This window comes from Symsagittifera roscoffensis, chromosome 6, assembly GCF_963678635.1.
Source record: "Symsagittifera roscoffensis chromosome 6, txSymRosc1.1, whole genome shotgun sequence".
NCBI lineage: Eukaryota > Metazoa > Xenacoelomorpha > Acoela > Convolutidae > Symsagittifera > Symsagittifera roscoffensis.
In genome coordinates, this window is record NC_087067.1 from 24,523,533 (window position 1) to 24,667,711 (window position 144,179).

Sequence of the window (144,179 nt, forward strand, 5' to 3'; positions counted from 1 at the left end):
ATATGTTGAATGGGACTTTGTGATATGGTTGGTCTGAAATTTGGAGTATGTGTTATTGCTAAATTTCGAAAATTTCGTGGGACTAGTGATAATGGATGGTTATGTGGTAGGGGTGGTAACTGTGGTGCTGTAGGCGTAATGTCTACATTGTTATGTTCTTCGTCATATGTGTTCTGTCTTGTTGCTATTTTTGTGTTGTATTCTTTTATTTGTGCGTCTAAAAGAATTTTGTTTATTGATAGTGAAAAAATTCCAAAAAATCCTGCAAATAATATGCGTGCTACACTTGCTTGTCTATTTACTTGTGCGTGTATAGCGCATGTATTATAGATTCCTTTTAAGAGTGAGAAAAGAAATCCTATAAAGTTAAACATTGCGTATAAAATAGTTAATTTTTCTAAGATGTAATAGGGCCATCCTAGAAAATCAAGAATTTCATTTTTGAGTGTAACAAAGCTAAAAATATTTATAGGTGAGATATCTTGTGGTCGGTATTTTTCACCGTTGAGATATATATAGTCTTTAATGTCTTTAAAATATCCGCTATAATCTTGTGTATAAATGTCTGCAAATCCTGCTGTTTCGGCAAGTTTGCGTAAGTTTTGGTCAATTGATTGTCTTTGTATCGTGTCCATTTGTGTTAATAATTCCTGGAATTGTTGTGTTCTAATGTGATGTTGTATATCGGATTTTGAATATATTCCAATTGATTGTAAGTCAATATTTGGGTTTCGAACAATAGCTCTAATGCTTTCAGGTGAAAATTTTTTGAGTGATTGCATTAATGTAGGATATGGGGTAAGAAGGTAATATTTATCTTCATCAGGGTTCAGTTGTACTACATTGTGGCTATTTTCTGATCCACATGGGACTGCGGTATCCCAGAAATAGGTTCGTCTTGAAAGTGTGTCAACGAAGTGTACTTTATTCTTATAAAAGATAGGGATTCTTTTATAGCATCGTTTATCTTCAAAAACGTATAGTGGTGATACTTTTTTGGTACAGGTATAAAACCATAAAATGTTTCCTTCATAGTCTAAAAAATTTGATCTATTGCCTGATAATAAATATCCTGCGTAGGGTATTTTTAATACTGCTAATGCAAGTGATTGTAGGATTTGTGTTCTTTCTAATTCGCATAGTTGGTGAAGTGTTTCTAATTCAGAGAGTGACATTTCTTGAAAAATTCGGCTAATTGTGTAGTCTAATTTCATATCTAAGTGAATATCAAAGTGGATATTACCGAAATATGTACTATTCATTAGTGATAGTTCTTGTAAACGTGTGCTTCTAGTGTCATGGGGTTTTAGATGTCCACCGGGTTGACCTTTACTTTTTTGAAAATTAACTGGTATATATGATGTTCCTTCGTTTGGAGGATGACCTGTGGCATATGGGTCGATTTTTATTTTTCCAGTGGTCATGTCGAATCTTTTTTCGTATTCAACTAATATCTCGGAGTATTGTGTTTTGTGAAGTGGATTTCTGTATTTACATGCAAGTTCTGTTTCTTGATATATTTGAAAACGTGTCAATTTATTTTCTATATTGTCTATGTTTCTAAAATTAGAACTTTGTTTTCGTGATGGGTTTACTTGTTCATATGGAATGGACTGCATAAAATATTTTTCGTGAAATTTTATCATACGAGCGTGTATTTTTGCTACTTGAAATGTTGTACATGTGTCTTCGGGGAACCAAGCAATTGTTGCTTGTGTTCGTGTTGTAGGGTCACAATAGCCTTGATCGTTTTTACAAGGTAATCTAATTCCTTGATAGATCATTGTGTTGTCTGATAAATCGCGTGTGAGTTGTATTTTTTCGAGTTGTGTTTTCCAATCGAAAAACATTATTTCTTGATATCCTTTATTTTTTGTGTCTGCTTTGCAGTTTGATGGGTTATTTATACCAATATGTGGTATCCAGTGTTTATCGTGTATGTCATAAGTTAATCTTCCGTGTGCGCCGTTGTATGGATAGTTTTCGTCTAGTTTTATATGTCCTTGATATCTTTCAAGTTCTGCTTGATGTACAGAATCTGAAAAAACTTGGAAATATACTAAATTTCTATCTGTGTTTTTATTTTTTGTGATATTTAGTCTGAGTAACTCGTTTTTACAATCTTCGGGATTGAGATGTAAAAGTCGTTCTATATTACTCTGGTAGAATGATTCGTGGTCAAGTCGGTTTTTATTTCCATTTGAGACTTGTGAACAATGTACTTTCTTTTCAGAAAATTTTGCTGTGAATTTATATCCTATAACTGTTGTTGCTCGGGCTTTTGAATAAAGTGTCGCTATTACATTTGTTGTTTCTATGGCTTGTGGTTCTGTTTCGCATTGTGATACTTGATTTATTGCATATTTGTGTAGTGTTTTTTGTTCGTTTTCGTCACAATCGTAATGTGTTACTAATAAATCTTGGGGTCCTGTGCGGGGGGAAGGGTTTATGTTTTGATTGGAGATTACTAGAAAAAAGAGTTGGAGAAAAATCAATATTTTTAGAATATACATGTGTATGATAATCCTGAGTGTGGGTTATAAAATGTGATGTAACCAATTGTCTTTTTGGTATATCTGTCGTATTTGTATATTACTTCAGTTGTTATAAATGGTGGTGGTAGGGATTGAGCTGTTATATTTGGTGGATTTAATGGATAGGGATGTTGAGTAATGTTGTTTAATTTAACCGTGATTTCAAATTTTAATTGTAGACTATTCTGTTGGAGTATTTGGATGTTATGAGCACGAATGTCTTCGTGAATGTCTTGTCTATATTGTAGTCTATTTAGTGCCCAGTTATGGAGTCGGTTACTTTCTAGGTGTTGTCCAAATAATGGTGGAGGTGCTGTGAATGTATTCCAGTCTAGTCTTAAAGGAATATTTGTTGATGATTGTTCTCGATATCTAGCGTCGAGGTTATTTGGGAAATTTAAGTTAAAAGGTGGTGGTGAAATCTGGCTTATTGATGGTGTTGATGGTAGTGATAATGTTTCTGGTAGTGATGAGGATGTTGTTGTATCCGTAGAAATATCTATTGGATCATTGATTAAATTTGGTTCACCTTGTGTGAATGAATGTGTTGTCCAATATGGTAGTCGTGATGTTTGGTTTGTAGGTTTGAAGGGATTTTCACGTATTTGTTCAGATGTTGGTGTTGAACCTAAGTAATCTGAGGGTAGGCTTGAGGTGCTACGTTGTGAAAGAAGCGTAGGAGTTTCTGGTAATATACCAATGGGGTTTTCTAGAGTACCTTGTGATGGGGATTGGGGTATGTCAAAATGAACTCGGGGAGTTTGAAAATTTCTGTTTCGTCGAGGATGTATAATTTGTCTATTTATTTCTACTGTATATTGGTTTTGACTAGGATTTCGTATTCTACTTAATTCTTGTGGTAATGTTGGGTATAAGTTATATGTTGGTTCACTTAGAGGTGCTTGTCGTTGAACTGGTTCTAGTGGTTCTGATAAGCGAGCGTGTCGTTCTTCAAAGGTATATGGGTTATCTTGAAAGGAAATTCGTGTAGATGTTTGGGGGTTTTGGGTAGTTGAAGGTGGTGTTGGGTTTTCCTGGGATGATGTCGGTTAAGACTGACTGTGTGATTGTTGGTTAGCAATTTTTGATGGTTTTTGATCTATTCTTTTAGTGAAAAAATTTATGTTTATTGTAGTATTCTTCTAGAAAAAGAATTAGGAGGATTGTTGCTAGGGCGAATGTGATAATTGCTTTCTTTATACATTTGCATATTGTCAAGATGAGAGATGATAGAAATGTTATAAAAATTACAAATAGTAAGAAAATATCTGTTCTACTAAAAATGGTTCGTATCATTTAGATAAGTTTTGTGAATCGTACCTGTGGATATAGTCAATAGCTTTTGAAAGCTGGAGGTATAGTTCAAATATGGAATAGAAAATTTAAAAAATATTGCAAAAAATGATTAAGATTATTACAAAAGATTCAAAGGTATCAAAAAGAAATATGATGAAAGGTTTAAATATTGTGAAAAAGTTTGCGAGAATGTTTAGAATTATGGTAACTGGTCGAGAGAAGAGCATTTAAAAAATGGCTTCTCGATCGAATATTTTTTGTTGTTTGAGGCAATTTTCAAGTATGGTCGAATTATTTATTGGTTTTTTGACAAGTGGGTCGAGTTTTGTGAAAAATTGTTGGGGCAAATTTTATGGTGATCGTGAGGTCTTCTTTGTCTTTATTTTCATTTGTCAAATGATCTGGGGTATTTTTGAGATTTTTATACTTTAGGATAAATAAAATGGTCGTTCTTTTACTTTAGGCTAATTTAATATATTTGTTTGGGGGGTATTTGAGGTCTGAGTTGGGGAAATATTGTTGATCTTTGGTTTATTAGATAAGGGAGGGTTATGATATTATGGTGATATTTATTTTAGTTGTCAAGTTGGAATGGTTTGCTTATTTTTGACCTGGAGGTCGCAAAGTTATAGTTATAGATATGCCTGGAGTTTAATATCGTTCGTCTAGTTGATCTGTGTTAGAGTTAGAGAAGGTGACGGATTGGATGAATCCTATTGGCTAATTATGAACTAGAATCGTTGCGTGTTTGTCAGCATGTTATTTTGAAAATGAAAGTTCAAAATATTTCAGAGGTGCAAAAATTATTAAATATAAATTTAAAGCTGTTTTTGAAATTCGACTTTCTTTAATATTTTAGATTGTGGAATGAATGTTTTATAGTTTTTACGTGGTTGATTTCTAAGTCGTGATGACTCTCTATGTTCTGATTTGTCGATTTGTTCTTGAGGTATTATTTTTTCCGTCATTTTTCTATTTGTTCTTTCTTTTTGTGGTGTATTTTGATCTAGCTTTTTTGTATTGTTTTTTGTTGTAGTTGATTTTTTATTTTGGTTTTCGAGGTGAATGTCATGTTGTTCCTTTGTTTTATTTTCCGTATGTGGGTAATTTTGAATAACTTTTAAACCTGTGAAAGAATACAATTGAGTTAGTTCGCGTAGTGCGTATTCTTTTGGGTAATAAGGTAATAGGTTGTTTCGATGTTGAACAATTTCTTTTTGTTCTGAGTCGGTGATTTTATATGTGACATCAGTGGGTTTGGCAATTATTTGGTATGGTCCTTTACGAAGGGGTTGTAATTTTTAAGAAATTCCTTTTTGAGTGTTAAAATTGGGTATTAAAACAAATGTTCCAATTTTTAAATCGGAAGCTGGTGTAAAGCGTGAATTTATTTGTTAATTAATGTTTTGCCTTTGTAACAACTTTTTTGTTACTCTTTGGTAAATTTCATTGTGTTTTTTATCTCTGTTTAAAATCCATTCGGTGTGTGTACCGGAGGCTAATTTAAGAATTTGTGGGTGATGAAAATGATCTTCATCGTGTGTGTGTAGAGGTAGATTATAACAAATTGAGTCTTTATTCGGTTGACAATAACTTTGTGCATTTTTATGAGAGTTTGCTGTAAACATAATCGGTTTGCGTGGCTTTTGATTAAAAACCATTTCATATGGTGACATTCCTAGAGTTGTCGTGATTTGTGAATTATATGCTAAGGGAAATAGTTTTACATCTGCTGACCATTCGGTATATCTTGTATCATTTCCATTGATGATACATCTAAGATATTCTTGTAGTGAACGGTTCATACCTTCGACTAAGCCGTTTGTCCAAGGTGCGTGAGATGTACGTGGTTTGTGTTTGATATTATATAGATGACATAGTGTGATGATTTCATTATTTATGAATTCTGTACCGTTGTCTGTAACTAAAATTTCTGGTAGTCCGAATTTAGCTATCCAGTGTTCATAGAGTGTTGTGTAAGCGTAATAAGCGTTACAATGTGGTACTGGGTTAAGTGCTACATAATGTGTAAACGCGTCAACAATTACCATAATGTAGGAGTTTCCTTCGGATGAGGGTGAAATTGGTCCTTTTGTGTCAAATGAAATACGGTGGTTAAAGTACAAACTTTGTCCTTTGAAATCTTGTTTTTGAGCTATTTGTTTTTGATTTGGATAAGGTTTATTTAGCTGACATACTATACAATCATTGCATAGTACTTTAATCAAAATTGGTGCATTTGGGAAATAAAAATTTTGTATGAAATTTGAATAGGTTTTCTCTGATCCAGAGTGTCCTTTAATGTTTTGTGTATGTGAAATATTAAAAGCTATAAGAATCATACTTAGAGGGAGACAGGGAACTGTAGATTCATTTAATTTGTATTCTAGAAGGTCTGTGTTTTCGTTAATTGTTTTATTATTAAATTTTCGAAAAAATCGGAGGAGTGTTTTATTTCCTAAAATAGTTGTATCTGCCTTGACGGGTTTAGTTTTATATTTGTGCCATGATTTTAGTTGTCTAATTACTGGGTCAAGATTTTGATATTGTTTCAAAGTATTAATTGTAATTTTATCTGTTGGGGGGAGAAAAATGTTTTCTATTTCTAATTTAGATAAAGGAATTGTATCAAGTGGGTCATGGAGGTCAAAACTTGATTTATTGTGTATTTTAAATCGTTTTTTGTGGTCCTGATAAATTTATTTTATCAGTTAGGTTTTCTTTTTCAATTAATGGAAAAAGGTCTTTTTTATGCGGGTGTTGTTTTACTCTTTTTTGTTGGGTGTTATTTTTTATCCATTGTGAGTATGGAATTGGTTTGAAAGTTGATGTTCCAAGTAGATCAACTTCGTAGTGGTTATTTTGGCAATCTAAATATAGTGGGAAGTGTTGTAAATTGTTTATCTGTGATTGTTCAACGTCAGTTTTACTGCATATTTGCATTCTAGTCGGGGTGATGTTTCGTTTTCTGCAAGATAGAATTTTATATTTTTGGGTATTTCTACTGTAGTTTTACGTGTAAGTAATTCAGGTGGTGTATTTCGACTTAATGTGTCTGGTAATGCAAGATTTTTTCCTGCTGTCCAAACTATATGTAAGTTTGGGAATTTCATTAGAATTAATTGAAATCTATAAACTCGATGATTTGGATTGGATTTTTGTGTAAAGAGAAAAATGATTGGTTTGTGATCTGTAAATAGAACTGTTGGATGTTTTGATCCAAGTATCAGAAATTCATATTCTGTTAGTGTATATATTATGGCTGTACATTCTCTCATTAGAGTTGAGAGTCGTAGCTCTGCTTGAGTGAATAATCGAGAATTTGCTGCTATAAGATTCATTTTGTTTGTTCCATTGTGTGATTGTAATAATGCTGCGCCGATGCCAAAATTCGAAGCATCGCACATTGCATAGAATGGTTGATTTGGATCTGGAATTGTATTCGAAATTTGTTCAGTTAAGAGTTTTTTAGTTTCTTCAAATCGTGTTTGATGTTCTGTGATCCATTCAAAATTATTTTGTTGTCTAAGTATATTATAGAATGGTCTTAGGTATAATTGCATTTTATAGTTATATTTGCTTAAAAAGTTTAACATTCCAAGGAATTCTTGGATTTTCTTTTTGTTTGTTGGTGGTTGGAGTTTTTGAATAGCATCAATGCGTGATTTTAATGGAGTGATTGTTTTTCTTTCTATATTATGTCCTAAGAGTTTAACTCGTGTTAAAAAAAGTGTGATTTATCGGGGGCGGCCTTCAGATTTTCGTTCTGAAGTATTTTGTGATAGTTTTCTAAGACATTGAACATTTCTTCTTTTGTTTGTGATTGCATAAAAACATCGTCTAAATAAGTGATTGCGTTTTTCTTGAGTATTAGTGGTCTAAAAATTTTGCTCATAAAAGCTGAAAATGCTGCTGGTCCTATGGATATTCCATAGAAAAGGCGGTTGAATTCATATTGCTGATTTCCAATAACAAATTGTGTTAAGCGTCGCGATTCTTCATCTAGTGGCATTTGATTATATGCACTATTCATATCTGCGGTTGTAAAGTATTTTCCGTTTATTTTTGTTAAAATAACTTGTATTGGTTCAATAGGCCAATTGCATTTTGATTCGTCTATTAGTGAATTAAGATATCTAGCGTCTAGAACTATTTTTAAGGATTCTCCTTTTGCTAGGATGATAACAGGGTTGATAAATGTGTTACCTTTTGGTTGTTCTTCTTTGTTTACCGGTGAGATAATATTGTATTGTTCTAAAATATCGAGTAATCTGTTTACTTTATCATGTAAGTGAATTGGTACTTTACTTGCTCTTTGTTTTTTGAAAACTGCGTCAGGTTTTAGTGGAAGGTGTAGTGATGAGCTGATTTTGCCAACATCAAATTTAGATGTTGCATAGACTGATGAATATTTTATTAGCTGTTTGGCTAATTTATCAAATTCGTCTTGTGTTATTTGTGAATGTTGAAAGTTAAACATTGTTAAAAACTTCTGTTGAGTCTCTGTGTAGTTACTTATGTTGAATGTAGGTTTGAAATATGGAGTTTTTGTGAAATAATCTGTATTTCTTTTTTCATTACTTATTATATTATTTATGGATAATTCTTCATTAAGAATTGTGGATTGACTAATATCTAATAATTGGAGTATATTATTTACGCGGTATTCTTTTTCGTGTATTGGTGATATCGTAGCGTTGGTTTCGCAATAGCCTAAAAGTCCTAAAGGTAATGTTACTTGATAGGGTGTATTGTTGTATACATGTAGAGATATAATATCTGAATTCGAGTTTTTCAAATATTTTATGGATGAGATTGTGATTTTGAAAAACTTATGGATAGGTTTGAATTCAAAGTCTGACATATAGAGTTGTTGTTTATTTTGTTTTTTATCATATTGGTGAACTTGTTTTATTGAAAAATTATATATGTTTCCTGATAGTGGTTTCAGGTGTTTTCTTTGTTGGTTATATATTTGATAAAATTTTGAAAAGAATGGTGGTTGTTTGTTTAATCTTTGGAAAAATGTTAGGGATGTGTCTTTTGTTTTTGTGTATTTATCTTTGATTAGTATTTTACTGTTTAAGATTGTGATTGTTGGTATATATTTAGAGATAAATGGTATTCCTATGATATTGTGTTTAATATCACTGATATGAAATATTTGTTTAAATGGTTTATTTAAAATTTTATTCTGCTCCATTGTTCTTGTGGGGAGAAGAAATAATTGAATTTTTCCATAGTTTACCAATGTTGATCCCTGTGCTGTTGCTAGTTTACTGGAGGTTTCAAGAGGTGTTAATTTTGGGTCTAATGTTTTTATCTCATTCCATGTGGGAATGTTTATTATGTTTGATTCTGCTCCTGAATCAATTAAAAAATCAATTTCAAGATCTGGTGGTTGGAATTCTTTGTTTCTTGGACTTTCTAAAAGAAATGGTATTGTCCAAATTTTTTCTTTAGGTTGTTCTTTTTGTATATTTTGATAGATGTGATTTGTATTCAAGCATTTTGTTTTGTTGTTTTCATTGGATTGGTTTGTAGTGTTGATTTTGTTAGTTTCTTGTGCCGTTTGTGTGGAATGGATGGGTTCAATATAATAACTGTGAAGGAGTTCTAATTGATTTTCATATATATGTGATGAAAAGGGTTGTTCATATATAATAGGTTCGTAGTCATTTTCGACTGCTATCATATTTATGGAGGTAGTGTTTTCTGTATCACTTTCTGAATCTGATGATTCACAGTTTATTTGATTCAGTTGTAGCTCGATTATGTGAATAGTTTCTATTTCTGTTATATGATGAATTTCGTGATTGATTATTGGAATAGTGTTTATTTCTTGGGTTTGATTGTGAATTGAATCTAGAAACAAATTGTGTTGCATTTGAATTTGATCTTGAATAGTTATTTCGACTATTTGATCTATTATAATGATTTTGTGAAGAATTCTGTGTATTTCTTCGTTCTGGTGATCTTCCTCTATAACTTGAGTTATATGGTGATTGATTCCTTGTGTAACTGGTATTGTTCGGAAGTGGTTTTCCTGAACTGTTGTTGCTGTATACATTTTTGTTCGGTAGATTTTGATCTTTCTTCATGTATTGGTAGAATGATTTATTCGGTTCTTTATATTTTTGAGGTTTGTTTTGATTGTCCTGTTGTTTTTGTCTACATTAAGAAATACTATGTCCGTATCGTCGGCAATAATTACACCATTTTTTGAAAGATGGTTTGCCTTTAAAGTTTGGGTGTTTTTCGTAAATATTGAGTATTTCAGTGATTTTTTCAACGAGGTCTGTATCTGATTCCTGTATATTATTGATATTTGTGGTATTTGTTTCAATTCGGTTAACATATTGTAATTTCTGATTTTCTGTTTCTTCAAGTTTCATTGTGGTTTTCGCTTGCTCTAGCTTGTCTACTAGTTTTCGAAAATCTAAATCGGGCTCTCGAATTGAGGAGGGATGAGATGCTCTCTTTTTTATTGCTATTTTCCTTAATTGAGGTGTTAAGGTCATCATTAAAATTTCTGTCATTTTTGTGTTTTTATAATCGTGTGTATTTAATGAATATGCTTTTCGAACTAGTGTTTCGATACGTACTGCTAATTGTTTGATGGTTTCATTTGGTAATCTGCGAATTTCATTACATAAAACTCTTTGTTGTTGTTTGTTTCTTTCGGAGTCAAACATTTTTGAAAATTCTTGTGTAAATCTCTTCCAATTTGATTTTATTTCTATAGGCAATACTGAAAACCATTTTTGGGCTGCGCCGTCTAGGGTTTTCTGTATCAACGCTGTGCGTCGATGTACCCAGTTTTGATGTAGTGGCGTATTAATTGGTTCAGGTCCTATTTTTAAAATTAAATTTGCTGTTACTGCATTTAAATAATCTTCTACAGAATATTCAGGGTCTGTTCCTGTGAATACCATTAATGGTTTGTTTGATGTTATTGATGATCCACCCATAAGGTATGGATTCATTGTCATTTGTAATGATTCTGCTGCATTTGGCATTTGTGAAAAATTAGAAAGTTGATTTTTTGTTATTTCGTGTTGTTGAAGATAATATGGAAGTGGTATTTCATTTTGTATTTGTGTTGGTTGATATGAGTGTGTAATCATTGGGTTTTGTGGCTGAATTGGTTGAAAAGATTGTGTATTGATTGGGTTTTGCATTTGTATTGGTTGTTGATTTTGTGTATCTATCTGGTGTGGAGAAAAATTTCTATGATGTGTATATGGTTTCTGCATTCCTTGTCCGCGATATTCTTGGGTATATGGTGCAAATATATCTGGTTGTAAATGATCATCATCAGAGGATAGGTAATCCGTTTGATGAGGTGCTTGTTTTTTAGTTTTACTCTGTTGAAAGAATGGGTAATTTTCACTATGATCCTGTGGAGGATGTGGATTAGCTTGAAAATTTACTGAATTGGTTGTTACCATTGGATTATTCCAATATCGAGATCTGATTTGATTATTATTATTATTTCGTGGAGGATAGTTTGTTTTTGATGAATGTGTATAATTATAATTATGTTCCGCAAAATTGTTTCTTGTGAATGTTCTGCGTGTTTTTGACGGTATTGTCATGGGTCTATATGTTTGGTAATCCATTTGTGAATATTTTTGAGCAACCGAAGGTTTAACGGTTGATTGTAAGGTTACCTGTGCTAGCGAAGTGTTTGTATTTCTTGGTGTTGTTAAATTTGGACGTATTGGTGAAATACTTTGTTGTGTAATTGTTGTTGTTTGGACAATTTCTTCATTTATGAAGTGTGATGGTGTCTGAATATCTTGTTGAGTGAGATTTCTAGTTCCATTAAGGTTTTCATTGTGTATGACGGTCGAATTTAAACTGTTATTTCGAGTATCAGGTAAAAATGTATTGTAGTTTAATGGTGTTGCGTCAATGGTTAATGGTACTACTCTTACATAATCTCTTATATAAGATATTGTACTTATTGCTTGACTTGCAATTGATTGTGGGATATTTATAAATGCATAATGAGACCATTCGGGGTCCCAAACGTAGTCTGACTGTTCTGTGATGGCGGTATCATCGTTTGAATTTTGTGGTCTAAAATTTTTTCTTGCTTGTGAAATTAAATCTATATTATGTGTGAAATAATCTATTATAAACCATGCCAGAATTTTTTGTAAGTCATGTTTTGTATGTTGTGAAACTCCATCTTTAGTGAAATTTTCTTTAATTATATTTAGAAAAGATGAAAATAGTGTGATTTCATGTCGTACCCTTATATGTTTAGATGTCTCTGTCGGTGAGACATTTGAGATTGGGATTTCGTTTTCTAATATTGAGATATAACTATATATTATTGCAAAAACTTCATTAGTAAATATGGAGTTTGCTCTTTGTGAGTTATGATATTGTATGCTTTTTATATATTCTGAGAATACTTTTGAAAATTCTAAATCAAGGTCGTCTGTTTGAATTACATATTTGCGGTGATTCGGGTTTGGTGAGGTGAATTCTGTGGTGTAGATTCCGTAGTGTTGTGTCAAATTACATATATCTTTCAGATAGTGATCAATAATTTGTCTTTTGATTTTTACATCTGGGAACTCTGTTTTACATGGGCTGATTCCGGGTTCAAATAAATTTAGTAGTAAATTCTTGCAAAGTATATGCTGTCCTCTATCATTAGGTGCATCTACGAGGAAAGGGAAGATATCGTCATAATCTGGACTATCTTCACTTGGAGTGTGTGTTTGGCTCATTTTTTCGTTTAATGACTGTTAATAGGTAATTATCGATGTGTCTAATTGATTGATTCCAGTTATATAACTGTACTGGTTTGTGTTTATATTGCTTTTTTATTCGTCTTTTTCCTCTTTTTGATGAATTTGAAGTTGTTTCTGAGTCTGAAAAATATAACTGATGGTGAATGGGGCAATTTTTATCTATAGATTCTTTTAATTTATAAAGTTCGTCTAAATTGTTGGCTTCTGATTCTGAAAATGCGTTTCTATTTTTGGAAAATCTTTTTCGTGTTATTTGTCTTTGTTTGGTTATTATTTTCTTTTTTAGTGTTTGTCGGTTTGTTCTAATATATCCAACTGTTTGTGTATGAGGTGTGATTACAAGGTCATATTTTTTGTTCATCTATTTCACAGTTGTGTAAAACGATTGTTTGTTTGTTTCCTAGATTTTTAAATGACATAAGGTTTAGGATGACGGATGCAAAAAGTTGTTAGATAATTTCTATTTTCTTAAATTGTTAGTCCTTACGATTTTTTGGTTAGCTTAACCTGGGTCTATTTGTTCAGGGTTGGAGAGAAAAGTATATCGATTCCGAAGAATGATTTTTTACTTTCTCGTGGCTAGTATAAGCTAAGGTGTTAACTTACTTAATCTTACTTAGGGGTAGTGATTGTGTTCAAGGGTTGGAGAATAGTAAATCGATCCACAAGGTTCAGGTATAATTAGAACGCGAGTAGTTCGTTAGATACTATTTTAAACTTACTAAGTCTAAGATTTATCCTGGGTCTGGTAAGAGGAGGGTTCAAGTGAAGGACGAATAACCGAAGTTCTTCACTGTTTATCCTAATTTGAATGGTTAGTTTTGTTGAAAAATTTCTATTAGTCTTGGGTTTTTAGAAAGGGTTGGATAGTGAATTTCCTGAAAAATTAAGTTTATCGCCGCCTAATGAACCAATTTTTATCAATCAAAAGTTATGAGTTATGCCTGATGTGGTTAACTCATAGAGTAATTTCGGATAGGGTACACCGTCTGCTCGTCACGCTATCTTATTTTCGGCCGGATAGATTCGTGCAACTTCTTAGTCTAATACCGATCCTAATCTTACTCTTATACTATCTAGTCTCAGGGTGTTTAACTAGTCTCTGCTAGGCTCAATAGATCTAGGGTATACTGGTTTATTGCGGCTGCTGAAGTCTTCTTGGAGAGTCAACTAATTTCTAAGTTAAATTCAAATCTCTCTGGTGCTGAAATTACAAGTAATTCCAGCACTTACAAATAAGTGGGTTGTTAGTTTGATGGATCATGATTGGTTAATATTAAATACTTTACAGTGGTAAAATATCTAATTTATCCAATCATAAAATGTAGTTTAGATCAGGTTCCAGAATATCTTAAACAGATAATGTTTATCAATGTTTTTAGGTTCACAAGAAAATTAGGAGTAATAAACTCAAAAAGGAGTATTAAACTCTCTTCGAGAGCCTACGCTATTCTAGTAACATTAAGCAAAACGCTAATTAAATTACTCTTAAGTTCAAATTAAATGCTGTCTATTTCATCAGAAAAAATGATATATTTCAAAAAAAGTGAAGATTTGAGCCATCATATCTTTCTATTACATGCTAAATAATATTGAACTCCTGTTGATGCAGGCTAAAAATTTAAGAATATTAAAATATTCTTTTATTGATTTTATTTTGTCATGAAAACCAATTTGTCTCAAGAGCTACAGATTTTGAGCCACCATTTTTTCACTACATGCTTAAATACTTTGACCAAATCCCGTGATGATTACGGAAAAATTTGAGTTTTTAAACAGAGATTTTTTGTTTTCAATCTACGAAATTGTCAGCCAAATTTTATTAGGAAATCATTAAAAAAACCGTCTCTCAAAAACTAACACGAATTGAGGGGTCATATTTTGGAGCAGAATTATTTCATATTTTGGAGTAGAAGTGAGTAGAAACGGAGTTTTCTTTAACTTTTTTGGTAGCACTTAAAAAAGAGTATGGCAGGAAGGACTCTTTTTATAGGAGTACGCTTTCAGAAACAAAAAGAACTATTTACGCTAAGATTTTCATCGATCATAAAAAAATTCCTAAAAAATGCACTTTCTCAAAACGTAGGGGACTAGGGTTGTCAAATTTTTAAACTCAAATTTGACATCATCAGAGGCACCGAAAAAATTGGTTTTAAATTAACAGTTTTTAACTATGAATTAAACCAGCTCGGAATTTCCCAAATTTAAGTGTTTTCTAAAATGTGTACGAACACCGATAGTTTACAATGACCAAGATTTTCAAGCAAGGAACTTTTTATGCTCATAAAGCTCAAAAATGGCGTTGTAGATTCATTATTGTAGATTCATTGATTGGTCGCCAATCTCTCATGAGTTTTCTAAAAAGATCAAATTATCTCTTTCAGAGAATTTCAATATGCAAAGTTAATTTTTCAGACTGTAAATATGTCTCATGCTCACCTAAAACATCAAATTTGCATGCAAAAGTAGCTCAGATTTGGCACATTGCTCTTTTTTTATTTTTGTATGTTTCAACTTTTTGCACTTTTTGCAGTCATTGATTACTTAGCTGGGTAGAGAATCGTAATTCGGCCTACCCCGTAGGGCTGACGGGGGAAAAAGTTTGCGACACGGAAAACAGGATAGCAGGATATGGGCTACTGATATCAGTGCTGTTGGTAGTCCAACGGTTGATTACATCAGTTCAAACCTTTTCTGAGTTTTTGCAGTTGAAGTCATTGATTTTTTTAATGTTCTTGGACCTAATCTTACTTTTTAAATTAACTCAAGCTCAATGGTTACTTAATGCGTTGAATTTTGACTGAACTCATCTAGAAATCAAGGGTTTGTGCTTTAGATTCAAGGTCCTTGCCATGTTCAGACTAAGTAGCTATCAGATGAAAGCTTGATTTTTGGAGTTGAAATCTGCCAATATGGAACCAGTTCAAAACAAGTATTTAAAGTATTTTTATATACCTTGATTTTTATCACTGTAAAATACTTAGAACTAACCAACCATGATCCATTACTAAACTTATGATAAATTGTAGAGCTGAAAGTATTCATAGGTTCAATCAGAGAAAACGTAATACAGATTGAAAACAGTTACCTTTTTCTCTTCTCTAACCTCTTAAGAATACCAATATAATCTAGATTTATTGAGACTCGGAACTAAAAGAGTAAGATTAGGATTGGTATTAGACTTAGAAGTTGCAAGAATCTATCCGGCCGAAAATAAGATAGCGTGACGAACAGACGGTGTACCTTGTCCGAAGTTACTCTATGAGAAAGCCACCCCCGAACTAAACTCAGTAAGTACAGTGGTAAAGGCGAATAGAGACGTTAGATACGTTTGAAGTCAGACCATTTCGTTTAATAGCGATCTTTCCGGCTTAACAACGTTTTTTTTTGTGTCCCAACCCGCACTGACAAAAATGAATAAGGATCGACTTTAGTATGAAAAAAGTATGTAGATTAAATTTAGATCAATTATAGTTTGAAAAAAGTACAAAATTGAAATGAAAAGGATGAAGATTGACTTGAATCAACTTAAAATCGATTTAAATTGATCTTAAACCCCAGCTAAAAAAATTGATTCAAATGGATTTTAAATCTGCTTAATTCTATTTTTCCTGTCTTAATTTATTTTTATTTTTTGGAGGGCTTATGTTTTTAAATCGGCTTTTTTCGTTTGAATTTCATCAGCTTCGATTTGTATTGCATTTAAGGTGCTTTAAAGATTTATTGCCCATCATTTTTAATTGAACATCAATAGCGTATAGTAGCATAATAAAAAGACAGAATAGTTTTCATAATATCAATAATATTCTATGATTTCTTTAAATATCTTGAGTTCAAAATCTAATCTATGTTGATCCTTTTTTGGATTCGTTTCATAAGTTTTTATTTTCATGATGTCTTAGCTTTAATTGCCTATTCTCTAGACCAAAACTTGATTTTTTAAACCCATTTCCTGAGTTTTTACATAGATTTTTGCCCATAAACTGATAAATTTCAATGCATATTTTCAAGTTCAATTTTTTTTTGCCGTGTTAGCAAAAAAAAATCAATTTAAATTGATTTTTTAGACACTTGAACCGATCCAAAATTTTCCAAAAAAGATTGATTTAAACCGATTTAAAATCCATTTAAGTTCGTAAAATGTACATTGCTTATCAATTTTGATCAATTTAAAATCGATTTAAAATCATTTTAAATCGATCCGAAACCATTTTTATGAGTGCTGGAACACTTTTTACTTCTTTGAATGTGAGCCTGAAAAAAATTAATTTTGATTATTAGAAGCGACTGCGAAGGCAGAGGAAAATAAAATGAACGAAGGCTTGCAGAACAAGTCGAAGAGCAGATTGAAATTTGGTCAATCCGACTCACACGTGTTTTTTATTCTTAACAGTCCAAGGATACGAACTTTGTTTGAGGTTGCCTCTTTTTTATCCCGCAATCAACGTCAGCATCAGTGGGAGAGATTTTTCATTCTTGAAATTTTTTTTATGATTTTGGTTTAATGTTCTGTCCATGATTCCAGTAAACAATATATCACATTATATCAAAAGTTGAACGCTTCGTCTTTTCACTTAAACATCTTTTTTAGGGCTTCACAAATCCTCAAAATTAGCAACCACGGCATTCGTTTGTGCCAATGCATGCTTCAATTTATCATAACTTATTGGAGAAAAGATCAAGTTCGAATTAGGAATTTTGTTCTGGCGGTATAACGCATGAAATTTTCATCTCCATTTACGGGATGCTTATGTTTATTTCCGGAACTCTTAAGAGAATCTTCCAAACTACCGCTACATGCAAAAGTTCCAAATAATTGATGGAGCTAAAACCGCTGAGAAGTATCCTTTGATTACTGCTACATCCTACAAATGTCCGTTTTTCTTGAACAAGCCGGGAATTAAGTTCAATGTAGTCGGAGAAACTTGTAATGTTGGAGACGCAGACGACTGTGTTGTTTTTGTCTGGTATCTTTTTTCGGATACATGACAAAAGATCCCTTACCTTAAGATCCTAAACGAGAAGATCCCAGTCAATAAGATACCATTCCAAAAGATACCTCGTTCTAAAATCGCTTACGACATAAGATACCATAATAAAGTAACAAAGAACCTGAGAATTGAAAATAAAGCGGTTAATCGATCAAAGCAAAAACAAAGCGTCGGTTAAAATCAAAGAAACGGCAAATTTTTTGCTGCACAAATTTCGAACATAAATGACCTTGCTAATCACTTGGCCTTTAAAATGAAACTCAAACTTCAAAACAGCTTAGACTATAATTGAACTTGAAAAGGATTTCCAATTAATCAAAACCAACTTTGCCAAAAATGGCCTGATTTTCCAGGCAACTCAAGTCGGTACAAAATTGAATTTGAGTTTTTGCAAAATTCTAAAGCTTTGAAATCATTTTCATTACGAATCACTTGCCATTCTATTTGATAAAAAATATCAATTCTCAATTTTGATCAACTTTTTTTTCGCTAGGCGCAATACTCAAAAGACCGTCAGGCCCCTACCCGCAACCTAGCGTCCCGTAAATAAGAGCAATTGCTCTGGGATCAAATTGCTAGAGACAGCATTTTCAAATGCGAGTCGTAGTATAGTGTTTCGGCGTTCTCCGGGAGGGTGCAAGGAGACGTCTATAAAAAAGTTGATCAAACAAATTTAAATTTAGGAAAAATTAGGCAAAAACTAAAACAAAATTTAATAGGTTAAATGGGCAAGTGAACGGATATAAGACATAAGTTAGAGTCTGTGTATGAACTTGTTATCTGTTGAACTTTTTCATTCAGATCACGGTACTTCTTCCGGGATAAGTTGATAGTGCCGCTGGATGCCTTCAAAATGTTGAACTTTTGATTGTAGGAATCCAGTTGAATTTTTTCGAGAAACGTATGTATTGAAGGATGGCTGCCTTGAAACAAAGCGGTTACACCTAGATGCCACCCTTCAACTGCATTTGTGGTTCGGGCTAGACCACATACAGCATTTTGATAATGGTTCCAAAGAGAAATAGGAAAAAGTGTTTTTCGGCCAATCAAATCCCCTTTAAAAATCGGCTCCTGTAAGTTAGGTATTGAGTAAGAACAAACTTGCGCAACTCGAGACACAAGGGATTCCATAGGTCAACGGAATCCACGATCAAAAATCAAAATAATTAGCAATTCACATGCAAGGATACCAAGATTTTTCTTTATATCATCTGATGGAAGTGTGACTGTTAATGATGTCTTTTACAAACTATATATATGATCAAGGTCTTATTTGCTGGGAATTAAAAAAAATGTAAGTTCCTTTTTGAATTTTATAAAAAATTTTTGAGCAATTTTTAAATCAGTTAAGCCAGAGAAAACAAACTTCCTGGTTTATTTTTACAGGACGTTTTTTCCAAGGGAGGAACGTTGTCTGCGTAAACACCCCTGAGGCCTGATTTGAACGAAATAAAATGACCCCAAATTTTATCCAAATCCGATAAAAACTGTTTCAAAATTTTGCTTTTTAGTCTAAATTTGAGCATTTAAGCGAGCAAGTAACTTTTGTTTGATAAAAATTGGTTCATTAGGCGGCGATAAACTTAATTTTTCAGGAAAATAAGTTTTCCAATCTTCATATAGAGCTTTCTTGTCAATGACCATTTTCCTTATTACGACGCGCAAGCAACGGCCCAATCTTTCAATACATTTTTAAATGATATTTAAGTGTGGTCAAAATTTTCTAGCGCTACTTGCTCAGCAACTAACAAATCTTGTTTTTTTTCTTGGGAGTGATTTCTGAAAATACATTTGCTCAACTCTTTTGTTTGTTTGTTCATCTAAGTGTCTAAATTTTAAAACAAACTGCTAAACAAACAAACAAACAAACAAAAAAGCTAGAAAAATTATTTTCACAAATCACTCCAGAGAAATAAGAAAACAAGCACAACATAAGCTTGTTAAAAATTATCTCAAAAAATAGGGCTAGTCGGTCAAAAAATGGGTGTCGTTAATAAAAGCGAGCTTGGTTCCCTAGAAGAAACTAGCCAGTAAAATTGAGGGAAGGCGGTCTAAAGCACTCAATTTCCGGGAAACAGAGGCGCAGATATCAACCACAGTTTTATGTGATTCCAATTTTGGATTTTTTATATTGAAAAATTTATGAAATGAGAGCTAGCTGAAAGTAACTCAGGAAACTACCGGAAGTTGTTCCAGATAGGTTTTTTTGCTGAAAAAAAATTTAAATAAAAAGCTCGCCGGAAGTTAAATGCATACATCATTGATAGCCCAACATCTGATTTTTTTCTTTCTTTTGATACTTTGCATTACATATTCTATCTTTGATGATGTTTCAATTATGAAAATCACCGGATGAAATTGACATCATTTGTTTTTCATTCATCAAAAAAGCGAACTTTGAAGTGTGTATTGCTATAGCTAAGTATCTGCAGTATCGCTTCATGCTTTAGATGACAGTGAAGACGAAGATTATTGTGAGTTTGGGAAATAGTCCTTGCTTATTTCGGGGCAGGTGGTTATGGTCTGAATGCCACCAATTGTGAATAATTAATAGGGGCTGTTTTCCAATCACCATTTACTATAGAACGAAATCAGGAAATTCAATTTCTCTTCTTCGGTATAATTTACATTTGCAGGAAGGTAGCCGGTCCTTCTTATGATAGAAACATCGGAAATAAACAAAAAACAAACACTTTGAAAAATTAAGCATAAGATACAAAACTATCTAAATACAGAATATTGAGCCACAATGAAAAAATATTTGACTGCTGAGCTGAAATACAGTTTGACAGTTGCCGTTGGAATGAACCAAAATTGCAACCAAAAAGGCGCGGAACCAAAAAAATGATTCAGAATACCTTTAAAAGAGTGCGAGACCAAAGAATTAAACGCACTTCTTTCGTCGAGCCAGTACAGGATCCGACTTTAAGGCAGCAACAGGCTTGGAATAAGATGAGCTCCATTACACCGACTATCGGATTTGACCGGGCGCCGACAATGAGACCCTCGTCACAGGCGTCAACATTAACAGAAAGATCGGATGTCGTGGACAAAAAGTTAGTCGGGGTTTCGTTTTCCATCAAAATATTATGGAAAAGATTTTTAGAAAATGATAATGAGTTATATTACATGCCGTCTTTTTGTTTTATCAAGTTACAAAGCATTTTTTATACAGTTTATGATTCAACAGTTAGTTATTTTTGCATCCCTAGAACTTCCTTTTCAACTATTTTAAAGATACCTAATTCTTTTAGCTTGTTTTGGTTGAGCATGATTTTCTTATACTTATTTTGATTTAGAAATACCTAACCAGAGGTGGATCTAGGTTTTTCTGGCGAGTGGGTGGACTTTCAAAAGATTTTCAGAAATTTTGTTGACCATTATTAGGCAAATCAGAATGCTCTCTCGGAACACCATAAAGACCCTATTTTGAAAAAACAATTCTGCGCCGTAGGCAAACTATTGAAAAAAAAAGTCAAAAACGCCGTTTTTGGGCACTTTTTGAAAAATTTTGACCAAATAATTGCACTTTTTTGACGCGCGCTTGCCTTCAAATTTAGTACATTTTGGCGTCAAAGGCGCCTTCAGAAGAATCTAGGGTTGGTTGGCTAAAAAACTGATGTTATAAAATAGTAACAAAGAGGGGCCCTCTGGGTGTAGATATCCCCCTGATTCCCGACTCCCCTAAATACACCCCTGAACCTTATTTTTAATTTGGTTTAAAAACATTTTTTTAAACATTGAATCTGGCTGGTCTGCCTAAGATTAAAAAACTTCAATTCTTTCTCAATTTAAAGATAGCGCTTAAGTTATTTCATGATATTCATTTAGTGTTTTCTATTTCAGAGTGAGCGTGGAATTCTATGGCGACAGATCCTTCAAAGACCACCTGAAAACAGTTCTTCTGAAGAACAGAAAAACAGGCGAGTTCCGATTATTGTGAACACCTTAAATTATGATCAACCAAAGCAGCGAACCATTTTTTATTCCGACACATAAAAATGAGTGAAAGTGTTAATGATATGTGTAGCAGTGATCTTTGAACATACAAACATGATTGCAACTGTCTAAAAACAACTTTCGACCACCAAAGGTGTAGAAAAATTTTTGAACTCGGTAGTGCTTTTCCTCAAAAACTCACCCTTCATTAAATGTTCCGCTTCTCTGCTACTCAGTTCCAGTTATAAAAATTGGTAACATGTAATATATTTTCAGCAATTCTATTCCGAATGTGCAACCTGATGCTGAAGTCACTCAGCGCAATGATCTACGTCATATGTCTCAGATCCAGTGACATCACCCAACACTCCCACTGGTAAGAGTCATTACGTCTTACTTCTCAGGTCTAGTGACGTCACCGACCTCTCCCATTGGTAAGAGTCATTCGTCATACTTCTCAGGTCTAGTGAAGTCACCGACCTCTCCCATTGGTAAGAGTCATTGCGTCATACTTCTCAGGTCTAGTGAAGTCACCGACCTCTCCCATTGGTAAGAGTCATTGCGTCATACTTCTCAGGTCTAGTGAAGTCACCGACCTCTCCCATTGGTAAGAGTCATTGCGTCATACTTCTCAGGTCTAGCGAAGTCATCGACCTCTCCCATTGGTAAGAGGCATTACGTCATACTTCTCAGGTCTAGTGACGTCACCGACCTCTCCCATTGGTAAGAGTCATTGCGTCATACTTCTCAGGTCTAGTGAAGTCACCGACCTCTCAAATTGGTAAGAGTCATTGCGTCATACTTCTCAGGTCTAGTGACGTCACCGACCTCTCCCATTGGTAAGAGTCATTGCGTCATACTTCTCAGGTCTAGTGAAGTCACCGACCTCTCCCATTGGTAAGAGTCATTGCGTCATACTTCTCAGGTCTAGTGAAGTCATCGACCTCTCCCATTGGTAAGATGCATTACGTCATACTTCTCAGGTCTAGTGAAGTCACCGACATCTCCCATTGGTAAGAGTCATTGCGTCATACTTCTCAGGTCTAGTGAAGTCACCGACCTCTCCCATTGGTAAGAGTCATTGCGTCATACTTCTCAGGTCTAGTGACGTCACCGACCTCTCCCATTGGTAAGAGTCATTGCGTCATACTTCTCAGGTCTAGTGAAGTCACCGACCTCTCCCATTGGTAAGAGTCATTCGTCATACTTCTCAGGTCTAGTGAAGTCACCGACCTCTCCCATTGGTAAGAGTCATTGCGTCATACTTCTCAGGTCTAGTGAAGTCACCGACCTCTCCCATTGGTAAGAGTCATTGCGTCATACTTCTCAGGTCTAGTGAAGTCACCGACCTCTCCCATTGGTAAGAGGCATTACGTCATACTTCTCAGGTCTAGTGACGTCACCAACCTCTCCCATTGGTAAGAGTCATTGCGTCATACTTCTCAGGTCTAGTGAAGTCACCGACCTCTCCCATTGGTAAGAGTCATTCGTCATACTTCTCAGGTCTAGTGAAGTCACCGACCTCTCCCATTGGTAAGAGTCATTGCGTCATACTTCTCAGGTCTAGTGAAGTCACCGACCTCTCCCATTGGTAAGAGTCCTTGCGTCATACTTCTCAGGTCTAGTGACGTCACCGCCCTCTCTCATTGGTAAGAGGCATTACGTCATACTTCTCAGGTCTAGTGACGTCAACGACCTCTCCCATTGGTAAGAGACAATACGTCATACTTATCAAGTCTAGTGAAGTCACCGACCTCTCAAATTGGTAAGAGTCATTGCGTCATACTTCTCAGGTCTAGTGAAGTCACCGACCTCTCAAATTGGTAAGAGTCATTGCGTCATACTTCTCAGGTCTAGTGACGTCACCGACCTCTCCCATTGGTAAGAGTCAATACGTCATACTTATCAAGTCTAGTGAAGTCACCGACCTCTCAAATTGGTAAGAGTCATTGCGTCATACTTCTCAGATCCAGTGACATCACCCACCACTCACATTGCTAAGAGTCATTACGTCATAGTTCTCAGGTCTAGTGACACCACCGCCCTCTCCCATTGGTAACAGTCATTGCGTCATACTTCTCAGGTCTAGTGAAGTCACCGACCTCTCCCATTGGTAAGAGTCATTGCGTCATACTTCTCAGGTCTAGTGAAGTCACCGACCTCTCCCATTGGTAAGAGTCATTGCGTCATACTTCTCAGGTCTAGTGAAGTCACCGACCTCTCCCATTGGTAAGAGTCATTGCGTCATACTTCTCAGGTCTAGCGAAGTCATCGACCTCTCCCATTGGTAAGAGGCATTACTTCATACTTCTCAGGTCTAGTGACGTCACCGACCTCTCCCATTGGTAAGAGTCATTGCGTCATACTTCTCAGGTCTAGTGAAGTCACCGACCTCTCAAATTGGTAAGAGTCATTGCGTCATACTTCTCAGGTCTAGTGACGTCACCGACCTCTCCCATTTAAGAGTCATTGCGTCATACTTCTCAGGTCTAGTGAAGTCACCGACCTCTCCCATTGGTAAGAGTCATTGCGTCATACTTCTCAGGTCTAGTGAAGTCATCGACCTCTCCCATTGGTAAGATGCATTACGTCATACTTCTCAGGTCTAGTGAAGTCACCGACATCTCCCATTGGTAAGAGTCATTGCGTCATACTTCTCAGGTCTAGTGAAGACACCGACCTCTCCCATTGGTAAGAGTCATTGCGTCATACTTCTCAGGTCTAGTGACGTCACCGACCTCTCCCATTGGTAAGAGTCATTGCGTCATACTTCTCAGGTCTAGTGAAGTCACCGACCTCTCCCATTGGTAAGAGTCATTCGTCATACTTCTCAGGTCTAGTGAAGTCACCGACCTCTCCCATTGGTAAGAGTCATTGCGTCATACTTCTCAGGTCTAGTGAAGTCACCGACCTCTCCCATTGGTAAGAGTTATTGCGTCATACTTCTCAGGTATAGTGAAGTCACCGACCTCTCCCATTGGTAAGAGGCATTACGTCATACTTCTCAGGTCTAGTGACGTCACCAACCTCTCCCATTGGTAAGAGTCATTGCGTCATACTTCTCAGGTCTAGTGAAGTCACCGACCTCTCCCATTGGTAAGAGTCATTCGTCATACTTCTCAGGTCTAGTGAAGTCACCGACCTCTCCCATTGGTAAGAGTCATTGCGTCATACTTCTCAGGTCTAGTGAAGTCACCGACCTCTCCCATTGGTAAGAGTCCTTGCGTCATACTTCTCAGGTCTAGTGACGTCACCGCCCTCTCTCATTGGTAAGAGGCATTACGTCATACTTCTCAGGTCTAGTGACGTCAACGACCTCTCCCATTGGTAAGAGACAATACGTCATACTTATCAAGTCTAGTGACGTCACCGACTTCTCCCATTGGTACGAATCATTACGTCATACTTCTCAGGTCTAGTGACGTCAGCGCCCTCTCTCATTGGTAAGAGTCATTATGTCGTAATTCTCAGGTCTAGTGACGTCATCGACCTCTCCCATTGGTAAGAGTCATTCCGTCATAGTTTTCAGATCCAGTGACATCACCCACCACTCACATTGCTAAGAGTCATTACGTCATAGTTCTCAGGTCTAGTGACACCACCGCCCTCTCCCATTGGTAATAGTCATTCGTCATACTTCTCAGGTCTAGTGAAGTCACCGACCTCTCCCATTGGTAAGAGTCATTGCGTCATACTTCTCAGGTCTAGTGAAGTCACCGACCTCTCCCATTGGTAAGAGTCATTGCGTCATACTTCTCAGGTCTAGTGAAGTCACCGACCTCTCCCATTGGTAAGAGGCATTACGTCATACTTCTCAGGTCTAGTGACGTCACCGACCTCTCCCATTGGTAAGAGTCATTGCGTCATACTTCTCAGGTCTAGTGAAGTCACCGACCTCTCCCATTGGTAAGAGTCATTCGTCATACTTCTCAGGTCTAGTGAAGTCACCGACCTCTCCCATTGGTAAGAGTCATTGCGTCATACTTCTCAGGTCTAGTGAAGTCACCGACCTCTCCCATTGGTAAGAGTCCTTGCGTCATACTTCTCAGGTCTAGTGACGTCACCGCCCTCTCTCATTGGTAAGAGGCATTACGTCATACTTCTCAGGTCTAGTGACGTCAACGACCTCTCCCATTGGTAAGAGACAATACGTCATACTTATCAAGTCTAGTGACGTCACCGACTTCTCCCATTGGTAAGAATCACTACGTCATACTTCTCAGGTCTAGTGACGTCAGCGCCCTCTCTCATTGGTAAGAGTCATTATGTCGTAATTCTCAGGTCTAGTGACGTCATCGACCTCTCCCATTGGTAAGAGTCATTCCGTCATAGTTTTCAGATCCAGTGACATCACCCACCACTCACATTGCTAAGAGTCATTACGTCATAGTTCTCAGGTCTAGTGACACCACCGCCCTCTCCCATTGGTAAGAGTCATTGCGTCATACTTCTCAGGTCTAGTGAAGTCACCGACCTCTCCCATTGGTAAGAGTCATTGCGTCATACTTCTCAGGTCTAGTGAAGTCATCGACCTCTCCCATTGGTAAGAGGCATTACGTCATACTTCTCAGGTCTAGTGAAGTCACCGACATCTCCCATTGGTAAGAGTCATTGCGTCATACTTCTCAGGTCTAGTGAAGTCACCGACCTCTCCCATTGGTAAGAGTCATTGCGTCATACTTCTCAGGTCTAGTGACGTCACCGACCTCTCCCATTGGTAAGAGTCATTGCGTCATACTTCTCAGGTCTAGTGAAGTCACCGACCTCTCCCATTGGTAAGAGTCATTCGTCATACTTCTCAGGTCTAGTGAAGTCACCGACCTCTCCCATTGGTAAGAGTCATTGCGTCATACTTCTCAGGTCTAGTGAAGTCACCGACCTCTCCCATTGGTAAGAGTCATTGCGTCATACTTCTCAGGTCTAGTGAAGTCACCGACCTCTCCCATTGGTAAGAGGCATTACGTCATACTTCTCAGGTCTAGTGACGTCACCGACCTCTCCCATTGGTAAGAGTCATTGCGTCATACTTCTCAGGTCTAGTGAAGTCACCGACCTCTCCCATTGGTAAGAGTCATTCGTCATACTTCTCAGGTCTAGTGAAGTCACCGACCTCTCCCATTGGTAAGAGTAATTGCGTCATACTTCTCAGGTCTAGTGAAGTCACCGACCTCTCCCATTGGTAAGAGTCCTTGCGTCATACTTCTCAGGTCTAGTGACGTCACCGCCCTCTCTCATTGGTAAGAGGCATTACGTCATACTTCTCAGGTCTAGTGACGTCAACGACCTCTCCCATTGGTAAGAGACAATACGTCATACTTATCAAGTCTAGTGACGTCACCGACCTCTCCCATTGGTAAGAGTCATTCGTCATACTTCTCAGGTCTAGTGAAGTCACCGACCTCTCTCATTGGTAAGAGGCATTACGTCATACTTCTCAGGTCTAGTGACGTCAGCGCCCTCTCTCATTGGTAAGAGTCATTATGTCGTAATTCTCAGGTCTAGTGACGCCATCGACCTCTCCCATTGGTAAGAGTCATTCCGTCATAGTTTTCAGATCCAGTGACATCACCCACCACTCACATTGCTAAGAGTCATTACGTCATAGTTCTCAGGTCTAGTGACACCACCGCCCTCTCCCATTGGTAATAGTCATTACGTCATAGTTCTCAGGTCGTCATAGTTACGACCTCTTCCATTGGTAAGAGTCATTCCGTCATAGTTCTCAGATCCAGTGACATCACCCACCACTCACATTGCTAAGAGTCATTACGTCATAGTTCTCAGGTCTAGTGACACCACCGCCCTCTCCCATTGGTAATAGTCATTACGTCATAGCTCTCAGGTCTAGTGACATCACTGACCTCTCCGATTGTTAAGAGTCATTACGTCATAGTTCTCAGGTCTAATGACGTCACTGCCCTCTTCCATTGGTAAAAATGGCAGCAACTCTGACTCCCTCTACTTTATTCTGGGACAGTATTACAATTTTGAGGGGAGGGGCGGAATTCGAGCTGAAAAAAACGGGGTTTTGGCCAGTATATTCCGACCAAAAACTTTTTCTTAAATTCGCCTGCAACGCACAAATTTTTAGAAAAAAAATCTTTATTCTGTTTTGCGATAAATTCAAGTGAACTTTTTTCTGAAAACTCACCCACGCCTGATTTCAGGGGCGGATTTAGGGGGGCGGACGTCCCCACCTCTTCAGGGATTCGACTCCCTAACGACCCAAAGGGTCCCTCCTTTGTACTATTTTGGGATATCCATATTTGGTGACAGGGGTCTTTTTAGTGATATGAGAGAGCTCGGAATATTAATTTGGTCGACCTAAAAAAAGTCGACAAAAACAAAATTTTCGAAAATAATTTGAAAATTCCCCCCTCAAGGAAATCCTAGATCCGCCCATGCCTGATTTCACATATTGCATAGTTACGCTTTTTTAGTTTCCTAAATTTGCTGAAACGGAATATGAATAAACAATTGTTATTCAAAGAACAATCAATTTCAATTAGTATTTTGTGAAAAAAAATTGATTCTCCTGGATTTTTGTGGAGGAAGAAAACCAATTATAAGAGAAAAAAGTCGAACTTTTAATAAGGGAATCTAGATTAACTTTAAGCGGCTAGATGTACGTTCTGATTTACCACTCTTTTGCTGAATTTTTAGTAAAAATGCGTAACATGTAATATTAGTGCTAAATTCTAAATAAAAACGGATAGCTGGTTACAGTGCAAATAGCACATGTTTCGACTATAATCTTGAAAAATACGAAAAAAAATTTTCAAATTAGTGTCGTTTTTTACTGCGTGGTGTGATAAAAGAATCTGAACAAAAAACCCCAACTTAGACATATTCGACATTCATAGTGAAAATATGCAAATTGGACAAAAGTTTTTCTAAAAAAAAAGACTAGAAAAACAAAAAAGGTAGTTAAAAATCAAAACTGTTGAAAAACTTATTCAAATATTGTGTTAAAAAAGTTTAAAAAAAGAATAAAAACTAAAACACACTCAAACGCAAAGCTCTACTCCATTTTCAATTTTTGGAGAAAAATCGAATAAATCACAAAAAATTAATTGGCGTGCTTCATTCTTACAAAAATAGATGATTATTTAATGCTTTGGATAGTATAGTTTTTTTGAGACAATTTTCGACTGATTCGCTAACGATTTCGACTAAATTTTTTAATCCTCTGAAAGATATTGGTGTTTTAAGCTGCTATTGAAAAAAATAATCACCGGCTATTAATTTTTTTTAAGTATTGGAGATTAAAAATGTCGATTTGCCTATTTGGAGATATTTATTATTTTTTATCAGACTTTGTATTAACGCGTAGCGTGGGCGGCAAAACATTAGCAATTTCTAATGGTTCGGAAATCAGTAGAATTTGCTATTTGAACTTAAGCGCGCTAAGTCATAGGTATAGCGTCACAATGCTGATGTAAATTATCTGGACAAAACGAATAAAACTTTAAGTTTATTTTAGAGACAAAAAGGTCGGAGACAAATATGCTTAGATTTTAACAAAACTGATATGGTTCAATTTTGCGAAGTTCGTGTCAACATTTTTTTTGTTCATGCTTAGTTTTTTCAGTTAATCATTACTTACGAGATAACAAATTGGTTGAATTGCTGACAAAACTAGATCAAAAAGAGTATCTTGTGAAGCCAAGCAAAAATTTAGAACGGTAGTTTGTTCTCAATTTTGAATAAGTAAGTGTGTTTTTGTTTGATAGTCAAAAATGCTATTATACAACCAATCTTTTAATTTTGTTGAACTTAATAAGTGACTTCCTTCTGCGTAATTTTTGATTTCCATAAAAAGGCCGAAGCTTATCCAATTCTGTTTTTTTTTCACCCAATTTTTCTTGAATACATTCAAATATATAACTCATGTTAAAACTCCAAGTAGGCTTTCTTTTTATCTTTTTTTTTGTCTAAAGTCAACCCATTTTGAGAAAGTTCAACTTCATTCTGTCCGGATTTTTTACGTTTTGTCCGGATAATTGAAATCAGCATTGTATCACTTTCTTTAAAATACCTTCTTTCGACTCCGGGCGGATCTAAGGTTTTTTTGAGGGGGGTATCTAAAAATTCAAAAACTTTGCTTCTTAGGTCGACTAAAAAAGTTTCTGAGCTCCCCAAATCACTGAATAGACCCTATTTTGAACAAAATTTCTGCTCCGCATGCAAATTATTGAACAAACAGGCCAAAAAGGCGCCTTGACTCAAAATTTATTATATGCTGGCGCCTTTGAAAATTTTTTTAAGTCAGTTAGACAAAAATCTAGCTCTTAATATACTAAAATAGTATCCGAAGGGAAAAATTACGAGGCCAAACTGTGTATTTGTTAATTGTAAGCGAGTTCCTCAACAAGGACTCTCTCTTTGACTTTTTGTTCTTTCTTTTTGTTTGATCATTCGGACAATATTTTATTAGTTTAAAGACTTGTCTCTGAATTTCAGAGATCTACACACTAAATTGTTCCATTATCCTCGTCTAGCTAACTGCACACAAACACACTGCCAAGCTAAATGCTTGTTAAACACATTTATACAGGAATATACTGCTATTTGCATCCGTCTTCTAGTTGAGCCAGCAGAAAATCCGACAAAAATTGCATTCTTAAGTTCCGTTTTTTGACTGTTCGCCCTTTGTTTTGACTGTGCTCGACCTATCTTTTAACTGTGCTCAACTTTTGTCAGCTATTTGGATTATCTCGACTAAAATCGGGTATGTTTCGTCTTTTTGCTCGACTTAAATAGCTTCTCGACCGCAGAATTTCAGTCGCAAAACTGCCCTTGCTCTACTTTCAAAAACGAAGCTTAAGTCGAGCACCTCCACCCGGGCAGGGCAGTTCACAGTTTGGCCTCGCAATGGACCCTTATTGTTGGCATGGAGTCGAATCATGAGGAGAAAAAAAGCCTTGACGTTGCGGAACTATTTGGGCTTTTATAACGCCCTCACATCTCGATTCTGGCAAATGAGAAAAGGTAGTATGAACTGATTTTTCGTTTTAGTTACGGCTGCGATGCGCCTGCCAACATCACATATCCATACTAGTAAGTAAAGTTTGATGTGCACCAGAAAGCCGACAACCTCATTTGGTACTCGTCAGGTTGGCTGAAAAAATATGCTAAAAACTGTTCATTTATAATCGGTTATAGTCAAACTCCTTTCAAACCAAAATTATTCAAATTCAGTTGATTTTCGAGATACACTCTTGAAAAAGCTGCTCAAAATTGTCCGTGCAAAAAGGTACAATTTGTTTTGCTAAAACTGCCTGGCAATTGAAAGTAGGAAACTTCATTGCTTACTGGCGTGTCTGTTCACTAGGTGGTCTGCTCATTGCCACCTAATCGAAACTTTCATTCAACGCTTTTCAACAACTCAAAAAATAGGTAGCCATTCGACAACTCAGAACTTTCTCATCCTACTATATGAAGTTTCGCTTTTAATCAAAGTTTAGATAATATATATAGACAAACAGCTTTTCAAGATTTCATAACATGGATAAATAAAAATAACCAATAATTAGAAATTTTGTTTTACTTTTGATATTTTCATCATAATATGGCAATTTCAGCATGAATTGGTGTTTTTCATTTTTTTTTTGCTTTTTCATAATTGGTCGGGAATTTTAATACAAAACGACAAGTTATGATTTAAAACACCAAATTATAATAAAAACATTTTTGGGTTGTTTAGCGAAAATCTGGTATGGATAAACCGTGGCCTGATGTTCTATGTGATGCAGACTGTGGTAGCCTATCTCTCCTTTGTGGAGACTATGCTCCTTCTCTACCTAGAGTACAGGGTAAGTTACTCTAGTACTAAGGTACCATTTGCATGGACAAATGGAAGGGATGAAAAAAGTTTTAATATAGATTCGCTTGTCGACCGTGACAATCGGTCACGACAAAAAATTCATATACCTGATTGAGGTGCTCAACTTATAATTGACTTCCAAATTGGAGATAATGCCGTTTTGTGAGTGAAAACTGACATGCAATTTTTTCTACTTTGAGCAAAAAAAGTTGGCTCCGACATTGTTTCAGTGAAGGTTACCGATTTAACTAACCTTGGTGGTTTTTGTTTGAACTATCTAACTTTCTCAAACTTATGTTTATTGATTGAATTGCGTAAAATTATATGTTTGAAAAACGTTGGTTTTAGAGAAACTTGTATTGTATAAAACAAACAGACAAAAGTTTTAAGCGCCGAACCAAAGAAAATTCTCGTAGCGAGGTCCCGCAGTGAGGTTCTATGGAAAATAATCTATTATAATCGATTTTCGTGATAAAAAATATTGGCCATACAATCGATTATTTTTACTTTTTGAGACCACGCAATCGCTTCTAATTGAATATTTTTACAGAAAAAAAATTATGATCCATTTAAAATCCATTATAATGGATTATAAGGGATTTTAATCTCAAATAGTTTTGTCAAAGTTTCAGCAAAATTTCTAGCTTTTTTGAATTACTTACAGCCCACTCGATTTTCAAACCTGCTCATATTTAATTGAATTTTGTAAAGCCATATTTTTGCATCTACACTCTTGGAGGAGGTCACTCGTACGTTTTTGTACGTATTTTTACGGTAAATGTAAGTAAGGGGTCAATGGTGTGCAGGGGAGGTGGTGATAATTGAAGGACGTAAGAATTGTAGGAGCTATTGTGAAGTTTTAAGGAGGAGGACACAAAAAGAAAAAAGTAGAAACATAACAACTTATAGTCAAATATAAAACACAAACTAGCGATTGCAACGTTGAATTTTTGAGCATCTGATTTCAAAGTTTTAGAAAATTTAGGCCCTAACACACAAAAACTTAACTATAATCCATTATAATCCATTATAATTGATTATAATGGATTAAATTATTTGCTAATTTATTTGTTTTATAATCGCTTAATAATCCATTTTAATCGATTATTATCTATGGAACTTCATAGCGTGTAGTATTCAATTTTTCTCATTTAGTATTTGAGCTGAGATACTGCGTTTTTGACAAAGCTTATAAAAATACCGAAATTTTGCTTTAGACTATGCAAGGTTAATAATTGATTAGAAAACAATTTAAATCGAGACGCTAAATTTATGATACCTTCTGATCGGTTACCTTAAGCCGGTTTCAAGACTGGCTGAAATAAAATTGATCTCAACCTAACTACGTTTTCACTAGAATTTTTGAGACTACGGAAAATTGCAGTAGTACTGAGATTAGGTTTTAGACTAAAGAATTGCCCGAATGTATCTAGCCAATTTTTTGTTGTTTTGTGCTAAAATCTTTCATGAAAAGAAAGTATTGGCCTGTTTTGTTTTTTAAATTTTCAATATTCAATCAGTTCCATTTTTTGGCTGGTAAAGGATCAACTTTCAAAAAACAAGAATAACACCAAAAAATTATTTTGTACTTTCTATTTTTCCATTATTGATGATAGACTTAAAACATACCACTGATGAAAAATATATATAAATACAAAAATTTCCGTTTTCTACGTTTTGTCAAACTTTCAGTACCTCATTTCAAGAATAAGAAAATTGACTTTACATAGAAAAAGTTTAGTTGAAACGCCCTGTATACTTTTTAACGATTTATCACCTGTTTTTTTTAACGTCCTGCACATAGTTTTTTTTGAAAAATATTTAAAATTATTTTTTCGTTCCAATTTATATCGATTACAGTAATTTAAGTTTTTAGGGGAATATCTGGGAGCAGATCCTGTCGACCAAGATACTGTTCGAGAGTGTTTGTTCAGTCCCTTTCATGATATCCGTAAGTTATGGTCTAATTTCCATTGAAACTATTTCGAAATTGCCGTTTTATTTTACCGACCTTAAGAATATTGTAGAAGCGCTTTTGGCGGCCAATATAGACTATTTTTGACGGAAAGCGCGCGCTGAAAAAACGCATTTTAGTCAAAACTGTTTCATATTGGTGTTTTTCTTGTGAAAATTTCACATTTAACAATTTTCGAATGTGAACAAAGTGCGTGATGATGCAGGTGGTGGACAAGAGACTCATCAACCTGTACGTTCCCAGTTTTCTCAACTGCTGGCTCGCGAAAGACTTCCTCGAAAAAATAGTCGTAAGTTATTGTGCTCACACTTCGCGATGGCTTCGCCTACAAAATTTAGCTTCTTATGCTTAAAAGTCAAGTATAATTGATGCAGGATATGGTTGTGTTAAAAGATCGTCCAAGGTTATTTTTGCAAATTTGTATTTTGCTAGATAGTGCATATATTGCAATGATCGGGCCATGTGAAGAATCTCCCCCTAAAAAGACCAAGTGAACAAACTGCCCCCTAAAATTAAATAATAAATTCAAATAGTAAGGCCTGCTTTATAGTAAGTACTTTGCTCAAGTCTGATTGGCTAAAAAAGAATGCTAAAAACTAAGTGAGCATTATCCACCCAAATAAATTTGGGGGGGGGGGGGAATGTTCACTTGGTTTTAAGGTTCCTGGAAGACTACAAATGTCTTCCAAGATTTTCGCACGATAACCATCGTCATTCCGACTACGGAAATAACTTTTTTTGTTATTTTTTGAAATTCAAAAAATCCCGAATCCTTATTGGCAGAAATTGTGTTTAAAACTGTGTATCGTTTGCAGCTGCTGTGTTTGAAGACTAGTTCAACTCTGACCAAACACTTGGTCAACCTACTCAGTTTCATTTTCTGTCTCGGCTTCACATGGTAAGAGAGAGAAGAGCGACAGCGGTGTCTATAACCTATTGAGTGACCTATTATCTTCTAGTTCTAAGCTGCTGTCTTTTCCATTGTGCTTGGTGCGACTTGTTTTTCAATTTCATCAATTTTTTAAACTTTTCATGATTGTTTTAGCCATTTAAAGAATGATTGTTTGCATGCAAATAGTTCAATAACTAGTCTGATTGAAATATGAATTTATATCTCTGAACGGAGTGAAGCTCGCAAAAACATTTCTCATTAGAGATACAAGATTCAGATTTGAGATGTAATAATGTTATAAAATTTTCTATCCAATTTTTAGTTCCCAACACGCATGGAGTGACTGAAAGTAGTTCATTTTTATTTACTTCCAGTGTAGTTGCTTTGGCAAGGTATCGAGCGTGGTATGATAATAAAAACTTATTGGTCTGCTTTCAATTTCAAGAAAAATTGTAAAAGTTGGCGTAATTGGATCATCAATTAATCTGTTAAGCAGAGGCGAAGCGGAGCTTCGCAACACTTGCGATACAACGCAAACATAAAAAGCATAAGTCGAAAAAATATGTTACACGTTGAAAAAAAAACTGAATGAACCAAAATCTTCGATCAAAAACAATTAGGGGCCCAGCTAAAACTGGAGATACTTGTTGTGTATTGAATGAAATTTTGATACTGATGCGGAAGGAAAAATGAGATTTCAAGAGTTGGATTTTGCCCCAAAACGTTAGTTATTTTTCTACTAAAATAAGTGAAAAGAGCAGAAAAAACAGAGATAATAAATTCTCCCAAGGAGATAACATTTCAATTACAAACCATTAAGGAACCGCTGCTTCTGCGGAAAACATTGTCACAAACGGTTTTTTCAAATGAAATCTTCAGCTCAGATTTGAACGTATAAATTTTTTTAAAAATTCAAAAAGTTTCTAAAAATTGAAGAAACGGTCAAAAGATTTTCAAAATCCATAGTTTTTTTTTCTGCAAACGCAGTTTGTGGCCGCTTAAATAGAGAACATTTGCAACCAGAAAATTGGCACGGTATTTTTCGCATCAAGTCAAGAAGTTTCCAAAAAACTGTCGAAGTTTCAAAACATTGATTTGATTGATGGCTATAACTTTTTTAAAATCAGCTAGGCTTATCCAATCATAGAGGTAGAATTAGAACAATTTGTTGTTTCGATTAAACGTATGATATCAGATTTAGCAGGATTTTGAGCTAGAAAATTGCTAAAAACGGTCAATTAATCAAAAATTTGACATTTTCGAAAACCATTGCTTTTTGTGTGAACAAAATAGAGCATAACTGCTTATGCAGAATGGGTTCACGCAACATGTGATTCCGATTGAAGCCAAAATTTCAAATTTGAGACTGTTGTTTTTAAGAAAAGTCAAAATTTTTCAAAAAAAACAGTCAAAAAATTAAACATTTGATTTTCCGTGGGCTATAACCTTTGGCGTCAGAAAGATTTGGGCCTAGTAAAAAAAAATGAGGTTCCCGCAACCCGTTCTTTGAATTAACCCAAAACATCAGATATGGCAGGATAGTTTTTGAGAAGAAGCAAAAAGCGAATAAAAACGGTCAAAAATTGAAACCTTGACTTTTCCGAGGGCAATTACTTTTGGTTTAAAAAACTTTGTGAATGGCCGCTGAATCAGGGGAGCTTCCCACTACCCTTCGATTCCATTGAAGACGCAATATCAAATTTGAGAGGCCCGTTTTTTGGAAAGTTAAAAAAGTTTCACAAAATAGTCAAAAGACCAATTTTTGACTATTCCGAGGATAAAAATTCAATGTGTAAAAAGATGTGCCGCTTATGCAGGGGATCTTTTCAAAACCGTTTTATTCATTGAAACCAAAAGATCAGATTTCAGAGGGTAATTTTTGAGGAAACAGAAAATAGACAATAAAAAAATCAAAAATATGGTCAAATATTTCCCCACAGATTTTTCGAAGGCTGTAGACAGAGGGTTTAAGTAACAAGAGATTTGAGAAGAGTATGCAGGCACACAGGAGAGTAGGTGGTTTTTCATTTGATACCTCTTTTTTGAAAATCAGTGGAATTTTCTGTGAAGAACTAAAACTTTTGCAATAAAATTGGAAATAATTTTCCATAACGGAAAAAAAAGATATTTCAACAAACCGATTGGTAAACATACAACCAACTTGAAAAATGCGAAGAGTGTTTAAATTGTGTTTCCCTTGGAACCACCTAAAACTAAGACATCAAGCCGAAAAAAAATTAGCCGAGTATTCTAGTAGGTTTTCTATTTGCGCCATGAAATGGCTCTTCTCGTTTGCCACATGAAAGTTTTCTCTCAAAAAGCGATATTTCGAATTACGGCTGACGCAAACTACTCATTTTTTGATGATCTGAACGGCGTTTGGCTGATGCAAGCTACTCTAATTTTTTGACGATCAGTCAGATTTTATGAGATGCGTATTAGCCATACACAATGCTTGATGATGAATTCGTATGGCAGACTTAACACTGTGAAAGACAGTTCTTTTATTATTCCGACTTTCATAAGGAAAGTAACAAAATATTTGTGCATGGCTGTTTTTTTTTTCTTCAGACAAATTTCGACTTTTTAAGTGGCCATTTTTGATAGAAATTTATACATCATCCAAAAATTACTGTTGTCCTAAGTTTTGAAAAAATGATATTTTACCCGTGATCATTTTTCGGAAAGTTCTGGGGGTTTAAAGATTGCCATTTTGGCCAATTTGGGACAATTAACGCGCAATATTTTTCGCACTATTAACGCGTAAGCGGAGATTTAATCCATCTGAGAAATCGTTTCAGATTGGTTGAAGGAAGCTTATTTGCCATACTTGATTTGGTGCTAGGAGCGAAATCTATCACTCTCTATTTTATATGGCGTGTGGGGGATGATTTTCACAAAATATTCATGTTTAAAAAAACTTTTTTTATTTTGTTTCATCTTTTTTTTTTCATTTTATTACTGCTCTACAGACTTTAAAAGGCAGTCGGAACCTTCAGGGCTTCGGCCTGATACGAGCAGTTTTGTTGTTCCGACTTTCGAAACGAAAGTAACGAAATATTTGTGCTCGGGGTGGGTTTTTTTTCTTCAGACAAATTTCGACTTTTTAACTAGCCACTTTTGACGGAATTTTTTTATATCATTCAAAAGATATTGTTGTCCAGAGCTCAAATTTGAAAAAATATTTTACCTGTGATCATTTTTCGTAAAGTTATGGGGGTTTAAAAATTGATATATTTCGCGCTATTAACGCAAGAGCGGAGAGTTAATCCGTCATAAAAATCGTTCCAAATTGGTTGCAAGAAGCTTATTTGCCATAATTGATTTGTTACAAGGAGCGAAATCTATCTTTTATAACTTTATATGGCGTGTGGGGGGATGATTTTCGTAAAAAATTTCAAACTTTAAAAAAAAAAATTTCATTTTATTTTTTCTTACATTTTATTTTTTAATGTTATTACTGCTCCATAAAACCTTAAAAGGCAGTCGGAACCTTCAGGGCTTCAGCGAGAAGTCTTGTTTCATTTGTTTTTGATTCACGCAGTTTTGTTACGCACATTGTTTCAAAGCTGAAGATCATCTTTGCCAAGCTCTTTTCCCTCCCCGTTTTCCCTCCTCTTTTCTGTTAGCAATGATTGTCTGAGTTTGGCAACAATTGGCATGCAGACTAATTAGGCTATGGCAAACGTGGGATATAATGGGGGGAGCGGTGAGGTGGAGGGGGGTTAGAAAAAGAGCCTTTTACCATAAAATGATTTTCTTTAATAACCGTTGCCCCCCCCCCCCCCTCTATCTTCTGTGTTTTTTAAGTTCTAACTGAGCAGTTTAGTATCAGAAAATTAGAGAAACAATTGCTTCAACTTATTTTAGAATTTTGAACAACGATTATAAACAACAGTATGGGATGTTTAAAGTGCTGATTTAAAGTAGCCGGACAAAACGCAACATTTATGGCAAAATTTGCTCAAAAATTGAAATTGAAAAAAGTTATTTACTCAAAAAATGAAGTTGAAAAAATGTGCTTAAAACTCAATCAAAGTTAGTATTGTGCAATTTGTTTTGATCTAAAATTTCACTCTAAAATGGGTCAATTTAGACTCGACGTAATTGATCAAAAATTACGCAAACAGCACCGGATCAATTTTGTCACAGAATTTTATTAAGAGAAGTTTCGTTTTTGCGTTGTGCTTGTAGTGTATGTGGTATCAACTATCTGGAGCGGACTCAAAAAGATGACCAGTTCGACATGTTCAACAGTTTCTGGTTCGTCATGGTCACTTTCTCCACTGTGGGCTATGGAGACCTCACTCCCCTGTGGTGGCTGTCCAAACTGTTCGTAGTGGTCACCATATGCCTCGCACTCAGTCTCATACCTATACAGGTTATTTCACTCACAAATCTTTTTGAATCAATTGTTTTTCGAGAGTATCTGATTACCCATACTGGTTCTCTGATAACTGACTCGTTCTTTTAGGTTACCCGATTTTGAAAGCAACTAACAAACCATAGGCCATAGTTTTGGCCTTTTTTCCTTTTCCTCTCAGAATCAAGTTATTTTTAGAGATGATTTTTTGGATCCTGTTAGGCGCATTGAAAAAGCACAAAAAAGTTTTTCCTTCATCACGAAAAGCGGTTTCAACAAGCAGCAAAGATTTTTTTATAGATTTAAAAAAAAACGTGCAAGAACGGCATTTTAGATTTGATCACAAAATGCATTGTTTGGCACTGTTTTGGATGTTTTGTTAGCGCCTCATTTCAGGGCCATTCAATTGAAACAAAGCTAAATGAAAAATTAGGCCCAAAACAGAAGAATGAAACGACAAAAACTGTGGTACCGTGTAGTACTGTTGCCACAGTAACCTTGGATAAAGTGTTATTAATATTCTGTTATGTATTGTTATTATTATTCAAGGCCATCCATGCAGGCCAAACGTAACAGTCATTTGGACGGTTGCAATCGTAGAAGACACATGAACGTGATCTCTAACAAAACTAAGCAAATCAAAAGACAGAATTAAATGTTTTCAATTATTCTCTTTTGCTCTTACCTACTCGTAGCATAGCAATATCACATGGCGCAACCAGCAGCATTTCTGTCCCAGGACAATAGAACAGATATGGGGATCCCTGTATTTTGGACGACCGCGGATTCCGACCCTCCTTGGAATTTCAAGATATGGCTAGACCAATTTCTTTTGGCAGTTACAGTAAAGGAGAGCGTGAATCCGGAACTATTGTTAGAAGAACCGAAAGAAGTTCTATTGGAACCGTTACCAAGACCAGAGACTCCACGAGAACATGAAAACGCTCAAGCGATTACAGAAAGGGAAGCTCGAGACCAACTAGCCCGGGGTAAGATTCTTCTGGAAAATGAAGAAAGAAAAACTAGAGGACCAAAGGTTGGACACAACGTATATTACAACGAAGTACAGAAAAGAGTAGCCTCTAGATTATTCCTGGCGTTGGGGACAGAAGGAAAGAAGAAATTTGTACAAAAAAACTCGCATGTAGAAGTTTCAAAGTTAGAATTCAGGCAGATGGTAGCGTTGGCTAATACTTCATTTGATAAATCACAGAGTGTTACGTATGAACGCTACAAGCTGTTTAATCGTTCACAGGAAACAGGGGAATCACTCGAGGCATTTCATGCCGCATTAACTGCTCAAGCAGCCAGAGCAGAATTAAGGACACTGGAGGACGAATTAGTGCGTGACCTATTCATATCGAAAATGAAAAATGTGGTATTACAAGATACACTAACGTTTGAAACATTTTCACCAGAGGAAGTAATGAAAAGGGCGTTGAAATTTGAACAAAGTAAACAGACAACTCAGGCATTTCAGAAAACTAATGCAAGGACTGCAAGTACAGCTCAGGTAATTGGAACAATGAAGATAAAACAAGAACCAATTATGAGTATTGGAAATAAAAATGCTTACGGAAGGAGACAACCGAACAACATGTACAAGAAGAAATCATCAGACAGAAAAGAGGGGAAAAATTTTACAGACACGAAAACGTGTACTCGATGTGGTCGACCATTTGGGGAAGGACATTTGAAGAAATGTCCGGCCATGGGCAAAACATGTAAAAATTGTTCTAACCAAATCACTTTGCAAAAATTTGTAAGTCACAGCAAGTAAATGAGATTGCGGAAAAATCATCCAGCTCAGATGAAGAGTGCAATTTAATTCAGTCATTTGACTCGTGCGAGGAGTTCGAAATTATGGCTATTGAATCAGAATTGTCCTCGATGGAAGAAATAGATGAGTATATAAAACAGCAATCAAATAGAAATCGAGATATCAAGAAGAGTAGCAAGGACATACAGAAGGTTGATATTCGCAGAAATACCCGATCGAAACAAATAAGGTCATTAAAAGCTTTGGTGAGAATAGATCATCAAATCATAAATATGACTATTGATACGGGCAGTCCTGTATCATTTTTGAACTGGGCTACTGCAAAGCAAATTCTGGAGTCTTCAAAAAATACGAGGTTCATTCCACGGGAAAATCTCAACTTGATTACAAAATTTGTAGACTGTAACAAACAGCCGATTAATATATTGGATGCAATCACCACGACGATCCGTTCAGCAGGGTGGGAGGTGGTGAGAGCATCTTTCTTAATCACAGAACGACGCACGCGAAGTATTTTGGGGCTGGATTTACAGAGCAAAGTCGGGATACACACAACACAGAAGTTGGCACCGAAAGAAAAGACGAGGTTTGACGTGTTACTGTGCGAACAGTCAGAAAGTTGGAAAAACAAATTCTATAGTAAATTTAAAAACCTTTTTGATCGTCAAGAGTGTTCAAAAAATCACGTTGTCAGCGCAAAGTTCAAATACCCACTTTGTCCATTACAAGAAAAAGGGAGACGCATCCCAATACACGTACAAGGGAAAGTGTATGAGGAAATGGAAAAACTGTTAAAAGAGGGGCATATAAAACGTCTAGACAAATGTACTAGTGATTGTTTTATAGCATCAATTGTAATAACAGTAACAAAAGATGACTCCATAAAATTGGCTTTAGATGCCAAACCCATAAATAGACAGTTGTTCAAAAACAAATATCAAATGCCAAATGTGGATGAATTATTGGATGAGGTCAGCCAAATAATCACAGCAAATGAAAGCGGTACACTGTATTTCTCAGTATTAGATTTGAAGTATGCCTACAGTCAACTTAAACTGACTGCAGAGACAGCTAAACAATGCAATTTTAATATCATAGGTGGGCAAGCTACTGGAACATACAGATTTTTGACCGGATTTTACGGTCTGGCAGACATGCCAGCTGAGTTTCAAAAAGCTATGGACAGAAAATTGAACCATGCGGAAAATACATTCTGTTTTCTTGACGACATACTCATTGTGTCTAAAGGAAGTGAACAAGAACATGAAAAATTGATCATGAATGTGCTGGAAAAAGAAAACTTAGCACTAAAACTGTCGAAATGTGAATTCTTTCAACAGGAGGTGAATTGGTTGGGACATAAGTTATCGATGGAGGGTATTTCTCCAAAGATAACTAAAACGGAAGCGATTTTGAAGCTTAGTCCGCCAACTTCACTGAAACAACTCAAATAATTTCTGGGTAGTATAAATTATCTGGCAAAATTCATTCCAAACGCAGCTACTTTAACTGAAAAGTTGAGACCTCTGCTGCGAGAAGAAAATGAAGAAAAAACTCAAAAGTGTGAAAATTCAAGTAAAAAAATTCGAATGGAAAGAAGAACATTCGGAGATATTCGAATCGATAAAAGCAGCGGTTGCGAATATAACAAAAATTCATTATTACGACCCTAAGTTACTTACTAGGGTAAAATGTGACGCCAGCCATAGTGGGCTGGGGGCATCGTTGGAACAACAAAACTGGGAGGGGGAGTGGATACCGATTGCATTCGCTTCCAGATATTTAAACACACAAGAAAAAAAATACTCCACAAATGAACTAGAACTGCTAGCAGTAGTATGGTCTGTTGACCGATTTAAACATTATTTGTTAGGAAAAGAATTCGTGATAGCCACAGATCATAAAGCACTGGTTTCTGCCTTGGATGAACATAAGTCAAACAAAACCTACCAATCTAGGCTGACTAGATGGGTAGACAGATAACTACCCTATCAATTTAAGGTTATTCATTTACCAGGGAAAGATATGGGTATAGTAGATTACCTATCTAGAAACCCGAAAGGTGAACCATGGCCGGAGTCAGTATTGGATGAAAAATTTGTAGTCACATCGATTGAAAGTTTTCATAAAGCTCTCGACTGTTTAAACAGTCGACTGAGTGATCACGATAGGCTCGACCGGAACAAAAACGTTCTAGAATATTGAATTTATCAAAATCTATCAAATCAGAACACGTCATCTACCCGTTGCTATGGCAACCAAAACGTTCCAAAACGGACAAACGGACAAAGCACGACCGGAACGAAAGAAATGAAGATTCACGTTCGTTTCAACGAGAAAAGTTTGAAAACTCAAAAATCAGTTTATCTCAAAATCGTCAGCAAATACAGTCGGTCGAATCAGTTTAAAAAATCGGAAAGTTATCAAATCGCGAATCAGAAAATATGCATTCAGGCGAAACAGCAAAGAGAGGAAAAGAAAAAAAGATGGTCAGAATTCAGGATTGGAATAACACAGACACATTAAGGGAGGAAATAACAGAAACGACGTTCCAAAGAACCAGAATGATACAAAGGACCCCAAACAAATCAGAATCAGAGAATTCGGACTTTGAACAAATACCACAAGCGAATTGGAACATGATGAACAGACAAATCAGAACAGGCACGGGAAATAGTGGTCAGTCAACATCAACTGCTACAACAGCCCAACCAATGTTAGTTTCATTTTGGGAACTAATAGGATCGGAAAAGAATGAGAAACCTCGATCAACGATGGAATTAGAAGCCAATTCGGTGATGCAAAGCCCGAAACCACCGAAACAAACCCAATCAGGAGATGAAACTGAAATTGGACAAATCGTTGAGGTGGATTTAACGATGGACAGCATTGATGAACCGGACTACAGTTCAGGAACTGAGACTTGTATGGTCACACCGCAACAGAAAACGAGAGGTGGACATAAGTCGCGGAAAAGCAATTTCCAACTGTCGGAGCAGTTAAAGGAAACAAATGGCCCACTGTCACTCGAAAAATTATTCGGCAAAAGTCTACTGGCAGAACTAGTATCAGAGGATACTTGGATGGATCGGCTCAGGCGAGTGGTGGAACGGAACGATAGACACGGATTCGAGCTAATGGGTCCATACACCAATCCTCTGTGGCACCAGATGTCGGTAGTAGATGACTGCCTACTGGTGGACAATCGTTTAGCCGTACCTGAGAAGCTGAGACAAGCGGTGCTTCGGCGACTTCATCAAGGACATCCTGGCCAAGAAGCAATGCTGGAGGTTTCCAATTACTTATGGTGGCCACACATGTACAAAGACGTAGTCAATATGGCTGAAGAGTGTAGAAGTTGCACTCGTTATGGTAAGAATGCTAAATATATAATCCCAAAAAATTCGGCCAAACCACTTCCACTGTTAACACAGCCTGGTCAAGAATTACAATTAGACTATGCGGGTCCACTTGAAGACCATAAGGGAAAGAAGATATATTTGTTAGTTGCTATTGATAGATACTCAAAATTTCCGTCAGTCAAAGTTACGAAATCTACAGGGGGAAAATCAACAATAAAATTTCTACGTACCTACATTGACACACATGGAATACCAGAATCGATTAAAACGGATCAGTTTTCCGGGTTTAAGGGAAAATCAATGAAAAAATTTTGCACTGAAAATAATATTATTCAAAAATTCTGTCCAGTCGGTGATCATCGAGGATGTGGACTAGTCGAACGAACGATACAAACTATTAAACGAAGATTGGGAGTAATACTACTCGAAGAAAAAGTACAATCTATTAAATTGTGCTTGAGCACAATAATTAGGGACCTAAGATGGAATAAACAGAAAACAATGAAGTTGTCCCCGTTTGAAGCGCACTTTGGTCGATTACCTAAAACTGAGTTTAAAATTGTAAGGGATAAATTTCTGAAGGAATCTGATCGTTTAGATAAAGAACATTTGGAGAGATCGGCGTTAACAGCATCGCAGTTGAAGAGACGCATCGATCAATCCAGGGACAATGTAAAAATTATACGAAAAGGACAGAATAGCCGGGACGTCAGCCCACTGTTTATACGCAACATTGCGGCGGCCAAAGAAAGAGCTAGGGCAAAGGAACTAAAGCAGCTACTAGAGGCCAATGCGAGATGGAATGTCACCAGTCGGGATATCTCAGATGGCGAACTACGACGAATTGTAGATGAAACGAGCACGATAAATCCCGAACTGAGAAAGGAACTCCTATACTCACGGCAAAAAGGATTTATCGAAGACAAGCAGACTACATCGGATGATAGCTGGTCAGGAAGCTTCCTCCCAAAACATGAGCAGAGAAAGAGTGGAAAGGCCCTAACAATACCGCTGAAAAGCAAAATTGTGGCAGAGACACCGTCAACAATCAAAACGGCTGCTAGTGCAGTATATCGAAAGAGCGACATAGCGAGATCAAAACTGCATACACAGCCCAAAGCACAGAGCTCGGAGAAAAAGAGGAGCCCAACGGGGGAAGAATCTAGGAGCAAACAACAGAAGACAGTATCACATCATGAAAAGGTAGATAGTGAGTCGGCTGAAGAACATGATGCGAAAGACCAGGGGCCAACCGATCAGGAAATAGAAGACGATCGACTAATGGACAAGTTTCAAAACTCGCCAAACGTAGTTACGTCAAAAGAAACAAAGACGGGCTGGGGCCTAAATCTAGGAGGAAAAATGGTTAAGCCAAATAGGGCAGGACCACTAGTCCAAAGTGCAAGATCTGGAAAAACCAAGACGCAAGAGCCACGTACAACGAAAACTGTTGAAACAGCAAAAGAATCTAAGAAGCGGGATACGAGTAATGAAGCCGTCTACATAGAGTCGTCTGCACCGAAAGAAGCTCCAGTGAGTAAAAGGATCACACGGCAAACTAGTGAAAAGGAAATTCTGGACACATTCCAGAATAACAATATGACAACAAAAGAATGGGAAGAAATCACAAACCAGGTTTTGACCCGAGGGGTACAAAACGAAGCAGAAAAACTACTGACTCAACAAGCGGAATCAGTTGTCAATAGCCCGGCAGTATTTGCGGACGAATCGGACAAAGAAGAGGATACAACGACAGTCAGACGAAGCAGTCGACAAACAAAGAACCAGGGACCAAAGAGATACGGCAGCCCGGTATCACACTCAGTAAAGTTGATTAGTTGTGAGGACGATGTAACAGAGCTAAATTTGGCAGCACTTGAGGCCTACAGATTGAGACTGGCAAAGTTCAACATCAATAACAAAGAAACAACATTGGAGAACAACACGTTCGACTTACTAGAGAGACATTTGTTCAAAAGAAAATTCGGAGCTACATCGTTGGATGAGTCTGGATCGTGGAACGCTGCCAGAAACAAAGCGGAAGTGATGAAGAAAACAAGCAAGGAAAACTAAGCTAAAATGAAAACAATTTAGTAAACTGAGACTTATATACTATTTATAAAATTTTATAAGGTATTATATAAAATTTTGTTGTCCTCAGGGGAATGTGGTACTGTGTAGTACTGTTGCCACAGTAACCTTGGATAAAGTGTTATTAATATTCTGTTATGTATTGTTAGTATTATTCAACGCCATCCATGCAGGCCAAACGTAACAGTCATTTGGACGGTTGCGATCGTAGAAGACACATGAACGTGATCTCTAACAAAACTAAGCAAATCAAAAGACAGAATTAAATGTTTTCAATTATTCTCTTTTGCTCTTACCTACTCGTAGCATAGCAATATCACAGTTTTTCCTTCATCACGAAAAGCGGTTTCAACAAACAGCAAAGGTTTTTTTATAGATTTAAAAAAAAACGTGCAAGAACGGCATTTTAGATTTGATCACAAAGTGCATTGTTTGGCACTGTTTTGGATGTTTTGTTAGCGCCTCATTTCAGGGCCACTCAATTGAAACAAAGCTAAATGAAAAATAAGGCCCAAAACAGAAGAATGAAACGACAAAAACAAAGCCAAAATTTTCATGACAAAAAAAAAGCCAAAACTTGTTTTTTTTTACAAGTCGACTCTTTTGGTCAAGCAAGTCGAGTAAGTTTTTGCGGGGCTTCATTGGCAAATGTTTGCGCAATTAAATGTATGTCACCTAAATAAAACATTTAAACTTAAAATTAAGGAAAGGCAGATCCCTCCCTAAATATAATCTGCTGTTTTTTTCAACGGTCTTTCTATATTCGGTCTGAATTTTTGATTTGTTTTGCTGCCAGATGGCTTTGTAAAAAATCAATGAGCTGGTAAATGACTATCAATCTACAAAATGTAAAAACCTTCTGCATTCATCCTAAGTTTTATCAACGATTGATTTGATGACTCTGACATGAATTATTTATCGAAGTCGCGATGTCTGTTTTAGCAGCTGACGCATTTTTTTTTCAAGATCCAGGCAACATTAAAAACTATTTGAAGAATTTGATTGCAGTTTTACACAAAGACTAACAACGCAGCTCTGTGTAACTTGAATACATGTCTTTGCCGTGTTTTTTTTCGGCCAAGGGACCATCGCGACCCCAAAATTAGCAATCTATTTCTTAATGTTCTGACCATTGAACAATACAACCTGCGGGGTCCCAATCATTACACTTTTTCCATTTTACCCAGTTTTTTCATATTTTTTGCAAGGATAACTGTGGTCCGAACATCATGTGCTACTTGCATACAAACCTGCTAGTTAGGGCTAGGGTAGCGATTGATTTCAAGCAATCAAGTTCAAGGAGCCCCACACCTCCTCCCCTGAACAGCTCCCTCGGCACGTTTCTGAACTTCTGAATGTCCGGTCACATAGTTATAACCTGTGGGTATGAGTTTCACATAATTATAACCTAGGTTTAGCTATATGCAGCCTTGTTGAATGATAACCCTTTGGTTGTTTTTAGCTGGAGCAGATTTCGTTTGTGTTTGCGGAACACCAGAAGACAGGGGGCACCTACAGCAGAAACAGGGCTGAGAAGGAGAGACACGTGGTGTTGGTCACATCCACAGTCACTGAAGACCTCGTGAGAGACTTCGTCAGCGAGTTCTACGCATACTCCGAACTACAGGTACTTAATGTTGCAATAAAAAGCTCTTGGCAGAATTTTTCCCTATAATGAACAAATTAGTTAATTAGATAAATAATTTTAATACCAGTAGAAATTAATTGTGTTTATAAAGTACTGGCACATTTTATGTGCGGCAAAAAAGGTTCGAGTGAAGTGTGTCGACAAAATTAAAGGGGGCGAAATATGACATGAAGACATGCCACATTCACTACAAAGGGGTCCGGTCCGAATCACAAAAGTTTCAAAACGATGTCATCTGGTTTTTAAGTTTTTTTAGCCAGTTAAGGTTTTCGGAAATATCGTCAAGTTTTGCGAATAGTTTTGCAGATTTTTTTCTTCTTCTTACAGCGTTGAATCATGCTACTCTATGATTCAACTACTCTATGATTCTATTTATTCTAGTTGCAATAGCGCGAAAAATTCAAGATCAGCTATTCCAAAAAATTTAAAAAAAAAAACATTCATTCGAAATATCTGAAAAGGCTAACAGTCCCTGTATGTTATTCATTTTCTTAATCAACTCCATATAGATTTATTTCCTGCTTTTAGGACTACTACGTGGTGTTGTTGAGTGCTGGCGAGTATGACTCATACGTGAAGAGTATCTGTGAGAACCCGATCTGTCAGCAGAGAGTGATCTACATCCAGGGCAGTGCACTCCGGTTCAATGACCTGGTCAAGGTCAAAGTGCACTATGCGGAGTGCTGCTTCATACTCGCATCCAGACACGAAAAAGACCAGCAGAGAGAGGTAAGCACAGAGGAACGAGGAAATGGGGAGGGGTACCTGTAGTGTATGATCTAACTCATGATGTAATCATTCCCACCATTGAAAATGGAGAGGATCTTTGTAATCGGTGTAGTTTTTTTTCTTCAGGTTTCGCAGTTAATAATCGGAATGGGTCAAGTAATATATCATTTTAAAGATGTTTAAGTCGTGATTCGAACAACATTAAGAATTTTAGAAAAAAAATTTCTCAGTGCTGAGAAAATTTGAGTTTTTTTATTTTTGGTCTAATTTCAAGCTAATAAGGTGAACATACAATTTTATAATAGCTTATAATAATTTAAGCCTTGAAAATTTGTTTCACTCGAGTGAAGTAAGTTTTTGAAGTTTTTAGCGTCATTTTAGGAATAAAAAACTTCAAAAATTCAAAAAAATTCTGCAAAAATGTCTAAATTTTTCTTATAATTTTTTATTCTTTAAGTTTATTTACTTCAATGGGCCTAGATTAGGACGACTGTCGAATATGCCTAATTCCTTTTTCTGTCCAGATCTTTGTATATCACACCACGCAGAAAAAATGACACCAATTTGGATAAACTTACTCGTATTTTTTAAGGCTATGGTCGGAAAATTCTGTGCTAGTTGCACAATAACCGGCTATTCTTGTTGGTGCTTAATTTTGTCTAAGTTATAACTTAGATTCTTATTTTGCTGCAATTTCTAGCAGTCAGTTGAAGGTTTGTGCGCAAGGATATAAAAATTAAACCATTTTTGCTTCACTGAATTCAACGAGTTTGAAAAAAACAGGGCTGGGAAAATTCCATTATAAATCAATTTTGTAAACCATCCAATTATGACTAAAAATGCTAATTATACATTTCTCATATATGTGAAATATTCCATAAACTTAAAAAAATTTATGAAAATTAGCATTCTACCATTTTGACTATTGCATGACTAGCGTTTTTCAGTAAGCTTTCAAAACTTCAGAAACTTTTTTTGTTTTAATTTTTTTAAGAGTGTACATTTGTGTTTGTTTCTAAATTATAGATACCAATGCGTCAGAAAGAAGAATCAAATCTCCAAAAAATACTGCTCTATGAGGTTATATCATGGAAAAATTCAGTTAGCTACAGAAAAAAATACAAATTTCAGTTATGCTGTAATTTTAAACAATGAAACTTTGATTATATAATTCTAATATTAGAGTATAGCGCATTTGTTTTTCGAAAGTTTTATTTTTTTACGATATAATTATTACCAAGACATTCTGTTTTTTTATCCAAAACTCTTTTTTCTTTTCTGTATGGAGATTGTATAAAAAATATACACAGACTATCATCTACATTTTATATACACATTAGATACAATTGAGTTAAGACCGATGTGGTTAACTCATAGAGTAATTTCGGATAGGATACACCGTCTGCTCGTCACGCTATCTTATTTTCGGCCGGATAGATTCGTGCAACTTCTTAGTCTAATACCGATCCTAATCTTACTCTTATACTTTCTAGTCTCAGGGTGTTTAACTAGTCTCTGCTAGGCTCAATAGATCTAGGGTATACTGGTTTGTTGCGGCTGCTGAAGTTCTCTTGGAGAGACAACTAATTTCTAAGTTAAATTCAAATCTCTCTGGTGCTGAAATTACAAGTAATTTCAGCACTTACAAATAAGTGGGTTGTTAGTTAGATGGATCATGATTGGTTAATATTAAATACTTTACAGTGGTAAAATATCTAATTTATCCAATCATAAAATGTAGTTTAGATCAGGTTCCACCCATCCGGGTTTTACAGAGTTTTTTAGAATTATCTTTCTGCAATTCAAAGGATGGATGATGAACGTTGGTATTGGGCGAAAATCGTATTCTTGTCCGGTTCCTCTTGTTAGAGAAGTTCCAGGACGCTGGAGTTAGGGGCATCAATCGTTGTGTCTTCTTGTGACAACGACTGTGTTTCTCAACGAAATCAATCTGATTTCAAAATGGTTTGCTATGACGGGTTTCTCTGTATTATGTAGAGAACTTGTTTTGTGTTCAACCTCGTCTGGGAATGGCGTGGAGATTGTGCGTGGAGGGGATGCCTTGTAACTCGGATCTGTACGTATACTTGAACATCGAGGTGGTCATTGGTCTAGTTCAATGAAGTCCTTTTCTGCGAAGTCAAGTCGTACTCTAAATCGTTTGAGTTGTGATTGTGGACGGCATATCGGTTGTGGTTAGCCATTCTTGTTCGAGTGTAGTGGGGTCATTTTGTCTTTGGATGTTCGTCTTTGTTGTTGTGTGCTGATCTATATACTGCAAGGTATAATTTATATTGTATAAAAATTTTATTAGTTCAGTTTTTTAAATTATGAATTTAATTAGTTGTTTTCACAAAAGCATTTTGTTTTAGTTCGGTTATTTTGAAGAGTTACTCACCCTTGAGTACCTCTTATTAAAAATAGAAGTGTGGTCACAAAGCGTGGATGTAGCACGGTGGGTTAGGCCGGCTATAGAGCATGCTCAGGACGTCCTCTCTGGTGGGTTAGGCCAGGAGTGGGAGTATGATTTCGTGCGGTTTCTTTGAGAGGTCCTGTTATGTGATAACGTTTTATGTTGGGTTTATGTTGGTCTTTCTTATGTTCCTTTGGTTGTGTCCTTTTTTCAAAATCAAATTGTTTTTGTTATGGGTTTGTCTTTCGACTTTTTTGTGTTTTATTATTTCTTTCTTAGACTTTATAATAGTCTTCAAAAGAATAAATTATCCAGTTTTAAACTGGGTTAATCCGGTTTGGGTACCGTTGGTTTTCTTTTCTTAGTCATGCTGTTATTTTATGATTTGTGGTGTTTAGTAAGCTGCGTTGGTTAGTTTGTTTTAGTAAATAATTCCTTTCCAACCGGGTTAGAGGAAAGTTTGGAACTTTTTATCGTGTGTTAGAGTTGTTGAGTGTGAAAACTTGAAACTGAAATTCATTATTTAAACAATTCTTCGTTGGCGAGCTGTGCGAGTTTGGATAGAATTCTTGTGCGAGCGAATGAAAATATCAAAATGTTAGTACTGCATTTTTATTTTATTATTTTATTACATAGAATTTCAATTTTACTGCTAGTTTTGGGGGAAATTTAAAGTTATAAATTTTCATCATAATTAATTTTACTGCTTTATGGGGAAATAACTTAATTTACTTCATTTGGTATAAATTTTATCAGATTAATTTGTGAAAATATTAATGAAGTTTAGAATAATTTTAACAAGTTTTTTTTTTCTGTTTTTTGCAGATGATCGTGGTATGAAGACTAAAAATCTTAAAAAAACATGAGTAAGGAATGGTTAGTAATAATTTAAATTTATTAGTAAGGAATATTTGAAATTATACTTACCTGTTAATCGTCTGGGAAAAAAACCGTGAGGGAAGATGTCGTGTATCATGTCGGAATTCGTTAGTAACTTTGCTAGTATGCGAATGATGTTTTTAGTTTGAAGCAGTTGCCAAAGCAATTGAAGTGCTTTAATAGTTTTTAGTTCTTCGGTGCCGACTGCAAACTCATGAGGTGTGTTTTGAATGAGATTATATATTTTGTGATTGTATTTAGTATTATGAATAAATTCTAATATAGGGATTTATATAGGTTGGACAAATTCATGTGGGATAAGGAAGGGTCTGGATTCTTCAGCATTAAAGGTCTTCGTGATGGGACAAAATATATACATTTGTGTTATTGGGTCATAATTGCGGAGGATGCCGTGGAGGTTAGTATCTTTGATGCAATAGGTGAAGTTTAGAAAAAATGGTGAAGTGTACTTCGAGTTAAGAAACTGAAAACGATGGTGCGGTTGTCTTGATGGAGTATGTAGATCAAAATGATTTTGTATGAAGCGATAGTATGTATATGTGTGAGTTTGTTTAGTGCGTAACATGATGTCATGTGAACATTGCAAATCGCGTTAATGTGGTGCAAGGAAGTGAAAGGTTAGTGAAAATAATTGAAATTTTTCTTTAAAACTTTCGTAAGCTTGCATATCAGTTAGTGCTTCAGAAATGATGTGATCATATTTTCTGACGAAAATATTGAGTGTGAATACATATGATGTTTTGATGAAGAATTTTTCTGTTAGTTGTGGGTTAGCGAAGCGGTCGTCATCTAAAAATTGGTCTTGATTAGTTCGGATGATATTATGGTCGTAATATTCTAGTGTAAATTCGTTAGCTCGGGGTGCAGTGAATGTTTTTAGTGATTTTTTATATCCTTTATAAGTAAATTGTCTAGGTGTTAGTGTTGCGGTGAGTCTATATAGCATATCTTTATGCTTCTCTATATTGCTATGAGTATTAGATAGTGGGAGGCAAAGGGGATTAGTAAAATGATAATATGTTGTCCAATGAAGTGTAGGCATTAAAACATGTTCATCTACAAAACTACGTGTGTCGTTAGTGTCATTAGGTGTGTTTAAAGTATATTGTGGAAATGAAGGTAAGGTGATTGCTAGAAAATCTTTTGTGTTGGTGTGGTGTGGATGTATAAAATATTCACGAGCTGTTCCTGGTTTGGTCGGGAATGGATGGTTTGGGAATTTTCTTTTAAAAGTGCGATAAGCTCGGTTAGTGCTAGTTAATGATTCGGTGGATGTTGATGATTGTGCTAATGATGCAGTATAGGCTGAGGAGGGTGTAGGAGTAGGTGGGTTTGAGGATTCTATCGTAGATGAAATTTGATTGATTGTGAGGGTGTTAGGGTGTATTAGCTGTTGTTGTAGGGTGATAAAACTATCTAGTTCTTGGGAGATTTGGGGAGTATCTGGAGAATTAGATGATCGGTCGGAATGAAATGGAGAATAGGTTGGGGTTACTTGTGAAGCATAAGAGGGAGTAGAAATGGGCGGGAGTGGATTATTTGGTGGGATTGGTTGAAAAGGGGGCTTTGAAAAAACTGAGGAGTTGGTTTGAAAATTATTGGATGGAGATAGTTCGGAGTCTGCAAATTCGTCAGGGGTTTCTACATTAGGGTTGTTGAGTTGTGAAATGGAGTATAAAACTGAAATATCTGAATTAGTACCCGAATTCATGCTTGATGTTATATTACTAATTGGAAAATCGGGTGGCGGGAAAGCAAAAAGTTGGATTATTGTGATTGGAGTGTTGAGGTTGGTTGGATGGGAATTTGAGCGGTGTAGGGATCCAAGTTGTCGGCTCATCGTGGGCTAAAAAAATATTATTTTGAGACTGAAAAGCGGTGGTATGGGGTTGTTCTATAATTTGTTCATATGTATTATCATCTTGTGAATGATGTGTCATTATATGTTGTATGGGACTTTACGATATGTTTGGTCTAAAATTTGGGTTATGTGTTATTGCTAGGTTTCGGAAATTACGTGGGACTAAGGATAATGGATGGTTATGTGGTAAGGGTGGCAGCTGTGGTACTGTAGGCGTTACTTCTGTGTTATTATGTTCTTCGTTGTACGTGTTCTGTGTTGTTGCTATTTTTGTATTATATTCTTTGATTTGTGCGTCTAGAAGAATTTTGTTAATTGATGATGAAAAAATTCCAAAAAATCCTGCAAATAGTATGCGTGCTACACTTGCTTGTCTATTTACTTGTGTGTGTATAGCACATGTGTTGTAGATTCCTTTTAAAAGTGAAAAAAGAAATCCTATAAAGTTAAACATTGCGTATAAGATAGTTAATTTTTCTAAGATATAATAGGGCCATCCTAGAAATTCGAGAATTTCATTTTTTAGTGTAACAAAGCTAAAAATATTTATGGGTGAAATATCTTGTGGTCTGTTTTTTTCACCGTTTAGATATATATATAGTCTTTAATGTCTTTAAAATATCCGCTATAATCTTGTGTATAGATGTGTGCAAATCCTGCTGTTTCGGCAAGTTTGCGTAAGTTTTGGTCAATTGATTGTCTTTGTATAGTGTCCATTTGTGTTAATAATTCCTGGAATTGTTGTGTTCTAAAGTGGTGTTGGATATCAGATTTTGAATATATTCCAATTGATTGTAAATCAATATTTGGGTTACGAGCAATAGCTCGGATGCTTTCGGGTGAAATTTTTTTGAGTGATTGCATTAATGTGGGGTATGGGGTAAGAAGATAATATTTATCTTCATCAGGGTTCAATTGTACTACATTGTGGCTATTCTCTGATCCACATGGGACTGCGGTATCTCAAAAATATGTTCTTCTTGAAAGTGTTTCAACAAAATGTACTTTATTTTTATAAAAGATAGGGATTCTTTTATAGCATCTTTTATCTTCAAAAACATATAGTGGTGATACTTTTTTGGTACAAGTATAAAACCATAAGATGTTTCCTTCGTAGTCTAGAAAATTTGATCTTTTTCCTGATAGTAAATATCCTGCGTAGGTATTTTTAAAACTGCTAGTGCAAGTGATTGTAGGATTTGTGTCCTTTCTAATTCGCATAGTTGGTGAAGTGTTTCTAATTTGGAGAGTGACATTTCTTGAAAAATTCGACTAATCGTGTAGTCTAATTTCAAATCTAAGTGGATATCATAGTGGATATTACCAAAATAAGAATTATTCATTAGTGATAGTTCTTGTAAACGTGTGCTTCTAGTGTCATGTGGCTTTAGATGTCCACCAGGTTGACCATTACTTTTTTGAAAATTAACTGGTATATATGATGTTCCTTCGTGTAGAGGATGACTTGTAGCATAGGGGTCAATTTTTATTTTTCCAGTGGTCATTTCGAAACCTTTTTCGTATTCAACTAATATTTCAGAATATTGTGTTTTGTGAAGTGGGTTTCTGTATTTGCATGCAAATTCTGTTTCTTGATATATTTGAAAACGTGTAAATTTATTTTTTATATTATGGATATTTCGAAAATTGGTACTTTGTTTTCGTGATGGATTGACTTGTTCATATGGAATTGATTGTATAAAATATTTTTCGTGAAATTTTATCATTCGAGCATGTATTTTTGCTACTTGAAATGTTGTACATGTATCTTCAGGAAACCAAACAATTGTTGCTTGTGTCCGTGTTGTAGGATCAAAATAACCTTGATCGTTTTTACAAGGTAGTCTAATTCCTTGATAGATCATTGTGTTATCAGATAAATCTCGTGTGAGTTGTATTTTTTCGAGTTGTATTTTCCAATCGAAAAACATTATTTCTTGATATCCTTTATTTTTTGTGTCTGCTTTGCAGTTTGATGGATTATTTATACCCATGTGTGGTATCCAGTGCTTATCGTGTATGTCATAAGTTAATCTTCCGTGTGCGCCGTTGTATGGGTATTTTTCATCTAGTTTAATGTGTCCTTGATATCTTTCAAGTTCTGCTTGATGTACAGAATCGGCAAAGACTTGAAAATATACTATTTTTCTGTCGGTGTTTTTATTTCTTGTGATGTTTAGTCTGAGTAGTTCGTTTTTACAATCGTCAGGATTTAAATGTAGAAGTCGTTCTATATTACTTTGGTAGAATGATTCATGGTCCAGTCGGTTTTTATTTCCGTTAGAAACTTGTGAACAATGTAGTTTCTTTTCGGAAAATGTTGCTGTAAATTTATATCCTATGACGGTTGATGCTCGGGCTTTTAAATATAGTGTCGCTATTACATTTGTAGTTTCTATAGCTTGTGGTTCCGTTTCGCATTGTGATACTTGATTTATTGCATATTTGTGTAGTGTTTTTTGTTCATTTTCTTCACAATCGTAATGTGTTACTAATAAGTCTTGGGGTCATGTGCGGGGGGAAGGATTTATGTTCTGATCTTAGATTATGAGAAAAAGGAGTTGGAGAAATATTAATAATTTTAGAATATACATGTGTATGATAATCCTGATTACGGGTTATAAAATGTGATGTAACCAATTGTCTTTTTGGTATATCTGTCGTATTTATATTTTACTTCAGTTGTTATAAATGGTGGTGGTAGCGATTGAGCTATTATATTTGGTGGTTTTAATGGGTAAGGATGTTGAGCAATGTTGTTTAGTTTAACCGTGATTTCAAATTTTAATTGTAGACTATTTTGTTGGAGTATTTGGATGTTATGGTCACGAATGTCTTCGTGGATGTCTTGTCTATACTGTAATCTATGAAGTGCCCAGTTGTGGAGTCGGTTACTTTCTGGGTGCTGTCCAAATAATGGTGGGGGTGCTGTGAATGTGTTCCAGTCTAATCTTAAAGGGATATTTGTTGATGATTGTTCTCGATATCTAGCGTCGAGGTTATTTGGGAAAATTAAAGGGAAAGGCGTCGGTGAAATCTGGCTTATTGATGGTGTTGACGGTAGTGATAATGTTTCTGGTAGTGATGATGATGTTGTTGTATCCGTAGAAATATCTATTGGATTATTTATTAAATTTGGTTCACCTTGTGTGAATGATTGCGTTGTCCAATATGGTAGTCGTGATGTTTGGTTTGGGGGGTTAAAGGGATTTTCACGTATTTGTTCAGATGTTGGTGTTGAACCTAGGTAATCTGAGGGTAGACTTGAGGTGCTACGTTGTGAAAGAAGTGTAGGGGTTTCCGGTAATATGCTAATTGGGTTTTCCGGAGTAGTTGGTGATGGGGATTGGGGTATATCAAAACGAACTCGAGGGGTTTGAAAATTTCTATTTCGTCGTGGATGTATAATTTGTCTATTTATTTCAACTGTATTTTGGTTTTGACTAATATTTCTTATTCTACTTAATTCTTGTGGTAGTGTTGGGTACAAGTTATATGTTGGTTCACTTAGAGGTGCCTGTCGCTGAACTGGTTCTAATGGCTCAGATAAGCGAGCGTGTCGTTCTTCAAAAGTGTATGGGTTATCTTGGAAAGAATTTCGTGTGGATGTTTGGGGGTTTTGGGTAGTTGTAGGTATTGTCTGGTTTTTTTGGGATGATGGCGGTGAAGACTGGCTGTGTGATTGTTGGTTAGCAATTTTTGAGGGTTTTTTGATTGATTTCTTTTAGTGAAAAAATTTATGTTTATTGTAGTATTCTTCAAGAAAAAGAATTAAAAGGATTGATGCTAAGGCGAATGTTATGATTGCCTTCTTTATACATTTGCATATTGTCAATATTAAGGGTGATAAAAATGTTATGAAAATTACAAATAGTAAAAAAATATCTGTTCTACTAAAAATGGTTCGTATCATTTAAATAAATTTTGGGTTTTCGTACCTTTGAATATGATCAATGACTTGGGAAAGTTGGAGATATAATTCAAATAGGGAGTAGAAAATTTAAAAAATATTGCAAAAAAATGATTAAAATTATTATAAAAGCTTCAAAAGTATCAAAGAGGAAAATGAATAAAAGTTTAAGTATTGCTAAAAAGTTTATGAAAATGTTGAAAATTATGTTGACTGATTGAGAGAAGAGCATTTAAGAAATGGCTTCTTGGTCGAATATTTTTTGTTATTTGGGGCGATTTTCATGTGTGGTCGAATTATTTATTGATTTTTTGACAAGTGGGTTGAGTTTTGTGAAAAATTGTTGGGGGCGAATTTTATGGTGTTTGGGAGGTCTTCTTTGCTTTATTTTTATTTGTCAGTTGATCTGGGGTATTTTTGAGATTTTTGTACTTTAGGCTAAATTAGTATGGTCGTACTTTTACTTTAGGCTAATTTAACATTTTTGTTTGGGGGGTTTTTGTGGTCTGAATTGGGAAAATATTGTTGATTTTTGCGTTATTAGATAAGGGAGGGTTATGATATTATGGTGGTATTTATTTTAGTTGTCAAGTTTTAGCAGGTTGCTTATTTTTGACCTGGAGGTTGTAAAATTATAGTTATAGATATGCCTGGAGTTTAATATCTTTCGACTAATTGGTTTGTGTTAGAGTTATATAAGGTGACGGATTGAATGAATCCTTTTGGCTAATTTTGAATTAGAATCGCTGCGTGTTTGCAGCATGTTATTTTGAAAAATGAAAGTTCAAAATGTTTCAATGGTGCAAATAGTATTAAATTTAAAATTAAAGCTGTTTTTGAAATTCAACTTACTTTAATATTTTAGATTGTGGGATGAATATTTTGTAGTTTTTACGTGGTTGATTTCTAAGTCGTGATGACTCTCTATGTTCTGATTTCTCAACTTGTTCTTCAGGTATAATTTTTTCTATCATTTTTCTATTTTTCCTTTCTTTTTTATGTGTTTTTTGATCTAGCTTTTTTGTATTGTTTTTGGTTGTAGTTGGTTTTTTATTTTGTTTTTCAAGGTGAATGTCGTTTTGTTCATTTATTTCATTTTCCATATGTGGGTGATTTTGAATAACTTTTAAACCTGTGAAAGAATATGATTGAGTTAGTTCGCGTAGTGCGTATTCTTTTGGGTACTAAGGCAATAGCTTGTTTCTATGTTGAACAATTTCTTTTTTGTCTGAATCGGTGATTTTATATGTTAAGTCTGTGATTATTTGGTATGTTCCCTTACGAAGGGGTTGCAATTTTTTAGAAATTCCTTTTTGGGTATTAAAATTAGGTATTAAGACAAATGTTCCAATTTTTAAATCTGAGGCTGGTGTAAAGCGTGAATTTATTTGTTCGTTAATGTTCTGCCTTTGTAACAATTTTTTTGTTAATTTTTGGTAAATTTCATTGTATTTTTTATCTCTATTTAAAATCCAATCGGTGTGTGTACCGGAGGCTAATTTAAGGATTTGTGGGTGATGAAAATGATCTTCATCATGTGTGTGTAAAGGTAGGTTATAACAAATTGAGTCTTTATTTGGTTGGCAATGACCTTGTGTATTTTTATGAGAGTTTGCTGTAAACATAATTGGTTTACGTGGCTTTAGATTAAAAACCATTTCGTATGGTGACATTCCTAGAGTTGTCGTAATTTGTGAATTATATGCTAAGGGGAATAATTTTACATCTGCTGACCATTCTGTGTATCTTGTATCATTTCCATTTATGATACATCTAAGATATTCTTGTAGTGAACGGTTCATACCTTCGACTAAACCGTTTGTCCAAGGTGCATGAGATGTATGCGGTTTGTGTTTAATGTTGTATAAATGACATAATGTGATGATTTCATTATTTATGAACTCTGTACCATTGTCTGTAACTAAGATTTCGGGTAATCCGAATTTGGCTATCCAGTGTTCGTAAAGTGTTGTGTAAGCATAATAAGCGTTACAATGTGGTACTGGGTTGAGTGCTACATAATGTGTAAATGCGTCAACTATTACCATAATGTAGGAGTTTCCTTCAGAGGATGGTGAAATTGGTCCTTTTGTATCGAATGATATACGGTGGTTAAAATATAAACTTTGTCCTTTAAAATCTTGTTGTTGTGCTATTTGTTTTTGATTTGGATAAGGTTTATTTAGCTGACATACTATACAATCATTGCATAGTACTTTTATCCAAATCGGTGCATTCGGGAAGTAAAAATTTTGTGTAAAATTTGAATATGTTTTCTCTGTTCCAGAGTGTCCTTTAATGTTTTGTGTATGTGAAATGTTAAAAGCTATTAGAATCATACTTAAAGGGAGACAGGGAACTGTAGAGTCGTTTAAATGATATTCTAGAAGGTATGTGTTTTCGTTAATTGTTGTATTATTAAATTTTCGAAAATATCGGAGGAGTGTTTTATTTCCTAAAATTGTGGTATCTGCCTTTACGGGCTTAGTTTTGTATTTGTGCCATGATTTTAGTTGTCTAATTACTGGGTCAAGATTTTGATATTGTTTCAAACTATTAATTGTAATTTTATCTGTTGGAGGGAGAAAAATGTTTTCAATTTCTAATTTAGATAAGGGAATTGTGTCAAGTGGGTCATGGAAAAACTTGTTTATTGTGTATTTTGAATCATTTGTTTTTGGTCCTGATAAATTTATTTTATCAGTTAAATTTTCTTTTTCAATTAACGGAAAAAGGTCTTTTTTTTGCGAATGGTGTTTTATTCGTTTTTGTTGAGTGTTATTTTGTATCCATTGTGAGTATGGAATTGGTTTGAAAGTTGATGTTCCAAGTAGATCAACTTCGTAGTGATTATTTTGGCAATCTAAATAAAGTGGGAAGTGTTGGAGATTATTTATTTGTGATTGTTCAATGTCAGTTTTTACTGCATATTTGCATTCTAGTCGGGGTGATGTTTCGTCTTTTGCAAGGTAAAATTTTATATTTTTAGGTATTTCAACTGTAGTTTTTCGTGTAAGTAATTCAGGTGGTGTATTTCGACTTAATGTATCTGGTAATGCAAGATTCTTTCCTGCTGTCCAAACTATATGTAAGTTTGGAAATTTTATTGGTATTAATTGAAATCTATAAACTCGATGATTTGGATTTGACTTTTGTGTAAAGAGAAAAATGATTGGTTTATGATCTGTGAATAGAACTGTTGGATGTTTTGATCCAAGTATTAGAAATTCATATTCTGTAAGTGTATAAATTATAGCTATACATTCTCTCATTAGAGCTGAGAGTCGTAGCTCTGCTTTACTGAATAATTGGGAATTTGCTGATATAAGGTTCATTTTATTTGTACAACTGTGTGATTGTAGTAATGCTGCGCCGATGCCAAAATTTGAAGCATCGCACATTGCGTAGAATGGTTGATTTGGATCTGGGATTGTGTTTGAAATTTGTTCAGTTAAAAGTTTTTTAATTTCTTCAAATCGTGTTTGATGTTCAATGGTTCATTCAAAATAATTTTGCTGTCTGAGGGTATTATAGAATGGTCTTAAATATAATTGCATTTTGTAAACGTACTTGCTTAAGAAATTTAACATTCCAAGGAATTCTTGGATTTTCTTTTTGTTTGTTGGTGGTTGAAGTTTTTGAATAGCATCAATGCGTGATTTTAATGGAGTGATTGTGTTTTTTTCTATGTTATGTCCTAAAAATTTAACTCGTGTTAAAAAGAAGTGTGATTTATCGGGGGCGGCCTTCAGATTTTTGTTCTGAAGTATTTTATGATAGTGTTCTAAAACTGTAAACATTTCTTCTTTTGTCTGTGATTGCATAAAAACATCGTCTAAATAGGTGATTGCTTTTTTCTTAAGTATTAGTGGTCTAAAAATTTTGCTCATAAAAGCTGAAAATGCTGCTGGTCCTATGGATATTCCATAGAAGAGGCGATTGAATTCATATTGTTGATTTCCAATAACAAATTGTGTTAAACGTCGTGATTGTTCATCTAGTGGCATTTGATTGTATGCGCTATTCATATCTGCGGTTGTAAAGTATTTTCCGTATATTTTTGTTAAAATAACTTGTATTGGTTCAATAGGCCAATTGCATTTTGATTCGTCTATTAGTGAATTGAGATATCTAGCGTCTAAAACTATTTTTAATGATTCTCCTTTTGCTAGGATGATAACAGGGTTAATAAATGTGCTACCTTTTGGTGAGATAAATTTGTTTTGTTCTAAAATATCCAGTAATTTTTTTACCTTATCGTGTAAATGAATTGGTACTTTGCTTGCTCTTTGTTTTTTGAAAACTGCGTCAGTTTTTAACGGGAGATGGAGTGATAACTGATTTGCCCAACATCAAGTTTTGATGTTGCATAGACTGTTGAATATTTTAACAGTTGTTTTGCTAGTTCTTCAAATTCGATTTGTGTAATTTGTGAGTGTTCAAAGTTAAACAATTGTTGTTGTTCTTTTGTGTAATTTGTTATATTGAATGTTGGTTTAAAATATGGTGTTTTTGTGAAATAATCTGTGTTCCTTTTTCATTGCTTATTATACTATTTATGGATAGTTCTTCGTTAAGAATTGTGGATTGACAAATATCTAATAATTGGAGTATATTATTTACGCGGTATGCTTTTTCATGTACGGGTGATATTGTAGCGTTTGTTTCGCAATATCCTAAAAGTCCTAAGGGTAAAGTTACTTGGTACGGTGTGTTGTTATACACATGTAGCGAAATGATGTCTGAGTTCGTATTTTTCAAATATCTTATAGATGAAATCGTGATTTTGAAAAACTTATGAATAGGTTTAAACTCAAAGTCTGACATAAAGAGTTGTTGTTTTTTTTTACTTTTGTCATATTGGTGAACTTGTTTTATTGAAAAGTTATATATGTTTCCTGATAGTGGTTTCAGGTGTTTCCGTTGTTGGTTATAAATTGGATAAAATTTTGAAAAGAATGGTGGTTGTTTATTTAATCTTTGAAAAAATGTTAGAGCTGTATCTTTTGTTTTTGTGTACTTATCTTTGATTAGTAGTTTACTATTCAAGATGTTGATTGTTGGTATATATTTAGATATAAATGGTATACCAATGATATTGTGTTTAATATCAGTAATATGAAATATTTGTTTAAATGGTTTGTTTAGAATTTTATTTTGCTCCATTGTTCTTGTGGGGAGGAGGAATAATTGAACTTTTCCATAATTTATTAATGTTGATCCTTGTGCTGTTGCTAGTTTACTAAAGGTTGCAAGAGGTGTTAATTTTGGGTGTAATGTTTTGATTTCATTCCATGAGGGAATGCTAATTATGTTTGATTCTGCTCCTGAATCAATTAAAAAATCAATTTCAAGATCTGGTGGTTGAAATTCTTTGTTTCTTGGACTTTCTAAGAGAAATGTTATTGTCCAAATTTTTTCTCTGCGTTGTTCTTTTTGTATATTTTGATAGATATGATTTGTATTTAAACATTTTGTTTTGTCGTTTTCGTTGGGTTTACTTGCCGTGTTAATTTCTCTTATTTCTTGTGCAGTTTGTGTAGTATTGATGGGTTCAATGTAATAATTGTGAAGGAGTTCCAATTGATTTTCATATTTATGTGATGTAAAAGGTTGTTCATATATGATAGGTTCGTAGTCGTTTTCGACTTCTATCATATTTATGGAGATGGTATTTTCTGTATCACTTTCTGTGTCTGATGATTCACAGTTTTTTTTGATTTAGTTGTAGTTCGTTATTTCCTGTGTCATCAATACCTGGGGGGTCTGATGTTGTTTCTTCATTTGACTGTACTTGATTAATATGACTTTGATCTTTTGGTGTACTACTTCTGTATCGATGTTTAGAATTATTATAATGGTTATTATTCCTATGTGGTGATTGGGAATAATTTCTATATTGATTAGTATAACTTGAATTTCGATTTTGTGAATTATTCCGTGATCTGTTTTGATAATTATTAATTGATCTATGATAGTTTGATCTGTTATATGAATTATTTTTTGATCGATTGTTTGAGTAATTCTGATTTCGATTGTTTGAATAACTTCTATTTCGATTATGTGAATAGTTTCTATTTCTGTTATATGATGAATTTCGTGATTGATTATTGGAATAGTGTTTATTTCTTGGGTTTGATTGTGAATTGAATCTAGAAACAAATTGTGTTGCATTTGAATTTGATCTTGAATAGTTATTTCGACTATTTGATCTATTATAATGATTTTGTGAAGAATTCTGTGTATTTCTTCGTTCTGGTGATCTTCCTCTATAACTTGAGTTATATGGTGATTGATTCCTTGTGTAACTGGTGTTGTTCGGAAGTGGTTTTCCTGAACTGTTGTTACTGTATACATTTTTGTTTGGTAGATTTTGATCTTTCTTCATGTACTGATAGAATGATTTATTTGGCTCTTTATATTTTTGAGGTTTGTTTTGGTTCTCTTGTTGCTTTTGTCTATATTCGGATATACTATGTCCGTATCGTCGGCAATAATTTCACCATTTTTGAAAGATGGTTTGCCTTTAAAATTTGGGTGTTTTTCGTAAATATTTAGTATTTCAGTAATTTTTTCAACTAAGTCTGTATCTGATTCCTGTATGTTATTGATATTTGTAGTGTTTGTTTCAATTCGATTAACATATTGTAGTTTTAGATTTTCTGTTTCTTCAAGTTTCATTGTAATTTCCGCTTGCTCTAGTTTGTCTACTAGTGTTCGAAAATCTAAATCTGGCTCTCGAATTGAAGAAGGATGAGATGCTCTCTTTTTTAATGCTATTTTCCTTAATTGAGGTGTTAAGGTCATCATTAAAATTTCTGTCATTTTTGTGTTTTTATAGTCATGTGTATTTAATGAATATGCTTTTCGAACTAGTGTTTGGATACGTACTGCTAATTGTTTGATGGTTTCATTTGGTAATCTGCGAATTTCATTACATAAAACTCTTTGGTGTTGTTTATTTCTTTCGGAGTCGAACATTTTTGAAAATTCTTGTGTAAATCTTTTCCAGTCTGATTTTCTTTCTATAGGTAATACTGAAAACAATTTTTGAGCTGCGCCATCTAAGGTTGTTTGTATCAACGCTGTGCGTCGATGTATCCAATTTTGATGTAGTGGCGTATTAATTGGTTCAGGTCCTATATTTAAAATAAAATTTGCTGTTACTGCGTTTAAATAATCTTCTACAGAATATTCAGGGTCTGTTCCTGTGAATACCATTAGTGGTTTGTTTGATGTTATTGATGATCCACCCATAAGGTATGGATTCATTGTCATCTGTAGTGACTCTGCGGCGTTTGGCATTTGCGAAAAATTTGAAAGTTGATTTTTTGTTATTTCGTGTTGCTGAAGGTAATATGGGAGTGGTATTTCATTTTGCATTTGAGTTGGTTGATACGAGTGAATAGTCATTGGGTTTTGTGGTTGAATTGGTTGAAAAGATTGTGTATTTATTGGATTTGACATATGGATTGGTTGTTGACTTCGTGTATCTGTTGGATTTGGAGAAAAAATTCTATTATATGTGTGAGGTCGTCGCGATCCTTGTTTGCGATATTATTGGGTATATGGTGCAAAAATGTCTGGTTGTAAATAATCATCATCAGATGATAAGTAAACCGTTTGATGAGGTGCTTGCTTTTTATTTTTATTTTGTTGAAAGAATGGATAATTTTCACTATGGTCCTGTGGAGGATGTGAATTAGTCCGAAAATTTACTGAGTTGGTTGTTGTTATTGGGTTATCCCAATAGTGAGAACACACATGATTATTATTAGTCTTTCGTGGGGGATAGTTTGTTTTTGATGAATGTGCATAATTAGAATTATGTTCTGCAAAAGTGTTTCTTGTGAACGTTCTTCGTGGTTTTGATGGTACTGTCATAGGTCTACATGTTTGATAATCCATTTGTGAATATTTTGGAGCAACCGAAGGTTTAACGGTTGATTGTAAGGTTACTTGTGCCAATGAACTATTTGTATTTTTTGGTGTTGTTAAATTTGGATGTATTGGTGAAATACTTTGTTGTGTAGTTGTTGTTGTTTGGACAATTTCTTCATTTATGAAGTGTGATGGTGTTTGGTTATCTTGTTGCGTAAGATTTCTAGTTCCATTAAGGTTTTCATTATGTATGACGGTCGAATTTAAACTGTTATTTCGTGTATCGGGTAAAATGTGTTGTAGTTTAATGTTGTTGCATCAATGGTTAGTGGTACTACTTTTACATAATCTCTTTGGTAAGATATTGTAGTTATTGCTTGACTTGAGATTGATAGTGGAATGTTTATAAATGCATGATGAGACCATTCAGGGTCCCAAACGTAGTCTGACTGTTCTGTAATGGCAGTATCATCATTTGGATTTTGAGGTCTGAAATTTTTTCTTGCTTGTGAAATTAAGTCTATATTATGTGTGAAATAATCTATTATAAACCATGCCAAAATTTTTTGTAAGTCACGTTTTGTGTGTTGTGAAACATCGTCTTTAGTGAAATTTTCTTTGATTATATGTAGGAAAGTTGAAAACAATGTGATTTCCTGTCGTACTTTTGTATGTTTGGATGTTTCAGCTGGTGAGATAATATGAAATTCTGTTTTTTCCAATATAGAAATATAGGTATATATTATTGCAAAAACTTCGTTAGTGAATATGGAGTTTGCTCTTTGTGAATTATGATTTTGTATGCTTTCAATATATTCTAAGAATACTTTTGAAAATTCTAATTCAAGATCGTCTGTTTGAATTACATATTTCCGATGATTCGGATTTGGTGTGCCGAATTCTATGGTGTAGATTCCGTATTGTTGTGTTAAATTACATATATCTTTCAGATAATGTTCAATAATTTGTCTTTTGAATTTTACATCTGGGAATTCTGCTTTGCATGGGCTGATTCCGGGTTCAAACAAATTTTAGAGTAAATTCTTGCAAAAGTCATGTTGCCCTCTATTATCGGGTGCATCTATGAGGAAGGGGTAAACCTCTTCGTCATCTGGACTATCGTCACTTCGAGTGTGGCTGTGGCTCATTTTTTCGTTTAATGACTGTTAATATATAACTATCGATGTGTCTAATTGGTTGATTCCAATTATACAAGTGTACTGGTTTGTGTTTATATTGCTTTTTTATTCTTCTTTTTCCTCTTTTTGATGAATTTGAAGTTGTTTCTGAATCAGAAAAATATAATTGATCGTGAATGGGACAATTTTTATCAATTGATTCCTTTAATTTGTAGAGTTCATCTAAATTGCTGGCTTCTGATTCTGAAAATGCGTTTCTATTTTTTGAAAATCTTTTTCGTGTGATTTGTCTTTGTTTGTTTATTATTTTTCTTTTCATTGTTAGTCGTTTTGTTCTAATGTATCCAACTGCTTGTGTATGAGGTGTGATTACAAGGTCGTATTTTTGGTTATCTATCTCGCAGTTGTGTAAAACGATTGTTTGTTTATTTCCTAGATTTTTGAATGACATAAGGTTTAGGATGAGGGATGCAAAAAGTTGTAAGGTGATTTCTTTTTTCTTAGAATGTTAGTCCTTACGATTTTTTGGTTAGCTTAACCTGGGTCTTTTTGTTCAGGGTTGGAGAGAAAAGTATATCAATTCCGAAGAATGATTTTTTACTTTCTCGTGGCTAGTCTAAGCTAAGGTGTTAACTTATTTAATCTTACTTAGGGGTAGTGATTGTGTTCAAGGGTTGAAGAATAGTAAATCGATCCACAAGGTTCAGGTATAATTAGAACGCAAGTAGTTCGTTAGATACTATTTTAAACTTACTAAGTCTAAGATTTATCCTGGGTCTGGTAAGAGGAGGGTTCAAGTGAAGGATGAACAACCGAAATTCTTCACTGTTTATCTTAATTTGAATGGTTAGTTTTATTTAAAAATTTCTATTAATCTTGGGTCGTGTGGAAGGGTTGGATAGTGAATCGACGTTTGAGGTCGTTAGATACTTGCTAAGTGAGTGGGGGAGAACAAAATTGTTCTTTTTGATCCAAGGATAGGCCTTGATGATCAGGTTTTAAATTTAGTGAAAAAGAAAATTAATTAAGATCCAAGGATAAGCCTTGATGATCTGTTTTTTTTAAATTTAGTGAAAATTTAAGTTTAAAATTGTTTAAATTTATTTAAGAAAAAGATTTAGTTTTTCAATGATATTAGTGAATTTATGATTGCTGTTATGTTTAGGTGATAAAGCTGGAACAACAGATGATTTTATGATTACTAACAATTTATTGTCATGCTACTAATTTTTATTTTCATTTTCAATAAATATTGTTCAAACATGTTTTATATAAGACTGCAGAAATTAAGAAAACGATCTGAGATCTTTTTATCAATCGTTATTGTATATTAATAATTTTGTTTAGCGCCTGAAATTATCATGAAGATTGACTTCAAAATTTTATGTTTGCGAATGAAAATTTAAATTCATTGCTAATAAGATTCTAAATATAAAAGTTTGTGTTGGCTTTTGCCGTACGATCATAACACTATTTGGTAAGTTTCTACTTTGTTGTATGTCGTCTATTGTTCGAGGTCTTCTTCCAATTCCGGGTAGTTCTGTTATCGTTCGGAATATCGGCTCTGATCTATTGAGTCGTAGAGACATTTCGATTAAATTATTGTCGTATAACATTTTAAAAATGTTTTGTCTAAATTCTAATCTATATTTTGGTTAATTCTAAGCTATTAAGGTCTTATTTGAGACTTATGGTCGCACCAGATGAGTTAAGACCGATGTGGTTAACTCATAGAGTAATTTCGGATAGGGTACACCGTCTGCTCGTCACGCTATCTTATTTTCGGCCGGATAGATTCGTGCAACTTCTTAGTCTAATACCGATCCTAATCTTACTCTTATACTTTCTAGTCTCAGGGTGTTTAACTAGTCTCTGCTAGGCTCAATAGATCTAGGGTATACTGGTTTGTTCCGGCTGTTGAAGTTTTCTTGGAGAGACAACTAATTTCTAAGTTAAATTCAAATCTCTCTGGTGCTGAAATTACAAGTAATTTCAGCACTTACAAATAAGTGGGTTGTTAGTTAGATGGATCATGATTGGTTAATATTAAATGCTTTACAGTGGTAAAATATCTAATTTATTCAATCATAAAATGTAGTTTGGATCAGGTTCCACAATTTTTTATACAGATTATATACAGATGAGTTAGAGATTACTCACAGATTATCTACAGATTTTGTTCGGAGTAAATACATATTATATACAGATTATGTTTTGATTTTCTCAACATCATTATATGATGTAGTTTTTTTTATTTATTAAAGTTATTATGCTGATTTTTGATATGAAAACACTTTTAAAATCAGTAATGTGGAAATGTCTTGCAGCAAAAGCAAATTGTTTTAAGTAGAATTATCTGACTTAATGCCGTTTTCTTTGAAATTGCCCTAAGAGGTTGATTTTGTAACTGAAAATTGAAGAAATTTGGAGAATTTGCACGAAATTACGTTTCTTACCGCGGTAAACCTAAATAGCCGAAATCCGAAATGTTTCGTACCAATAATTAAAAATATATAATTCCGTTGAATACATAAAAGCAAACCTGGACAGTTTTTTTAAAGTTTTTTGAGCAACTGGCCTTTGTTAAAGGTAATAAAGTATAAGTTTGCATGCAATTTTTTTGGATAAAATTTACAAAACTTATTTTGAGACCAAAAATGAGAAGATTTTTTTGAGAAATTTTTTTGATAGATTATTTATTAGAATTGTATGACTAGCCTTTTTTTTAACACAATCGATATATGAACCTATATGAGTAACATTTCTGGTGTATGGCGGTCAATCCGAAGTCCTCTAGTGTTTTCTGTTATTGGAAAAAAAATTGTCAAAGTACTTTATTGACCTAAGTTTTCATTGCAGAGATAAAAATTTTCAGACTTAGTATAGTTGATTTCATGCTATGAATGTTGGCTTCCCCATTATAGCCCCACATCCTCGTATTAAAAAGTAATAAATCCGACATAGTACAATTTTTGTGATTTGTGAGGCTTTAATTTGCCGGTGTGAGGGGGGGGGTGAGGGCTAGAGTGAGAAAGATAGGTGAAGGCTGAAGTATTTTGTTGTGTTCAGGACGAGGCCACAATTCTGCGTGCATGGTCCATCAACGATTTCGCCCCCCACTGTCCCCTGTTCGTGCAGATTCTGAACCCGGAGAGTAAGGTGCACGTGCAGTTCGCAGACTACGTCATCTGTGAGGAAGAACTGAAGTATGCCCTGATGGCCAGCAACTGCATCTGTCCCGCCATGTCCACCTACATCAGTCTACTCGTTCACACCCTCGAGGGCAGGTACGAGAGACGAGAGAGAGAGAGAGAGAGAGAGAGAGAGAGAGAGAGAGAGAGGGAGAGAGAGCGCGCTCGGCTATTTTCTCCCAAATTTGAATTCAACTTTGAAAACTTTTTTTAAACAGCTTGAATTAATTCTTAAAAGCTATAGAATTAAGTTAAGTTAAATTAAGACGATTTATTGACAAGGGAAATTACATGGCTTCAAAACTTATCGTCAGATGTACTTATCGTCAGATGATCATGTTTTTTTCTTCTAATTTTGTTCTCCTCAATCCTCAAACTTGTCTCATTCAGAAACTTCAAAGAAAACCCTTCATTTCAATCAGAGTTTTGGAAAGTTTAAAAATTTTCGATTGGATGAAAAATTTCTGCCATTTATTCTCCCGCGATAAGAATAAGGGGCTGTACTCCTAACATCACACATTTAGTCATAACAACTCGTTAAACAACTGTAAAAATGGGAAATATGAAATCTTGGGGTAAAAAAGTGAGAACATTTGAGATATATAAGAAAAATTAATGGTACATCTCTTGAATGTAGAGACGTGAGCAAGGCTAGTCAGGAGTGGGAGCGGCTGTTCGGGCGGAGCACAGCTCAGGAGATCTACGACAAGAGAGTGGACTGCAGCAAGTTCTTTCACGAGTTCGTCGGATCCTCATTCACACATGCCGCCATGGTATCCCACCGCAAGTGAGTGGTCTGAATAAATGTTATTTTGGGACTCTTCTACTGTCTTCTGACTACAGACAGAAGTTAGTTTTCTATGACAACTGAATGTATTCAGACCAAATGTATTCGGAACTGGGTATAATTTTCATGCCAACTTTTTTTTCAAAAATAAAAATAGTATTGTTAACACGAAGACCAAGTGTCGGGGTGGGGTGGGGGGGGGGGGGGGGGGGGGTGTGTTGGGACACGTAAAGCCTTGTTTTAGATAGAAAATAAAACCACCAATTTCTAGTTTGCAGGTGTTTCTCTGATGACCCTGAGGTGTTAAGCCAGTTTAAATGTTGTATGCTGGTGATAAATTTGAGCTAATAATTTGTTTTAGATATGGTAAAATAACATGAAATAAGTATGCGAGTAAAATTAACAAACCTGTAGCATGTTTTTCTCCGGATGTTTAGTCTATAAGATGAACTTAGTTTAGATTTTTATGCTCATATGCAAAACACAATGGTTTTAGATATGGCTGTATGTTGATTGGAGTGAGACCAGCAGGGAAGAAGATAGTGCTGAATCCAGGGCCCAAATACATCCTCACTGCTGAGGACACCTGCTACTTCTTCAACATCACGGGGGAGGAGGAGACGAAGATCATAGAGGAGCCAGCAGCTGCTGCAGGAGGCATATTGGGGCAGGTCACGCCAGGGGGAGGGGGAGCAGCGGGAGCTGTGGGGAGGAGAGAGACCGTGCAGACGGAGAGAACAATCTTGCATGACAAGCAGCGAGGAAGTTAGTCGAAGCCACATTCAGGCTTGTTTTTCTCCATCTGTGAAATTTTATTTGTCACGTGTTGGTTGATCGTGTCCAAATGGGACAAAACTTGTCAAGTAGGTCTGATTAGCATGATCCAAGCATAATTGGTTTCAATGTACAGCCTTTTAAAACCACAAATTAGTTCGAAAACAGTTTTATGGGAAGAACCAAATTCCAAAAAGATCACTTCAAGTAGTTTGTATGAGTGACATTTACGAGTTCTAAAAAGGCGGTCGTATTTTAAAACTGGGTACATAGATAAGTATATTTTATATTTAAATTGCATGTGATGTCTATTTGAGGAGCGTTGATAAAGTGGCTAAGGTTGCCGCCCCTCAATTAAAAACGGGGGCTCGAGGCACCATTATGATTCGTGCTCGTTGCTCGAGGTTGAGCCAGCTGTTACCAATCCATGCACGTAATAAAAAAAATTGCATGCTTTAACCCTAATACAAAGACGGTTTTGCGTAAAGTGCTATACAGTTCGTATCACGGAAATGAAGCGATAACATTTCCATCTTCAAAGATAGCAACAAGCAATTAATATCAAAATACCAACCAATCAGTTTTCTCTAGAATATTTCTAGTACTTGAAAAACTTATTTTCGAAAAAATCTCAACAGGAGTCAATCATGAAAATCAAAAAAGTAATTTTGGGTTTATGCCCAAGAAATCTACAACCCTACCAATGTTAATCTATCGAGACAAAGCGTACTCAATTCGAGACAACCCTGAAACCCAAAGTCTTCATGTAGTTTACACCGATTTCAAAAAAAAAATTTCGTTACCGTACCCCAAAAATCCTGATGGAAAATTGAAACCTTTCGCATTTGCTGGAAACCTCTTGAAACTCTTCCATAGCTATCTAAAGGGCCGAAAAGGAAAAATTCGAATTGGATTTGAGAAGTCCAACTGAGTAGAAGTCACAAGCGGGGTACCACAAGGCTCTATCCCTAGGCCTCTATCCTTTATAGTATTCATAAATGATCTGCCACAAGGCCTATTTAACAGCTCCTTCATTACGTTGACGACTATCAAATTCTATCCTCGAACCCAGAATTATCACAAAATGACCTTGCTAAACTGAGAAAATGATGCTACAAAAACCAAATGAAACCTAATTTGTCGAGATGCCATAACCTCGCTTTCAAAAACGCATTGACTGAACAAACTTAAATGTGCATCAAAAATTATGAAATAGAACCGCCTGAAACTGAAAAAGATCTAGGCGTAATTATCTCTTACCTCTTTCGGACAGTACACGCTACAAGACGTGATCAAAAGGTAATCGAATCCTTTTTTCTCCACAAGCGCAACATAGTCGGCTTATCAAATCTGAAACTAAAGCTTAACGACTATTCCAGCTACATTGTCTTAGAGTATGGTAAGGATCGTGCGTCTGGAAACCCAATGATCTAAAATTAATCGAAGATGTTCGAAAGACAAGTACAAAATAGATATTACCGAATTATTATTGGCAATTTAGGCAAACACTAATTTTTTGAAATACCTTCCTCTATCTATGTACCATGAGCTGCACAATATTTTTTCATAAGCAGAAATCCATCAGAATTATTACAACGCCGACTCTCAAGAATTGCAAAAATTCGACGAATCAAGAAATCTCAATACACGAAGTCAATACAATTGTGACTCAGTACACGAGTCACAAAAGATAGTCTGCAAGTACGGAAAACCCAACACAACCAAACACGATCAAAGTTATGGGTCATTACAACTATTTTAGTAAATTAGCTGATAAAGTCAACCGGTGAGGAATAATTGCAGCTGCCTGAAATTGAAGTCAAGAAGATTCCTTCGAATCTGTAAGAAGATTTTTCATCACGACGTTTCACGAAACGATCTCTGCACTTGGAGAATTATTTGTTTCTGTGAGAAATGCAGAAAGTTGAATAAACTAAATCTCATCTTAAAAACTGAAAAATTTTCATTTTACCATTCGATCTACTACTATTAAACAGAACAAAATCAGTTCAGTTAAAGTTCAATCATACGGGGACTTATTTTTTGCATGGAGCTATCCTTACTTCTGTATTATAATGATTATCATTATTATGTATGTTGGTCCCTTTCCCTCGTGCATAATTGGCCTAAACTAAACAATTGACATGAATAGCACAAGGCTTTCTGTCGAATACTCAACAGCCAGGAGATCCAAAAGTATTGACTGACTTGGTGAATTATTTTAAGCATCAGTGAAACATATTAATTTGAAAGTTTCACAAGCCGTTTTTTTTTCAGAGAGCAACAAGTCCAGATTGCGATCCCAGGCGGACAGCGGAATCTCTGAGCAGGCATCGGGTGAGTATTATTGATCATCGATAGAGCATTGCAATCAAACCCCCTCCCCCATCCCATCTATTTCGCCCATCATAAATTAGTGTCACATTTCACCTCTAATTTATTTCGCCCAACATTCAATACAGAATTTCTGTGTGAGATATCAAGTAACCCATTGTGCCGGCGAGAGATGAAATGTACCACTGAATTTAAGATGAGCAAAATTATAAAAATTACTTGAACGAAAGTATCGAACTTTTCACTACTGCGATCAAGGCTGTGCTGTGCGTGCAATTAGTAATTGCAATTAATTTTTATTAGTTTCGATTTTCTATCAAAGTATGGGATAATTTTGCTTCTTGTCAATAATATCAAACTCTGCCATCTAAATAATTCATCTTCTTTGAACTTTTTTCAATCACATGTTCAAGGATGAAATTGTGGTTTTAATAAGCATGACTATCGGAAAAATCTTTCCAGACATCACGAAATAAAAAAGAGTTCGAAGACTTTCTTTTTTTTTGTTTTTCAGGGTATTTTATTTGCTATCCGTTTGTCATTAACAGTGTTTGACCTTCATATTCTTCGCGACAGCAATTATGTGATGTTAACTTTTAGACTGTTTCAGCCATTGCCGACTACATAGGTAAGTTTTCTGCATCACCATCCAAACAACAAGGAATCCAAAGCCGTTAACCAAGGGGAGATGGTTAACTTGGCTCTGAGTTCATTTTTTCAGCCAATCAGAGTAGAGAATTTCACATGCAGCGCTTAAGTTGAACGCTGGGGTGGAAGAATGATCTTAAGTTGGTCTACTTAGAGGGAGGATGTTATTTTTATCCAAACAAAAAAGGAATACGCATACACTTGAATGATTTCCATTCTAATTTACTTTCCCATTATTCTATTCAACTTGATCTAAAAAGTCAGTTTTGTGCTTATTTATCTGCACAACCCATTGCTCACTTTTCATTTTTTTTTCCATTTGAGCTGATAACATCTGATTTTAACAACTTCTCAAATCTGTTACTCACGATAATAATTGCTCACAATAATAATTGCTCACAATAATAATTGCTCACGGTAGTATTTAGCATAACCTGATCTTATCAGTGCAAAGGTCTGGCTGCTTTTTAAAAATTTTGAGTGTTTTGGGTAAAAAAGTTGAAATATTAGTTCAAATACAAAAAGTTATGTTATCCAAATATCATGAGCTTAAGCATTCGTGAAACAACTTCTAAATGTATATTGTGTATTCCTCAGACGCTTCAAAAGTAAAGCAAGAAATATGGCAAGGCGCTACTCACAATCAACGTCAAACAATTTTTTTTCCCGGTTAATTTCTGAAAAAGATCTTAACTCACAAGGCAAAATACACATCCGACAGATTTTAACCTTGAAACAAAACATTCTGCATTCGCATGATAATAATGTTCGATACTGTACCTCTCCTAGTAGTGGATCCCTCGCCATACAAATTTCCCCCATTAGTATTAACTTCCCCCTCGTTATTAATTTTCAGCCAACCAAAACAATTTTTTCTAGAACCGCCAATACAAAATATTTTTCAAAAAACGCAATTTTTGGGGCCAAAAAACCTACCAAACTTGCCTAAAAACGTTCTTTTTTGCAAAAATTTGCCTGGGGCGCAGGAATTTAATCAAAATAGGACCTTTATTAAGTTTTATGAAAGATATTAAGAATTTCTGCTTACGACTTCATTTCACTGGCATTTTGAGGTTTCAAAATACTTATTCGATGAGATTCAATTTTTTTTCGAAATGAAAATGCAATGTGGTAATTCTCAATGTTCATTACGCTTTCGATTAAGACTTTTTATAGACTTTATTCGGGTTAAAAACTTGTTTAACCAAACAACTTGAATAATCTGTACTGCTTCAATGCTGACATGTTCCATTTGGTGAAAACTAAAACCTTACATTTGGCTACTCATGGTGGTAGCTATTGTTCAATGTTATATCTAATGTTTGCACTTGAGAAGCTGGTGTGTTAGTACGAACCTTCTTTATTTCCAACCGAAGTCGCAAATATTGGTGCCACTTTTGGGGCACTGTTACAGCTTTTTAATAGCATGTGCTTTGGCATTAGAATAGTAATAGTTTAACACAGTTGATGCATTTTTATTTCATCAAATGAACCGAAAAAAAACCTTTTGTTTTTTAAAAAAAAACATCACAATACTAAAAACTCGAGTTCAGAAATTTTCTAACTCAATATAACTTTCAACTTTTTGAAATGCACAATTTAAACATGATGTTGCTTTATGCTTTGCAATTTGTTACATGCAAAGTTTGTGTGGATGCCTTCCGTTTGTTATATTCCAAATTATCACTTGAAATATTGAGTTTATGTATATTTGGTGCCTCTTTTGCTGAATGGCATTGACAATTTATTAGCCTATGTAGCAGATTTGTTCGTGACTAGTGTTTGTCGGTTGTTATGATTGCGTTGCTGATGGGATAGAGCGTGAGACTAAAATCTGTTGATTGCAGTTGGTCGCAGGTTCGAAGCCTACACGCAGCCGAGCTTTTGCTAATTCCAGGCTTGTTTCTACATTTTCTGATTTTACATGATAAAGCTGCTTTTTGTCGTGTTCTCGCAAGTGCAGCTTCGCCTCTGTACCTTACATTAATTTTCGACATTTTTTTAAATCAAAGTTTTTCGTTTTTTCTATTGCTTTGTCAATGTTGACAGCATTCCAAATCTTTTTTGTTATTTTCTTGCAGTTTTTATTCTATACTTTTTGTATCGAAATTGATGCTAATCTCTGTGTCAAAATTACTAAGGGCTAAATAAAAAATGGCTAAAGTACTCCTATCCAAATATTCTCATCTATCATAGCAAAAAATTACAATAGTTAGCGGAAAATTACAAATTTTTGCGACCAGCAAACTCATACAATTGCGTTAACTTCGTCATAGTTGTAGTTTTACCTTTTTTGTTTTTGCAGTATCCATGAGCAGTTTTTGAAGCATCTAGTGGTGTATTATTTATACATTCTATCGGTCAAAGTAGAAATCTGCCACTATTTGAACAGCGACAAATAGTACGGGAAAAATACATAACAACTCTTTTTAAGATCGAAAAATTCCGCAAAAGTTTTTAAGATATTTTAGTTAAAATACTTCGGCCACTTCTATTTCTACCCACAAATACGGAAATGCTTCTGTTTGCTCTAATATGTATAATGGGTTCTATCTTTCTCGGTTCTAATTTTGAAAAAATGGTCTTTCTTCGCCAAACAAATTTCAATTGTGTGATGTTTTTAACTAGCCATTTGTTACAAAGTTTTGCATTTGTAATAATCAAACCTGTTATAATTTTCTGCAGAAAGCAAATTTTGTAGCAAATGATTAGCTGATTAAATCATAAAATTGAAATTTGTTTGGAGAAGAATTCGCCGACTGTAAGCGTTGAGTTCACAAAGTCAATTTTTTTGCCCGAAAATTATCTTAAATTAGTTAAACAGGCAATTTTCAAACTTGTTTGCTTCCTAAATTTTCTGAAACTTTGGCTAAAACATGAGTTTAAGGTTTAAACACATGTTTTAGCTAAAAACAGATTTGAAAGTTGCCAGTTTAACTAATTAAGGATAATTGTCGAGCGCAAAAATGGTGTATTCTAATTCTTAGCTTAGAAGTGGCAAATTTTTTGGTCCATAAATCATGCACAACTTGAGGCAAGCTAATTGGTCAAAATTTTGCGTAAAGAGACGCAACTTTTGGCGCTTTGGCATTTTCGGTTATCGGTCGGCGAAAGGTTGTTTATTTTTTCAAACAAGGAATGCATTTTTATTACTTTTTGAAATTTTTTTTCAAAATTAGATTGCTACAAAAAGATCTAACCGAATATCTCCCTTTTTTCAGACTCACTGTATTATTTCTTTTGTAGATATATTATTTTCATTTTGTTATTTTTCAGAAAAAATCTCTCCGGTATTACTATTATAGAGTGTTACCGCGAAAAAGAAATTATGATAGACAGGTCCCGCATTCATTTTGCATGTTATAGTTTTAAAAACTATTTGTGTATAAATTATTAATTTCAAAAACCTCGCGAAATATGTTGCTTCAGAAATTTTTCAGATTAACAGTTGTTACTTAATATACTGTTTATATCAAAAAATATGCTCACTTCAGCTTGTTTTACGGTTTAACAACCATAAGTGGACTCACTCATTTGTCACATAAACTCAATTTTGGCATTGTTTTAAATTTTTTACCTTAAAATAGTGATGGGTGAGGTTTCACGAAGTTCAAAAACATAAAATTTGTTTGAAAATATTCTAATACGATCTTCCTGAATGGCAAAATCAGAATTATTAATCGATCTGAGAGCTCTAGGTATCTTAGTGTGTGGTATTCTCAAGGGACCTGGTTTTTTCAATGGACCATTTTTTCATAGTAGTATCATGTCTGCAACTGAAATGCCCGACAATGTTTTTTTTTTAATTTTGAATTGTAAAACTTCAATCATTCAAACTATAGTTTTTTCGTTTTTCAACCTAAGCAATAATCAAAGAATTGTGATAAAATTGCGTTATAAACAAACAATTGTAATACATTTTTCCATCTCTGATTTCACTTTCAGATGACGTCGAGGCCGTTCTGGAAAATGTCGACATGCAGAAACAGAAGACAGGTGCATTTCGAGACAAGTGAGTTTGCGTTAACTTGTAATTTAAGAAAACGGTTCACTTATCATTCAGAACAAACTGCAACAACACCAGCATACTTTTATATTTACTTTTAGAAAAAAATTATTGATTTTTTTTTGAGTAACGCTAATTGAGTAGTCTGTTAATTTTTTGTCAAAACTATATAAAAACTGTGGCTCCTGCAAAGCGCAGAGGAGCTATCATTATGCCTTAGCAAGACCTGTCTAAGGATATTCTATTTGGCTTACTTACCCACGTTCTAGACTGAGTTGTTTTGTTCAGCTAAGTTATTTTTTTACACCCCCTTTTTAGTTTTTTTTCTCGATTTTTGACTCACCCTTAAGCCATGAGCACCGATGCTGGTGAGTCTCAAACCAACGACCTTTTGTCTGAGAGGTGTAGACGTTAGCCACTTAATCAACACCCCTGTAACACTAAAAATAATTTCCCTGTTTGCATTCTGTAGCATAGTTCAAGGGTTCCCCACTCCAGCCTACCAGTGGTTCACGTCTCCCCACTGCCACGTGCTGAAGGAGTCGAAAGCCTCCTGCTGTCTGGATGTGTTCAAACCATGCCAGCACTGTCCCCACACAAACGCACTCGAATACGACTTCAAAGACAAACCAACTATCATTTCCGGTACTCATATTCAACAACTAACAGAGAAATCCAGGTGTTTTTAAAAGAGAAATCAAGAGAAAAATCAGGCGTTTTTAAGGTCGTCTAATTTCTGAGTTACTTTTTGAGATGTTCAGGGCATTTAATGGTACTAATGAAAACTTGATAAGGTGCAAATTTACAGTAGAAGGTTTTTGAATGTAGTTTAAGGTAGTTTTATTATAAAGTGTTTTGCGAGTGAGCATGATTTGATTTCAGTGGACTACATGACAGCTGCCATCGCCAACTTCATAGTGCCCCTGCGACACCACTTGAGATCCATTGACAAGCTGAGTCCCATCATCATCATGTGTGAGTTCAAGCCAGACGTCAATGTCCTGACTGCCATCTCGTGCTACCCCGAAGTCTACTACTGCATCGGAAAACTAGACAAGTCAGTACCCGCACCGAAGTTTCTCGGATAAAAATAGATTATATTGAAAAAATTTTGCGTAAATGTTGCCATAATCGAATATGTATAACCAATTTAGGCAGTTTATTATAATTGAAAAAAAAATGGATTATTTTCATGCCCATTATACTGCATTATAATTTCACTAAAATCTATTTTTATCTCCATATAATCTCAATAAAATCTTTTTTTTTCGCCCTGAAATTGCAATAAAATCTATTGTTTTTGCCATAAAATTGCCTTAAAATTGACTACACTCTAAGACGACACACTAATATATACTACATTGTCATTCTTAATGTCAACAGTTTGTCAGCGTATTTTCTTCAGCGGCGATATCATTTCGAGAAGCATCTGCGGTTTTTAACACCAAAAAGTTTCCCCAGTAGACTAGACGCGAAGATGGGCGTGAGCAGGGATCTCTTCTGTCAATTATGGGATCGAAGTTTCAATTATGTGGGGTGAAATTTAAGTAATTCTAGAGCTTCGGAAGAGCTCCAAAAACCGAAATGGTTTACCTACCGCTCTTGGTAAAAAAAACCGTCCTTCTCTGATTTAGACCCAAATAGACTTAAAAGTATTTATTGACGTAGAATTGGACTTGAAAGTAAAGATGTTCAATAATTGTGATATTTTGCAGTGTTGGCTTTGTTCTTTCCCCCTTCCTCCAAAACAAAACAGACTTTTTGCTTGAACCATTGATATTACAACGTTGTTCTGTATGAAGATCAAAATTGTTTGGAGTTTGGTAATTACTGTGCATGCCAATGTTCCACAAACAGACACGCAATATTATTCCAACTTTCATTTAGTAAAAGTCACAGGTGGGGGTGTAATTAAAGAACTACATTTTTCGTTTGCAGCCTGAATGACTTGTTCCGTGCAGGAATAAGTGAGGCACAGGCGTTCATTGTGTCAGACAGAGAGAGCAGCAAGGCCGCCTCGGAGTCCTACTTGGCCGACAGCACATCCATCGTGGCTGTGCAGACCATACAAAAGTACACACTTTACTCTACTCTTTTGCCATTGTTTTAAATAATCTTGAAATAAATATGCATGCTACAACATTAAATATGAAAATAGCGACCAATTTTGTTTCAGTAATAAAATTAATTATTCATTTTCTATTTAAAATTTCATTTTAAAAGAGGACCAAACTGGCGCTATTTTTATCGTACTGAACTTACAAAGCATGCACCTCATACTCTATTGCTGCTGGTATAAAACGATAACGAAAAACAATCGATTACAAACAAATTTCATTTTAAATAATTAATGCCACTAAAAACGTTGTCAAAAACTAGTACCGGTAAAAATTTTCTGAACCCCCAAATGAAAACAAAATAACGAGAATCTAGAGAGCTGGTTTTAGTTTTGACTCAATTTCCGTGAGAAACTGAAGTCGAATTAAATAATCCTTGCGTCTACTATTTCGTGACTCTTTGCTTACATTTTAGATTGTTTCCGAATCTGATGATCATAACAGAGTTGACATATCCAACCAACATGAAGTTCCTTGACTTCAACCCTAAGGAAAACGGACCAAATACGCTCACTTACGCCGACAAGGTAAATCAGCCATAAAAAGTATTAAAAAAATTGTTTCGATATAGTGTGGGTTGAGTTAATTGCACTAGCAAACTTTAGTGAGCTTTAGTGTGTTATAATACTACAATTCTTTTCTTTTTCTAGCCTAAGTCGCGGATATTGGTGCCACTTTTTGGACACTTTCACGGCTTTTTGTTAGCATAAGCTTTGACATTCGAATATTAAAAAGTTAACACAGTTGATGTATTTTGTATTCATTGAATGAACCAAAAAAAGCTATTTGTTTCAAACATCATAACAATCATAAAAACTCGTTTTCAGAAATTTTCTTTTTCAATATATTTCGTAGTTTTTTGAAAATCATAAGTTATGCATAATTTGGTTTTATGCTTTCCAATTTATAACATGCAAAACTAGTTTGGATGCCTTCAGTCTGTTATACTCCAAACTAATTGAGTCCACTTGTATTTGGTGCCTTTTTTGCTGCCAGTACCCAGCGGATTTTATAAACAAGATCTGAAATTCTTTATTTCTAACATAATTTGATTCTCAGATCTGAAAATCGTTGTTTCAGTTCTTGAGAAGAAATTGATACTTTCTGACCTAAAATTTGGATCTGAAATAGATATTGTCAGATCTGAATTAGCTTTGAAAAACGACGCAAACATATTCAGTAGTCTTCAAATGCAGATTTTCCTGAGTACATGCTAGCAGCTGTCAGAAGCTACAAAAACAGAACAATAGCTAAAATTGACCAAATCTAAAATAACCAAGAAAAACAAAATTTCAGATCTAAAATAGATTTGTCATATCTGAAATAACCCAGAAAAACAACATAACACATTTTAGATCTGAAATAACCCATACTAAAAATATCCAAGCATTTTCTTAGCATTTTACATCCTATTCCAGATTTCAAGTTTAGATCTGAAACAGATTATTTCAGATCTGAACTAGAACATTTACTGGGTACGGGTGCATAGCATTGGCAATTCATTAGCATATGTTGCTGCTTTATTTGTGACAAGTGTTTGCCGGATGTTAAGTGTTCGTGGCCGAGAGGGCAGGGCGTGAGACTACAATTCTAGCGGGCGCAGATTCAAAGTGCATGCGTAGCAAATTTTTATTAATTCGAGGCCTATTTCTATCTGTTCTTATTTCAATTTATAAAGCTGCGTTTTTTCGTGTTTTTGCTAGGGTTTGCGAAGCGCAGCTTCACGTCAAGGTAAACAGCTGACAATCCCGAAAGCCAAACTTAGGTTTGGTTCAATTCAATTTTTGCAATTTTTAGGAAACCTTTGCATCTTAATTGATTTTTATAGTGTTATAATTTAGCTTGCAGCTTAGTTTAACGATTCAGTGTAACGTTTGTAGCAAGATAATTTGCAATTAATATTCTGCAAAAAGCCAATTTTTGGTACACAATCGTTTTTTTTTACTAAAAAAAAGAGTATTATCTGACGTCCTTAAAATTGGTTTTTTACAAGCTATAATGGACATTCCTGCTGATTCATAAATACATTGGACCTAATGTGGGTTTTTGGCGCTTAATTTGATATTTTTAACTGTTTGGTCACTATTTAACCAAACAAAGAAATAATGACAAATTGCTATTGATGCACAAAACCTCACCAACTGTTCCGCCTTTCGTAACGAAAGTTACGGAAAATTTGTGCGCGAGGTGGTTTTTTTCTTCAGACAAATTTTGGTTTTGTAACTAGCCATTTTTTAACAGAATTTTTTTTATCATTCGAAAGGTATTGTTGTCCTGAGCTTAAATTTTAAAAATTATTTCACTTGTGATCATTTCTCGTAAAGTTATGGGGTTTAAAGATTGGCCTTTTGGCCAGTTTGGGACAAATAACGCGCGATAGCGCGATATATTTCGCGCTATTAACAACGCGTAAGAGGAGATTTTATGTGTCTCAGAATTTGTTTCAAATTGGTTAAAAGAAGCTTATTTGCCTTAATTGATTTGTTACAAGGAGCGAAACTTATCACTTTATACTTTATATAGCGTGTGATGGGATGATTTCACAAAGTATCAAACATCTCGTGTATAAAATTTTTCATTTTTTTACTTTCAATTTTTTTATGTTATTACTGCTCCATAGACCTTAAAAGGCAGCCGAAACATTCAAAGCTTTGCCCTAATACGAGCAGTCTTGCTCGTTTAATACTTAAATAAGTCAAAACACCATCACAATCATTCTAAATGAAAAACAAATTGAAGGTTAAACTCAATGCGAATGTATTTGATTGTTTTGCAGTGAAGATGCTGCGGAGTTAAATGGCAAGGTGTTAAAAGGCATGAAATTCAACTGTTTGACGAAAAATTGTTGTACATATACTACAGGGCCTGCTGAGTCTATTTGTCGAAGTTGCCGAACTCGCTGCTAAACTAAAACAAAAATTAGATTTCGCGAAAAAATCTGGATACAAATGGTTTTAGTGGTGCCGCTCATAAAATTAGTTTAGGTAGTGACTTGCAACCAATTCATTCCATCTGAAAAAACGGAAGCACCGTGTTCCGTGTTCGAAGACTAACCAACTTCGGACATTTAAAGTACTTTCTATAATCTGTGTCCCATTTACACCTAAACAACGAGATAAATCGAGCTCCAAAATTAATTCAGAGAGGCTTGAGAAAAATTTTTGATGTCAAAAATGCGTTAAACACGTAAAACGTTCAAGATTACAAATTGATTTCTAGGTTACACAGCGTGTGAAAAGCTACCGACTTCAAAATAATCTGAGAATCAAAATAATCTGAGAAAAGATCTTTTTTTGATAAAAAAATTTTTGATATGACTTTTTTAAGTGTTAACTGATTATTTTCAATAAACATACAGACTTAGAAAGAAAAACCAATGCTCGACCTTGATACGAACAAGACTGCTCGTATATTAGGGCAAAGCCCTTAATCTTCTGACTGCACCCTAATGGTTATCGAGTAGTTTTCTGGGAAAGGAAAATTTTGAAAAACTATAAATTCTGGACAATATCAAAGATCAAGTGTAAAAGTATAAGTCGTGCAAAATTAATACGATCGACTAGCTAGCCTCAATTCAATTAGGAACGATTCGGTTTTGCGGGATAATTCGCCACGCATGAATATTTCGCGTTACGCTTTCTTTCATGATTTTGGATAAAATTGTCAAAGTGCGCATAAATTAGTCCTGAGCATGGCCAAATTGGCCAAAAGTTTGCAAAAAAAATTTTGAGGTAAAACATATTTTGTTATAAAATTTGATGTCGATGATTCAATATCAGAACTTTGCAAAAATGATTGGAGGTAAAATATGTAATTTTAAAATTTGATTTCAGGGAGCCAAAATCTTCATTAAAGCATGAATTTTTTTTGTTAAAAATTAGTATTTCAATCGCCAGAAATAAAATCACAAACCTAGATATCCCTTTTCTTCGACAGTCGGCAAAATAATTTCAATTATGAATTGGGCTAAACGACAAGTAGTTGGTACATCATACTTTTTTGTTTAGAGGCAGGATCATTTAAAAAGAAATGGAATCCAATGATTTGTTCCATTTCAAACTTTCTTCTGTTTTTCAAGTCCTCGTTTCTTGGGCTGAATTCAATGCTGTGCACCCACGATGCCGCGTTACCGGATAGCCGAAAAAACTAAAAATCGCAAGTTTTAACTAAAATCGCTAAATCGCAATTCGTCACAAAGTTTGATTGGCCGATAAAATTCCTCAATTTTCGCAGACGAGCAGCCACCAAAAACCTAGCTCACAACCCAACTGTCAAATTCTAGTAATTGAAGGCTTACTTTTTGGAAAAACAAATCAACTAATATTTACTTTACCTGTTCCGACAAAACTTGCAAAAACCGTGTAACGTTTAGTTCAAATTTAACTCGGATTGAATCACCATCATATCCAAATCATTCTTACGAACCAATCAGCAACTAAAAGAAAAGCATTTCAAAAAGTTTTTAAAGAAATGAGAAAATATCTTGCGCAACAAGGAAAATGGCTCAAAAAAAAACGATCGCAAAATTCAATCACGACATAATAGTTCCATGCAACAGTTTGCGATCATTTCTTTCTCGCGCTCGAAAATAATTTTTACCGCATTTCCGCTCGCCATTTCACTCAGCATTTCCGCAATTCCACCAAAAAAATACATGTTGCAGAACGGCTACTTTCGCGGGAAACTATTTTGTGTTACGCTATTTTCAAGACTGCGCCAAAACCCCTGCTTTCAAATTTATAATGTTTTTGGTGGTTTTGAAAACCGCAAGATTCCGCTAGTGTTTGCTCTTCTTACTGGCAATGCAAGCGACCAGAACGAAATTATGCTTAATATTAGAGAAGAATGAAACAAATTAACAAGGTTTCAAAACCAATTGTTTCAGCCGACTACGAAAATAACTGCACGCAAACTGCTTTTTCAAAAAAAAAAATCGGAGTATAAAAGACTATTGTTTTTGGTGTTTCGGATGTTTCCGCTTTGCTATAATTTACTAATACTGTTTTTATAATATTCAACGCAAGAATCTAATTGACTAAAATGATCAATTGTTTTAGAGTTTTGCCCGAAGTGAATTTCTCGGCTATCCGGCAACGAACTTTTTTATCGGCTATCCGGGAACGAATTTAATTTTCGGATATCCGTGAACAATTTTTTTTCTGACTATACGGGTATTCGGCTCCGTGACACGCCAGCAATTCAAACACTGAATTCAAACTGCATGCCCACAGATAAAAATCAAAATCAGTCAGGTGTTAAGCAAGTTTAACACTTGAATAATCGTTATTTTTCCGATGGGTAAACTGCATATTTAGCAAAATTTACGTTATACTGCAACCTGTGCTCAAAATGAGCTCGCACAACTAGAAAAATGGTGTTTGTTACAAGGCATTGAAAAACAGAACACAAAGGACTTCACGTTACAGTTTTTTATTCATTATTTCGACTTCAATCGCAATTTTCATCTTTTGTGGTATATGGCAAAAAAATTTGATTTGTCGAACAATTACAAATTAGTTTTATTTTGATCGACCAGAGTCAAATATACTCGATTTGGGTCGAGACGTTCGAATCATATCAAGCCTAAATCAAGACTTGCAATATAGTTAATTTTGGTCCAATGCTTCCGTGTCGGATGAAGCATAGTACACTCGAATCGAACACGGTTGAACACAATTTTTCTTGGAAAAGAGTCACTCGAAACATCGAGCGCTTGAGTGGAACACATCTTGTATTCAGTTTACTTGGTCAAAACATAGCGCAGTTTGGAGTCTTTTTATACTCATTCCGCCCAAAAAAACTGACAGATTATCCGTATCTAAACAAAAGTATGTTCAAACGCTTGTTTCTAAGTCATATTTTTAATCAATCAGAATCGAGCATTGTGGTTCTGGTTTTATTGTTTAAATGTAAAAAATTTGAGAGAAATCAGTTAAAAGTACCGGAACAAGGAAAAAAATTAAAAATTTGGTTGAATCAGTCAAAACAGCTATTTTGGTCGAGCTGGTCAAAACTTACAACGAACAACTCAACCAGGTCTACAGCTATCATCAGTTCAAAAAATTTTCTTGATTTAGATTGTCTTGATTTAGTTCTTCGGCTGATTTCGGGAGGAAATCTTCTTCCCAATAGGAACGCCGCCCTTTAGTCCTTTGGATCTCTGTTACGAACTTTTTGGACAGCCAACGAAATATACTAGCTGTAACTAATATAAATAAATAATTTAGAGACGATTGGAAAAAGTGCCGGTGGACAGTGACTTGTTCAGAAGTGCTTTTGTGAGTGGCCAGGCTATGAGTCCCTCTATGTTGGACACATTGCTGTACCAGTCATTCGTGAAGCCATACATCATGTCCATAGTGTACCTACTCATAGGACTCAAACAACACACCGGTTCAGGACACCTCATTTTTGTGAGTCATTCAAATCAGTGGTAGATCAACATGCCAAAAGGCCAACAAGCACGAATATTTTCAATCTATCAGCGTTCTACTTAAATTCCAGCACTGACGAATTATCAGATTAACTTTTCAGATGTTCAGATAATGCATTATGATTGGCTCACATTATTTTCGAGCATTTGGTTCTTCTGGCATGCGAGAGTCCTCCATAGCTAGTAGAGTAGTACAAAGGATCAATTTGATAACCTATTTTGACATATTCCGATAAAAAAATTAGCTAAGCTCGGAAAAGTTATAAGATAAATTCAAAAAAGTTCGAAATAATTTTTTACCATTCATACATTCAACAGCGGATTGAAGGGGGGAGCGGAAACCCATCCTCAGGGATTCGAATCCCTCCCGGTCCCCTCTTTGAACTATTTTGAGATATCCGTTTTGGCTGACGGACCCTAAAACTTTTCTAAAGGCGCCTTTGGCGCCAATGTTTACTAATTTTGAGAAAAAAAAGCAATTTTTTTAGTCAAAATTTTCCAAAAAGTGCCTAAAAACGCCTTTTTTAACTTTTTTCAAGACGATGCCTGCGGCGCATAAACTTTGGCCAAAACAGCTCAGAAAATTAATTTAGTCAACCTTACAAAATTTTCGTATTTTTTTTGAAAATCCGCCCCCTCCCCTCGAGAAAATCCTAGATCCGTCACTGTATACATGGAAACAAAATCATTTTTTTTTCGGTTTCAAAAAAACTTAGAGGTTAAAGTGGATTGGGTCATAGATTTAAGCTATCTGTAAAGCTACAAATTAAAGCTATCTGAAATTTGAAAATGTTAACTTTCAGTACGTGGTAGATGGAGAAGATGTGAAGTGTCTGCAGAACTTCGGTCGCCTGATGGGGGAGAGGCTGACAGAGTATGGACAGCTGCCAATTGGCATGTACAGGAAACAACCTCTAGACAAACAGGTAGACAAAAAACCTGTTTCTCATTATAGCCCCCCTATCAGCCTATTAACAACTAGATCATTCCCACACCACAGCGGTTCGGTCTTTTGTATTATGGGAGGGGCTATAAATTGCTTGGGGTATTACGGGAATAAGCTAAGAAATGTATGTATTCGACTCATACTTAAGGTAGATTATATAAAAATTCTCCGACCAAAGCATGTTCCGACCGAAATAATTTGAACAAGAAATTTAAAAAACAATTCTTAATCGAAAATTTTTTTCGTTTAAATGGTTTTCTTATTTTCTGGTGTTTTTTTCTGGAAAAAACTACTGAGTTATGTAACAAAACTGCAAGAAGGAGGAGAACTAATAGCTTAAATAACGTTAAAATTAAAATTGAATTTATTGTGTAGTCCAGCTTTAAATTGGTGTTCCAATCTACTCCGAAAACAGTAATTTTCAATTTCAACCAATTTCCACGACACCCAGACAACCTTTTGGTTCTATTTGAAAATCCTATTCACAGCTGAAAATTTTTAATATGATACCATAATTGTTCCGATCATTGAAAATGGGGAGGAACTTTGTATTCGGGTGTGTTTTAGTTTTTTTTCTCTTTTTGCTTTCCACGCAAAATCAGGTACCACAAGTAAAATTCTGACTGGATTGAGTGATGATCCATCATATTAAAGCCCTTTCAGTTGTGATTTGAACCATCTTTTAAAATTTCCAAAAAGTTTTCCCACTGTCGAAGTTTGAAGTTTTTGATTTGTTGTCTTAATTCGAGCAAATAAAGCAAGCGAGCAGGATCACAAGCTGAATTTATGCCTATTTTAGGGCCTTAAAAATTATTATTACGCAAATAAAACTCGTTTTTGGAGTTTTTTTAGCTTCATTTTGGGAACCAACAACTTCAAAAAAAAAATTCAGCAAAATTTTGAGAAAATTTTTTTTTGAGTTTTTCTTAGCTTTTCCAGTCATTTTTCTACAAATATTTTTGTCCAATTTGCCTGCATTACTATGATTGTCTAATTTGACTGTCTAATATTTTACTTTTAACATTAGCGTGCTGAGGGGGGTGGGGTAGGGTGGACGACCAATTTTTTTTTCGAAAAGTGCCTAAAAACGCTTTTTTCCTATTTTCTCAAAACTACCTAGCTAGTTCTTATGTTAAAGTTCAGTCGAGAAAATTGATTTTGGAAATTTTTTCTGCTTAAGCGACCAGGTCCTTTTTTGCAGAAAAATGTTATGGATTTCGAAAAATCAAATTTATGATAGGTTGCCATTTTCTTACATTTTTTCGACCTAAGACATGCATTTTGGTTCGTTTCGACTTTTCTTAGAAACTACTTCATGAAATCTGAGACGAAGGGTTTTATCGAAAGAACCGCTGGCAATATTTTTCTAAAAAAGCGGCAACTCTCAATTTTTTGTGTGAAAATGTGATATCTCAGGGAGTATTCCTATTTCTCAAAAAATTTCTGTCTTCTCATTTACTTTAGAAAAACAGCTCAGGTTTTGAAAAAATTCCAATTTTTGGCATTTCTCATCTTGTTCCGCAACAGTAACGCAAATTCCAAGAAAAATATCAAACGGTAAATTCTTTAGCTGGATACTTAGTTATCTTTTACTGAGATTTATGAACATTTTGGTTCACCTAGTTTTTTTTCACAATTTTCATTTTTTTCGACTTCTTATTTTGTATGTTCGTGTTGCATCGCAAGGGGTATGAAGGTACACTTCGCCTCTGTGTTAAAAAATAGATAGTTGTAATAACCTCAGAATAAACTCAAAAAAGGAAACATTTGGAAACATCCGTGTTGTGACAAATAAAAAAATTATTGCATATATTGATATTTATGACCAGGGCTCCTCTAGTTCGGACATTGAGCTGGAGTGTTCGAATGAGCAGCATGTGAGGAGGGAAGAAGAGGAGGACGCCGTGTTTGCTATGAGACAGAACCAGGCCAAGATCATCCTCAGGGACAGACTGCTCCGACTAGGCGTGGCCGACGCGGACATTAACTTGGAAGGCAAGTAGTTATTTAATTCCAAGTTGCATTCAGAGTATAATTTTTCCGACTATAAGCAAATAAAGGCTCCAAAAAAATGTCCATTTATTTTTCATGTTTTCTTCAAAAATTACTTTCCATAGTGTTTTCTTTTTTATCTGCGGTGTAGTTAATGTCATGGTTTGTTTTCAATCAAAGAAATTCTTCAGCTTTTAAATATACATTTTTTTCCTCATCCATCAGCCTCGAACCAGCGACCTTTCACCTGGGACTCTGTGAACTTAGCCACTTGCCCATCACTCCCAAATGTCTTTGTTTCAGAGATGGACAGAAGGAAGAGTGGGGCCATCAACTACGTGGTGGTCAACCCCGAGCCAGACATCCCACTGCGGGAGGGAGATATCATGTAAATAACAGTGTCATAACAAAACATACCAAGTCATTATGCGCCATTTTAGGAAATATAATATAAAAAGTATCTCATTTCATTATATCACGCGAAGGAAGAAAGCCAAAATAATCAATTTCTCACTTTTTGGTAGTCTTGTGGGAAACTTAAGATCAACTTTTATACCATATCATTCCTAACATGAACTATCTATCAATGTATTTTTACAGAATAATTCAATGTATTTTTACAAATGGCTAGAAAGCTTGACAATTTTCAAAAATAAAGCTCAACAGTTTTCAAATAAGGGCTAAAAACACCTGTTGTTTTTAAAATTTTTCTTTTTGTAGACTAACAAATTGGTTCACGCTTTTTCATCTATAAACGTTTTTTTTCTGGGTAACTATATTGTCTACAGGTGAAAAACATCCTAAATAGTCACGTACGTGGTTGCATACGCAATTATAATGATATTTTGACCGAAATAATTAATTGAATGCTTAGTTTTAGCTTTACCTATTCTGTTTAGATACCTGATCCAGCCGCCAGAATCCGAATGGTGACCATGGAAATTCTGACTTGAACAAATACCATTGATACAAAAACTTTTTGATGATTGACGATAATGCTTGACTCCAAAGCTTAACTTCCATTTTTCATGAATTAATGACCAAAGTTGTTCGCTCCAGCGGGCTGTCAAAAATACAATAACGCATTCAAAACTAATTTTTTATGTTCTGAGCAGTCGACCGTGCAAGAGGTCCCAGAGGTACACAACGGAAATTCGTGTAGACTTTATATATTTAGATAATGAAAGTGGGATTTTTCAAAGACAAATCAAAAGAGAGCAATAATTCATGGTTGCTATATAAGTAGCATCGGGGCCTATATTTAGGGTAGGTTGGGGCGAACGTCTCTTTGTACCTTCGGTATGCAACTCTCTCACCACCCAAAGTGATCTCCCTTTAGTTTTATTTTACGAAATCAATTTTCTGCCGAACGACCTTTCGGTGCTAATTTTAATGAATTTCAACAGGAGCGCGAGTTCTAGCTCAAAATCTTCAGAAAAGTGCTCAAAAACGGCATTTCTAATCTGCGGCACAAAAAGTGTGGTCAAAATGGAGTCATTATGGTGTTTATGGAGAGCTCAGAAAATCAATTAAGTCGACATATAAAAAATTTCTCCTCACTGATGCGTACTTTTACTAATTTACTACAAAAAAAATTCCAGATTTTTGGAGACTTGTGAAAAATATAGATTTCATGAAACTTTTTAAATTAAAAAAATATAAAATACATAAGTACAAGAAAGCAAAACAAGCTTCAAATTTGCAGAAAAAGTGCTAAAATAAAAACACAGAGGCAAAACTTTGCTTGGCAAACACTAGCGAGAACACAAAAAGCAGCTCTATAAAGTGCAATAGAAAAACTTTGAAATAAGCCTCGAATTAGTAAAATAAGGATACGTCTCCGATTCAAACCCTCGACATAGAGGTTCTGAGTCTCACGCACTAAGCCACGAAGAGCCAACACTAGCCACAAACAAAGCAGAGAACAGATACTACGCAATTTCCAATACTACAGCGAAATTTCCAAATAAGTGGACACTTTTAATGAACACTTTTATTTGCGAGTTAAGGTAATGAAGAAAGAAGGTTCGTAATAATCCACTACACGGGTCAGTAGTGTAAGCTGTTGAAAAAAGAAAAAAATTCGCCGCATACGGGTTTCGATCGACCAACATATTTATATCATCACAAAAAAGCCAGATATTCTTGCTGTCTGTCTTCCAAACACCAGCCACTAACACACGGGTATTACATATCAGCAGTCCTTAAAGACAGAAATTGAGTACTTTTACTGCTAATGTTTATGCGCGATAGGTTGGAAAAAGTTAACTCGTAATATGTATTCGCCGCGTAACAAAGAGTAAAAATACAGTGTTGAGCTACAAATTTAGTAAGTGGATGAGGGAGTATTTTGTCGGATCTTGGGAGAAAGGAAGTCGTTTTGACGGAAGAGAGGATATGGTCAGCTATTTCGATCTTTCGAGCACTGATGAAAACCTTAGACATCCCATATTCTGTAGAAAAAATCTCTACTCAAAGCATTTTTGGGATTATTGAGACCTTTGGGAAAAATTGGACTACAATGAGTTTCATGGTTTTTATTTTTTACCTTCTTAGAACTACTTTTTGTTACAAAAAAATTCCTTCAAAATGATCAAAAATTCTTTGTTTGGCAAAAAGTTCACTGGTATTAAGTTCATAATAGTTTCAGTTTCTCCATCCAATTGTTATGGAACATTCCAATCATCACACTACTTACCAGTTCGTTTTCTATACTTGCCTTCACACTTAAGTGTCAAGACGGCAAAAATTAGCTCTAAAAAGGCAAACAAGAAACATCATGAAAAAGCAAAAAAAATGAAAAGTAAAGAAAGAAAAAAAAACTGACTTTTTTTTTTAAAGCCAACTTTCGAAATTTGAAGAAAAATAATATCGGCCTTGGAGCTCTTTGAAATTCAAGAAAAATTTACATTTTGCACGCACTATTTCAGTTCAATTTATGAAAGACACTTTTTTGGTTAACTCTGTTAACTTGTTACCAATTAAATAATGTTAAAGCACATGTTATCAAACCGCTACTGTAGTCTACTGATTCAAAAAGCCACCAGAAGTAGCACTTTTAATTGCGACTCAAGTTGGAAAAAAAGTTGGATCGCATTATCACACAACGTTACGAATGTGTAATAAAGCGAATAGAAAATATGGGATCGGAAACATGAGCAGTACTGATACTGAAACTGATGAGCTTTTCTGAACAAGTTGGTTGACGAAAAGTGCATTAACCTTAAAACTCGCTCCTGTAAACAAATAGTAACAGACTTTCTTCAGGCCAACAACTTGTCTAATAGAATCACTGCAACATTTGATTTATAATCATTAGAAACTCAGCTACTTGTTCCGCGCATGGGGCGCTGAGATAGCGTCCAAGTCTAGGACAACAAACGCCTAGTCTTCGAATCCGGCAAAGACCTGCTCTTTTTGAAACTAAAATTTCGGCTTGAAAAAACAACAACAATTTACCGAGAGTTTTTCCAAGCAGTTTAGTGTGCTCAGTTGGTACAGCACGGACTGTATTGTAATTTTCACTATATTTGAGAATCCTTTCACGGTATTCCGGCAATTGAGCATTTACGTGGGTTCCGAAAAACTTTGCTCAGTTTTTTTGGAAGTTTTCAAGCTTATTGTTTTGTCTTATCATTTTCCTCTTAAGTCAGAAAAAAGCAATGAATGTAACAGCTCTAAGAAAGCTAGAAAAAGAAATGCAAAATAAATTACCGCAAAGGTAATTAAGCTTAGAAAAATTAGAAATTGCCGCCCGCCTGATTCAAACTTCCGACTTACATATTTAGAGTTTATCGTCCTGGTCTGAAATTTTTTCAATTACCAAGTTTTCCCATTTTTACGAAGGATTATTTGGCTTGAAGATTTTATGATTCATACGTGTATTAGAGAATAGCTGGGTCATATCTATTCCATTAATATTTTGTTGGTTTAAATGAAGTATGTGTATCACAAGAGGTGCAAAGCGCTGCTTCACCTCTGAGTGTAAAATTGTATTAACGTTTCTCATAAAGTTTATCCGAAAGAGATGATTTAACCATCTAATAATAAAGCTATCATCAAATTTAATATATCATTCAGACATCTTAATCAATTTTTTTCTCACAGGGGAACTTCAAAAGAAAAATATTGAATTAAAATCAAAATCTATCTAAACTTAAAGCATGGCATTGGATACAAATTGGAAGAAAACATTAGGCACTTGTGAGTGGTCTTTGAAAGTGTGAGATTTGTAAAAGTCTAGAAAGTGTCTTCTGATTCGCTGCAGTTCAGGCATGCTCAGTTTCTTATTTACTTTCAGTTTTTCACTAATTATCAAGTCGTCGCTCAGTTTTGATGACACCAATAACACATCGCCAATCTCGGCATTCAGCATCTGTCCCATTATCTAAACAAATTTCATATAATAAAAAAATCAAAAAGAAAAAATCCAACAGACCAATTTGTTTAGAAAAATGTTCTAATGCTGAGTTTCAAGAAAAGACCGTTTTCTTTCCATCTGCGATTTTTTTTTATCTTGAGCAGTTTGTCTGATTGCCATCAAAATTAGCATCTGGTTTTTTATACCAAATGAAAAACACTTTACAAAAATCGAAAACAACCTCGTTAATTAAAACTAACACCGTAAAAGTGATATTTAAATCAGACAGGTTACGGTAGAAGAGCACAAAACTGCTCGCAGCAGGGCAAAGCGCCGAACTATCCGACTACTTAAAGGCTTAAAACCAAGCAGCTAAAGGGATAAACAGCAGCAGCGTGGTCACATGTAGTTAGCGCTTTCCCAATGCAAAAATAACAAACAGTACAAAATGCAGCTTTCTACACTGAAACTGGATGCACTAATTGAATCAAATCAACTGCGTAAATACTCAACGCCACATCCTTCACATACTCTACTGCAGAATCCTTCTCTCATTCTAATACTACGCCAGTTGTCACCTTGCCAAACCTTCCGGAAAAGTATTTCGAAGCAAACAACCCTCAAAACAAATTAAACCCTCGTTAAGTCATGACACGACAAACTTGGTCGATCCCAATGAGTCCATCGATGACTAACTCAAACCCCAAACACATACACTAATCTACCCAATTGAACTCTCATTCAATATTTAGCCCCTCCGAGCCTTGCAAAGTTACGCTCTGGCTACTCCACTTTAATTGACTCAACATCGAATGAGCCAAGACTTAATACAAATTTCATCAAGCAAAAAAATTGCATGTAGTTCTTAAGCAGGGGCACAACAGCGGTTCGCCGTGATGAGCTGTACAGCTCGTATGTTGGTCCTATCCCTCGTGGATAAATGATCTTAAATGTCCCCAATGAATGCACGAAGTGTTTCAAAACTCCACACGATACCAATCGCTCCTTCGAATTTCCCCAAAATCATACTACACTTACTACTCTAACTTCTTACTCCGGTCCACTTTTTGATTTATTATACTGACCTCTCCAAAAAAGTGGGAAAAAACTAAAGCCTGATGTGAATTTCTTTACGCTACTTCAGGTAACTCCACGGAACGGGCGTAAAATATGACGGTGGCCTCTTATTTAAGATTTTGAAGCCGTGATTGCGATTCGAAAGATGTTTCAAGCAATTTTTTTTGTGTTAGCGCTAATTAGATTAGAATATGATTAAATTTTTCAAAAGAATGTTAATTTTTGCCAGATTTTTTCTCCTCGTTTAGGCTATCATAAATTAAAATTTGACGCCGAATACCCAGCAACCGTTGCCCTTGTTTTGGTATGGAATTTAATCTGGCTTGAAAGAACCTGACTGTTACCCCTCATTTTCCTGGCTACCACTGATCAAAACAAATACGCTGTATTTAAATGGCATTTCATCAAACATTGAAGGTTCAATCAAATTTTTTTACCTGGCTGGTCAGCTTTTGTGTCATCTTGTCCAAATCATACAGTGTATCAGCAGCAAGTCGTGGTGGATTTTGAGTGGATAAATTCGGAGGCAGAGCACGTCCACTGGTTAAACTTTGTTCAACCATTTGCAAATCCAACTCGTGAACATTCTCGGGACTAGTTTCAGGAACGTGTTTAGAAGTGCAATGTCACATGTAAAATTTGGTCTATTTTGATTTTAATGATAGAATTAAAGCCAAAATCTTAGGAGAAATTTTTTAAAGGTTTTTATAAAATTCAGATATTTATAACTAGCACAAGACTACGTGTTCTATTCGGTATGACGTTGTTGGTAGTAACCAGAAGTAACCAGGTTTAAACAGAAGTAACCAGGTTTAAATACAACTTCTGAACATTTTTATTTACGGGATTCTCAAAAAATTAATTCACACTTCCAAACGAGTACCTAGTTTCGAACAGAGGGGAGTCCCATCTAGCTGTACTTTGAGGTGCTTCGAATCTCAGATGAAGTGCTTTGATGGTCTCTTCTGAATACAGTTTTGACGTTTCATTATGAGTCAGTGATTGATCTAACGGACAGTTAAGAAACAGGACACATTGGGTTGTCTTGGCAGCCTTAACAACGCAGTAGAGCTCGTACCTGAAACCTATAAAATTTGAAGTTATCTACACAAGAATAACCATAGATGACTTTTTACCTCCATTCCTGCAATATTTTTTTATCAGTATAACTTTGGCTCAAAATCTCCCCATTTATTATAAAAATTATATGCAGCTATACAGCCTAACTATGCCATTCCAAATTTGTTTGGACTTCTTACCAAAACAAAAACTGGTTAACCTATTTGTTATATCAGTAATTAATGCTTTTGTGAGGGGGGTGTCGGAGAGCCTCATTCACCAGTGCAATAAAGCTGCGGGAGGCTTTCAGAAGATTTTTCAAGAAACCAAAAAACAAACGTGAAGGTTTTATCTAAGCCAACAAAAAGTTGGAGAAGGTTCAATAATCTCAAGAACCGAGCAAAGAAAATATTTTTATGTAAAAAAATCTATCAAGTTAAAGCTCTTTAAGCAGCAAGAACCTTTCATGATCGCAACATTTTCATAAACCTACCCCAGTTAGAAAAAGAATTAGTATTATGCGCCATTTCCACTTTCGCAATTGGAGAGCGTAATTTGCTTTCCTTTTAGCTATGAACTTGAAAAAAACTTAGAAAGCCAAACCGCAAAAAAAAAAAAAAACTAGAAAATCCGATCAAATAAGTGTCTTCACTTCGTTAATTGACCTTGAATGGAACTAACCTCTTGGGCGATAAAAATATTCAATCATACCAGATCTGCTTTTAACAAACCATAATACTTGATTCGAAATCAAACGCGTCAAAAACAATAACTATTTCCATCAAAGCGAAGCTAAATATCGAAACTACAATTCACGATCACAACTCACACCTTTAATATAATTTTGTGCATCCAGTATGACCATCTTGTTAGCCGACAGTACACGTGTGACTTCGTCTTTGAGCTGTCCTCTCATTTGTTTCTCGAGACCAGGCGACCCATACACTGTGTTCCTGTCTTTTCCACTACAAGAGTAAAATGACTCATCCGAAATTAGATGAACACTGTCTTCTGGCGTGTTCTCTTTCGTGAAGTGAGTCACCAGCCTATTAGCTAGTCCGCTTTTACCGCCACAAGCCTGACCACAGATTATAAGCAGAGGCATCAAAAACTAAAACAAGTTAAATAATGTATTCACCCACCATCATTTGGTCTAGGGTGCTAAGCTTCTGAACAGAGATGAAGCTTCACTTCGCATACACTAGCGAGAACACGACAAAAAGCAGCTTTATAAAGTGCAATGAGAAAAGTCTCAAATTAGTTTAAAAAATCGGCTACGTCTGAGATTCGAACCTGCGACCTAGAGATTAAGAGTTTCACACACTAATCACTCAGCCACGGACGCTTAATAGGCATCAAGCACAGGTAAGGTAAAGAACAGATGCTACAGTGAAATTTCCAAATATGAGAACACTTGTGACGCACACTTTTAAGCTAGGAAAGATTTCAATTTGCAATAATAACAATTGATTGAACTTGAAAATGATAAATCACTTGGTCTCAACTAATTATTGTTTGCTGCAACTCATTTTTACTTGAAAAAACGACCTAACCAAAAAACAATCTCAACAGCGTCGTTTAGAGATCAAATTTCAAATTTAAAACAACTATTTCAGTGACATTATTCTTTAACTAACAACGCTTCTTAAAAATAAAACTTGATTTCGTTGATTTTGATTTACCGTTGCTTTATGTTGTACAAACCACAATCTAGCTGCTCCACAATCAAGCCTGAGTTAAAAATTCATCGAAGACCAAAAAAAAACCCTTGAATTCATTCAACCCATTCATGAAAAACACGATCAAAAAAATGGGTATTTCATTATTACTCAAAATCAAGTACAACATGTTTTTTATACCCAGTCAATATCAATTGGCATCGCAGAAGCAAAATTGGAGCTCGCAAGTATAAAAAAAGCAGTTGTCAATGAACTTAAAAGCGCCAAAAATAAATAATTTTTTTAAACTTTTTTTAGTTTCAATTTTACAGAAGAAACTATACCGCCTGATAGATCTTTGTTTGAAGAGAATTTTTCACACTTTCTCGATATATCTATCCAGAGATCGCACTTCAAAAAATAAGATCAAATTTAATCGCAAAGTAGTTTTTCCTACCGAAATATGTCTTCACTTCGCTCCAGGACACTTAACAAAGGTGTTTCGAAAATCAAAATACCTAATGCGTAGAAAATCTTGAAAAACAAACTGTTAAATAAATTTACACAGAATTGAGCAAATTGTTCATAATAGTGGCCTCTCGGTAAAAACAAAGCCAACCGACTGTTGGAAAGGAGCCAACGAACGCAGGTAAACAGAAAAAAATTGACTTAAAGAAAACTCAATTTTCGAAAAAAAAGATGCCTTTAAAGAAAACTCTTTGAATTTCCAGAACAATTTATGATTTGCGCTTTTTTCGGCAAAATTTACCCAATTTGAGAAAACTCGATCAATTTGAAAAAACTGGTTAAATTAATATTTAACTGGAAAATCTGAAAATAAATTTCACTTTCGAAGATAGTCTGGATCGCGTTTTTACTGATCTTTACACTTTTTGTTTTAACAAAGGAAATGAACTGAACTTAAAAGAAAACAAAAAAATCATCGTGACCTATATAAGAGTGTGAACTACGTTCATCGACTCTTAATAAAAACTCCAACTGAATAAACAGTTAAATTAATATTTTCAATGCATCGGGAAATTGCTGCTATTGGGTACGACAAAAGGGACAACCATCAAAAAAGCCTCATCCGAAATCCTAAATATCTAATGGTATCTTGAGCTTGCGTCGATAATTCGCGCTGATCGAGATATCCAAGCGAGTTGGAAACATATGCACTCAAGGAAACAGAAAATGACCAAACTCTGTTTCCTAATGGTTTTTATATAAAAGATCGATATCGCCCTAATGCCCTCTGAACTTCAAGAATACTTCATGATTGACTCTTGTTTGGCACAAAAGAAATCAGTTTCGACAATTTTTTATCGTTGGGAAAATTTAAAAAACAAGTCAGTCATTTGGGTCAGTTTCCTTGCGTTTATAGGCACTTTTCAAACTGTCTGTTGGCTATGCTTTAAAGGCCTGTTTCGTTTCATTCGCCAAAGTTTTAAAAATTTCGTTTAGTTGAGAAAATTCCCAGCGATATATAAATTTCAGAAGTTACTTTATTTGTGAGTTTCGGCACTATTTAAGGTTTTGTAAAAAGACAGCCTTATCTGCCTTCCATTTGGCAAATGAAACAGAATATGCCTTTAAAACATAGTGAACAGGCAGTTTGAAAGTTTTATTGAACGCAAAGAAACTGACAAAAATGACCCACTTCATCATGAAACTTTGTTTTGAAGACTTCAACTTCAAAAGAAAAATTATGGCCGTAATGCTCTTTTTTAATCTCAAGAAATATTGATTGAAATTTTTTGATGAATTCAATTCCATTAGAGAAAACTGGATCAATGGGTAAACACATTTTCCGCTGGCAAATCTTGAACACATAGCCGATTGACAATTGGAACTGTCAATGAAAGCAAGCAAAATGCACGCAAAAATACTGACTTGTTTTTTGAAAGAATCTCAACTTTCGAGTTTCCAATAAAAAACAGATAGCGTTCAAGCTCTTTGAATTTCCAGAACAATTATTTATGAATGAAACTTTTTGGATATTAACCCAATTTGAAAAACGGCATCGAAAGGTAGAAATTTTATTACAAAGGAAACGAACTGATCTTAAGAAGAAATCGAACAAAAGGCGAAAAAAAAAATCTGAGCCTGAACAAACTTTAAATTTTCATGAGAAATCAATCATGACCTATATAAGGATCTGAACTACGCTGATCGACTCTAGATAAAAACCCTTTTCGAGCCTAGACGCCATTCAATTGCAAAGGCAAAAACGATTTGAATTGAACTTAAGAAAAATCAAAAGTCAAACTGCGAAAGATCAAATTTGGGGAGAACAAATTTAAAGACTTTCCGAAGAAAAACGATAAAAATAAAAACTAACTAGATTAGTGTATAGATTACATTCACTTTCATTTAAAAAATTGAATGCAAACCGCCAAAAAATAATCAAGTGAAAATTGACTTCAGTCATCGTTATTTCAACTTCAAGACAAACCAGCTGAGAAGTTTCGCCAATGACGTTTTGCTGAATCGCGCCAAAAAAACTTTGCAACAAGCCATAAAATGTCCCTCATCAAAGGTTTGTATAACTTCCACTGCTTTGACCAGTAGTTGAATTGAAAACAAAATGCTTCAATTTTTTTATTTTATTTTTTCAGTTAAAAAATATTTCCACAGCTCAGCTGTCAATCATTATTTTATAGACATTTCCATTGTTTCTAAGAAGTCAAGAACACATAATTTCTTCTGACGTCCATTCTATTTAAAACAGCAGCTTATTTCTAGAAAAACACACATTTGCAATAAAAGTTGTCAGCTTTTGTGATCGTTGTGACAGCAATATTAATTTAGTCCGTGTGGAATTTCTTCTTATACACTCTGCCTGCCTCGTCCCACTCTTGGATCAGTCTTTCTTCTGTATCTGCTCCCACTGGTCTGTAGCACTTGTACTCCATAGTGAAGTCTCCTTTGCCCTCGGTGAGAGACCTCAGCTCCGATATGTATCCGAACATATTACTCAGAGGTACCTCGGCTTCAATGTACGAAGTGTCACTCGATCCCTCCACATTCGAGATATCTCCTCCTCTGACTACTATACTACCTTGTACCTGTCAACACATTCTATTTGACTCTTGTTTTCAAATCCTTCGAACTAAAGCTTTCTATACATTTACTATGTATCAGCACACAATTTTTAAAAACAGACTACAGAAGGGAGAACGGTGAAGAAACCAAGTAAACCCATAAAACGAAATAATCCGTACCAAAATTAGAGTATGAATTTAAAAATTCGAACCACCGTAAGTTTGAGCCTGCAAAAATAGCACTAAAAATGACTGAAGGCCATCTCACCTGTGAGCTGAACTCGTATGGACATGAAACTTCGACTGTCATGATAGGCTCAATCACTTGTCTGTCAGAGATGTCATAAAACTGCTTCATACACAGAAACGAACAGTTGTAGAACGCCTTCTCACCTGTGAAAACAGAAGACAGGAAAGTTAACAAGATAATCTTTGAATTTAATCTACTTCACCGTCTTGATTCTTGTATCCAATAAATTATATTTTTGGATACAACAATAATCATATTCTATAATTACATTTAGACATTAGCATATGGACATTACAACCAAAAAAAATTACTTTTAGACATTAGTATATGGATCTAAGTCAGGGCAATCAATTTCTGTGCAATACAAAAAAAATCAATACTCTCAGAAACTGAGAAAAAAATACAAAACCAATCGGCTAACATAATTTTCTCCAAAAACTCGAATTCTCAGGCGACGCTATGACAAAAACTATCTAGATTTTGCTAAACAAACTAGACATTGCATGCAACATTTCCTGAAATAGGTTAGTGGCTCATTTTATTTTAATTCTTTCTGTCCGAACTTTTCGCAATTATCGATACTAACCAGAGTCCACAGGGTGCTCCATTCCGTCCACCAGTACCATCCGGATTCCAGTGATCTTTGAGCCGGTAAAGCTACCCTCCTCACACGCATCTCGGAAGCCCCTCTCGATGCCCTTCATGAAATTCTTCGAAATAGCAGCTCCCTTCACCTACAGCAGAAGATATCTATTTTGTCTCATCGTTACAAATATAAAACTCCTCCTAATCAAGTGTACAGATCACCAGAACTTAAGTACGCCTCTTTTCGACATTCAAAATTAGGTTTTGAAAAATAAAGAATACAATGTAAAAACACAGAGAAGAGAGCTCCGCAACACTTGCGATACAACATAGCATGGCAACTTAGCCGACAAAAAAATGAGACTGAAGCCAGTAGAAAAAACTCGAAAATTTAGAAAAAAGTCTAAAGTCAGATAATGGTAAATAAGCATCGCAAGGAAAAAAACAAAGTGGTAAAAACCAAACATACTTGAGCAGGCAAACGTGGCAGGCGAAAATTGTTCTCATGAAAAATTATAACAGCTCAATAAAAAATGAAATCACACACACACACACACACACATAAAAAACATTAAAAACCATAAAGCACACAGGTAAAAAGCTTAGCATACAGGTAAAAAACCCATAACGCACACAAAAAAAATAAAAAACTTTTGAATAAACTGAATACTAGTTATATTTTTTTATGCTATTTTTTAAAGTTGTACAAAATGCAGACAAGTTCAAAATAAGCCTGTTGGTTGACAAAATTACAGAAATGAGAAAATGATTCAATGATTCTGTTAGAAAAGTTGTTCAGCTGAAAAAAAGTAACTTCCGATTTTACGATGTAAGCGTAATAACAAAAAAATTCTCCTATAAATCATAATGAAATAATATTAGCATCAGAATTTGAGACTTGGAGATAACGGGATCCACTAATCGTCTGCATCTGGCGTCAGTGTACAAGATAGAATCAAATCCAAAAACAAAATTAAAAACTTCAGAATGAGCATCCTATAAATCCTACAACCTCAAGTCCAAAACTTGAAGATCAGGGAGCAAACAATTTTGAGATCAACCAAGCTAACACAACCATGCAATGTAATTCGACCAATATCTGCCTGGTGAACAGTTTTTTCAAATTGGTGTCGCTTTTTTCTGCACGTTGTGATAAAGAGAACTGAGGGAAAAATAGAAATTAGGCATATTTCAGAGTCATAGTAAAATAAGTCAATTGTAAAACAGTTTTTGAAAAAAAATGACTAGAAAAACGAGAAAAAAAAATACCAATGTTTCAAACTTCCAAGTTTTTCATTCCAAAATTGCGCTTAAAACTTCACAAACTACCTTTATTTGAGTAAAACTAAGTTTTCGCGGCTTAAATTATGCTTAAATATGCTATTGTAAGCCTAGACGGTCACCTTATTAGCTCGAAATTAGACCAAAATGCAAAAATTTCAAACCGGTTTTCTCAACACAAAATTTTCGAAATTTTTACAGCCGTTCGAATCACGACTGAAAGAGCTTTAATATGATATATCACTCAACCCAGTCCGATCATTATTTGTGGTACCTGATTTTTTGTGGAAAACAAAAAGCAAAAAAAACTAAAACACATCCGAATACAAAGTTCCTCCCCATTTTCCATGGTCGGAACAATTACGCTTGTAGCTAAATAGAAACAACCAACAGGCAGATGGAAAATTGCCAATCAATCGCCAAGCAGAATAGATATTTTTGAGAAATTTTCATCTATCAATTTTCAAGTAAAAAAATTAAACACCCTTAAAGCTCGCGTATCTTGTATGATTGACATTTTTTGGAGTAAAAAAAATCGTTTTTCATATTTCGCTGGAAATTCTGAGAACTAAAATTATCATTTGAAACTGAAATCATATTTTTGAATCATATTTTTGCTCCATTTTAACTTATATATTTGGACAGCGGAGTTTGCCTTCCTCAAAGCAAATGAATTTGAGTAAACTTAAAATGAAAAACCAAATTTGAACTTTTAAGTATTGCAAAAAAAAATCCACACGACCTATCAAGGTGTCTTCAAATAGCAAGGTGAAGGGGAGTGGAAAAGAGCCGTAATTATGAGCTTAGAATGGTACCTGGTCTACAAACTCCACTTCGAGGAAACTGTCTCCCGCCAGTGGTTCATAGTAGCCTTGAATTCTACCGTACTGCCCATGTCCTCCTGACTGTTTCTTGTGCAGATAGTCAAATGGCACGCGCTCTGTGAAAGTCTCAAGTTTAATCGAATGCGTGAAAGGGGCCCAGGACTAAATCCCCCATTGGATAAAGACCTCTAGGACAAAATCTCTATATTTTGATTCAGTAGCCTGGAAATCAAGTTGTATACATAATATGATGTTAGTTTTTATTGATTCCATTTTGAAATGACTTCAACTTAATCATGCATCGCCGCTTTCACGGATTTTTAAACAACTTTAAGATTCTAACGTTTAGTTGACTTTCTATGAGAATGAGCTCTAATTGCAAAAATTAATAAGCCACGTGAAACTCAGTAAAAAATGGATGTAAGATAATGTTCATCTCGACAGCGTGAGTTCGAATCACAAAAATGACATTTTGTAGAATCGACAAAAAGGTGTGTTGAATTTACCCCAGGGATCAAAAATCCGGAGTTTCCCTGAGATCGGAATGTGTGAAAGGAATTTCGATTCCTAGAAAATGGCTCTTTCTTGCGTCAAAAATTCAGACATCTAGTACCACCGAATGTTGTATTTGAGGGTACCAAAAACTTGAGCTTAATTTAACGTTAATTTATGTTGCCTGATAAACAATTTAACACCCGATATAGTCCCAGCAAATCGATTAGCTTAACCGGTGAGATGCCAGTGTGTTCGCAATTTAATTACCCATTAGCTATTAAAAGTGTTTCTTGACGCAAAATTTTGTTCAGCTTGTAAAACACGTGCGTTTTATTAAGCATCAACTCATTCGAAATAACTATAAGGCAAAATCAAATTTGTCTTGAGTAACATAGGGGGCCAAAAACAGCTTCATAACAACTAAGCTTATTGTAAGAAGAAAGTAAATTCTATTTAATGGCAGTGTGAGTTGCGGCGATCGTAGCAACAGTCTAAAACATCATATGGATTTCGATGGGCGAAGTCCTCCAATCGCCGCCATGTGAGCACAAACGGCGCTTATTATGCTTCAATGGAAATGTATGCCTTTAATGAACAGATCAAAGTGGACGCCCGGATCAAAAACAAAACCAAGTATGCTCATACCGGTAGTGCCTCATATCAAACGAAGGATCCGAAAATCCGACACGAGAACTGAAGCCAGCCACCGACTCTAACAGTATTTGATTTTGAACTGCCTTTTAAATACATGCAAACCATGACCAGAGAGGGTTGTCTTATTATAGACTCGACGGATCCTTGAAGAGCGATACTTGGTATTCGCAACCAACAAAAACATCGAAGTTTTAAGTCGTGATAACTTAGATCTAGTATACACTGTCAACTGCTTCGTAGATGGAACGACTTTTCCATGTAGCTGTGCCCTTCTCCCCGCTAAACGACAGGAAACGTATAACTCTTCCTGGTCAAACTTGAAAGCAGATATCGTGCCTCCCAATCCAATCATGATGGACTTCCATATGGCTTGCATCAATTCTGTGGGTAACTTTCCGGACAGAAATGAAAGGTGAATTCTTTCACTTCTCGCAAGTCATTTATAGAAAGATAATGTACTGTATCAAAAGGACAAGGATTTCAACCATGCTATACCTCTTTTAGCTGCTCTTGCCGCTTCTTCACATTCCGTTCGGTCGACATCATGAGCTATTTTGGGGACACCTTTGTAGGCAAAGAAACGCGAAACTTAACTAGACGGAAATCTCGATTCGACTTGGATATGTGGAATGTTTATTTCAGGACATTGACGACTTTCGCAAGAAAAACGATGCCTAGATTTTGAATACATGCTCCAAATGTCAAATCCTGATATATCATTGAAGTCATTCAGAGGCAGCAATCTCTGCAAACGTTTAGTTTCTCTCAAACGCAGCTCAGCGAGAAAATTCGCACAAGGACGAGGATTAATTTTGGGAGGATAAATAATTATATGCTCTGCCGCTAACTAAAGAGTTGGATTATCTAAAAGCCATAGCTGCTAATTTATCCTTTTAGTTTTTAGTCTTTAAGCAACCTATTTCTTTTCTGTTAATTTTTAATTTTTAGTGTCGCATTTTCTTGTTCCAATGTGTGGGACTTTAAACTAAAAACTGGGGGATTTTGTCCTAGGGAGATTTGGTCGAATGGTGGATTTAGTCTTGGGAGATTTTATCCGATGGGTTTTGTCCTGTGGGATTTATCCTAATCTGTTAAAACCCCACCAGTCCAGACTATGATGGGAAATTTTGAACTCTCAGGCGACCTTGAAATGAAAATTTTATCTCAAAAACTAAAGCTTAAGATTGCAAATTTGTTCAAAAAGGTAGCTTGCTTTTTAACCAATTTTCTATGCTGCAATAGCACCTGCTGCTCAGATTGCCAATTTATTTAAAAGCCAGCAATAATTGGCAACTCAGTTCTACTTTGTTGACTAGTAAATACCCAATTGGAGCATAGAAAATTGATTAAAACGAGCAAAACAATTATTTTTAAAAAGCTGCATTCTAAAGCTAGTTTCAGGAACCTGAAGGTACATACCCTGGATAGTCTCTCTAAACTTGACCATGGGTTGGCCAAGAGTGACTGGACACCCGTATTCTCGCTCCATCCTCTGTGCATAGATGTCCAAGTGCAGCTCTCCCATCCCACTTGCAATAGTCTCCCCACTCTCCGCGTCTCGATGACACACAAATGTTGGATCTTCTTTCTGGAACCTGATAATAATACCTATCTTGGAAGCTCTTAAAGAGAGTTTTTCGCAAAAAAGTTACCGACAATCAATTTCCAGTAAGATGAAAATTAGCACTTTCGGCTAAATTCTCATATTGACAACGAAAGAGCTTTTACGGTTAATCAACATATTATAAAAAAGGTAACAAGTCGTAAAAAGGTAACAAACTTTTAATGGGGTGAGGTCGTCAAATTCCAGAGAGAGGGGATTTGGTTGGTGTCTACTTCCCCTTCCTAAACCTAAGACCACTCTTGCGCTAGATTACCAAAAACTAAAGGGTTTTAGAAGGGTTAAATCGTCTTAAGGGTTTATGAATTTAGAAAAAAAAGCATTTCGATAACAAAATAGAGCAATGGGAACTGCAAAATGATCTTTCATATGCCTGGGTTTAACCAACTCGATTCCCGGTGCGTGTACTGATTTTATCTTCAGAGTATTTAAGTCAGTATTTAATTCAATTCGACTAGTGATGACTGACCTGTTGATGGCTTTTGAGAAGTTGTCCACCTGTTTCTGGTTCTTGACAGTGATGCTCATCGAGACCACTGGCTTCGGCACGAATATGTTCTCCATCGACACATCCACCATCTGAGCACTGGACACAAAAGTATCTCCAGACACACAGTCCAGACCAGGAATTGTAAAAATGTCTCCTAAAATCAGAACAAAGCAAATACAAACATCCTCAACCATCATGACCATGAAAGGTGTTTGAGTATCTCACTCTTTTTCGAGACACTTTGAATTTATTTAAATTTTCTCTTCGAAATATCATATATAACAAAGCCTTAACATGTCCATTCAAGCTATGTCCATGGATGCAAATAACCGTATGAATAATAACGAAAACATCTGAAATTACCACACAAAAATACATGCCTAGGCAGAGAAAATAGACTTTTCAAAAACGCTCAAATGACATAAGTTCAAAATATATATCCAGCACAGAGGCGAAGTGGAGCGGACAAAACAAACATGCGTGAAGCCGAGAGAAAATGAGGCGGAAGCCGAGAGAAAATGAGGCGGAAGCCGATACAATACAAGCCGAAACTTTTAGGTCAAATAAATGGAACAAAAAACTGAAATTATACCAGGTCGAGGTTGGTAAATTTACAGTCAACATCAACAAAAAATTTTTGAAAAGAACGGTTATTTAAAACATTGACATGCTCAAAATATGAGATTAATGAAGACAAGTACAGATTTGGAAAAACGATGTTGATTCGGTCCGACAAGATGTTTACCTGGAAAAAAGTATGTTCCAATTTAAAAGCGCTTGCTAATCGTGAGCCAATAACACACAAAAAGCTTTCAAACGTTTTGAAACAGATAAACCAAACGTTCGAAACCGTATACATTATGATTCTCTCATACATAAATTTCCATTACTTTCTTATATGAGGAAAACGATCATAACATGTGAAATTTCGTTTAAAAAACGGTGGACGAGTATTTTTTTTATAAAGCCATTAGGGATATTTGGGCTATCATAACTGGATGACATACATAACAAAAACAAACAAAGTTCAAATGTTTATATAAAAACCGTGAAATCAATTTTGAATAAAATTGCAGAAAGCCTTCATAAACTGATATTTCTGAAACCAACTAAGTGAAATCTTTTTAAACAAACAATTTAATAGATGCAGGAAGAAACACATAAGAGCCCGTAGCTGAATTTTAAAAAAATGAAGCCCGTTAACGGATAAAAAATCGCACCGTTACTAAATAACTGATGTTGCTGAAAATCCTAAAACCAGATAGAAATAATTTTTCTATATCTGATTGAAATTCAATTTGGAAAGACAGTTTTAAACATAAAGCATCTAATCTTTCAAATGTTAAACATAACCAACTGCTAGTTGGAGAAGCGTAATGAACGCAAAAAAAAACAAAAAAAGACTTGTACTTAAAACAAATCCCATCTTTCCAATTTCGAAGAAAAAATAGATGCTCTTAAAGCTCTATGATTTAATGCTCTATAATATATGATAGACAGTTATAAAACTTTTTTTTCGCTGAAAAATCGGATAATTAAATTTTACTTTCGAAACTAGAACTTAAAAAAATCACAAATCGAATTGCGAGAAATCAAAATTGTGTGAACAAATTTTAAGACAATTTCCTGAAAAAATTAACAAAAAAAATCTCCAAGACCTATACAAGTGTCTTCACTACAATCATTACTCTGTAAAAACAAAAAAAATCAGAAATTATACAAAAAAGTTATAAAATCGAGCAGAAAAAAAATCCGTGCACATTAACCGACGAAGCAAAAACTTTCAAATAAAAAAAATTAAAAAAAAAACTTATATAAAATTTCCAAAAAAAAACAGAAGTTCCGCAGCAAATCTTGCAACTCAATTACATCCGCCAATGGGGCTTTAAAAATGGCATTCAGAAAGCTATACGAAAGCTGAACCTAAAAAAGAATCCGTACTATGGAAACTAAGCCTTCAAAAATACAAGAGACGAAAACTTCTAGTTTAAAAAAAAACAGGCCCCGGTCGGATTCGAATCACACATCCTTTTCGTGTTAAAATTGGGATCTTGTTAACTATCCCCCCCCCCTATTTCGATTTTCAGAAATGCAACTTTGGCGGCCCCATTTTCAATAGCTTAAAACAATTTTCAGAAAATATACATATATTTAAAATTTTTACGTGGGTATTATATAAATAGTGAGTAATACAAATACGAATGCGCGAAAATGTTAACATAATTGTTGACATTTTTGAAATGCATATTTTATACAGAAATGGTTGTCAAAAAAATACATGCATAAGGGGGGGGGGGAATAGCTAACAAGTTCCAATAGGGGGGGGGGGGGGGAAATAGTTAACAAGATCCTAAAATTGAAATTATTATGAAGCAAGCTGTAACATTTTCACGGTTGCAACACACTTGCTTATCGCAAGGGTTAAAAGGATGAGTACCTGCGAACACTTGGTCCACTTGTTCCATTTCGTTTGAGTGCATCCGGGCCAAATTGTTTACTCTGATACGCTTTCCACTCCTAGTGTTGACGAACATGTCGCCCTTTGTCAAGGAGCCTAAAATGTAACACTCATTTAACACGAAATTCAATTTCGAAATGCCGATTTAACATCCTCATTATCCAATAAAATGTTCATGGTGAACAAAATAGCTATTCTGAACGACTTTGGTTATCATTTATTAATACGTAATATCACAATTTTTTTTTTTGCAATATTCCGTGAATTAATCCCGCGAAGGTTAGGCTGAAGTATGCCATGAGAAAATAATTATAAAATTATTTCAATTTATTCAGTGCAATTGCAATAACATAGCCAATCAAGATTGGAAAAGAGTAATGAACGCAAGGAAACTGAAAAAAAAAACTGATTTGTTTTTTTTTCAAAAACCTTCAAATTTTGAATTTCGAAGAAAAAAATATATTGCGTTAGGGCTCTTTGAATTTGAAAAAAAAATTTATTATGGACACTTTTTTGTTAATATTAACCCAATTTAAGAAAACTGGATCAATAGGCAAAATTTTTATTTCGCTGGGAAATCTGATAAATAATTTCCATTTTCGAAATTAGAAGTCGATCACGTTTTTCGTGACCTTTACACTTTTGCTGTTCGATAGTGGAGTTTGCCTTCCTTTTAACAATAGAAATGGACTAAACTTGAAAATAAATTACAAGTCAAACCGCGAAAAATCAAAATTGAGCGTGAACAAATTTTAAGACTTTTTCCTGAAAAAAAAAATCAGCAAGACCTATATAAGAGTACTAACTACGTTCATTACTCTTAATAGTACTAAGTTTCAGATAAATCATAGGCGTAGAACTAATTCTTTCGGGAGCTGAAATGAGCTGCTTTTTAAAAAACAGAAAAGTCCTACCCTGATAGAGTCTGAAATAAGTCAACTGCCCGAATCTATTGGCCTCCAATTTGAAAGCAAGTGCAACCATATCGTTGTCTTTTGTCCTTTCAGGATTCATTTTTATTCTCACTGGCTGAACTTTCTCCTCTTGCGCTTCTTTTTTTGAATTATCATACGCATAATTTTCCACCTCCGACGGGTTAGGCAAAAACTCGCACGCCGAATCTAACAACGGCTGTACTCCAATATTTTTCAAGGCAGAGCCGCATAAAATTGGCGTGAAAGTTCTTTTTACACAACACCTTCGAATCGCTTCACGAATCTGATGATCTGTTGGTGTCTTCTCGTTCAAATAAATCTCTGCTATTTCATCATCTACATTCGTCAAACTTTCAACCAGTTGTGATTTCAAGTCTTTCGTTTTCTCTCTTAAATCTTTTGGTATCTCTTCGAATCTGAGAAGTTCACCGTTTTCGCCGTCAAAATAAATAGCATAGTCGTCCAGGACATTAACCACACCGCTGAGTTTTTTCTCAATGCCAATAGGATACGTAATAAATCCGGTGTTATGTAATAACCTCTGCTGTAACATGGCACTGACTCTTTCTGGGTTTGCATTCATTCTGTCTAGTTTGTTGATGAAGGCAACCGCAGGCACATTGTATCTTTTCATTTGTCTGTTCACAGTCATTGTTTGACTCTGCACTCCGGCTACGCCACACAAAACCAGAATGGCACCGTCTAAAACCCTAAAAAACGAATAGTTAATTCGGAATTCCGTAGACGGAAGAAGACGGCTGCTCAGAAAGTAGCAGAGAAAATTATGAAAGAAAGAAAGAAAGAATATATTTTTCCTTTTATAAACAATATATCAGCATAATTAAATTTGCCACATTTAAAGCAGGAACGGATAGACAACGGGACCTGTTGGTCCACTAAAAGTCTACCCTTCTACTCAAATGAAACATCTCTAATGAAACAAATCAAATTAAACAATACGAGCAAATATATTTTTATTTAAATACAAAAGCTAGAGCTCGTGAAAAAAAAAAAAAAATTTATATCTATTTATAAATTTATGTTGACATTAACTAACTACTGAACTTAACAGTACTAAACTTAACAATACTTCCAGGGCGCTGTAATATTATATGTATAATTTTTTTTTTTTTTTTTTTTTTCGAAAAAAATTAGTGAGAAAAATCCAAAAAAAATCAAAAAACCTCGATATCTCGAAAACTAGAAGGATTTGGGAGGTCATTTTTTTACACAAAAAAGCTGATATATAGCTGGTAGTCCTGTAGCATGCAACCAACGGGTATGGGTTTTAAATTTTTTTTTTTTTATAAGCCAAATATATGTTTCACTAATTCATGGTTTTGTACCAGGTATATTTTCAAAGAATGGTGAATTGCCGAAATTTCTGAAAAAGAACAACTTTTGACGTGTGCAGGTATCAAATTCAGAACCCGCAGCTTATTAAAAAGTTTACAAGCGCGATATCGAATCGAGAAGCGCTCAATTTTGCGTTTACAAAATGGTTCGAACAGAAGGCTGCTATCAGAATTTCTAGTAGCTCTTTTTGCATTTTAAAAAACAAATAAATCATTCAGAAAGCTATCATTATGAACACCAATAACTGATTTAAGAACAAATTTTAATAGCTCATAGAGATGATACTCATAAACGGTTAACAAACTATATTTTTCTAAAATATCATTACTACGATCTCGACGTTTTCTGAAAAAAATGAATTTGAGGATTTTCTTTTGTAAAACATTAAGTTGTTCCAGCTGCGAATAGCTGCAACATCCATAAATTAAAATGCCATACTGGAGAATGGGAACGACATTGCTACTGTAGTATTCGATCATTTGAGACCTCGGCACGTAGTGCCGTAGCTTTGAAACTATACCGCATTGTTTACTAAGTTTCTTTTTGACGAAATCGATATGACTTTTAAAAGAAAACTTGGAGTCTATGTAAATGCCTAAATATTTACAAACAGGTTTCGTATTTATCGAGCAAGAGTTTAACTGAAATAAATGATTGGAAGCACTTAACTTTACATTCATTTGAACTGTTTTGGATAGGTTAATCACCAATTTATTTGCATGTAGCCAGTTATTTAAAGACGTCATGTCTTTTTGAACGTCAATTATTTGACAACCTATTGATGTTAGATTCGTATCGTCTGCGAATAGCAAAACTTCCGATGTTTCGCATGCTTTAGGGAGGTCATTTATTTATAATAGAAAAAGCAAGGGACCTAAAATTGAGCCTTGTGGTACACCACATTCTATTTTACTCCAGCTAGATGAAACACCATCTAGTGCACCCAATTATTTCTATAACATAAAAACAATTTTTAAAAAAGTTTTGTTTTTCACATCGTTTCAAGTTGCGTGGCCGAGTTTTGCAATTCCAAAGAAATATACAAATATTTACATATGAAAAAACACAAAATACTTGAAAAAAATTCTAACTTAATCAAAAACTCAATTAAACAACAGCGAGGACCATCACTGTAAATTGCAAAATAGCTTTGAAATCATGATTTTAGAGAAAACGTTATAATACTTCCACTACTTGCCCAACACGATCCCACTAGTGATTAAGACAAATAAAGCCCTGCTACAAAAGGTATTTAGGCTTAAGCAAGAATCATGAAGCTCCATTTAGTCCAATGGAAGAAATCAGTCTTCACCATTATCAATCATGAATTTTTGAGAAAACTGCGGCAAACTTTTCGCTCGGGCGAGACATAGCACAGCAGATTACATTTAAAATAAAGATATTTCTTTGAAGCAAAACTCGGACAAACAAACATTTATAAGCGCTAGAGATACTAGACTGATATTTAGATTTAGATAACTTTTTCCCTAGATCACACTGATCACTAAGCTAACGGATAAAAAAAATTAGTTGACACAGAAGCGAAGAGGAGATTCGCGTCAATTGCAATATAGTCGTAGCATTGAAGCTAGCGAATAGAAAAAAAGACGAAATCCCAAACTCGAAAAAACATTTGTTTGAAAAAATTTTTCAAAGAAACACGCCGAGAAACACAACCATCAGAATTAAATAAGCTTTTAATATCATCAAAAAACAAGCGGTCACCAAAAACAATTGGGTAGAATCGAAAAAAATCCGACTCATGATAAAAAAATGACAAATGATATGACGACTGCCAATAATTGCAAAATCTGTTCAAATAAAAAATATACTTTGGAAATTCGACCGACAAAAAAGCAGACAACAAAAACTCAAATTTTCACTTAAACACTTTTAATGTCATACATTCTGAAAAAAAACAGGTCCAACTGGGACTTGAACCTCAGCTCTTATGGTGCAAAGACAAACACGCAGCCTCTGGACCAAGTGGAGCCAGGAAGTTGCCGAGGTTCAATAAAAAAAGTTGTCTCGATTGCTAATCACTCTAAGAAAAACAAGTTTTGAAATACAGTGCTCATCGTTAAACTAGCATTGAGACGAAAAATATCAAGTGATAACTAGGCAATCAATACAAAACAAGAAAGCTGCTAAGTCGCAAAAAATACGAAAATGTCGAAAAAACTAGATCAATCAAAACGAATAGAGCTGGTTTTGAAACGAAGAACAAGCCAAGACATTAGAATGTAAAATTCGCACCAAAAGAAAAATTACCACTCGGTAACAAAACCGAAAACACCTTAACAGACGCATTTTAAGCTGAAAAAAATCAACAAGGCTTAAAAAATTTTATTAAGCCCCCTACCCTTAACACACAAAAATTTTATTCGCCTACTCAAGCAAAAATTTGACCGGTAACACAACTGGGAAAAAATGAATTTCTTAAGTGACGCACGCTAATTATGACGCATTAGCAGTACCAGTCAATTAGAAAAAAAAAGAAAGTTACCAACTAACATGCCTCAATTTATAGAGCAGTCTATGGAGCAGTAATAACATGAAAAAATTATATGTAACAGAAATAAAATAAAACTTTTTTTAATTTGAAATTTTTAAAGAAAATCATCACCCCACACGCCATATAAAGTACAAAAGGATAGATTTCGCTAATTGTAACAAATCAATTATGGCAAATAAGCTTCGTTAAACCAATTTGGAACGATTTCTAAGACGGATTAAATCTCGCTTACGCGTTAATAGCGCGAAATATATCGCGCGTTAATTGTCCCAAATCGGCAATCTTTAAACCCCTATAACGTTACCAAAAATGATCACAGGAGAAATAACTTCATACTCAAGCTCAGGACAACAATATGATATAAACAAATTCTGTCAAAAACGGCTGTTTACAAAACCGAAAATTGTCTGAAGAAAAAAAACCACTCCGCGCACAAATATTCCGTTACTTTCGTTACGAAAGTCGAAACAATAATAGTCTGTGTTAATATCCTTGGCTGTACTTAATAGCTGTTTATTGATCAAAATGAACACATTTTATCGCAACAATATTTGCGTCGCAACAATAATTGCGACTTAGGTTGGAAAAAAAAGATAGTTCATACTATAACACAGTTTGCTTGTGTAAAAACAAAACACCGAAAAAAATCAAATAAGTTTATGACTAATAAAAAGTTAAAGTCCCCCTCACCCGCAAAACACACAAACGCATAATCAAACTTTTTCTCTCCTCGAACGACTTGATATGATGCCACTAAGCCGATATAATATAGGCCGAAACTTATTAAGCCGAAGAAAAAAAGATTAAAAAAATGAAAAATAAGAAATTTAACAAATCGAGTTCGTAAAATTAAAAATGACAAAACAATTCGAAGAGGAAAGATAATTAAAATCCTAACAAACACAAAAAAATCTGTGGTGGTAAATTGATTGCTAAGAGGCTTCCAGGAAATGAGTCCATATGAAAAGCGTCCTGTGTACAATGTTATTTTCGGGACAAAAATCTAGTACCCGACAAAAATCTAGTACCCGCTTATTACCAGGTTAATTATTGCGGGGGTAAAAACCTTGAAGCTCGGTTGCCTGCATGTTTACAAATGTTAGATACGGCTCTAAAATGGTGAAAACTCCCCGACCGTTCAAAAAATAGTCCGATATCTCAAGTTTGTCAGAAACAAAAGTTATCAGAAAACAAGGTCGAGCCCCGGATTCGAACCCAATACCTTTCCCCTGACAGAAAAGTTGTGATAAAACGGGGAAGTCTAGTTCCCGCTTAAAAATCACTTGCTATCGCAAGTGAAACAGCAAAATAGTCGATAAAAACATATTAAAGAAAATTAAAAACAGCAAGAGAAAGTGGTGACTCGAATAAACGTTAAGAACGTCCCCTCGCCACCTGCACATCATTGGATCAGACCAAATCCTTAATTTTGGGTCTTATGATCATTGAAAGTTCATTTATCTTGTATTTTTTATCAATTGTTCTGTTCTCGAGTCCTGAACTATCGTTCATAAACTTTATTAAAGAAGCAACTTCCGCAATTTGGTACACATTGCAACTGTCTGGACAAAGAATCATACACTACAGCAATAGAAATCAGCCATGAAGATTTTTGGCAAAACGTGTGCTACAAATCTCAAGAGCGCAATTGGCAAATTTTGTCCAGGCAAGGATTCTAATTCTGAAAAAAAGCAAGGAACATTGATTTTCGTGAAGTTAAAACCAACCTCGTAGAACCTCTTTAATAAAAACTTCTGGACACGACGCATCTGAAAAGAACGTCAGTGTTGGGAACTGAAATCAGTATGAACACAATTATAATGGAAAATTTCGGATTAATACTTTATTAGCTCAGAAAGTGTGACTTTCATATCTGACTGACTAACCTAAGAGATCTTTCGACTTCGATGGTGAAATCTACGTGTCCCGGAGTGTCAATCACATTGACTGCATGCTTGCCCCAGGTGAAGTAAGTGGCGGCACTCTTGATTGTGATGCCCCGCTGTCTCTCCAGTTCCATTGAGTCCATTTTTGCACCCACTCCATCTTTACCTGAACATAAACATCCATTTAGACAGAGGCGAAGGTTATCGATAAAAAAACGAAATTACGAGACCCTTCCGTTTAGTTACGGTAAGTGCACAAGCTGGATAGGGCCATACCAGCGTTATAAAAATGCATATATATATCAGCAAGCTGTATCAACTTATCAATGAAGTCATAAATCAGCATTAAATGCATCGTTGTAATGTTAATTTATCTTAGCCGTCCTTCCTCTACAATAGCGCACTTTCATGATGACTCAAAATGGGGTGCAGCAAAAAACACCAGGAAAAATCAAATTGGACAAGTTGGCGAAGTAAATACCTTTAAAGACAATGCATTAAATGCTGACTCGACTTAATTCCTGGAATATTGTTTATTGATAAATTTATATAATGCTGGTATGAGCCCTATCCAGCTTGTGCACGACCGTACCTAAACGGAAGGGCCTTTTTTTTTATAATTTACTATATTTTTGATCAATCCCTATATAAAAAAGCGAGATCAAAAGATCATTAATATCGTGTAAAAGATCGATCTTTCCACTCTATTTCAGTGGAAAGATCGTAATCAATTTGATGAGTTATTTTCCAAGTAAGTAAACTTGCATCCATAAACTTGCATCACTCGACTTACCTTTGACTTCGTGAATGGAATCAATCCTTCCGGTATAATAAAGCAGGCGTTCAGTTACAGTAGTTTTACCACTGTCAATATGAGCAGATATTCCAATGTTGCGAATATCCTCAAGCTTTATATCTTTGGGTCGTTTGACATCTTCAACCTGCTGCACTAACGGTGCCGCCACTGAAGACTTACTTCGCTTGGAACATATTTTTAAAGTACGCTGACAAATGCGACAACTACCGACCCTAGGGATTGATTTTAACATCTTATCAAGACAAACTTAATAAAAACGCTGTCATATTGTCTGAAAAACAAAACGTAAAATCAAAATAAGCCTAATTTTCACTTTCAACTTCAGTCAAATTTTTATAATTTTTTTTCTAAATCCATTTAATGGTAATCAGAAGGTCAAAGGTATCATAATAACCGTGGTTAAAGTCAGGAGTCCCTTCATCACGTATTCCAGTCAAAACCCTTGGAATTTTCTAGATATGGAAATGTAATGATAAAAAAAAAGGAAATGATGCGTTGATGTCCTTACAATTAACTTCAGTACGTGTTACGTTTCTTCAATAAGAACACGCAACTCGACACGAGAAAATATAATATAACAAATAAATGTGTTACAAATAAAATATTTCGTCGAAAGTTGTTTAGTCATTTATTGTTCCGAGCACGCAAGAGCGGCTTCGCAACCTGTATTGCCAGAATGATTCTCTGTTTTGAAAAGCTGCCTACTCTGGGTTCCTCAGTGTCAGTGCATATGCTTAGGTTCTTAAAAGGCTTGCTCAAAAAAAATTCTGTGATGCTGCCGGCCGCGACCAGAATCTCAAAAGCTAGCGGTTGAAAAAGATACCAATCATCTATTAAGTCTTTACATTAGTCAAATTTTTGCTCTTCCGCTTCAGCGGTAGCCGTACCAGGGTTACAAACAGACCCGGTACTAATCCTACTGGAGTAAAGGAGTCTGCCACCGAAACATCCAACAAAAGCTGCTAACAAACGGCCCATGGAACGAGCGTCACGCCGTCTGGTCGCTTCTGATCGGTCCTGCAGAGGTGTCGTGGTTCTAACACAGACGGAATGTGAGTAGAAGATAAAGTCTGCATATTAAGGTCATTCATATTTGAATGGCTAGAGAATCTCCCCGCACTTTTTTGGCAAGAAAAGCCATGCCACCAATCTTCGGGAACGTCTTTTCCGCACACGAATTTTTGCCGTTTGCAAACTTTCGAGCCTTATCGAAGTCCTATCTTACTTTGTAACTGTAACACTCGCACAAATAGTACACAGTGACGGAGCGCAGAAAATGTACCTATTGACGACTTGCCGACGTCAATTACCTAAATTCTACTCCTTTTTCACCGTCTCGATCTAGCCAGTTGATTTTCTGGTCGGTCTAGGGCTAAGTAAAAAGTTATCATTTTCAGGCAATCAGTCAAACGTCTTTTACTCAGCTTTCGTTTATATGCTAATACAACCACATAGCTGGGTCTCGGATCCCCAGACTACATGATTGCTATTAAAAACACGGCTCGAATATCCTATTTTCATATGTTTTTGGTGATAGTTCTATATTAAATCCATTGGAGATGGATTGACCCTTTCCTCCTTCTGCCTACTCATTATCTAAAACACCAAATTATACCAGTGTTAATTCAAAGGTTTATGGCATCAGAGTAGCTAAGAAGTCCTTCTTTACAGTCCTTCACCATATATTGTCTCTGGGGGGCCGAGCCTCCGATTCCGGGGTTTTTCTGTAATAACGTCGTTATTACTCCTAATTCGTGGCACGGGAGGGTACTGCTCCTTCCTTCTTCCACACTGAAGCCTCCTTTCTGGCTAATTACTTCCGTTAGGTGTCCTATCGTGCGTGATGGTCACAATGAGAGGCTTCGTTTTTTATTTCGTTCTCGTTCGACTATTTTTCACTAAATCGGTTGTTGTTGTTTTTCTCTTTTTTCCAGCTGAACATGGCCGTTTTTGCATTTCTCAGAAATGTAACGTCGCAATTCGAATTTTCGAAAATTAAAAAAATCCAGAATATTCTAGCCTCCTTTTCAAGCATACACGATCACTAAGGCCTCTAACGTCTTTTTCATGCTGCGACGGAAGGTTCCGCTGTGCCAATCCGGGGGAATGGCACATACTCACCGGACAGTCCCCATCAATGTCCTCATTGATCGCATAAAACCGGGTTATCGTGAAGTAGCTATCCAGTTCTCTACAATCAACCTTACATATCGCATTAGAAAATGAAATTTATCTACTCCACCTCAACTCACCGCGTTTCACAAATGGCATCATACTACATCTCACTGCCTTTCAACATTTTCACAAAATTTGCACTATGAGAAGTGTCCTAGATAAAATTTCTTTTCTGACTACTTACGTCATCTCGCCATAAAATTTTTTTTCACTCTTGCTTGATTAAAAATTTGGGAGGTGGCACGGCCACGCACTCGTTAAAATTAACTTAATGTCACTCGCCAAGTATAATCAATCATTTATGCGTTTGCCTTCATATAAAAACTAAGAAACTCTAAGGCTAGAATAGGTAATGTGGTACTCACCCTCTTCGAGCGAGCTTACCCAAACCTACCAGGTCGCCACACAGTGAACACGTGTCTTACACATGATAAAAACTTCAGTCGGTTTTAATTAGGTAAATAAACTCATCTATGTTCTCTATATATATGTAAATAGCATCAACTAAAATTTTCATTGACATTTCGCAATTGCAACAATTTACCAACTCTCAAAGTCTGGTTTCACCAAACTACAACAAAACAAGAAGTTTAACAGTTTCAATAATCAAACTTAGTTGATTGGTATAAGTTTTAGCGCACAAAGACAATTAAGTTTTTCTCCTTCTCTCTTCACTCTCACTCCATCTCGTGTTACATCTTCGTCTTCACTCCATTGCTTCTTGTCCTGGTTCTTCTGTCTCGCTGTCTTCTAGGACTTTCTCCAGCATGTCCACGGAGTGGCGGGCCGTGCCCCAACTCTCCTGCTTTAACAGCCTCGGTTTGTCCAGCATGTCCACGGAGTGGCGGGCCGTGCCCCAACTCTCCTGCTTTAACAGCCTCACATTCCGTTCTAGGTCAGCTTGTAAGACCTCTCTCCTTTCAGCTTCAGTAACACAAAGCGCTCCAGCTACTCGCTTCACCGCCGTGGTAACAGCATTTTTGAGCGTTAGGAATGCTCCCTTATAGGCTCCGGTCCTATATCTAACTGGAAGGATTGATAGGCTTCCGTGCCCCTAGACATATGACGCTTCGCGCGTTCATACATCCATGACGTCATCACTGCACGGAACCAAGACATCAACCTTTGCCTTGACCATATCCTCTCAATGGCTTTATGTATCCTCAGAATCCTGCAGGTGGTTCTGAAAAGATCTAAGTTGTTGTTCATCTTCACGTTGCTTAGTTGCTCAGGTGTCGGCACGGCCGTCTCCTGGTCACTCGTGCCCGCGTTAGCTTCTAAGCATCCCACCGCCAGCATGGCACTAACTATTACAATTGACACTGGTTGATTTTGGTCGGGCAAACCCCGTGGAGTACAACTCCTCCACGTCCCACACTAAAACCAGATTCCCGCGTTTGGGGTACCATAACGTCTGCGCCAGGCAGTGACAAGGATACTCCCCATGGGTCATCAAGATGTTCCTTCTGGTCCGGTACCCTGAAGCTCCCAGCAGCGGTTCCACTTATGTCATGATCCTGTGTACGTCGTGTTTTTCATCCATGGTGGGGAATTCGGTGGGTAACGCTCCGCTCGCCTTTTTCTTCTGGAATACACTCACATTACCCTCACTTAACCTCATGAACTTTTCACCCACTACGTCCTGCAACTCGCCGTCAGATCTCTTCAGGACGGCCCGAATGATCTTTGTCAATAAATCATATGACCTCTCCGACATTCTGGCCAGCCTCACACATTTTGGCACAGAGAAGAGTTGGTCGACCACCACCTGCTGCGTCCTTGCGTCCATCACCACCATGTGCGTGGGGTATTTGCTATTGCAATATGGTGCGGAGCTCGAACCCACCAGATATTTTGAACCAGTAGGTCTATGATAGGCCTCACTGTCTTTCAAATTCATCTCGTTCTCCAGAGCCTCTCGCCAACCTCCAGTTTTCTGCTCAGTCTGCAATGCTCCAGGGAACACTTCCATACTTAGGGACCTAACTAGCACATGGGCACACTCCAGGCGTTCCAGTGATTCGATCGAGCTTCCGTCACTCCGTGACAGTCCGCAATCAACTCCATTTCACTTTTGTCCGACATGCTTAACCTCCCATACAATTGAGCTAGTTGGCAATGTTGCTCAATCAGCGTGTTCAGACAATGCCCCAAATTACACACGTGTCCGTCCATTCCACTACTGTAGGCTAGACAGGTGCCCTGTCTCAACCAATCACTGGAGGGATTTCCCTCAGATGGTCCCGTGGATGATCCGCTCTTCTGCTTCGTTTTTCTCAGGGCCAGCAGATGGTGTATCATGGCCAAATCGTGTGACTCCGCTTAATCGTCCAAATCCAATGCGACATCTGCCGTCATATCCCAGATTAAACCGGCGTTTGGATGCGGACACCAGGAAGGCTTCATCAGCTCCCACATGGTTACTAAGCTGGTCTTCAAGGGACCGTCCCAAGAACCACAATTAAAGCTCACTTGCCCCTTCAGCTCGGGAACCGAGGGTTCGACCACTCGTTCCTCCAAAATGATTCCCAGCTTGGGTTGTTCCACCATCAACATGCCAGTTTCCTTGACTCGCTCGACCCAGAAATCAAGTACTCTAACCTGCTCATAGTCAAAATATGCTTCCCTGGCTTCCCCGTCAACAAAGGGATTGTACGCCATCCCTGGTATGCCTGACACTTATTGGAATGACTTCAACTTCCCCAATGTTGCATAGTCCTTCTGTCCCCTGACTGCTTCAATTAACTCAATTGACTTGTTGGAGTATCTTCTCACTTCTTCCAACCTGCGATAGCTTTCTATGTCGTTAGATTCTTTACTTGGCATGAGCAGCGGCATGTCATGATACAACTCCAGGAGAGCCCTCAGGAGTTTTCGTTCACGATCAACTACGCCTTGCCGAATGGTTTTCACACATTTTTCCAACACGGGAGTGGGGATACGATCCACCACGAACCTCACAAAGCAAAGTGCATCTTTACGCTAAGCCCAGGCTATCGCCGATTCTTCTTTTTTAATCAACACTTGAAGGGCTTCCATCAATTGAAGTTCCTGCTCCTTTGATTTCGAGTCATTGTTGGCCTCATATTGAGATTTCTTGATTCCCATTAGGCACCAGGCCAGTCGTACTTGCAAGTCAGTTCTTGCACACGGATAGGCCAGGTATGCTGCCACCGTCGCAGGTGCATGCATCGTCTCGTCAAAGTATCTTTGGAGGACCGCCCTCCAAGAGATTTCCAACAGTTTCTCCAGCCCGATTTCATTCGCCTCAGAGGACATCAGAGGGCCGTATTCTTTTCGATTCAAGTTGGAGTTCTCCTTCAGTTCTTTCAAATACTCTTGCATGGCGGGCTTCTCGCTCATGGCCATCAAGTGCCCTCTCGCTGAGTTCCTCGCCTTGAGCATCTCCACATAATCCCTTGCGGGATCTCCCATGGGGACTGAGTCGGGCACTGTGGTCCGACTGTACTCGACCACACCGAGTTGCCCCTCCAGTTTCATCCGGGCCATGTTGGTCCGTGAGGGCTTGTAATCGTCGAGTTCTCCAGATCCACACTGACTGATGACTTCCAATTGGAGCTTTGCGTCCGCCAAGGTCCGCGCGCTTTTCTTCGACCTTGTGGCTGTTGAGGTCAAACCTGCTAATAACATAGGGGGTATCAGGTTTTCTTTCTCTCCCCCGGTCAACGCTGCTCCATCTCCTTATCCACTCTCACTTGGACGAGCTACTTTTGCCAACGAGCCGAATATTGCATTAGCCTTCGTCTTCACCGCTTTCTGATTCACGGACTTGCTTCCTATTCTCCCTTTCAATCTCTTCAGCCCTTTCTTGGCTCGCCTGACGGGTAGTTTTCTCACAACCTGATTTTCATCGGCACTGTCCTCCGAAACTGACTCGGTCAGAACGTCAGACTCGACAGACCTCATTAGCTTCCCCAGAACCTCGCGCATGATGGGTTGCTTCAACTCTACCTTCATTACGGTCATTCGGTTCCAGGTCACTCCTGCCTTTCGTTCAAGTTCACTCTGGTATCTTTGCCACTCCTCTTCAGGCAACGTACTCAGAAAGGATACCCTCATAGTCCCGTCGATGCTTCTACTCCTTGGTGACTCATGGAGCATCTGTACGTCCTTTCTCCAGTAATCCTTTTCCAGGCCTATCGGATCCACTGGGGACAAACTGGCTGGCACCTCCCTCGTAGGGGACATGAAAGACGATGGTGTCATCAACAATAGATTTCTATCGACTTTCCCGTCGTCATCTTCACTGAACTGGTATTCCAGAAAGTCTCTCTCCAACGCTTGAATTGTCTCCATTTGACTTGTCTCCCTTTACCTCTATATGATCGTCATCTTGATCCATCTTCTCATCATGGTTTGTGTCTGGTCTCGGCCCTGGTCCCGAAGGGCCTTGTCGCATATCCATGCCCGAGTCCGGCCGCGCCGGTACGGTCAGATCCCCTGCGTGATAGAATAACTCGTCGTTCACCAGGAACTCCACCGATTCGTCGCCATATGGCGCCAGCTCGCCGATCGTCATGTACATGCTTGCTCTGCACTCCTTTGCCACTTCCAATAGTATCACTTTGACTTCTCCTGGCCATTTCAATTGTGACCAATCATCGTCATTACACATGATCATCGTGTGTACACATCATTCCACAAGTCAGCGGAAACCCCGGGACTCCTGGAAGGTGGTGCCTTGATGTTCTTCCTGATCAATGCATCAGGAATTGTGAAGTCAAACGTGTGCATGGCCGCAACGTTCCAGCTGATGAAGCGCGGCTCTATCCCTTCACTCCATTTCCGCATTTTTTCTTCCGCGTCACGAGCCGCTCCGAAGCGAGGGGCAATGGCGGGAGACGTGACTCCCAACAACATCCTCCTTATCGGTAGATATCGGGGGCCTTGGTCCGGCAGCGACCTGGACCCGGAAAGCCACACTTGCTGGTTCTCCTTGACGTGTGCATATGCCTCCGGCCAAACTGGGACCTGCATCGCCTCTCCTGAATCCTTCACCCCTGGTCGCATATGCCAAAGCTTAGGATTAAACTGGACATGGGAAAGGTCCTCGCCGCTCATTTTGCATTTGATATTCTTGTTAAAGTCCATCAACATCCATCTCGGCTCCGCTATTCTTCCGAATGACCTGTCGTCGCTGGCCAATCCTCTCAACTCTTTCTTCTGTTCCACCCAATTCAGCACGGAACAATCCACAACGGAGACTAAGTTAACATACAACACCGAGTTCCTGTATGCCTTCACTTGCACGTCCGGGAACACGTATGACATCACCGGTCCGTACATCACGAAATCCCTTAGTCCATGGACCAAAGCCAGCGCATCGATCCGCATCATCACAGCCAGATCTGTCAGCAAAGGCATGCCACAATAATGTTTGCACTCACTCACTCCTGTTGCCACCTTGTCCTCTCCTGTGACACTCCTGTTCTGTTGCAGGAGGTACTGGAGCAAGAGTAACCTCCAATCCTTCATTTTCCGGTATGAGGCGGTTTCCAACTGCGCGTTGAATTCTCGACTCGTTCCCTGCAGTTGTTCGGGGTAGCGCAAAACGCACGAACAAACGGTCAACCGACCATATGTCCTTGCGATCAGGGTAGGGAGTCCCTTCAATCTCAGATCCGCCAACGCTTGGGTGAAGAGATTCGCAGGTCCCTTCACAAAGTTCTCGTGAGAAAACGTCACATACAGTGCCATTACCAGACCAATTGACTGTTTTCGGATGTCCTTGACGAAGCTCGCGATCAGATTCCGGGAGGCCCTCGGGTAACACGTGGACAGGAAGGATGGCGTCCATTTCACTCCCATTCTACCCAAGATAGCGTCAGATCTCTCATATTGTGCCGTCGGGGCCAAATAATCTGCCTGGAATCTATCTAGCGACATCGTGTATACGTCTTGCATCAACTGTAACATCATGCCTCCGGCTAACTCCCTTTCGTTGAACAAGTTTCTCAGATATGTGTGTATTTCCTTGATTACTCCTTGATGTGTATTTCCTTGATTCTTTGATTACTCGAAAGCATCTTCTCCTAAGGTACACACTCTCGGCGATAAACACAACCATGAATTGTTGTGTGGCTTCATCCTCAAGGCGAACGCCGTGAGATCATTTTCTGCCGATGTCAAATTTTTTCTGACCGTCCTCCCCTGCTCATTTCTAGCATAATCCACTTGTTTGAACCAGAGGTCATCTGCCACCTATTATACTAGCAAGTGATCGTCATCTACTCCTGGCCTCAATTTCAGTATCCTGGCGAAGTTGGACAGCTCCAACCCAAGGACTTCGTTGAAGCAATCTTTGAATCCTTGGATGACATTGGAAATGTCAGCCCAGATGGCAGGAAGCTCCGAGCGGGGTGGGTAGTAGTTGTTAGGATCCACCATCCTGTTCGGCGCGGGTATGCTCACGCTGAATCGTCCCTCTGCTAGAGTTGTAACCATTGTGTACACAAAATGCAAGGGTTCTGGTAATGCGGCGTATCCCGGTGATAACACAAAAATGATCTTCACCACGTTCTTAAGTGTCGCTGCACTGATGTCTCTACCTCGGTCATGGCTGAGTGCAACGTCATAATAGCCTCCCCTATGACTTCAAAGCTAGGGACTGATCCATCTGTCAGACGGGACAACAACCCACTGCTCTGCAGGAGGTCATTCGAGCCGGCAATTACTATCACCTGCGGATCCATGCTGACCGTCCTCCGCTCGCTTATCTTCATGCCTACTGATTGCCCCCAGTCCAATTTAGGCGCTGTCAAGAAAATCATGTCGGGCCAAAAGAGGGAACGAGGCGTATAGAGATAATCTGAACTGGCCACTATCAGATGCTTGGCAGCCTTTATATCACGCTGGTGTCCTCAGTCCCTTGTATCTATTATCGCCCTCTCCACCGAGGTTGCTCTGGGATAGTCTCTCGAATATTCACCAGGCGCTTGGCCGGGTGGTTTGGAGAACTGCCTATACATCTTATGATGGTTATTGTTGGGCTTTTTCTCCGTCAAAAATTTGCCCATCTGGGAAGGTGGTGTCAATTCCCTGGCTCTCCGAGGGACGTCCTTAAAAGATCGGGTATTCAAGGGTCCAAAGGTTTTGTCTTGAGGCAATCCATCAAGGTCCACAAACCTGAGCGTGGTCGCGGAGCTAAAATGTTCCTATTCCGCTAATAGCCAGTTCACGCCCGGTATTCGATATAATCCCGACACTGTGGGACCGTCTCCACCCATCATCCTCCTTGCATCTGCTCGACATGTCAACTTGTTCATGTTCAAACTCGTAAACAAATCCGTTTTATACTGTCCCCAACCGCTGGGATCTGGACGGTTCCAAATCAGCACACTGCTTGGCTCAACTCCTTCCGCCGGCGTGGCGCTCGTCGATGGACTTCCTGTAGAAGCAGGAGTTGCCGTGGCGGGCGGGTTACTCGTCCTCGATATAGTCTGAGAGCTAGTCTAACTCTGATCAATTGGCCTCCCCTCTTCGGCTCTCCAATTGTTGTCTTCTAGGGGGAGGAGCAGTCCCCAACCTTTTTCTCACATCTGAGCTTGGAGCAACGGAAGCGGTTGCACCCGTTTCCATTGCCAGGGGCCCGAGACGATTAGCGAATGGTTCCAGCACATTACCCCTTGAACTGGTCGAACTGGTCCGAGCCAGTGAGTCGGTTGTCCTCAGTTCTTTCTCTATCGCCTCTATCTGTGTCTGAAATACACCGTTTATCCAGCGTCTCCCTTGCAGAGTATCTAATGAGTGCGAGATGATCAGTCATGCGCAGCGTATTCTCAAGATCCACGAGTCGCAGCTCGCTATGATTGCTTCTCACCAGACTACGGGTCTTATCGTTCCATCGGGACACGTTGCCATTCATGAAGTCCGCCACTGGCGTGCCCACCTCCGGGTTCTGCGGTATTGTGCACAGCACCACGAGTCGGGGTCTGTATTTCTCCTTTATTTCGTTCAAAAGGCAGACTAGTAGGGGTCCTACTTGCCTTCTGGGGTAACAAGGACCCTTGAAACGTCATTGGTACCGGGCATTATCACCAACATATCTAAGTGATCCTCGTCCTGGAACTCCATTGTTTTAATGACCTGAGCCACGGAGGCCCCCCCAAAAGATATAACAGTGGTCTAACCACTCACGATGATCTTGTTCAATTCCCTCACCAGGCTTTCTCCAACAACCAAATGACGACTGCCTGCAGGAACTGCCTGGTTGCTCAAGGCAGGGTTCCAGCTCATGCCGTTCAAACAGGCTCGAGGATGCTCGGCAGCTACTTGCACAAATAAGTTGCGTACCGCCACGTTCTTTCTGATGCCACTACGCGAGATTTCAAAGCAGTCTCGCCACGTGCGGGTTCCGTTGGCACTATTGCCCGTGAGGTTCGTTCCGAGCTACTCAAGGAGCGATCAAGGCGTTGGGAATTGACGATCCTACCCAGCGTCCGGAGACTGGTCCTGTTGATCTCGTCCATCGTCGCTCTGGCTACCTGATTAATTGACTCCTGAAACTGGGGAGCCAAATAGGTATCTGAAGGATCCGGTATTGTTATCCTCGAGTTCGAGGCAGATTGTGACGTCGGCTGAGGAGCCTCGGGCTCGCTCGAGGCGCACAGCTCTTGTGCCTTCGTCCTGGGCCGTGTGTCTCTGGATCCATCCCAGGATTCATCGTTGCCAGAACCTCCGGTGACACTTGGCTCATCCTCGCCATAAATAACTATTTCAGGTGTCTTATCTTTTCCTCTTTGAGAGCTATTCGCGTGTCCTCGTATTTCTACTCCTCTCTTTCTCGATCTATTGCCTTGTACTCCTCCAACTTGGCATACAGCTCCCTCTGGTCTTCTTCTTTCTTTTCCCATGTCTCAATAGTCTCCGATGTCTGAATCTCCATCTCATTCATCTTTACTCTCTTCTGTGGAGGAGCAGCCGTTGGAGAGTCTGCTGAGTGTGACGGGCCAGGCCCATCACGTGATCGTTTCGCTCCGATAAGAGGCTGCACTGGTCGAACAGGTAAGGGCATCTCACCTAGCCGGTGATCCCTCTGCTCACCTAGTCCCGGCTCACGAGCCAAGTCATGGCCTGACATTTCTCCTCGCCGACATCTCATCAGTCGGTTTTGGCCTCTCTCGGCGGTCCCGGACTCCCCTTAGGCCAACATTAAGACCACTTCCGTGGGGCGGTCCCCACGGCCTTCTCTTCCCATTGCATTCTAGAGTGCGACCGTGAACATCGCCAACTCCGGGTCTTCTAGTGAGAAAATGCAATCCACCAGGCGTTGGTATATCTCGTCTAGAGTCTTTCCTAGGCTCACTGAGATGAAATCCAACAAGTCGTTCGTGTCACTCATGTTTCTTCGTAAATGTGTTGTCGCAATCTTCTGGTTATTCAAGGTCAATAGACAAAGGGGGATCAATCAAGATCTAAAAAACAAGTCACTACTTAGAACCATCATTCCAGGCTGTCCCTTTTCTGGGATAAAACATCATTCACGTCTTTTTTAGAAAACTATCCATTGAAATTCTCTTTCGTTCTTGATTTAAGAACTAGCACCAAGGTGGATCGTCCACCTGCGATCTTGTCAAGATAACACAACTGAGCGCTGCCACCTTTCGTACCTAGAGTGTTCCAGGCTTTCACGACATAAACATCACATGAAACATAACCCAACAATCACATAACATACAATTACCACACACCAACACTATCACATAATAATCTAATCCCTAATAGTCAACCTAAAACCTAGACCTAGTGCCTAAAAAGCAAAGCTAACAAAGACTACTTAACATCTAATGTGGCTCTAGCGTATGCTCAGATAAAAAATTTTATCTAAGTAGACTTCTATGTCTGTCCATGAAAATATTACATGTACGAGGGCATACAGTTCTCTCGGATGCAGTTTTCCCCTATTGGGATCAAGAACTGGTAAAGAGAGAGGGAGAGAGAGGTCACTCCTCTCTCAACCAGGAAATCCCTAACTCGAGTTAAGGCCATCACCAAGTTTTCGGGATTTACATATTGCTTGTCAGTGGCCTTAGTTTCAAGAAAACACAAATATTTCCCTGGTATCTGTGATGCGACAAGGGGCAGCGCTATCATCCCTCCCGCACCAGGCCTCTGCTTTCACAAAAACACGATATTCTTATATTCTCTATTAAATTCGGGCGCTAGTGCTGTCTTAAAGCTTACATCCGCAGTTATTGCTATGGCGCATGTACGTTCCGTGAGTATAAAATCGCTGTCCGTGACGACGACATTGTTTGAATTACGGTTTGGTAGATCAAAGTAAGATTCAAAAACTCGTCCGAAAGGTAGTTTTTTTTTTTAGCATTTTCACCCTCCGTTTCCAGCTCTCCGGTTTCCCTGTCCGAGTTTAATTTTTTGATTATCAGATTTTCGGTGTGGGTCCACGTCGATCGCCCAAAATTGCGCAGAATGAGATTGGATTCTGGAACGTGTAAAGGACCATCTGGAGCGACACAGTTGGATTCAGTATTGTCGTGACTGATATATTTGATGCTTTTTTGGTCGACCCCTTGAATCGTCAAGATGGTCTCTTTCGGGTCTGCTGGCAGATCATGGAGCGCTTCGAGTACTCGCAAAATTGTCAATTCTCGATCATGCATCTGTTCACTCTCCGGTTCGAACTCCACTTCCGGTTCAGAGCAATCGTCTATCCAATCCCGCTCCGTGTCGTTGACTAGGTCGATCTCTTGTGGCACCAGCACTTCGTCAAGTCCCACTAGCGAGTCCATCATATCGCTCAAAACTATCCTGTCTATGACAAAATTCTTGCCGTACGGATTGTACTTCTTCTTGCCTTTCCTTCTTTTGCTTTGGCGTGTTTCCATGGTGAAGGGAAAGTCAGGCTATACACACCTTTGTCAACTTCAGTTTGTTCTGGGCAGTCCTAGTCCCCTTCGGCATAAGGTAGAGTTTCATCGTCCACCTGCACTCACTCGGTCACTTCCAGGTCCAGTGGTAGATCGCAATTATCTACCACCTCATTCTTTCATTCACCTCGCAGGCAGGATCCACTATCAAATAGTCTCCCTCTTGCATGTCAGCTGGGATACACCAGTCTTCTAATGAGGCATTGTGCGGTGCTCAATCAATAAAAACGACCTCCTTGGTGTACTTCAGTTATTTGGAATGGACCACGCCATTTTTTCAATAACTTTTTGGTTCCTTTTGGTGGAACTACTTCCTGGAACACCCAGACATTATCTCCAACCGAGTAGGCTTTTGCATTCTCACTCCTTTTATCAAATCTCCTTATTTGTTTGATTTACGCCTGTTGTGTGTTCCTCCTGCATAAGTCATTGAGGTCCTGCTGTCTTCTAATAACATCACACACGTACGTTTGCGGTGCTGTTTTCTTTCCTTCGTACTCAGGGTTGAAGAACGTTAATGGAAGAGCTTTCTCGTGACCAGTTAGCATCATATGCGGACTTATTCCCGTTGTGGAATGTTCTGTGCTGTTATAAGCGCCCATCACTTGCAACAAGTGTCTATCCCAGTCATCCATGTAGCGTGAGCAATAAACTCTCAACATGGATACTAACGGGCGATTTTGTCTTTCGACTAGGCCGTTTGTTTGTGGGTGATAGATGGTCGAGTGGGCCTCGGCCACCTGCGACCTCTTCATTAACTCCTTCGTGAGATCGCCCACGAGTGCTTTGCCATTGTCCGATTGGAATGTGATGGGGCAGCCGTGTCTCGCTATCCATACATTTATCAAGTGATCGCACGTTTCTTCCTCTGATGCTGTCATAGAGGGCGCTGCCTCTGCGTAATTCGTGAAATGATCAATCATTACCAACGCTTGGTTGTAGCCCGTGGCTATCATGCATATCTTCTGATGATCAATTTGCACCACGTCGTTGAACCCTGATGACTCTATTGATTGCAGGGGGAACCTCAGCTTCCTGGGGTCCTTCGCCTGTTGACACAACAGGCATGCAGAGATCCATTTTTCATAAGCCTTCTTCAAACCAGGCCATTCGAATCGTTTCTGTATCCTGTTCTACACTTTGTCCACGCCATGATGGCCCATCTGATCATGAGAACGAAAATGCAATTCGGTCTGGTACCATTGTGGTAACACTATTTAATTGTGTTTGTAAAGGACTTTGTCCTCTTCCTTGCGTTTACAGGCTTCGATTCCGTCTTTGTTTAAGTACAACAAATTTTTCCTTTTCAGATAAATTTGATTCAAGATCTTATAGCTGTCTTCCTCTAGGTCTCTTTTGTCAGGTGCTCCGTTCTCGACCTATCTCTTCAGATTGCTCGTCATTCTATCATTTCGTTGAGTCCTTAAGAGATCCGACAGCCGGTATCTGGCTTCTTTCAGATACGTCTTTACCACGTTTAATTGTCCGCTTATTTTCTCCGGGGCATGGGCATCATCCATCAACTTGACACACCATATCTTATTCAAAGGTGTTGCTTCCTGCACAGATGGCTCCAGATTGGTACGGACGACCGTACCATGTGGGAGTAATCTGGTTGGGCGTTTCGACACAGCTATCAGTTCAAGCTCCTCTGCGGCATTGTCCGTTACAGTGCCCTCCTCATCAGAGGTATACCTGTCTCTGTCCGGGTCCTGATGCATTTCCCGGTTCAGGTATGGGATATCCTGGTATGGGATGCCCTGACTTGTCGAGCCATCTAGTGAGTGGCAGTTCGTCGTAGGTTTGTTTGTCCAGGAGTGAAAATCCATCCTCAATCTCCGTTTAGCTGGCCTGCTTGCCTTCTAGTCGCTCATAAAATTCCAATTTTTTTTGCTGAGGCTATCGGCATTCTGGTGCTTATCACGGGTTCTATGCTCTATGATCATGTGGTATCCGTCAAAGCGCACGATTCAACGACCAATATAGCTTTGGTCCATTGAATAGGTTTTCAGCCAGGCAAGAGCACGATTGTCCATACGCAACTTGAAGGGAGCACTCCCTAAGTAGGCTCTGTTTTTTTCCACGAAAGTGATCACCGCAAACATCTCCGCTTTTGGTGCACCGTACGTTATTTCAGTGTCGCTCAGGACCTTACTTCCATAGGCTACTGGTCGGAGAACGGTTCTCCCGTTCCACTCTTGCTCTTGGTGAAGTATGCCCGATATCGCAACCACTAATGCATCCGTGTCTGCCTGAGCCATTAATCGTTGGAACGTAGCCTTCGCATTGTATAACCCAAACGGCATTCTTTTCCATTGGTACAGTCCCAGTTCGCACGCAAAGCCTGTCTTCTCTCGATCCTGTTTTCTGAGGGGCACCTGCCAGAACGCAGAGCCCAAATCCAACGTCGTGAAGATTTTGCATCTCCTAACTTGGAGAGGCTCTCGTCGATGCGGGGAATCGGGTATGAGTCCTTTATCGTTACCGCATTCAAACCTAAGTTGCCCCCTTTCTTTTTTGCCATGACTACGACGCAAGCCCATGGGGATTTCGACGGTTCGATCATATCATGCTCCATTAGCATTTCAATTTCTTTTCTGCATGCTTCTGATTTATGTGGGGTTATTCTCCTTGCCCCTTCTCTGTGAGGGACTGAGCCCTCCTCTATTTCAATCTCATTTTCTACAAAATTGCAGCAACCTATATCGGTCTCATGTCTTGAAAAAACTTCTGCGTTTCGATTTAACACCGCTCTGAGCGAATCCAGTTCCTTATCCGATATCTTGCCACTCAAATGCTCAACCTCAAGTAGGACTGGCTTGTCCGCTGCTAATTCTGTTTTTGTCGGTCTCTCAGGAAAATTTGAACAACTAGACAGCCCATCGTCTGTCTCTGACTTCATTGAAAACAATTTTTTAGAAGACTTCATTCAATTCACTTATCCTCTTTGATATGCATTCTTGCTTGGCATGCAATGGACACTTAGTTACGTCTAATCTTTTAAAGTTCTCCACACTCTGATAGTCTGTGTTCAGAGGCAATGCGTAGCCAAGCTTCGTTCCTCGTTGTATCGTCACCGTGGTTGCCTCTGTGCTCAACAACACACTCACACACAGGTCCGCTCTGAGTGAGTGAGAAGCTTCTTCCTAAAATAGCTGATCTTTTACTGCTGTGAACTGGAACCAGACACACCTGTCTGTTGTTGCTAAGGTCATTTTGGTTTCTCATCCTAAAAGTCGTTATTACAGCCTGATGTGGTTTTAACCTAACCTTCCTATCCAGAAAAAATGGCACCTTTACTTGGTTAATCAGGATTTTTTTAATTGGTTTCTTTTCATATTTCCTCTCAGGGTCCTTGATTCTTATCAACCCGTCGTTGAGGTGAATTGAATTGTGACATCGAAGTTGCGCACAAAATCCCGTCCTAGGATGAACTGGTCGGACTCATCAAGGTTCTCGACGACCAGGAAACTCATCCATAGATGTCTCCCTCCTAGCTGCAACGAGATGATAGGGGTCCTTCCGGTCACGTATTCTGCACCCTGATTAGCCGCTGCCAGTCTGATGTTAGTCGGAATCAAATCCGACCTATCCAAACCCATGTCGGTCCAGCCATGACACTGACCACTGCTCCGGTGTCTAACAGAGAGTTGTTTACCCTGCACGTCCAGTACATGTGCGGCCAGATCGGCTTCACAGCCTATGTGGACGGCGTCCTTTTCGAGCGTGGCGTTGTGTCCGATTCGTTGGATCTTAAGCTGTTCTCGACCAATGTAGATCCGACCTACCTGGTCAGCTGCAGCAGTCACGTGAGCTTTGGTGTAAATGTTTATTCCGTCCACGTTCATTAAGATCGGATATGGGCCATGGACTTCGACGTGATGTCCATCTACTTTCATTAGTCTTGAACCTCCAGTTGTGAGCAACGCTCGCACTGCTCTTGAGTCCAAGTTGGGATCCTTCTCTCTTAGGTAGTCCGCGTAGATGTCCAAGTGTACTAGCGTGATCTCCGCCGTCTCGCTCAAGTTCTTCACCACTTGATGGCCCGCGACCGATATGATCGACATTATTTTCGTTCCTTCTCTTGTCATGCCGAAGGTCTTCCCCGAGATGACATTCAGCTTTAGACCCTGCTTCCTGAGTTCCTGGTTATCCTCTTCATTCGTCGATCTTCCCAAAATGTCAAGTTTCTCACGTCGCTTTGTGTTCTCTAATTCTCTAATTCTGACCTTACCCATTGCTCAACCTCTTTGGTTGCCAATTCTTGCTGGACATTCTGTAATGCGGTCCGTAGGTAGATGCAGGTAGATTTTTGAAGAAAACAGGCCAAACAAAGTTGCTTTTTGGCACTTCTAGAGGGTTTAATTCAAAAAAATTGCGCTTTTCGGCCCGCGCTCTACCCTCAAAACTACACATATTGGTGCTTATAAACATTGAAGAGTTGGTCAGCGAAAGTAGACGCCTAAATAATACAAAAGGGGGACCTTTTTGGTCGTCAAGGGGTCGAACCCCTGAGAGGGGAATTACACCCCTGCTGAACACACATCTTCGGTTATTATATTCGACGGGCTCTTCTATGGTTTCAAATAAAGACGAATGGTTGCATATTTTGGTCAACCCAGGTTATTACATGAGTTGTTCAGGTAGTCAAAAAATTCTGATTTAGTTTATTTTTTTTTGTAAAACTCCCACCTGAGATAGAGGAAGCGAAACTTATATTTATAGGTGTCAACTTTGAAATTAAATTAGTAATCTGTGAGGCAATCTCAATTATCTAGGAAACATGCTTTGAGAGGTAACGTTTTCACCTAATTGGCTTTCACTCAAATAAGTGTGAAGAAACCATAAAAAAAAACGGCAACATTTTGATTATGCCAATCTTTCAATAACTAAACCTGTTTTGTTGGTAAATGAAATAAGCTGTAGACTTTGTACATTCGATAAACTAAACAATCCTAAAACAAATTGGGCAACGTTTATTCATCCAAATACAGGTAATTAAAATTAGATCCCTTAAACATTCCCCCATATGGTACCTTCTTGAAATTATTATCAATAACTTAACTTTAATTTTTCCAAATAACCGAATTCCCCTTTTGCAAAAGGTGGGAAAAAATTGAAGATATCCTTCAACTATTAGCAGTAGTAGAGTAGCAAATTAAGGAGAGTAAGTTTGAACAAAATCTACCCATATTTGAAATTTAGTTACTAAAAAAAGCTAATTGAAAAATAAGTTCTATGTTTTTTCTTTTTCATGATTGTTTTTTTTTGCTCTCCTCAATGTATCAAAGGACTCTGAATTTGAATTCGACCAAGTCAACCTCAAAAACTCTATCATTTTTCAAAGAATTTATAATAAAACTCAATGAAAAAATTGTAGTTATTGAAGTTGAGATATGTTGGATACAAATTTCAAAAATAAGTGAAACATTTATTCGAGCTATTCCCATAGTTGTATCATTTCTACCAACAAAAAAGGACCAGAACTTTGTTTTGGGCGTGATTTTTTGCAAGCAACATGATGCATCGCAAAGCAATATCACAAAACTTTCAAAAAAATGAAAAATTTTCAAAAATTTTTTTTAGGTCGACCAAATTGATTTTCCGAGCTCTCACAAAGCACCCAAAAGATCAACAATTGCTAAAAGTGTTTCATTTTACTAACATGTCACGTTACAAAAAATGATGATTTATACATCACACTCCAATTTTTCTTGTCTGTAAATTAATTAGGTTCTTGTTACTATCTTTGAAGCTAAGATTCAGTCCTTACTTCTTATTAATTCTTGAACTTCTGGCATTCAAATCTAACTTTAGAATTAATTAAGTGAAGACAAATGAACTGATTTGAGACAAAAGTTTATAATTTACTTATCGTGAAAATTGTCTCTTTTTCAGTCTACGAAATTTGCCAAAGCTTAACTCCTTATCCGTTGTCATCATTTCTCCGAACTTTTTTCATTTTACAATATGATTTTACAGGTAGGTTTCAAACGCATAAAAACATTCATTCGAATAATGTGGTTGCTGTAAATTATTATATGTTGCAAAAAAAATAATTATACGATGCCAATCTGATAATTTAGAACGCCAAAGTAGCCAAAATTTATATGATACGATTGAAGGTAGAGTTCCCAAGAAAGTAACTTTGGTCGGCATGTGAAAAGTATTGACTGCTTCGTCGTGGATTCCACAGAACCGCTTTTTGTGTATGTATTATAAGGATATACGAATTTTATGCCTTGTTAATTATCACCCCTCCCCCTACTGCAATAGAGGGGGGATAGTTTTGTTGTATAGTCAAAAACAACAGTAAAAACCGTATTTTTTTTGTTTGACCATTGCTTAATCTGATCACTAAAATCGTTGACAATTCGTAACAGGCGACAATTCCTAACAAGCGTCAATTCGTAACAGTAGATTAAGCAGGGAACACTGATTGACGCGCAATGATCCTCTCGTGCCGGATGTTCGGGCGGATTTTAGAAAATTGTTCAAAAATGTGTCGAGTTTCTTTGTCGACCAAATTCATTTTCCGAAAACAATACAAACTGCTGCCCCCAGAACACAATACAAACTGTCACTTATTGATCAACGTCGACTATTCACTATCTTATTTTTAGTTCGCATTGCAGAAATTGCGCATCAAAATGATTTTGCAAAACTATCCGAGATAAAGTGTCCAATCAACTTGCTGCATGAAAATATTTTGTGAACATAATCTTAAAATAAAAAAATCACGAAAATTTTATCAAAATGTTTCCAATTTTTTTTGCATTGAAGCGATAAACCGGAAACTTTTGTTTTAAAAAAAACGAACCAACGTTAGAAAAAACAATATCAAGAGCAAACTTATCAAGGCCAAGATAGTTTTACATCTGCTCATATTGATTTTCATTGCAGTCATTTAAACGGACATGAATGTGAACGTAATAGCTCACACGTGGACCTTCAACATGAGCTTGAATAATCGGTACCCTTTGAGAGTATGTCTAACTATGTAATTAATCTCTTCAAATAAGCTAATTAATGTTAAAATAATTACTTGCAGTACATAAATAATGTAACACTGCTAGTATTAAGTTCTCTGTTTAAGAAAAAATTTAAAAAACTGAATTTTTCTTAAAAAACTGTATATCCAATAATGATTTCCTTTTCTTTTTTTTGCAAATTTTTTTCTGCTGTTTTGATTTTTCTATACTTAACTCCTTAATTTGCATAATTTGAAAATCAATTTTAGATAACTCACCCGAGTCGAGGTGCTCACTTTATATTTCGACAGTCTCGACCAAAAATCGTTATGTTTTGACCGTCTCGACCAAAATTCGGTATGTTTCGACTGCGCTCGACCAAAAAAAATTGCTTGACCGTGTTCGACCTTAGCAAGATATATTTAGACCGTGCTCGACCAAATTCGGGTATGTTTCGACTTGCAAACAACATGAGTTATCTCAACTAAATTTGAATGACCAGAAATTTAACATTTTTGAACACAATTCTTTTTCATACTTTAATATATAAAATTGCGTTATAACATGAATAAAAAACACTATGGCAATCGAAACTTTTTAAAGAAGTAAGGATTGAAAAAAGAATTTTTTTTGAGAGCTACAGAGGCTGTAAAATAATTTTTAGATTGTCTTTTGTTTTTTGCTCGACAATTCCTAACAAGCGTCAATTCGTAACAGTAGGTTAAGCAGGGAACACTGATTGACGCGCAATTTTCCTCTCGTGCCGGATTTTAGAAAAATTTTCAAAAATGTGTGCGGATTTTAGAAAATTTTTTTAAAATGTGTCGAGTTTCTTTGTCGACCAAATTCATTTTCCGAGCGCTTCCAGAACACAATACAAACTGTCACTTATTGATCAACGTCAACTATTCACTATCTTATTTTTAGTTCTTATTGTAGAAATTACGCATCAAAATGATTTTGCAAAACTATCCGAGATAAAGTGTCCAATCAACTTGCTGCATGGAAATATTTTGTGAACATAATCTTAAAATTAAAAAATCACGAAAATTTTATCAAAATGTTTCGAATTTTTTTTTGCATTGAAGCGATAAACCGGAAACTTTTGTTTTAAAAAAAACCAACCAACGATAGAAAAAACAATATAAAGAGCAAACTTATCCAGGCCAAGATAGTTTTACATCTGCTCATATTGATTTCCATTGCAGTCAATTAAACGGACATGAATGTGAACGTAATAGCTTACACGTGGACCTCCAACATGAGCTTGAATAATCGGTACCCTTGCGAGAGTATGTCTATCTATGTAATTAATCTCTTAAAATAAGCTAAATAATGTTAAAATAATTACTTGCAGTACCTAAATAATGTAACACTGCTAGTATTAAGTTCTCTGTTTAAAAAAAATTTAAAAAACTGATTTTTCTTTAAAAAATTTATATCTAATAATGATTTCTTTTTCTTTTTTTTGCAAATTCTTTTCTGCTGTTTTGATTTTTCTATACTTAACTCCTTAGTTTGAATAATTTGAAAATTAATTTTAGATAACTCACCCGAGTCGAGGTGCTCACTTAATATTTCGACAGTCTCGACCAAAAATTGTTATGTTTTGACCGTCTCGACCAAAATTCGGTATATTTCGACCGTGCTTGACCAAAATTCGGTATGTTTTGACTGCGCTCATCCAAAAAAAAAAACTTAATTGACCGCGTTCGACCCAAGCAAGATATGTTTCGACCGTGCTTGATCAAAATTCGGTATGTTTCGACTGCGCTCGACCAAAAAAAATTGCTTGACCGTGTTCGACCTAGCAAGATATGTTTCGACCGTGCTCGACCAAATTCGGGTATGTTTCGACTTGCAAACAACATGAGTTATCTCAACTAACTTTGTATGACCAGAAATTTAACATTTTTGAACACACTTCTTCTTCATACTTTAATACATAAAATTGCGTTATAACATGAATAAAAAACACTATGGCAATCGAAATTTTTTAAAGAAGTAAGGAATGAAAAAAAAAGTTTTTTTGAGAGCTACAGAGGCTGTAAAATATTTTTTAGGTTGTCTTAAAAAAGCGCACGTACTAACTAATTGTTCGGACTTTCAAAGAAAGTGACTGAATGTTTGTGCTCGGGGTGATTTGCTTCTTTGATTTTTTAACTAGTCATTTTTGACAGAATATTCTCATCACTTACAATTTATTGTTGTTTCAAATATTTCACCTGTGATAGTTTTTTGTAAAGTTACAGGGGTTCAAAGATTGCCATTTTGAAAAAAGAAAAAATTTCATCTTTTTTGAAATTTTCATCATTATAAAGCAAACAACACTGCTTCTTAGAATTTATAAGGCCGCCGGAACATTCAGAGCTTGGCCTTGATACGAGCAGTCTTGGTTCATTATAAAATTGAGTGTTGATTTTTGAACAAATTTAATTTGAAATGATTTATATTTTTGTGCATTTAAACTCAAAACAATTGACGCAATATGTTTAGCAATTTTGTTGATTACTGAAAGGAACCAAAAATGACCCATTTTTGGGGTAAAAATTTGGGTCTCAGTAAAGCATTTTTTAATCTCATCGTTTTTTATCAATTGTCAATTCATTTCGAGAAAAGTTCTTTTAAATTTTGTTATCTTTGACCCGGATAGCTTTAATCTTGTGTGACACCAATCGCTGTTTTCTATGTGCAAATTTACAGATATGTGTGCCAGCTCTTTTCTGATTTGACTTTTTGTGTTAGACTCGATTTTTTTGAACAAAAATAAGCTCAAAAAGCAAAAGTTGGGTATGCGAACTGGCAGTTTTTGGGATACCAGTATTAATCGCATGGTACTTCAAACAAGAGTACTGTTCAGAAAAATTGCATAATTATTTATATATTCTTCGCTCAAAATATATAAAGAAAACTTAAAAGACAGACAAATTATTCAAAGTTTTGATCTAATACGAACAAATTGACGGTTCCTGGGCAAATTGTTAAAACTTTTCACTTGAAGTTTAAAAGTATTTGATTCTGCCCGTCATCCATACGAAAAAACTTAAAATGATCTGAACCTGCTCGTGCTCACCGAAAAACTTAAAATCAACTGATACTGCTTGTGCATACTAAACAACTGCAAATTATCTAATCCTGCCCGTGCATACCGTAAAACTTAAAATTGTCTGACCCTGCACATGCATATCGAAAAGCTTAAAATTATCGGGCCCTACCCGTTCATTTGTTATGCGTTTTCATTTCTCTTTTTTTTAGGTAACTCTCAGCGACATGGGGTTCAAGAAAGGCATTTCGAGGTCATTAATACCATATGGTAAGACTTGAGTTTGAACGCTTATAATTAAAAAGGGTCTGAATGTTTTAGAAAGTGTAAATTACTAATTCTCTACGTGATTGTAGTATAATTCTCGAAAATCTCACCATCCACTAAAATCGAAGGAAATTTAGAATTGAAGAAAATTTCTATTAATTTTTTTTTTCTTTTTTTTTAATGAATATGTTTGGAACATTTCCTGCTACTTGCACAATAACTGGCTGTCCTTGTCAAAAAATTTGAATTCCTAATTCATTGCCCAGGGCATACAAAAAGATGCACAACAACAAAAAAGGTTTTTGAACGATTTCGATAGAAGTGATTCAGAAAAATGGCAATTTTGTATAGAAAATATGCAACTTTTGTATATCCAGGAGCCTCTACGTTTATGACAACTTTAGATTATATAAACTTAATTTTTCGCTTAGAAAAGTACAAAAAAATTTTTGGGTAATTTAAAGATGATGCATCTTTTTTAGATCTTGCAAAGTTTTCGAATGACAAAATTATCGAAAGTCATCGCAAAAAAAGTTGAAAAATTAGGTCTCAGCAGGATTTTATTGCGTTCTCATCTCGACTCTCACTTTTATTTGATCGGTGTTTTTCAAAGGAAAACTACAGTTGACAGTTTTAAGCCATCTGTTTTGTTGCAGAATCAAGCAATCCAACCGTGACCGAGAAAATGATCCCTGTATGATACAGTGCTGATTAAAATACACAAAAAAAAACAGAAAAAAGTTAAAATTTGAAGAAAAAAAAACAATTCCAACATTTTTAAATGTCATTTTTTGTTTTAAAACAATTTTTTGAACGCGTTTGGAGTAATATGCATGATAGTTTTTGCATTAACCTGAACTAAACGAACCGAGCCAAAAAACAGTCCGATTTCCGATTTCCCCAACAATTATATATCTATTTTTTAATAAATGCTAAAGTTCTGACAAAATATTACCTTCACCATTTTTGTCTACCTTAACCCATAAAAATGTGTTTGAAGTTCTCAGTTGTTATTTCTGTCGGGGTAACTTAAATCAGCACTGTATTCATTATTCCTGATTTTGCACGCGGAAAAAAACTTTAATTCGAAGTATCTTATCTTCTGCTTGGACCAAAAACGTTGTTTAAAACTTTAAGTTTTATACAAATACAATCCTATGTGTTTTTAGTGGTGATCTTCCTTCTATCAGATATCAAAACATCTCTGAGTTTGCAGACCATTAAAGAACTCACTTCGCACCCAGTCGCAGCCAGTGAGAAACCTGATCGCTACTTAGATGACATCTGGCGCTTGTGGATCTTCGAGAATCACAGGATCCAGGGGGGTGGGAAAAATAACCCTCAGCAGTCAAGGAGTCCCAATATTCTTACCAAAAGTAAGACTCCTGGATCTTCTGGAATGTCGAGAAGCATGGAAAAGAAATATTTCAGTGAAATGGAAACGGAACATATCGAGGAAAGAAACAAACCACTCTGGTCCGGAAAATAGCTTTTGGTATTACTGGCCAGGACTAACTTTTCTGAAAAACTTTTGATGGATCTGATTGCTGTTAAATTTCATGTTGCGCTATTTCAGAACTAAAAAGCTGTAGAATGATTACCAAGTAAACATTGTCCACATCTCAAAATACAAAGTCATTGGCGTTCAGCTAACTGTTGTTTCACCCTAAAATGAAGATGAAAAGTACCATCCAAACAAGAAGTGTCATCAAATTTTCTCTTTAGGTTCTAATAAAAATCCAGGTATATGATACATCCCTATTGAAAGCTTCACAATTTCCTAGTTTAGATAATAAGTCTAGTTTAGATACTAAGTCTAATTTGAGTGTATATATCATAGCATGAAACAAGAATATCGGCCATCGGTTATCATGCCATAAGAACCTGTCTCTCTAGATAACATCATCTGTCTCTGTACAAAATGATGTCAACTCAAGTAAAAGATTCCATAACCAAAACAAGATAGCACAGAATGTTCTGAACATAATAAATTTGAATTAAGAAAAAAAAATCAAAAACAAAGCAAAAAGTTAAACATCTGACGTAAAAAAATTTGTTCCGTTTTTTTCCAGTTCATGGGCGGATGTAGGATTTTCTCGAGGGGTGGGGGGGCATATTTCAAAAAAGTTTGTCGACCTTTTTTTTAGGTCGAGCAAAGTGAATTTCCGAGCTCTCCCAAAGCACTGAAAAGACCCTGTTTGGGTGAAAATTTAGTATCACAAAAATTAGTTCCCCTCAAAATTAGTATATATTGGCGCCAAAGACGCCTTTTTGAAAATTTTTAGGGTCAGTCGCCAAATATGGATATCTCAAAATAGTACAAAGAAGGGACTCTTTGGATCAGCAGGGGGTCGAACCCCTGAAAGGAAAGCGTCCGCCACCCCCCGCCCCTCCCCACTACAAATCCGCCACTGTTCCAGTTTTTTGTTATCTTTTTGGAATTAACTTGTTTAGCTAAAAACGGGTATAAAGATAGAAGACAAAATGCTGAATTTGTGGTGATAATAGCCAAATTACCATTTTGAACTTTTTTACTTTTGAATTTTTAAAACATATTGATTGGTTTGTCATGCTATGCTGAAAAACGCCTGAAGTAAAGCTTTATGCATAAGTCTCTAAATATACGCTGTTTGGTAAACGTGTGTTCAGAACTCGAAACGTACGAGCCTTCTATAAGGTCGTCGAAAACGGTCAAAAAAACTCAACCATTGCTTTAGTTCCTTTCCATTCTGCGAGAACTTGGAAAAACCTAAAGAATGAGGAGCTCGTGTCTGTCAATCATGATCATTTCTCATACATAAAGGTTATTAAGCAGTAAAATTTTCCCGTTTGTTTTGTCGAGGTGAAGGGAGCGATTTTTTCTATTTCAGATACAAGAAGAGAGTTGAAAACATGTTGAGCATGATTGAAAACTAAATTGATACATTTTGAGGAAATTTGCAAATATAACGAAACACATTGGTCGCAAACTATCTTCACGCGAGCTTCAAGCTTCCATGTCCTAAAAGCATCTATAATAATTAAGAAATCTAATTGAAACTGTTGTTTTGACAGTGTCGCAACTTGTCTAGTAAACAAAAACAACGGTCTTTCAAATTTCAATGTTTATTGAACTTAAAACACAAAAAAATTGTTAGTTGATAATTTTTAATAATTAATTTCTTTTAAAACTTTTGGTTCCTGGCTTTTCGAGGACCCGTTTTGTTATTGTTCTTCTTCACATTAAACAACCAAAAGAATTTCTAAACAACTAACTCAATTTCAAATCGAGATCATCAAGACTTTTCTTGGATTGTTAACCATTTTTAAATCATGTTGTATCAAGGCTTATCCCTAATTAATTCAGATCACAATTTTATTTATTTAAACCCAGATCGTCAAGGCTTTCCTTGGATTTTTAAACTTTAACCTTAAATCTAAATCCTAATTTTTATTCGAAACCTTTACTTTAATTTAAGAGGTGGAAGTAGTTTTATCAAGTGTTCCAAGGGAAGCCTTGATGATCTGAATTTAAAATTGAATTAAAGTAAAGATTTAGAATAAAAATTTAGGTTTTAGATTTAACCCATTTAACTCATTCATTGTGCGTTTCTTATCAAATGTGATTCTTTATTTTTCTTCAATTCAACTCGATTAATATTAGCGACAAGTTGTACGAGCAATTTAATTTTAATTTCAATTGAACTAGATTCATAGATGATGATATAAAACAGTTGATGATTTTAATTATGGTAAAAAGTTGGAGTATATAAAAACAATTTGAGCACTGAAAGTTTTAATGGATTCCATTTGCAAAAAAAAATTAAACTAAAATAAATTTTAGTGTATTACTTTGTACTACATTCTCAAAACGATGGAACATACTTACAATTCCGTATTTGCCATCTTTTTAGTGGAATTTATCGTTTTATTAAACCTAAAA

The 144,179-nt window shown here is 36.3% G+C and overlaps 4 protein-coding genes and 1 long non-coding RNA gene across 5 annotated transcripts in view; 2 read left to right on the plus strand and 3 right to left on the minus strand.

Annotated features, from left to right (window-relative positions):
• Positions 1–20,152: 20,152 nt before the first annotated feature.
• Positions 20,153–90,590, plus strand: LOC134847715 (potassium channel subfamily T member 1-like). Its single transcript, XM_063864899.1, has 26 exons — positions 20,153–20,648; positions 21,439–21,515; positions 21,808–21,907; positions 30,550–30,591; positions 31,238–31,346; positions 33,234–33,308; positions 33,538–33,621; positions 34,148–34,230; positions 38,419–38,605; positions 47,283–47,447; positions 47,997–48,197; positions 69,371–69,588; positions 70,130–70,279; positions 70,776–71,044; positions 73,331–73,390; positions 73,998–74,015; positions 77,981–78,047; positions 78,514–78,686; positions 78,924–79,098; positions 79,980–80,114; positions 80,574–80,685; positions 86,386–86,571; positions 87,395–87,517; positions 89,367–89,532; positions 89,833–89,917; positions 90,429–90,590. Exons 1-26 carry the CDS (start codon positions 20,437–20,439, stop codon positions 90,460–90,462), a joined length of 3,306 nt encoding a protein of 1,101 aa, XP_063720969.1. The 5' UTR covers positions 20,153–20,436; the 3' UTR covers positions 90,463–90,590.
• A 3,052-nt stretch (positions 90,591–93,642) lies between these two features.
• On the minus strand, positions 93,643–97,144 carry LOC134848042 (protein KTI12 homolog). Its single transcript, XM_063865377.1, has 4 exons — positions 96,857–97,144; positions 95,850–96,051; positions 95,404–95,560; positions 93,643–93,916 (listed from the first exon to the last, which is right to left on the minus strand). The coding sequence occupies exons 1-4, from the start codon at positions 97,128–97,130 to the stop codon at positions 93,686–93,688; spliced, it is 864 nt and encodes a 287-aa protein (XP_063721447.1). The 5' UTR covers positions 97,131–97,144; the 3' UTR covers positions 93,643–93,685.
• A 3,142-nt stretch (positions 97,145–100,286) lies between these two features.
• Positions 100,287–144,179, minus strand: part of LOC134847719 (elongation factor G, mitochondrial-like) — a 540,091-nt gene continuing 496,198 nt past the window's right edge. The window contains exons 2-11 of the mRNA XM_063864905.1: positions 116,871–117,165; positions 116,078–116,243; positions 110,300–111,030; positions 109,365–109,481; positions 106,907–107,081; positions 106,236–106,411; positions 103,659–103,783; positions 101,564–101,711; positions 100,996–101,120; positions 100,287–100,751 (exon numbers count right to left, since the gene is read on the minus strand). Of these exons, the coding sequence (XP_063720975.1) occupies positions 100,491–100,751; positions 100,996–101,120; positions 101,564–101,711; positions 103,659–103,783; positions 106,236–106,411; positions 106,907–107,081; positions 109,365–109,481; positions 110,300–111,030; positions 116,078–116,243; positions 116,871–117,126 (2,280 nt within the window). The 5' untranslated portion in view covers positions 117,127–117,165 and the 3' untranslated portion in view covers positions 100,287–100,490. The remainder of the gene's footprint in view (positions 100,752–100,995; positions 101,121–101,563; positions 101,712–103,658; positions 103,784–106,235; positions 106,412–106,906; positions 107,082–109,364; positions 109,482–110,299; positions 111,031–116,077; positions 116,244–116,870; positions 117,166–144,179) is intronic.
• Positions 130,372–131,805, minus strand: LOC134848658 (uncharacterized). The gene is made up of 2 exons (XM_063866176.1): positions 131,449–131,805; positions 130,372–131,025 (listed from the first exon to the last, which is right to left on the minus strand). The coding sequence occupies exons 1-2, from the start codon at positions 131,803–131,805 to the stop codon at positions 130,372–130,374; spliced, it is 1,011 nt and encodes a 336-aa protein (XP_063722246.1).
• On the plus strand, positions 134,838–141,792 carry LOC134848871 (uncharacterized). Its single transcript, XR_010162962.1, has 3 exons — positions 134,838–134,970; positions 140,203–140,260; positions 141,427–141,792. It is a non-coding gene; the product is annotated as an uncharacterized LOC134848871 (long non-coding RNA).

Bases quoted from the DNA above. Each gene is read 5' to 3' on its own strand.
- LOC134847715 (XM_063864899.1), top strand. From the start codon at position 20,437: ATGATTCAGAATACCTTTAAAAGAGTGCGAGACCAAAGAATTAAACGC. The intron at 21,908-30,549 runs GTAAGAGTCATT...TTTTCGTTTTAG, and splicing joins ATCACCCAACACTCCCACTG to TTACGGCTGCGATGCGCCTG. The intron at 71,045-73,330 runs GTTAGTCGAAGC...TTTTTTTTTCAG, and splicing joins GCATGACAAGCAGCGAGGAA to AGAGCAACAAGTCCAGATTG.
- LOC134848042 (XM_063865377.1), bottom strand. From the start codon at position 97,130: ATGCCTCTGCTTATAATCTGTGGTCAGGCTTGTGGCGGTAAAAGCGGA. The intron at 96,052-96,856 runs GTGTGAGTTGTG...CAAATTTTATAG, and splicing joins TGCACAAAATTATATTAAAG to GTTTCAGGTACGAGCTCTAC. The intron at 93,917-95,403 runs GTAAAAAAATTT...AAATTTGTTTAG, and splicing joins CACAAAAGCTGACCAGCCAG to ATAATGGGACAGATGCTGAA.
- LOC134848658 (XM_063866176.1), bottom strand. From the start codon at position 131,805: ATGGATTTTCACTCCTGGACAAACAAACCTACGACGAACTGCCACTCA. The intron at 131,026-131,448 runs GTAAAGACGTAT...TTGTGTCAACAG, and splicing joins TAAGCGGACAATTAAACGTG to GCGAAGGACCCCAGGAAGCT.